Source organism: Mus caroli, unplaced genomic scaffold, assembly GCF_978045245.1.
Source record: "Mus caroli unplaced genomic scaffold, Mus_caroli_1 scaffold_17, whole genome shotgun sequence".
Classification (NCBI taxonomy): domain Eukaryota; kingdom Metazoa; phylum Chordata; class Mammalia; order Rodentia; family Muridae; genus Mus; species Mus caroli.
Window position 1 is genome coordinate 62,834,557 of NW_028227272.1, and position 144,179 is coordinate 62,978,735.

At 38.3% G+C, this 144,179-nt stretch overlaps 1 protein-coding gene and 1 pseudogene across 3 annotated transcripts; both read left to right on the forward strand.

The window, feature by feature from the left end:
* The first annotated feature begins 34,240 nt into the window (after positions 1-34,240).
* Positions 34,241-35,220, forward strand: LOC110312112 (G protein pathway suppressor 2 pseudogene; annotated as a pseudogene).
* Positions 35,221-56,214: 20,994 nt separating this feature from the next.
* Positions 56,215-107,555, forward strand: Vgll3 (vestigial like family member 3). 3 transcript variants are annotated; one of them, XM_029470821.2, is made up of 4 exons: positions 56,215-56,738; positions 68,773-69,058; positions 79,864-80,391; positions 101,909-107,555. In XM_029470821.2, the coding sequence occupies exons 1-4, from the start codon at positions 56,613-56,615 to the stop codon at positions 101,950-101,952; spliced, it is 984 nt and encodes a 327-aa protein (XP_029326681.1). In that variant the 5' UTR covers positions 56,215-56,612; the 3' UTR covers positions 101,953-107,555. The 3 variants fall into 3 exon arrangements, with proteins under 3 accessions (XP_029326681.1, XP_021041093.1, XP_029326682.1); XM_021185434.3 differs by having other exon boundaries at positions 68,776-69,058; XM_029470822.2 differs by having other exon boundaries at positions 68,941-69,058.
* The last annotated feature ends 36,624 nt before the right edge of the window (positions 107,556-144,179 follow it).

Genomic DNA, 144,179 nt, shown 5'->3' on the forward strand with positions numbered 1-144,179 from the left:
CCTACCTCCCACAGGATAACATCCAAACCATTCATTGAATGGAGAGGTTGAGCTGGTGCCTGCATAGAGCCTTCACCTCTACATTCTACTCTGACATAAGAAGGTACTCTGCAGGTTACAAAAGAGAAAGCTTAACACCAATCCAGCTGTGCAACCCTCAACCTACAATCTGTCCTGCCTACAAGATATTCTGGGGCAATGGTGACACAGAACTTGTAAGAGTGACCCATCAATGTCTAGTTTAACTTGAGGCTCACACCGTGAGAATGATCCCTACACTGACCAGATAGTTAGGAAACAGAGACTGGATAGCACAGAGATCTAGGGAAGCACCAAATAAAAACAAAAACAAAGAAACAAATAAACAAAGGGAGGGAAGGAGGGAGGGAGGGAGATAGAGAGAGAGAGAGAGAGAGAGAGAATGATATTCTGCTATGTTCATAGATCAGTGCCTCGTCCAGTTGTTATCAGAGAGGCTTCCTCCAGCAGCAGATGGGAGAAGGTACACAGACCTACAGCTAAGAGATAGTCTGAACTGTAGTTCTCCATTGGGTCTTCCATAGTTTGAGTGAAAATGGTACCCATAGTCTCATAGGGAGTACCATTATTGGAGCTGGAGTCTTGTTGTAGTAGATGTGGCCTTATAAGAGGAAGTTTGTTACTAGGGGTGGGATTTGAAGTTTCAGAAGCTCAAATCAGGCCCAGTGTCACTCTCTCTTCCTGCTGCATGCCAATCTAGAAGTACAATCCTTGGTTTTCCAGTGTCATGTCTCTCTGTGTGACACCATTTTTCCAGCCATGATGACAGTGGACTAAACCTTTAAACTCTAAGCCAGCCTCAATTAAATGTTTTCCTTTATAAGTGTTGTCATGAGCATGTCTTTTCACGACAATGAAACTCTAAGACTAGGTTCTTCCCTTCAAAGATCAGGGAACCCCATGGAACAGGGGGAGGAAAAATTGTAGGAGTCAGAGTGGATGGGGGACACAAGCAGAACAGGGCCCACATAATCAACTAAGTGGAGTTCATATGGGCTCAAGGAGACTGAATCTGTAAGGGCCAGGTTTGCCTGGGTCTTCAATAGGTCCTCTGAATATGTTTATTGCTGTTAGCTTGGTGTTTTTATGGGACTCCTAACAGTGGGAACAGATATATCTCTGACTCTTTTGCCTGTTCTTGGGACTTTTTTCCTTCTCTTGGGTTGCTCTGTCCATCCTGGATTCCATGGGCTTTTCCTTTGCCTTACTGTATCTTGCTTTGTCATGTAGTGCTGTCATCTTTTGGTGGCCTGATGTTTGTTTCTTTGCTTGCTTGCTTTTTGAAGAGTCAATGAAGAGGGAAAATATTCTTTTGAAGAATACATTAAAATTATATCATATGACCCTAACAAAAATATATTAAGGAGCTTTGTCTATATTCATTTCATAAATATAGGGGGAATGTCAAACCAGCAACTTTTGTGCTGTGTTATAGCCAGGTTTTATAGGAAAAACAAATGGGTTCATTAAGGAATTCCAGTTTCCAGAGCTTCTGTCTGATACAAAAACATGGACTGACAGGTAAGAACATTTTTCTTGTTTCCAGAAAATACTCACATTGGAAGACACAAATGAAGTATAGCTAAGGCACATCTTTTAATTTATTTTATTTTGAGAAGGATATCCCATGGCTAGTATTGGCCATCTGAAGTCTGGATTTTGACATGAAAACAAGTTGCTAACTATTAAGATCAGCCAGATAAGACTCTCAGTTCTTGGTCTACTTCTAGGAGGTAACAAAACCCAATTCTAAACATGTAAATTATTTATTTTAGCAGAAAAGATGGCCTGGGGGGTTCCTGGACTTTGTTTAACTTCCTCACCCTACTTGCCCAATTCCAGATGTGCATGCAGGAAAGATTGTGAGCATGGAAAGTTACTGCATGTGTGACCACATTCTTGCTAAATGCCACTGAGTGAGCTGTTGGCTGAAGGAAGGACTGGTACTGGAATGTGGGAGAGAGTGTTAGAGAGGAAATACAGAATGCTGGTGGAAAGAATGCTACTTTGAGTACAAAGAAATCTCTGACTGACTCTGAACTTAGGGCCTGGAGGGTGGGAAAGCAGGAGACAGTTGTGAAGCTTTGTTTTATATATGTATATGATGTGTGTGTATATATAGCGTGAAATATTATTATATAATATATAATTATATAATATATAATATTATTTATGTTACATATATATACATATATATGTAACAAAATTTCTACCATCTATATGCATACACACACACACACACATACACGGGCACTGAAAACTACAACTAGTACTTAAGACAAAGTTTTCATGTCCTGGGATGGACATGAAAACTGAAATTTGGGGCTGGAGAGATAGCTTAGATGTTAAGAGCACTGACTGCTCTTACAAAGGTCCTGAGTTCAATTCCCAGCAATGACATGATGGCTCACAACCATCTAAAATATGATCCAATTCCCTCTTATGGTGTGTCTGAAGACAGCTACAATGCACTCATATAAATAAATCTTTAAAGAAAAAAAATAAAACTTGATTTTAACAAATCTAAAACTATTTAACTTAAATGCTGGAAGGAATTTTATCACCATCATTTGTATAGCTCTACTTTCTATGATTACATATGCAAGTTGACCTCTTTTGAAAAATGCAAGTTCCTAAGACTGCCTGACTTACAGAGTAAGTGTCTGACCCTGCAAGTTTCTGCTGTCACACCACACTTTTGCATTCTGCACTGGCTAGTTTTATGTCAACTTGACACAAGTTAGAGTTATCAGTTAGAAAAGGGAGTCTCAATTGAAAAAAAAATACCTTCATAGATCTGGCTGTAGGGCAATTAGTGATTGATGGGCAAGGGTCCAAGCCATTACTGTTTATCCCTGGACCTGTGGTTTTGGGTTCTATAAGAAAGCAAGCTGAGCAAGCCCTGATGTGCAAGCCAGTAAGCAGTACTCCTCCACGGACTCTGTATCAGCTCTTGTCTCTAGGTTCCTGCCCTGCTTAAATTTGGCTTTCTTTAATGTGGAAGTGCAGGCTAAGTAAACCCTTTTCTTCCTCACCAACTTGCTTTTTGGTCAACATGTTTCATCCCAGCAATAGTAACCCTAAGACGGCCCCTTTCATCAAAATGAAATGATGAAGATTACTTTGGGATGCTGCTTTCAAAAAAAAGAGAAACTGGTAAGAAACTGGGTATACAGAAATGAATCCAGAAATAATCTTCACTCAGTTACCTAAAGAATATATGTTGTCTTAACCATGCACTTATTCACTATTCAAGCATGTATTAAATGCCTACTATGTACCAGTCATATAATGGTTCTAAAGAAATATGAGTGTGCCAAAAGAAGACATTCTCATTTACTATGAAAGTTGAAGCTTTATTGAATTAATATGTTGTGTTAGGGTGATATGGTAGGAGGATTTTTGCCAACTTACTGTAGATGACATCCCTGAAATTATGAAGACAGCCAGGCTGCAGGGACCATCTTCATCGGGAGCTACCTGTTTACCTTGGGTAAGGTGACTAAGTGCTAATTTAGCATTGTTGGTGTGACTTAACTATTTCTATTCTTTTGTCTAAAGACATACTGGACCAGGATAAACCAGGATTCTTCATTACACTTACCAGTAATTGATTCTCCAGACAGATACTGTGGAATTTTCTTCATTCATTTAAAGAAAAAAAAAACATGATTATTCATATGAGTTGAACTGTGCACAAAAGCTTGACATTGGCTGCTTTTCTCTTTTGTTTTTGTTTTCTTAATAAAACTAAAGTTTGTGTTGTGGACTGTGATGCATAGCATTCAGGTACTGATATTCTGCAAGATATTCCTAGAATATCATGAATAATTAAAATGATAATATGTAAATATGGATTATTTGAGGATATATTTGTCCTAGGCACAAAGACATGTGTTGATATCCTTGTTTTGAAAGCATAATTTTGCTCATCACTTTCGGTTTTTTGGACAGAATTAAGTACAGCCACCGGCTTCTACATTGTCTTATGTTCCAAAGGGTTGCCTTTGCTCTGCTATCCTCTGTCTTATGTTCCAAAGGGTTGCCTTTGCTCTGCTATCCTCGTTTAGTATTACCTAGGAGAGATTTCAAACTTCTGCTCATTACTTTTTTGGCTCCTAACAGAAGTTTATAGGGGATAGCAAAATCCTGAGCCAAGAAATTTAGTGACAGGAGAGTTCAACTACAGGAGGGTGTGGTTGTCTGTGTTTAAGTCATTATAGTCTACATGTGGAAAGGGCTGACACTGCAAGGTGAAGAAAAAGTGTGCCTATATGCTGATGGTTTTCCCATAGCATGGTCTTGTCATTTTCTCATGATCCTAAGAAAGATGCATGGAGGGGGAGGGGTGTGGGGAGGAAGAAAGAAAGGAGAAAATTGTTCACATGAAGAAAAAAAAAAAGAAATCTGGACCATGTATCTAAAGTGTATGAAATAAGTCATAACCATAAATTTAAAAATCATCACCAATAAGTAAGCATACCTTGAGTGGCTTAAGTAGCATAAAGGCAATCTTTGCAAGCTGACATAGAATACCAAAAAAAAAAAAAGGACTGGCTTTCATGACAGCCATGTAAAGATTCTCCTCATATTTTTTTTGTAAGATCTAGTTCCAAAGCAGTTTGATCTCATTAAAATTATGAAATTTGAAAGAAATATTTTCCTAAAATAGTCAAATAATAAAAAGTTGGCAGAGTCTAAAGGTGAATGTAGGCATATCATCATGAATATTTTAACTATCATTTGTAGACTGTATTCAATATTCCATGCATCTTGCCAGATGTTTTGCTCTGTTACTGTTATATCATTGGCCCATTGTAGTTCCTAGGCGTTTATTTAATCATGGACTCAACAAGCATTACACAAGCTTTCCTCTACATAAATTACAGTTAAGCTCTGGGTCTACCGAAGAGACAAAGCAAAGTATCTTTGTGCAATCCATAGTTCTGGAAAACACTACATACAATTTTTACACATTAAAAAAATAGGAGGCAAATATCTATTAGTACTCACATTGAAAACATGAAACCTGTGATTTCTAGGTCAGTAGGATCAAAGAAACTAACTGGTTGTCTGGCCTTGAGATTTTGTACAAATTTTATCGGATAATTGGTTAGTTTGAAGAGAAGTGTGGATTTGTAGTGAGTTAGGCAAATGCTGAGAATCAAAAGTTACTGGTGGATTTATTCCTGATTATTCAGAGTCTAAGTGAGAAAATAAAAAAGACAGAGAGAGAGAGACAGAGAGATAGAGAGAGACAGAGAGAGACAGGAAGAAAAGAAGGGGATAGAAAAAGAAGCAAAAACACAGTTAATTGAAAGGAAACCATGATTACTAATCCCTATCTCTAATCTCAACAGTTGACAGGAGAATTGCTGTAAGTTTGAGACTAGCTGGGAAGTGGTGGTTGCCTTTAATCCCAGCATGTAGGAGGCAGAGGCAGGCAGATTTCTGAGTTCAATGCCAGCCTGGTCTACAGAGTGATTTTCAGGATAGCCAAGGCTATACAGAGAAACTTTGTCTCAAAAACCAAAAAGAAAAACACACAAACCAAAAAAAGAGACTAGCCTGAGCTGGATTTAAACCCTGTCTTAAAGCAAAATAAAATAAATACAAATTCATAGCAAATATGGATCACATGTATAGGTAAGCCAATGATATTTTTACTAAAATATATTTATTTTCAAATAAAATTGAAATAATTTGAAAATAAATTAGTATATAAACTTTTGATAAAAAGTTAAAAATATAATGTCTTTTAAATATTTCAATCCACTTAGCGATTGATCTCTAATATTAAAAACATGAATGTATGGATATTTAAAAGTTTGTTTGGACTTTATGACATGGCATGATAGTTGCAATGTTGAAAAATATATTTTCAAAAACTTTTCGATATTAAAAAACGTTACATATAACTTATTAAATTGTGAAAACGTATTGCAGTCAAATGGAAAAAAATTAGCCATATTTCATGGAAAGAAGAATTACTTGGAAAAGAATATACACAAACACTGCATTTTTAGTAAAATTAAGTCCATGTGCAATACTGTTTTCCAAAATATAGAAACTGAACCATCTCTTCTGGACATAAATTAAACGCAGAAGAGGAAAATAGTTCCTATTCTACCCTATTTCTCTTTATGGTTTATATAAAACTAATTTTAAAGTCTTTTTATTTTATTGTAATTGCTTACTGACATTAAATAGAAGCATATTTCTGCCTCAAGTGTTGTTGATAGTTTTAAAGTAACTCTTATATAAAACATATTAATGTAATCGATTTTTGGAAACCATTTTTTTTTATGTTCTGGCATTAGACCATAATTGAAGTATGCATTTACTCTTAACTAAAATAAAAATGATGATCTGTAAGCATTGAACTTAGGAAGGGCTTTGTCATGCTATGGTAATAATCCCCAAATCTGATCAACAAGAAGTTGTCCCACTCTTTGTCAATCATAGGACTTAGTGGAGCACACTGCACTCTTTCTACACTTTGTTTCCATCACCCTGAAGAGGCAAGAAAAACGAACCTGTGACATTGCATGGCCCTACATTTTGCTGCTGTTGTTGTTGTTAAAGCTACATGGCTATGGGCCTTTTCAGCCTGACCAAAGCATGAGTGGAACAACAGAACATTTATGAACAGTCCTAATGACTTCCAGAAGAGAGAACTCTGAGTTCACCAAGCTCACACTCACTTTAAAGGTATAGAAAATTATTCTCAGCTAAAGGAAGGAGAGGGAGGAAGACAAATGTTAGTAACTAATAAAAAAAATTCTAATCATAACCCAATGTTTGTTTGTTCACTCTTAATACTTTTATTAAGACTCCTATGTGCCATTTTGATGTTAAGATTCTGAAAACAGAATAGATAAAGAACAGGATGGGGTGAAGGGTATGAGACAGCAAGATGGAAAGAGCAAATAACAGTTCTATGAGCATTAACAGGCAAGTTGGCAGAGAAGAGATTAGTTACGTGTTTCTACCTGGAGGAAGACTGAAGATTCAGACGTCAAAAGATAGAAAAATGAGGTTTCGGGTAGCCACAGAGAATCAGCAGAGACATGAAATGAGATTATGGTTTTTAGAGACACATAGGGATTAGCATTGACAGCTTCTAAGGCATATGCTGAAAGTTCTGCTGGACTTCAGATATAAGACAACCATTACTGCAGGAACATTAAGCACTTAGACCATATTCATACCTTTACTGATAGAGGAATGGTCTTGCTATTTCAGTAAAACACTATTACAAAACTGCTGGATGTTAATTTATGTCTTAGTTCTTCCAAAATTATTCTGGAGACTTATGTACTGAACCTATTTGCCTGTATTGGTTACAGGCAAAGTAATCAGATAAATCTGTCATCTGTCATTAGATTTTCTCTTATTCCACAGCCTAGAATAAATGAACATGTGACTCAGAGAATCAATAAGGTTAGATCCAAACTGATAGCCCCCAAAACACGACTCATCAGAGAGGAAATGAATAGCCTGGGGCTTATGCCACTGGTTTCTTCATGGGATACAGCACAAGACGGAAAGCAACTTATAGACAGAAGGTTTTTCATCTTACACTACATCACTGGCAGAAGTCAGAGCAGGAACTCAAGGAAGGAATCTGAAGGTAGGAATCGTTGCAAACGCCACAGAGGAGTGCTGCTTACTGGCTTGCTCTTCAAGACTTGCTCAGTCAACCTTTTTATACAATCAAGGACCACCTCCCTAGGCTGATGCCTTCCACACTTGGCTGGATCCTTCCTCCTCTATTAAGAAAATGCATCACAGGATTGTCCACAGCCAAAATAGTCATGAATATTTTCTCAGTTGATATTCCATCTCCCCACATGGCACTAGCTTGTATCAAGTTGGCATAAAACTAATCATGTTATTAGATGATAAACTACTGACAAAATAGGGTTAAAGTTAAGAAATCAACTGGAGAAACATTCTGGAACATCTCTAACACCCTGAACCAGAGCAGACTTTAGCTTTAATCACAGGCAAAGCATGTTGCCTAGAAACCCAGAGCAAACAGGTTGCCGAGCAACCTATGGCCTCTGTGAAGAAACGTGGCCACAGCATAATCGAAACAGAGAGTCAGAGAATCACTTGCAGAGAAAAAGAAAAGTAGCATACATGGGCCTAAACAACTAAGCTTTTCTTTCTTAAAGACAATTCCATGTAATCTGAAGCACTGAGTTTTCTTAAGTTTAAAACCAAAATTCATATTTTTGTAGGGTTGATCCTATATACATATGTATATATACATATGTATATATATATACATATGTGTGTATATATATATATATATATATATATATATATATATATATATGTAGCTTCTTGTTTGTCAGAAACCTCTAATGTTGTCAAGTTGGTGTAGTGCCTGTTTTACTCATCTTACAACAAACTCACAAACCTATGGTACATTTACTATACCCAGTCTTTGATTTTTTTTTTATGTGATGTTTTCTTTCTTTACATTTCATATTTATTAGATATTTTCTTCATTAACATTTCTTTTTAATTTTTTATTAGGTATTTTCTTCATTTACTTTTCCAATGCTATCCCAAAAGTCCCCCATATGCCCCCCCCACTCTCCTACCCACCCACTCCCACTTCTTGACCCTAGCGTTCCCCTGTACTGAGGCATATAAAGTTTGCAAGACCAATGGGCCTCTAATCTGAATGATGGCCGACTAGGCCATCTTCTGATACATATGCAGCTAAAAACACAAGCTCTGGGAGGGGAGATACTGGTTAGTTCATATTGTTGTTCCACCTATAGGGTTGCAGACAGCTTAATCACATTGGGTACTTTTTCTAGCTCCTCCATTGGGGGCCCTGTGATCAATCCAGTAGCTGATTGTGAGCATCCACTTCTGTGTTTGCTAGGCCCCGGCATAGCCTCACAAGAGCCAGCTATATAAGGGTCCTTTCAGCAAAATCTTGCTAGTGTATGCAGTGGTGTCAGCATTTGGAGGCTGATTATGGGATGGAACCCTGGGTATGGAAGTCTCTAGATGGTCCATCATTTCCTCTCAGCTCCAAACTTTGTCTCTGTAACTCCTTCCATGGGATTAGAATTGTTCCCAATTCTAAGAAGAACAAAGTATTCACATTTTGGTCTTTGTTCTTCTTGAGTTTCATGTGTTTTGCAGATTGTATCTTGTATCTTGGGTATTCTAAGTTTCTGGGTTAATATCCACTTATCATTGAGTACATAACATGTGAGTTCTTTTGTGATTGGGTTACCTCACTCAGGACAATGCCATCCAGGTCCATCCATTTGCCTAGGAATTTCATAAATTCATTTTTTTAATAGCTGAGTAGTACTCCATTGTGTAAATGTACCACATTTTCTGTATCCATTCCTCTGTTGAGGGACATCTGGGTTCTTTCCAGCTTCTGGTAATTATAAATAAGGCTGCTATGAACATAGTGGAGCATGTGTCCTTCTTACTAGTTGGAATATCTTCAGGATATATGCCCAGGAGAGGTATTGCTGAATCCTCCAGTAGTACTATGTCCAATTTTCTGAGGAACGGCCAGAATGATTTCCAGAGTAGTTGTACAAGCTTGCAATCCCACCAACAATGGAGGAGTGTTCCTCTTTCTCTACATCCTATCACTGGTGTGAGGAGGAATCTCAGGGTTGTTTTGATTTGCATTTCCCTGATCATTAAGGATGCTGCACATTTTTTTCAGGTGCTTTTCAACCATTCGGTATTCCTCAGGTGAGAATTTTTGTTTAGCTCTGAGCCCCATTTTTTAATGGGGTTATTTGATTTTCTGGAGTCCACCTTCTTGAGTTCTTTATATATATGTTGGATATTAGTCCCCTATCTGATTTAGGATAGGAGAAGATTGTTTCCCAATCTGTTGGTGGCCTTTTTGTCTTATTGATGCTGTCTTTTGCCTTACAGAAGCTTTGCAGTTTCATGAGGTCCCATTTATCGATTCTCGATCTTACAGCACAAGCCATTGCTGTTCTATTCAGGAATTTTTCCCCTGTGCCTATATCTTCAAGGCTTTTCCCCACTTTCTCCTCTATAATTTTCACTGTCTCTAGATTTATGTGTAGTTCCTTGATCCACTTAGAGTTGACCTAAGTACAAGGAGATAGGAATGGATAAATTCACATTCTTCTATATGATGACCTCCAGTTGTGCCAGCACCATTTGTTGAAAATGCTGTCTTTTTTCCACTGGATGGTTTAGATCCCTTGTCAAAGATCAAGTGACCATAGGTGTGTGGGTTCATTTCTTGGTCGTAGATTAAATTGCATTGGTTTAGTTCTCTGTCACTGTAACAGTACCATGCATATTTTATCACAATTGCTCTGTAGTACAGCTGTAGGTCAGGCATGGTGATTCTCCCAGAGGTTCTTTTATCATTGAGAAGAGTTTTTGCTATCCTAGGTTTTTTGTTATTCCAGATATATTTTCAGATTGCCCTTTCTAATTCGTTGAAGAATTGAGTTGGAATTTTGATGGGGATTGCATTGAATTTGTATATTGCTTTTGGCAAGATAGCTATTTTTACAATATTGATCCTGTCAATCCATGAGCATGGGAGATCTTTCTATCTTCTGAGATCTTCTTTAATTTCTTTCTTCAGAGACTTGAAGTTTTTATCATACAAATCTTTCACTTCCTTACTTAGAGTCACACCAAGGTATTTTATATTATTTGTGACTATTGAGAAGGGTGTTGTTTCCCTAATTTCTCCCTCAGCCTGTTTATCCTTTGTGTAGAGAAAGGCCATTGACTTGTTTGAGTTAATTTTATATCCAGCTATTTCACTGAAGCTGTTTATCAGGTTTAGGAGTTCTCTGGTGCAATTTTTAGGGTCACTTATGTATACTATCATATCATCTGCAAAAAGTGATATTTTGACTTCTTTCTTTCCAATTTGTATCCCCTTGATCTCCTTTTGTTGTTGAATTGCTCTGGCTAGGACTTCAAATACTATCTTGAATAGGTATGGAGAAAGTAGGCAGCCTTGTCTAGTCCCTAATTTTAGTGGGGTTGCTTCCAGCTTCTCATCATTTACTTTGATGTTGGCTACTGGTTTGCTGTAGATTGCTTTTATCAAGTTTAGGTATGGGCCTCCAATTCCTGATCTTTCCAGGACTTTTACCATGAATGGGTGTTGGATTTTGTCAAATGCTTTCTCAGAATCTAAGGAGATGATCATGTGGTTTTTGTCTTTGAGTTTGTTTACATAGTGGAATACATTGATGGAATTCCATATATTAAACCATCCCTGCATCCCTGGAATGAAACATACTTGGTCAGGTTGGATGATTGCTTTAATGTGTTCTTGGATTCGGTAAGTGAGAATTTTATTGAGTATTTTTACATCGATATTCATAAGGGAAAATGGTCTGAATTTCTCTATTTTTGTTGGGTCTTTCTGTGGTTTAGGTATCACAGTAAATGTGGCTTCATAGAATGAGTTGGGTAGAGTACCTTCTGCTTCTATTTTGTGGAATAGTTTGTGAAGAACTGTAATTAAATCTTCTTTGAAGGTCTGATAGAACTCTGCACTAAACTCATCTGGTCCTGGGCTTTTTTTGGTTGGGAGGCTATTAATGACTGCTACTATTTCTTTAGGGGATATAGGGCTGTTTAGATCATTAACCTGATCTTGATTTAACTTTGGTACCTGGTATATATCTTGAAATGTGTCCATTTCATCCAGGTTCTCCAGTTTTGCTGAGTATAGCCTTTTGTAGAAGGATCTGATGGTGTTTTGGTTTTCTTCAGGATCTGTTGTTATGTCTCCCTTTTCATTTCTGATTTTGCTAATTAGGATGCTGTCCCTGTGCCCTCTAGTGAGTCTGGCTAATGGTTTATCTATCTTGTTGATTTTCTCAAAGAAACAGCTCCTTGTTTGGTTGATTTTTTGAATAGTTCTTATTTCCACTTGGTTGATTTTGCCCCTGTGTTTGATTATTTCCTGCCATCTAATCCTTTTAGTTGAATTTGCTTCCTTTTGTTCTAGAACTTTTAGGTGTATTTTCAAGCTGCTAGTGTGTTCTCTCTCTAGTTTCCATTTTGAGGCACTCAGCGCTATGAGTTTTCCTCTTAGAAATTCTTTTATTGTGTCCCATAAGTTTGGGTATGTTGTGGCTTCATTTTCATTAAACTCTAAAAAGTCCTTAATTTCTTTCTTCATTCCTTCCTTGACCAAAGTATCATTGAGAAGAGTGTTGTTCAGTTTCCATGTGAATGTTGGCTTTCTATTTTTATGTTGTTATTGAAGATCAGCCTTAGTCCATGGTGATCTGATAGGATGCATGGGACAATATCAATATTTTTGTATCTGTTGAGGCATGTTTTGTGACCAATTATATGGTCAATTTTGGAGAAGGTACCATGAGGTGCTGAGAAGAAGATATATCCTTTTGTTTTAGGATAAAATGTTCTGTAGATATCTGTTAGATCCATTTGTTTCATAACTTCTGTTAGTTTCACTGTGTCCCTGTTTTGTTTCTGTTTCCATGATCTGTCCATTGATGAAAGTGGTGTGTTGAAGTCTCCCACTATTATTGTGTGAGGTGCAATGTGTGCTTTTTGCTTTACTAAAGTTTCTGTAATGAATGTGGCTCCCCTTTGGAGTGTAGATATTCAGAATGGAGAGTTCCTCTTGGAAGATTTTACCTTTGATGAGTATGAAGTGCCCCTCCTTATCTTTTTTGATGGCTTTTGGTTAGAAGTTGATTTTATAGGATATTAGAATGGCTACTGAAGCTTGTTTCTTCAGACCCTTTGCTTGGAAAATTGTTTTCCAGCCTTTCATTCTGAGGTAGTATCTGTGTTTTTCCCTGAGATGGGTTTACTGTAAGCAGCAGGGGCCTGTTTGTGTAGCCAGTCTGTTAGTCTATGTCTTTTTATTGGGGAGTTGAGTCCATTGATACTAAGAGATATTAAGGAAATGTCATTGTTGCTTCCTATTATTTTTGTTGTTAACGTTGGCATTCTGTTCTTGTGGCTGTCTTCCTTTAGGTTTGTTGAAGGATTATTTTCTTGCTTTTTCTAGGGCGTGGTTTCTGACCTTCTATTCTTTTTTTTTTTTTTTTCTGTTATTATCCTTTGAAGGGCTGGATTCGTGGAAAAATAATGTGTGAATTTGGTTTTGTAGTGTAATACTTTGGTTTCTCCATCTATGATAATTGCAAGTTTGGTTGGGTATAGTAGCCTGGGCTGGCATTTGTGTTCTCTTAGTGTCTGTATAACATCTGTACAGGATCTTCTGGCTTTCATAGTCTCTGGTGAAAAGTCTGGTGTAATTCTGATAGGCCTGCTTTTATATGTTACTTGACCCTTTTCCCTTACTGCTTTTAATATTCTATGTTTATTTACTGCAGTTGTTGTTCTGATTATTATGTGTCGGGAGGAATTTCTTTTCTGGTCCAGTCTATTTGGAGTTCTGTAGGCTTCTTGTATGTTCATGGGTATCTCTTTCTTTAGGTTTGGGAATTTTTCTTCTATAATTTTGTTGAAGATATTTGCTGGCCCTTTAAGATGAAAATCTTCATTCTCATCTACTCCTATTATCCATAGGTGTGGTCTTCTCATTGTGTCCTGGATTTTCTGAATGTTTTGAGTTAGGATCTTTTTGCATTTTGCATTGTCTTTGATTGTTGTGCCAATGTTCTCTATGGAATCTCCTGCACCTGAGATTCTCTCTTCCATCTCTTGTATTCTGTTGCTGATGCTCACATCTATGGTTCCAGATTTCTTTCCTAGGTTTTCTATCTCCAGCGTTGCTTCAGTTTGGGTTTTCCTTATTGTGTCTACTTCCCTTTTTAGGTCTAGTATGGTTTTGTTCATTTCCATCACCTGTTTGGATTTGTTTTTCTGTTTTTCTTTAAGCACTTGTAACTCTTTAGCAGTGTTCTCCTGTATTTCTTTAAGTGAGTTATTAAAGTTCTTCTTGATGTCCTCTACTATCATCATGAGATATGTTTTTAAATCCGGGTCTAGCTTTTCGGGTGTGTTTGGGTGCCCAGGACTGGGAGAGGTGGGAGTGCTGCATTCTGATGTTGGTGAGTGGTCTTGGTTTCTGTTAGTAAGATTCTTATGTTTGCCTTTCGCCATCTGGTAATCTCTGGTGTTAGTTGGTATAGTTGTCTCTGGTTAGAGATTGTTCCTCTTGTGATTCTCTTAGCCTCTATCAACAGACCTGGGAGACTAGCTCTCTCCTCTGAGTTTCAGTGGTCAGAGCACTCTCTCCAGGCAAGCTTTCCTCTTACAGGGAAGGTGCACAGATATCTGGTGTTTGGAACTGTCTCCTGGCAGAAGATGAAGGCCTGAAACAGGACCTGTCCCAGAAGCTGTGTTGCTTCAGCCTGTCACAGAAGCTATTAGCTTCTGTCGTCCACACTCTCACCAGTGCAGAGTAGACTTGTAGGGATCCGGGAACCAAGATGGTGCTCAGGTGCTCAGGCAAAGCCCTCCCCGGCAGAGCAGACACCTCTCCTCTGGCAGGGAAGGTGCCTGGATGTCTGGAGCCTGAAAAGGAGTCTGCCTCAGATGCTGTCCTCTATGGACCTTGGATGTGTCCACTGACTCCTTGCCCTGGTGACCCGGTGTTGGCACAGACCGGAAGGGATTTGGACCCTGGTCAGGCTAGGTTTTCTGCTTCCCTAGTGCTGTCTCAGGTCCTTCATGATTCGATTGGAACTAAAGTTGTGTTCCACTCACTGGTGGTCCTAATATAGTGTGGAGAGTTCTCTAGGCGACCTTGGGGGTGTCTGACGACTCTGAGCCCAAGTTGACCTGGTGCTGGCGCTGACTGGAAGGGATTTGTGACCATGATCAGGCTGGGTTTCCTGCTTCCAGATGCTGTCTCAGCTCATTTACATTTCAAATGCTATCCCAAAAGCCCCCTATACCCTCCACCTCCCCACTCCTGCTCCCCAACCCACCCACTCTTGCTTCCTGGACCTGGTATTCCCTTGTACTGGGGCATAGATCTTCACCAGACCAAGGGCCTCTCCTCCCATTGATGGCCAACTAGGCCATTCTCTGCTACATATGCAACTAGAGACACAGTTCTGCTGGGGGGTACTGGTACAAAGAATTCCTCTGGCATCTTTTATAGAGCTTACTTATTGGTCATAAATTCTTTTTGCCTGCTTTTATCATGGAATGTTTTTTATTTCCTCATTAATTATGACAGATAGCTTTGCTGGGTATAATAGTCAGGGCTGGCATGTTTGTTTTTTCATAACTTGAAAGACAACATTTCATTTCCTTTTGGCTTTTCTGTTGGGAAACCAGCTGTTATTTTGATAGGCCTGCCTTCATGTGTGCCTTGATCTTTCTAAAATTCCATCCCAGGGAGAGGATGTAACAAATTCTACCCCTCCTCCAAAGGTCCAAGAGATAAAACAAGGTGTGATTCTAATAAAGCTCACTCTCAGGAACCAAGCAGTGTATTGGAATTTGTCAAAGAGCATAGGTGAGGGTTTGGGAGTACTTGTAGGTTTGGGAGTACTTCTCTTCACAAAATGAAAGCTTATACTAAGCAGGTATAATGGATTCACTGTAGCTATATAGCTAAGGACCCTCTCCCCTAGTCTTCCCTATCCTATATACTCTAATGTTGTGCCCAGGCCACATGCAGTTGAAGAAGAATTATATACAACAGATGGTCAGGTTGTTAGGATGTGGTAAATACTTTGGTGAGGATCTTGTGACCCTTTTCACTTATTCACAGGGGGTTGGAAACAGGCAGGCAACCTAGATGGGATAGTCTTTTTTTTTTTTTTTTCAAGAGGACATAGCTGAACCTCCCAAGATGGTTGTTTGGCCCAGAGAACAGTGTCTCACAATACTTCCTGTTTCTGTCTTACAGCTCTCAGTACATTTTCTTTGTAGTATATATTTAATATTGACTGTAATATGCCTTCAGATTTTTTTTCCTGTTCTTTTCTATTTGGTGTTGTAATGACATTTTATATGTAGAGGAGACTCATTATATTTGGTGAATTATCTGCTATGTTTGTATTGAAAATATGTTCCAATCTTTTTCATAGACTTTTTCTATGTCAACAATCCTAGATTTAGTCTTTTTATTATATCCCAAGGACCTTCTGTACCCCATTCACATCTTTAAATTTAACATTGTCTTTCATTGAGTGTTCTAATCCCTCTACTTCATCTTCAAACACTGACAGTCTGCAGTCCCTGATATATTCTATTTGTATGGCTTTTTACTGAGCTTTTTATTTGACTTGCTGAGTTTTTCACTTCTAGTATCATTTCATTTTTTTTCTTTTTTTTTTCAACGTTTTCACATAAATTTTATTTTATTTTTTATTTTTTTAAACAATTTTTATTGAATATTTTCTTCATTTACATTTCTTGTTTTGGGGGTTTTTGTTTGTTTGTTTGATTTTTGGTTTATCGAGACAGGGTTTCTCTGTATATCCCTGGTTGTCCTGGAACTCACTTTGTAGACCAGGCTGGCCTTGAACTCAGAAATCTGCCTGCCTTGGCCTCCGGAATGCTGGAATTAAAGGCGTGTGCCACCAAGTCCGGCTCTTCATTCATATTTCAAATGCCATTTCGAAAGTCCCCTTTACCCTCCCCCTGCCCTGCTCCCCAACCCACCCACTCCTGCTTCCTAGCCCTGGCATTCCCTGTACTGGGGCATATAATCAAGGCCCTTGGTTTTTTTTCTTTTTTTATTTATCTTTGTTAAATTCCATTTTCAGGCCATTTATTAATTTCCTTAGTTAATTTAGGTAATTGTGTTTTCTTGAAATTCATGCAGCAGCTTATTCATGACCTCTTCCATTATTTGAACACATTTATAGTCATTCTTTTGAATCTTTGGTTTGGAATTTCTCTCTTACTGGTTATCGTTGCTGCAGGAATGCTACCTCAACTTTCATTGGCGGTTTTGTTCCTGTTGGAATTTGTACATAAGTATTTAGATCATAGGTTGGGTTTGTTGTTTTTGTTGTTGTTATTGATTCAGATCACCTTCATTCCTTCCGTGGAAGTGTTTGCAATATTTGAGGATGCAGGTTGTGTTAAGGTTGAGGTTGTGTTTCTGTTTATTAGGCTAGTATACATAGTTCCAAGGTTTATCCCAGTAGGCTCTTGTGAATAACTACAGCCTGCAATTATTATCTCTCCCTGTTAAGGGACAGAACAACTATGTAGATAGAAAAATAGTATACTTGACACTCCGTGGGGCTGGTGAGATGCCTCAGCAGTTATGAGCACTGAGTATTTTTATAGAAGAGTGAGTTTCAATTCACAGCACTAATATGGATGCCCTCTTATGGTCTATGTGGCACCATGCATACTCACAGTGCACAAACATACATACAGGTAGGAAAAACACCTATACACATAAAATTAATTAATTACTTTTATTTATTTATTTATTTGTTTGTTTGTTTGTTTATTTTTTGAGACAGGGTTTCTCTGTATAGCCCTGGCTGTCCTGGAACTCACTTTGTGGACCAGGCTGGCCTCGAACTCAGAAATCTGCCTGTCTCTGCCTCCTGAGTGCTGGGATTAAAGGCATGTGCCACCACGCCCGGCTTAATTACTTTTAAAACAAAAATAAAAATACTTTAAAGAATAATTATGATAGTGTGTAAAGGAACATTGATAGTACCTTTTATATTTACATAAGTTATTGTAGACATGAATCAGAAGGAAAAAATGATACACAAAACAAGAGTAGTATAAGCATCCATGATTCACCAAAGAATGATACCCTGGACTCAAATAGTATGTAAATGCAAAGAATTCTTTATTCTGCAGTGGTCTGATATGCTGGGGTCTACCATCTATGAAGATGGAGAGAGCCAGAAGTAAGCTCAAAGGTTCAATTTAAAGCACACTAGGGTAATTCTGGGGAGGGGTAAGTGACCTCTATCTTATCTTGGCTCTATCTCTAGTGACATTCCAGCACCATTGCTGGGGCCTGGTGGGGGTAGGGTGGGGGGGCTGGAAACTGTTTCTGAGGAAGTCTAGAAACTGCTGCTGACCCACTGCCCTTGCCTCAGGCCAGGTGGCAGGGCAGCTTCTGAGGTCTGGACTTGCCTGAATTTACTCAGTTCTTGAAAACAGAGATTTAGGCCTCGTATCCTGAAATGCCAATTTGAAGCCTGTCATGGAGTTAGCCTAGCCTTCTCACTAGGGAATAACATCAGAATACTGGGAAAGAAAGTAGAAGGTGGAAAAAGAAGGGAAAAAGAAGATGAACAAATTTTGGCATTTTGTCTAAAGGTGGGTTGATTTCTGGGAGTAGTGGTGTATGACTTTTGTCTCAGCCTTCAGGAGGCAGAGGCAAGCAGATCTCTGAGTTTGAGGCCAGCTCGATCTAAATTGTGAGTTCTAGGACATCTACAGAGGAACCACGTCTCATGAGAAAAAAAAATCAAACAAATAAGTAAACAAACAAACAAACAAATAAGTAGAAATGAAGGTAGAATGAAGTGAGAGGTAAATACATGCTAACAGATGATGTAGACCAGTCATATCTCTCAGGAATGAATGTCACAGTTACTCAGAAAAGCAGGCTATATTTTGTTTTAATAAAAATTAAAATGTTAAAAGGGAAGAGTCAGTAAGGAATTAAAGGTAAATGCAGATCAATGCAGAAGAGGTCCAGAGTGGGGAAAGCTGGGAGAGACTGGATGTGAAAGCTGACTGGCCTAATTGCTGGTTTTTATCTGGTCTGTCTTGCATTCCTTCTCTGACTTTTGCATGCTCTCACTGCTAGGATGTGTGGTTGGGAGTCACATTTTTCTCTTGGTGGAGTCCTCTTTCGAATGGTGGGATTAGGTGGTGAGTCACAGGTGGAGTCTCTGATCTGATCACACTTCTGTGAATTCCTTCTTGGATTCCTAGGCTAATGCTGTCTCCACTGCTCTGCAGCTCTGGCCAGCATTTAGAAAGACATTTAGAGCTTGGGTAAATGTCCCCAGGGATACTTTGGTTCCTACTGTTTTCAACCTTCTGAAAACTATGTTCGCCTGGTTTAAAATTTCTTTTCTGCAATTATCTAGTATTCTGTTTCTCATATTTCTGCAGATAGTCCAATAACAAAGATAAAAAATGAAAACAAAAATAAAAATGATAAACTCCTAGAGATAGTGGGGCAATATTCAACATGACAGACAGATTACTAGTATATTAATTATATTAGTTAATTAGTATATATTAAATTAGTGAACACTGAGGTGCTATCAACATTGCAAAGTTAAGTGTTAGCCTTTATAACCTAGTATGTGCTGATTGTTTTCTATCTAAATCAGGTGACATTTTAGAAAAGTATAATTTTAATAGTCCTGCCTGCTGATTAATTTTGATAAATTGTAAGAAATAGATAAATGGGAACAGAGTCAGCAGTAGGTGTTTCTCTGGTTTTCACTAATATTATGACGTTTAATAGCTTTCTTGTGGTACATGTTAAAAGTTTGTACAAAAAATATTTAGAGATGGGGATTTTCAGGAAAGGTTGAGAGGGAAGATAAACTGTCATCCAAAAAAAGTAAAAATGAGGATTTCAATTTTTCATTATATGATTATGAAAGCATATTTTCATTTTTTCTAACTTGAAATTGAAATAATGCTTATTTAACATTTTGATTGTTTGTATACTGTTCATGGTTATGAATTTAATATTCATAACAACCCTAAAAGTTGGTTCTGTTCAAGTTAATTCATCAAAGTGAAGAGAATCCTAAGCCACTCAGCTAATGAGGCTTTGAACTTCAACACATCTGATCCAAGCACCGCTGAGTGCCACAGCAGAACTGGGTACCAGCTTGTACCTGTGTGCACTTAGTGTCAAGATCCTGGGTTAGTGATACAAAGCGTGTGAGAAAGAATGCTGGAGAAAAGACAAATGAACCACAGCAAGAGCACTAAGGCCCTCAGGGTGGGATATGAGGGGAGGTTTTTAATCCTATTTAAGACTTACTGCTGGATAAAAGCTATACAGGAACACAGGAGTAAAAGTTTACTCTTCAAGAAGCTGGGAGAGTCACATTTTCCTTGAGCAAAGACTGTACAGGGATGGTTGAGTATATAATACCTCAAGGAGTCAAATTTTTGACATATGATCTACCTTAAAATCCCTTCCTTGGTGCTTTTGAAGCTGATATTTGAACTCTCTACAGGATTCATTGAGTCTGTGTCTGTGCCTAAGCTTCCTTTTCCAGGAAACTCGAGAATTATTTTAAGTCACTTCACAATTCCATTAAAAGAAAGGGAAGTCAGACTAATAGTTACAAAAGAAATTCTAGCAATACGATTCCATAAATTGGACGTATTCATCTGGTACCAACAAGGTTATTCTAGAGATCACTGAAAGAAAACAGCAAGTGCAGTTAACTCCTCCCCACCCCCTTGCAAATTTGACTATGGTGGTGCCTTTCTTTAGTGTGTGGCAAGGATGGGGTGGATTTGGCCCAAAGTAATAAAAATCCAATTTAGAAATTCTTCCTACATCATAGAAGGCACAAAACAGGCAACGAATAAACAATTATATATGACATTGTGATTTAAGCAGTTAGTGACACTAAGCCACATTCATATCAATTCAGAGCTCACATAGTGCCTAAGTAGACCCAACTCTTAAGAAGTTCAGAAGTACATTTGTAGTTTTTTTGCATCCAATGCTGACTTTTCTCTTCAGAACTTGTGGAATGCTAGAGGGATATCACATTAAGCCAGGCAACTTTGTTATGTATGGTGGTTTGAGTATTCCTAGCCCAGGAAGTGGCACTATTGGGAGGTGTGACATGGTTGGGTTAGGTATGATTTGGGCTTGAAAACTCTCATTCTAGCTGTTTAGAAATCAGTATTCTCCTAGCAGCCTTCAAATGAAGGTGTAGAATTCTCAGCTACTCCTTCACCATGGCTTCCTGAACACTGTTATCTATCTGTCTATTATCACAGACTCTTCAGCACAATAGAACATTGATTATGCCAATTATACATCCAAAATATAATGAAAGCACTGAATGGGGATGGTTCTGATGGTTTTTATGGGTATCTGTGTGTCTATACACTAAGGTCCTTGTCCCCAACTGGTTTTTGCCAGTGGCCAATGGTTGGGATGAAAGAAAGAGGTAGGACTTTCAGGTTCCCGCAGGCTAAGAGAGAGGAAAGGGCAGGAAGAGGAGAATTAAGATACTTGGGGAAGACAGATGGAACAGACTCAACTGCAGGGCAAATCTTCCATAATGTAGGTGGAAAGGGCAAGAGGCCCATAGAAGGGCAGCCAGAAAGCATCTTGATCAGCAAGACCAATGGACGTTACCAAAGGAAATCAGGCAAATAAGGTGAGGACAGATTTAGAGGTGTTGATCTAGAGTAAAGGAAACTGGACAACTAAGCTGAGGGAAGATTTAGAGGTGTTGAGCTAGGAGTAAAGAGAAAGGCATGCTTGCCCTAGGAGGCTGAGAAGAGACCAACCATTGAGCCAGTAAGACGTAATGTGTGTTAAAATGACGTAATGTGTGTGTATGTCTTTCATCCTCAGATCCGAGAAAACATGAGTGGATGGCTGGTAGCATGGCCCAACCAAGAACATTAAAGCAGGGTTTACACAGCACAGTTTTTAAAAGGACATAAAGTTGGTTGTCTAGGGAAGGAGAGGTAGATCCAAGAACAGTGTGAAGAATAGTAAATACGATAAACATGCATTGCAAGAAATTCTCAAAGAACTAATAAAAATGAGGAACATCTACTCATCCATCAATAGTTTCAAAGGCTGATAGATTATGGCTGATGCCATAATCTGAATACTGTGACTAGAGCCACAGTGAGCATGGTTATGTACATAAGTGGCTCTGTAGTAAGTAAGCCACTTAATTTCACTCAGGTTGTATCCAGAAGAGGTATAGCTAGGTCCTAATGTAGGGAGATCTATTTTCAGTTTTTGTTTTCTTTTGGTTTTGCTTTCACCCAGGAGCTTTGTGTACCTTTTTGTTTACATGTGGTGGCTAAAGGAAATCACATGGTAAAACTTGATATGAAAGGAAGAGAGAAAATACTGCTAAATTTGGACAAACATGAATCTGTGATCCTACCTCTGTTTATTGATCCCCCCCAAGAGTAATGAATGGTAGATAAAATTCATGTTAATGTTCAAAGCAGTCCCATTCCTAATCACCAGGAAGAGAAGCTACCAACATTGATATCACCTTGGAATGTAAAGATCAGTACTAGGGGATTAGTACAGTGGAACAATGCCCAGCAAGAAAAATAAGAACCTAGGAACGACATAATAAAACTGTGAATGAACTGCAAAGATATGTTGCTTGAAAGACTCAGAGCTAATTGCAACATAATTTATCATTCCATGTTTATGATATTGAAAAAAGTACAAAGAGAAAACAAGAACAGATCAACGTTTTCCAAACAAGTTAATTAACAGAAACAAAAGAATTTCAGAAAGGATAATAGAAAACTTTTAAATCTTAATTGTCAGAATGATAAAAAAAAAATTTAAAAAAAAAACTTGGGTGTATTTTTACATTAAATTAGAACAATTTTGCAAATATTTTTTTTCATGTAAAATCTTCCTTTATGTATAACTTTAAAGGAGGAAATATTACTTCTATAAGTTATTTCTTCATGTTTAAAATATTTAATTCATATGTAAAGATATAGTCTATACTTTGAAACAAGTAGTCAAATTACTAAAGACAAAGAAAGCAATATATTCATTTATGTTGATGAGGGAGAAGTTTTTGGGGGCATTGAGATGTATGATAAGTATCACTTCAATATGATATCCTACAATGGAGAAATAAAATTTTTATTTTCTTTTTGAGAAAATAATCCTAAGTGTATAATGTCGTCTAGGGATTGTATGGTCTGCATGTTATACAGAATAAGTTGGCGTGAGTGAATCCTTCTCATTCCATGTGAAATCCTGCATAAACTAAATAAAGAGTGCTGCACTTAAGGGGCGTAATATTTTAATTTGTTAATTTTACAAAACTGTGCTGTGGTAGTTTACAAATTATGTGAACATATGAATATTCAACTGGCATCCATTATTCAAGCACAAGTAATAGTCTAGAAAGATGAAAAATAATGAAATATGGTGCTTTCTCTCACACACATTTTTGCTCTCACGCTTTCTCTCTTCATTTTAAGAACACAATAAAATGTAGAAAAGAAATACCAAATCTTACCTTGTTACTTACATTAAAGATCCAATAAAAAGTACAAGGAAGATGTATCAGTATGAGGAACATATTTCAAACCATTGGTTTTTGTTTTGTTTTTTGTTTTTGTATAAAGCAGTCTTACATGTACTAAGAAGTCAACTGAAGAGCTCATGAATTAAGATAAACATCTAGATTCTTTTGGGGGGGGTGTTGGTTTTTTGTTGTTGTTGTTGTTTTTGTTTTTTTGGGTTTTTTTTTTTTTTTTTCGAGACAGGGTTTCTCTGTGTAACCCTGGCTGTCCTGGAACTCACTCTGTAGACCAGGCTGGCTTTGAACTCAGAAATCTGCCTGCCTCTGCCTCCCAAGTGCTGGGATTAAAGGCGTGTGCCACCACCTCCCAGCCTAGATTCACTTTTAACTAAGTATTTTTTCCAAAAGCAAAATAAAAACAAACACACAGCAGTAATAAAAAAATGCCCAACAGTGAACCCCAAATGAACACCTACTTTCTGAGAAGGTGAAGTGAAGTTAAAAGTTAACATGAGCTACTACTACAAAGGATTATACACCTGTAAGGCTCCGTACATAAATGTGCTGCTGCAGGCTGCCCATCTCTGGATCATTATGGAGAGCTTACTGTTCACAGTCCTTTTGTCCTGAGTGTAAACACCAGGGTGGCAGAGATGAACTTTGGCTCTGCCTGCCTTGCTTTCCAATGACTCTGAGCAAGCGGGGCATCTGTGTCCTGTGTTTTGACTGTCCTTTCTTGATAATGTAATGATTCCTAGGGTTTCAGGATATTTATGTGGGCATAGTGTTGTTGTTTAATATCCGATTCTAAAATGGAGTTGATGGGTAATGTCAGCGCCGTTCCTATACTGCCATCAAACTTTCCCTGGGCAGCTCTCCTGAGAAAGCTCACCAACAGCTTCTTGTCTGGTACTGTTGACATTACGTGGGCATCAGAAGCTGTGTAGTTTCTTATGTCCTAAATTGCAAATTCATGAGAACTAGAGGAGTTCCTAAAAAAGAGTCATAAAAATCTTCTTATATTTATTAATTACCACAAATTCACATATATGCATACATACATGTGCATACACACGTATGTATATAGTGGAATGAAGATGAATATTACCTCTTCCTGAAGACTTCTTTTTAACAAAATCTCACTTAATCAAAATGTTTGATTTTTTACCAATAAAGACTGAAGCCAGTTACTGCGTTGAAAGGCTACTAGCTCAGAGTGGCAGAGAAAGCACCCAGCTGACCTTCCTGCTCATCCGATGTCTCAAAAAGAAGGTAGCTATGCTTCTCCATGTTGTCCCCAAAACCCTTCAACCTGAACGTCCCTCATCTCTACCTCCTGTGTATCTCTATCTGTCCTCTTGACTTCCTCTTACTCTCTCTGTTTCTTTCTCTCTCGTTTTTTTTTTTTTTTTTTTTTTTTTACTTTTTAAAAATTAGGTATTTATTTCATTTACATTTCCAATGCTATCCCAAAAGTCCCCCACACGCTCCCCCCCAGGCCCCCACCAACCCATTCCCACTCCTTGGCCCTGGCATTCTCCTGTACTGAGGCATATAAAGTTTGCACAACCAATGGGCCTCTCTTTCCACTGATGGCCCATTAGGCCATCTTCTGGTACATATGCAGCTAGAGACACAAGCTCCGGGGGTACTGGTTAGTTCATATTGTTGGTCCACCTATAGGGTTGCAGATTCCCCCCAGTTCTTTGAGTACTTTCTCTATCTCCTCCATTTGGGGCCATGTGATCCATCCAATAGCTGATTGTGAGCCTCGACTTCTGTGTTTACGAGGCCCCTGAATAGTCTCACAAGAGACAGATATATCTGGGTCCTTTCAGCAAAATCTTGCTAGTGTATGCAATGGTGTCAGCGTTTGGAAGCTGATTATGGGATGGATCCCCAGATATGACATACTGTAGATGGTCCATCTTTTCCTCTCAGCTCGAAACTTTGTCTCTGTAACTCCTTCTATGGGTGTTTTGTTCCCAATTATAAGGGGCAAAGTGTCCACACTTTTGTCTTCATTCTTCTTGAGTTTCATGTGTTTCACAAATTGTATCTTATATCTTGGGTATTCTAAGTTTCTGGGCTAATATCCACTTATCAGTGAGTACATATTGTGTGAGTCCTTTTGTGATTGGGTTACCTCACTCAGGATGATGCCCTCCAGGTCCATCCATTTGCCTAGGAATTTCATAAATTCATTTTTTTAATAGCTGAGTAGTACTCCATTGTGTAAATGTACCACATTTTCTGTATCCATTCCTCTGTTGAGGGGCATCTGGGTTCTTTCCAGCTTCTGGTTATTATAAATAAGGCTGCTATGAACATAGTGGAGCATGTGTCCTTATTACCCGTTGGAACATATTCTGAATATATGCCCAGGAGAGGTATTGCAGGATCCTCCAGTAATACTATGTCCAATTTTCTGAGGAACTGCCAGACTGATTTCCAGAGTGGTTGTACAAGCTTGCAATCCGTCCAACAATAGAGGAGTGTTTCTCTTTCTCCACATCCTCACCAGCATCAACTGTCACCTGAATTTTTGATCTTAGCCATTCTGACTGGTGTGAGGTGGAATCCCAGGGTTGTTTTGATTTGCATTTCCCTGATGATTAAGGATGCTGATCACTTTTAAAGGTGCTTCTCAGCCATTCGTTATTCCTCAGGTGAGAATTCTTTGTTTAGCTCTGAGCCCCATTTTTTAATTGGGTTATATGATTTTTTTGGAGTCCACCTTCTTGAGTTCTTTATATATATTGGATATTAGTCCCCTATCTGATTTAGGATAGGTAAAGATCCTTTCCCAAACTGTTGGTGGCCTTTTTGTCTTATTGACAGTGTCTTTTGCCTTACAGAAGCTTTGCAATTTTATGAGGTCGCATTTGTCGATTCTGGATCTTACAGCAATAGCCATTGCTGTTCTATTCAGAATTTTTTCCCCTGTGCCCATATCTTAGAGGCTTTTCCCTACTTTCTCCTCTATAAGTTTCAGTGTCTCAGGTTTTATGTGGAGTTCCTTAATCCACTTAGATTTGGCTTTAGTACAAGGAGTTAGGAATGGATCAATTCGCATTCTTCTACATGATAACCACCAGTTATGCCAGCACCATTTACTGAAAATGCTCTCTTTTTTTCCACTGGATTGTTTTTGCTCCCTTGTCAAACATCAAGTGACGATAGGTGTGTGGGTTAATTTCTGAGTCTTCAATTCTATTCCATTGGTCTACTTGACTGTTGCTATACCAGTACCATGCAGTTTTTATCACAATTGCTCGGTAGGACAGCTTTTGGTCAGGCATGGTGATTCCACTAGAAGTTTTTTTTTTTTTTTTTTTTTTATCCTTGAGAAGAGTTTTTGCTATCCTAGGTCTTTTGTTATTCCAGATGAATTTGCAGATTGCCCTTTGTAATTCGTTGAAGAATTGAGTTGGAATTTTGATGGGGATTTCATTGAATTTATACATTGCTTTTGCCAAGATAGCCATTTTTACTATATTGATCCTGCCAATCCATGAGCATGGGAGATCTTTCCATCTTCTGAGATCTTCGTTAATTTCTTTCTTCAGAGACCTGAAGTTCTTATCACATAGATCTTTCACTTCCTTAGAGTCACGCCAAGGTATTTTATATTATTTGTGATTATTGAGAAGGGTGTTGTTTCCCTAATTTCTTTCTCAGCCTGTTTATCCTTTGTGTAGAAAAAGAAAGACTTGTTTTAGTTAATTTTATATCCAGCTACTTCACTGAAGCTGTTTATCAGGTTTAGGAGTTCTCTGGTGCGATTTTCAGGGTCACTTATACATACTATCATATCATCTGAAAAAAATTATATTTTGACATTTTCCTTTCCAAATTTTATCCCCTTGATCTCCTTTTGTTGTGGAATTGCTCTGCCTAGGACTTCAAGTACAATGTTGAATAGGTAGGGAGAAAGTGGGCAGCCTTGTCTAGTCCCTGATTTTAGTGGGATTGCTTCCAGCTTCTGACCATTTACTTTGATGTTGGCTACTGGTTTGCTGTAGATTGCTTTTATCATGTTTAGGTATGGGCCTCCAATTCCTGATCTTTCCAAGAGTTTTATCATGAATGGGTGTTGGATTTTGTCAAATGCTTTCTCCACATCTAATAAGGTGATCATTTGGTTTTTGTCTTTCAGTTTGTTTGTATAGTGGATTACATTGATGGATTTTCATATATTAAACCATCCTTGCATCCCTGGAATGAAACCTACCTGGATAGGATGGATGACAGTTTTGATGTGTTCTTGAATTCGGTTAGCAAGAATTTTATTGAGTATTTTTGCATCGATATTCTTAAGGGAAATTGGTCTGAAGTTCTCTATCTTTGTTGGGTCTTTCTGTGGTTTAGGTATCAGAGTAATTGTGGCTTCATAGAATGAATTGGTTAGAGTACCTTCTGCTTCTATTTTGTGGAATAATTTGTGAAGAACTGGAATTAGATCTTCTTTGAAGGTCTGATAGAACTCTGCTCTAAACCCATCTGGTCCTGGGCTTTTTTGGTTGGGAGACTATTAATGACTGCTTCTATTTCTTTAGGGCATATAGGACTGTTTAGATCATTAACCTGATCCTTACTTAACTTTGATACCTGGTATCTGTCTAGAAATTAGTCCATTTCATCCAGGTTTTTCAGTTTTGTTTAGTATAGCCTTTTGTAGAAGGATCTTATGGTGCTTTGGATTTCTTCAGGATCTGTTGTTATGTCTCCTTTTTCATTTCTGATTTTGTTAATTAGGATGCTTTCCCTGTGCCCTCTAGTGAGTCTGGCTAAGGGTTTATCTATCTTGTTGATTTTCTCAAAGAACCAGCTCCTTGATTGGTTGATTCTTTGAATAGTTTTTCTTGTTTCCACTTGGTTGATTTCACCCCTGAGTTTGATTATTTCCTGCTGTCTACTCCTCTTGGGTGAATTTGCTTCCTTTTGTTCTAGTGCTTTTAGGTGTGTTGTCAAGCTGCTAATGTGTGCTCTCTCTAGTTTCCTTTTGGAGGCACTCAGAGCTATGAGTTTTTCTCTTAGAAATTCTTTCATTGTGTCCCATAAGTTTGGGTATGTTGTGGCTTCATTTTCATTAAACTCTAAAAAGTCTTTAATTTCTTTCTTTTTTCCTTCCTTGACCAAGGTATCATTGAGAAGATTGTTGTTCAGTTTCCACGTGAATGTTGGCTTTCTATTATTTATGTTGTTATTGAAGATCAGCCTTAGGTCATGGTGATCTAATAGGATGCATGGGACAATTCCAATATTTTTGTATCTGTTGAGGCCTGTTTTGTGAACAATTATATGGTCAATTTTGGAAAAGGTACCATGAGAAGCTGAGAAGAAGGAATATTCTTTTGTTTTATGATAAAATGTTCTGTAGGTATCTGTTAGATCCATTTGTTTCATAACTTCTGTTAGTTTCACTGTGTCCCTGTTTTGTTTCTGTTTCCATGATCTGTCCATTGATGAAAGTGGTGTGTTGAAGTCTCCCACTATTATTGTGTGAGGTACAATGTGTGCTTTGAGCTTTATTAAATTTCTTTAATGAATGTGGCTGCTATTGTATTTGGAGCATAGATATTCAGAATTGAGAGTTCCTCTTGGAAGATTTTACCTTTGATGAGTATGAAGTGCCCCTCCTTGTCTTTTTTGATGGCTTTTGGTTGGAAGTTGATTTTATTAGATATTAGAATGGCTACTCCAGCTTGTTTCTTCAGACCATTTGCTTGGAAAATTGTTTTCCAGACTTTCATTCTGAGGTAGTGTCTGTCTTTTTCCCTGAGATGGGTTTCCTGTAAGCAGCAGGGGCCTGTTTGTATAGCCTGTCTGTTAGTCTATGTTTTTTTGTGGGGAGTTGAGTCCATTGATATTAAGAGATATTAAGGAAAATTCATTGTTTCCTCCTATATTTTTGTTGTTAAAGTTGGAATTCTGTTCTTATGTCTGTCTTCTTTTAGGTTTGTTGAAGGATTACTTTCTTGCTTTTTCTAGGGCGTGGTTTCCGTCCTTGTATTGTTTTTTTTTTTTTTCTGTTATTATCCTTTGAAGGGCTGGATTCGTGGAAAAATAATGTGTGAATTTGGTTTTGTAGTGTAATACTTTGGTTTCTCCATCTATGGTAATTGAAAGTTTGGCAGGGTATCATAGCCTGGGCTGGCATTTGTGTTCTCTTAGTGTCTGTATAACATTTGTACAGGATCTTCTGGCTTTCATAGTCTCTGGTGAAAAGTCTGGTGTAATTCTGATAGGCCTGCCTTTATATGTTACTTGACCTTTTTCCCTTACTGCTTTTAATATTCTATCTTTATTTAGTGCATTTGTTGTTCTAATTATTATGTGTTGGGAGGAATTTCTTTTCTGGTCCAGTCTATTTGGAGTTCTGTAGGCTTCTTGTATGTTCATGGGCATCTCTTTCTTTAGGTTTGGGAAATTTTCTTCTATAATTTTGTTGAAGATATTTGCTGGCTCTTTAAGTTGAAAATCTTCATTCTCATCTACTCCTATTATCCATAGGTTTGGTCTTCTCATTGTGTCCTGGATTTCCTGGATGTTTTGACTTAGGATCTTTTTGCATTTTGCATTGTCTTTGATTGTTGTGCTGATGTTTTCTATGGAATTTCTTGCACCTGAGATTCTCTCTTCCATCTCTTGTATTCTGTTGCTGATGCTTGCATCTTTGGTTCCAGATTTCTTTCCTAGGGTTTCTATCTCCAGCATTGCCTCACTTTGGGTTTTTCCCTATTGTGTCTACTTCCCTTTTTAGGTCTAATATGGTTTTGTTCATTTCATCACCTCTTTTGTTTTGTTTTTCTGTTTTTCTTTAAGGACTTGTAACTCTTTAGAAGTGTTCTCCCGTGTTTCTTTAAGTGAGTTATTAAAGTCCTTCTTGGTGTCTTCTACCATCATTGTGATATATGCCTTTAAATCCGGGTCTAGGTTTTCAGGTGTGTTGGGGTGCCCAGGACTGGCTGAGGTGGTAGTGCTGGGTTCTGATGGTGGTGAGTGGTCTTGGTTTCTGTTAGTAAGATTCTTAAGTCTGCCTTTAGCCATCTGGTAATCTCTGGAGTTAGTTGTTATATTTATTTCTGGTTAGAGCTTGTTCCTCTTGTGATTCTCTTATTCTCTACCAGCAGACCTGGAAGACTAGCTCTCTCCTGACTTTCAGTGGCCAGAACACTCTCTGCAGGCAACCTCTCCTGTTTCAGGTAAGGTGCACAGATATCTTGTGTTTGGACTTGCCTCCTGGTAGGAGATGAAGGCCCCAAACAGTGCCTGTCCAGGAAACTGTTAGCTTCTGTAGTTCACACTCTCACCTGTGCAGACTAGTCTTAGGAACCAAAATGGCTCCCTCGGGTGCTCTGGCAAAGACCTCCTGGGCAGGTCAGACACCTCTCCTCTGGCAGGGAAGGTTCCCAGATGTCTGGAGCCAGAGAAGGGGTCTCCCTCAGAAGCTCTGTGGCTCCCGCCTGTCCCAGAAGTTGTTAGCTTCTTTAGTCCACACTCTCACCTGTGCAAACTAGTCTTGGTGGAATCTGGGAACCAAGATGCCTCTCTCTGTTTCTTTCTATGTTCACTCCCTCTTAACTGGTTGCTTGCTCTGTCTCTTGACCTATAGTTGACTTTATGTAATCCTGTTTAGAATAGATAAAAAGCTCTTGTATCAAATGGTGTGCTAGGGCTGAGTCACACCACAACTTGGAACAGGTTTTTCCAGTAAACAACAAAATCTTGGGGTTTACAGAGTGATCAAATGTCTTGCAACATTTTCACCCCTTTTGTCTAAATAGAAAGAGAAGATTTTAACTCTAACATAGTAAAACTCTTTACAATAATGAAGCTATTTCTGGTAAGCTTTCCAAAAGGTCCAGCTTGGTTGCATTTGACAGTTTTAGGATTAAGAATGCTTGAAGTCAAAGTTCTGTAAAATGTTTGTGTCAGTCTCCTATGGACTCAGCAATTTGAATGTCCTGAGCAGTTTTTAGGGTGAAGTTCATCTTTCGGGGGAGTTTGTTAGCTTAGTGGCAATCCTGACTAGGTAGAGCACAGCAGTAAACCCAAAGGTATCCACTGCGCAGAACCTGTGGCAGAAAGAAGGCATGGTGCAGTTTCCCCCAGTGGTACCGTTACCAAAATCCAGGTGGATTGTTCGTTGCTAATATGGTAGAGTACTGTTAGGAATGGTAGAAAACTTAAACATTTTAAATGCCATAGTCCACAAATCTGAGAAAGCTTTGAGGATCACAGGTATATCTGAGGTACACAAACTTTGTTACTAATTACTTGCTTGAGACTCAAACCACAAAACACTACAGGAGGATGAAGTTTATTTTGAAAATTTGTTAGTACTTTGTATGACTAGTATCACGACAGAAGTTAATATATGCATAATAATCTTATAGATTTTAAGATAACATTTATACCTTAAGAAAAATTTTAGAGAGTCAAATGAAAAGTAAAAGATTATGAGATTAGTACCAATAGAAAAGTCCCTTATTTTTTTGTTTTCCTCCGTCCCATACCAGGTGGCTCTTCTGATATGAGAAAGAGATTTTGGTTTTTCTTAACAAGCATGTGTAGGTTTAGAGAAGAAGAGAGCTACACTCCAATGTCAAGGCCAGCTTTAATTTTTAATTGAATGGGGACCACATAAAGACCATTTGCCACTTATGACTGCAGAGGGCAGCATAGACAAGCCTGAAATGGGGAATACCAGTTGGCCAACTGACTCCTGTTCTTAGGACATTTTCTCTTGATAATCTGTCCTTTTCCTTCAAAAATATTTCACTTGTCCAGCGCTCACAGGATTCCTTTGTCAGATGCTTTGATTCTCCTGGAAAGATAAAAGCAAAATCTTGCCCCAACCCAATCTCTGGGGGTTGCGTATTTTGGCAAGTTATGTCTTTCCTAGGGCAAAATGTCTTTTGGCAACAGAAAAAGTCTTAACTTTCAATTGAAAATTTAAAAAAAAATTCCTTTGAAAATTTGAAACTAAATATACCTTAGTGTGTGTGTATAAATATACCTATATTCCTCCTTTCTCCTTATACATTCAAGGCTTAAGTGTATTTATTTGTAGATCACAAAGAACATTCACTTTGAATTCCAGCCTGCCTTTTGCAAGTAGCTTTTAAATTTAAATCACTGTAATTCTTATGTGCCTGCCTCTGCCTCCCAAGTGTTGAAATTAAAGGCATGTGCCTCCCAAATGCTGGGATTAAAGGCCTGAACCACTGCCTGGCTATGGGTTCATGACAATAGTTATTCTCAAAGGGTTATCCTAGTTTAATTTCATTCTCCATTACCCTTATTTTTTAGTGGTAGGGATAAACTTTCAAGTTTTTCAAATGTGTAATCTATATTCTTTCTGATTAGCTCAGAATTTGCTCACTGGCAAATTTTAATATTCTAGTCTTACTTAAACATGATAGCAAATTGTTCACTATTTCATTATCTTCAGATGGTTTGTCGATCTTGCCTGTATGAGCTACATAAAATTTGATGTCTTTGCTAAGTTTTGCTAGGTTTTGCCTTTTCCATTCATGCCTCTATGACCAGATCTGCCAGTTAGTGGTTTTCCATTTTGATAATTTCATAGCTACACCATTGTATATGTAGTATGAATGGAGATAGAGAAGAGAAATATTTTCCTTTTCTTTTCCCCCTAGTTGTCTTATAGTCAATAGTGCTTTGAGGATTTTTGGTACTTTCCTTCTGTATTGGCCATTCCATGCCCCTGGTCTATAGGCTGCTGTTTTCCATGAGTTTTGTTTCCATCAGTGATTTGTGAACTGTCGGTAAACTGTGCATTAGCCAAAGTTCAATATATGCCTCTTTTGTGGGAGAGGTTTATGGATGGGAATTATAATCCACTGAGCTATTTCCTCAGCTGGGGAAGGCACAGACTTTTTGCTACCACAACCTTGTCACAAAGGAATTCAGACAGGTACTAGTTTCATTATACTATCTTTCCTTCTATGACTAAGCCTGCAAACGACACTGCCATTGCATGTATCCAATTCATCCTTATAAGTGGTACCATTATGGCCTACAGTGGTAGTCAGTGACTGAGTATAAGGTTCTCCATGCCTTGTAAAATGTCCAGAATATTTATTCTTCATTTCTGGAAATTATTTCTAATAGAAGCCAACAGGTAAAGGTTGGTAGACTCCTTTTTGTTTTAAGAAGAATCTCCAGTTATCAATTCACCAATACATATGATACCCATAGTTAGGGTATCATCTGGTTCAATTAGATCAGGGTTGCAATGCATGCAAATGAGATTACTGGAAGTCACAAAAGCTCTTTTTGTTCCTGTACCCATTGAAAATTAGGTGCCTTTCTACAAGTCCTCTAGAAAGTTTTTATAATAACTATAAATGGTATGTGATTTCTCTAGTGTGCAAACATACTAATTAGGAGCTGTATCAGAGTTTTTGTCCCTGGGTGGTGGGATCAAAGGCATGTACCACCTCCACTATGCTAGTTGTACCTCTAGAATTTAGAAAAGAACTAATTTATAGAGATTCACCTGCCTCTGCTGGGATTAAAGGCAGGATACCTCCACCCTGTTCAAATATGATATCTTAGTTCCAAATCACTCTAACTCTTAGAGATTAAAAAAAAAAAGTTAGAACAGTAGAAACCCCTCGAATTTACTTAAAACATTTCAAATCTTTTAACTGTGTTTCTAATACAAAACAATAAAAGAGTATCTTTTCTCATTTAAGAGAACTCAAAAGCTGATGTCCAAGATGCTGTGGGTCACATGGTAATTAATCTACAGTCTAACAGTATAACACGGAATTAAGACACACGGTTTAAGAAAACTCGTTTTCAGGATTTATCCTGACCACCGAATATGACATAGGGGTCAAGGTGCGCCGGAGGCCACGGAAAAAGCACTTTCTCTGACAAGGCAGGCCCAGCCTGTGGTCTGGCAGTCAGTGACAGAGTCTGTTTCCCACTGCCCAAGCGCCACCAACAGCATCATGCAAGGACTCCTGAATCGCCCCAAGCTTTCCACCACCATGGCCAGGGCACAGCACAGGCACATCATGATGGAACCGGAGCACAAACGGCAGGAGGAAGAAGAGGTGGACAAGATGTTGGAACAGAAGATGAAAGAAGAGCAGGAGAGAAGAAAGAAAAGGAAATGGAAGAGAAAATGTCACAAGAAGATACCAAGGAACAAATTCTGAAGCTGCAGGAGAAGTTTTCAGCTCTACAGGAGGAGAAAAGCCAGCTTTTCTTGCAGCTCAAGAAAGTTTTGCATGAGGAAGAAAAACGGAGGTGAAAAGAACAGAGTGACTTAACCGCTCTGACGTCAGCTGCATACCAGCAGAGCCTGAAGATTCATACAGGAACTTACTTTCTCAGCATAGAGGGGCATCCTGGAGGACACAATGGCCCAGGTACTCTCATGGCAGCTGACAGAGCCAAGCAGATGTTTGGACCACAAGTGCTTACGACCCGGCACTTGTGGGATCAGCAGCTGCTTTGCAGGAACCCCAGAACATGGACAATTCCAAGGCAGTCCAGTGGGTGCTTATTGGGCTGCTCAGCCCCCACCTCATTATGGGCCAATACAACCAGCCTATAGTCCTAGCCAGCAGCTCAGAGCCCTTCAACATTTCCTGCGGTGCAATACCTGTCTCAGCCACAGCCACAACCCTATGCAGTGCATGGCTACTTTCAGCCCACTCAGCCAGGGTTCCGCCAACCCGGCAGTGCCCTCTCTTTGCAAAAACAGATGGAGCATGCCAACCAGCAGACCAGCTTCACTGACTCATCTTCTCTGTGGCCCATGCACCCACAAGTTCTGCATCTAGCCCCTGGACTCCTGACTTCCCCCCAGCTCCCCATACAGATACAAGCAGCAGGGAAGTCAGGGTTTGCCACCACCAGCCATCCTGGCCCCCGACTCCCTGTCATACAACACAGCCAGAACCCATGATTCTATTACAAGTGACCACCAGAGAACTCCAGCCACCCTCCATCTCTCAGCCTAGGGTCTTATGTGCCCTAAACCAATAAAATGTGCAAAAAGTATCCACAAAAAAGAAAAACAAAAAAGAACAAAAACAAACAAACAAAAAAAACCAAAACAAAACCCATCTTTCATTTCATGCCAGTAAGATGAGTGCACCGTTGCTGAATCATCATTTGGAAACTATTATTATTATTATTATTATTATTAGTAGTAGTAGTAGTAGTAGTAGTAGTAGTAGTAGTAGTAGTAGTAGTATTTACCACTGATCAAGTCAAAGGCATTTGTTAGTTTTTAGAAGTTAGTTTCAACTACATGACCAAGTTGTCACCTCTTGTTATTCAGGAGATCTCTCTGTTCAAATATAATCAGTTTTCACAGTATCCGTAGCTTTTCTTCTTCTCTGAAAACAAAAACAAAACCTCTTCTCCAACATAACACATGTCCTGGTTTCCATTCTAAGGTCAACACATATTTAAACTATACAGACTGATTTTTTTTTCTACTATTCAATGTCTCTCCAGAGCTGTTGTATCCTGCTTATGGTCAACTTGGATTTATGGCACTTTGTCAAAATACTTGTTTTCTCATCTCTCCTGATGTTTTTATTTACTGGAGCTGTTCTTGATTGCATCTAGAGCTGAAGTCAATCTCTGAAAAAAAAAAAAAAAACGGTGAAGGCTTATGTTTGGCCTTGCATAATTTTAGAAAATGACTCAGACCTCTTTTCTGATTTTTCGACCATGTCCCCAGTATTTACAGCTGCTAAATGACATAGCACCAAGGTGTGATTATGCAACTCAAGTTGCCTTTGTAACTTAGCTTATTGATCTTCAGAACCTAGCAACTGAACTTGGAAAATATTAATACCTCTAGTCCTATTTTGCTATTCTATGACTGTAGCTTCCTCTTTTCACCACGTTCACCATGGTAACTGAGGATTAACTTCCAATATTGCTGTTGCCAAATATTTTCAGTTTAGGGGGATAATTCTGCTCTGAGTTGCCCATGTATTCAATATCGGCTTCACCTTGGGTGAATGTGAACCGTATGAAATGGTCGCTTCCTTGGATCTCTTCAAACCTAATATGTCCACAGGATTCAATTTAATTTATTCATAACCTTGGGTGTGATTATCCTCTCTTGGTAAGTCTTGCATAGTAATTGGATAAACTAAGGTTGTTTTTTTCTAACAACTTTGGGCCGCACTTCTTAAGTTTTATCCTTCAGGAACACAATAGGTCCTTGTCTAAACTTCTCTGCAATGGGTTCTGTTTGTCTTTGTCTATGTCATTGTGCCATGAACTGGAGTGCCCTTCCCTTTTACTTCCTGTGTGGCTACCCATCCTCCTGACTTCATGTTACTCTCTATGGTTTTTCTTATCTTCAGTCCCTGTAAATTGGTTGCTTTTACTACCTCTTAACCTATGGTTGATTTTATTTAATCCTGTTTGCAGTAAACAGAACACTCTTAGATTTAAAGTATGTGCTAAGCCACACCACAACTCAAAGCAGGTTTTTCTAGTAAACAACACAATATTGGGCTTCAAGATGTCATTTAAATATCTTGCAACAAAGACTAGTTTTCATAGTACTTGAAAATGCTACAGGAGCTATCCATAGAACAAGGACCTGTGATGCCTGTGGACTACAATAACCATCATAGCAAGATATTCTTAAGGTGTAATAATGACATGCATATTTTTGTGTCTAATTAAACTTGAAGCCCATTTAACAGGAGGAAAAAAAAACAGCCCGGTACTGTAAACCCTGTCATGCGATTACCATTACCAGTGAGAACATGAGATCTTACAGGAAAACCTAATGCTGTTAATTTCTGAAATGAATATAATTTCTATCTGCATTCTAAATACATATCCTTGTATTCATAGATAGGTGTAGTTCTTGCTTCTCATGAATAATCATCCTTTTGCAGCAGTTAGACCATTACAGAAAGTCACAACTGGTCAAAATGTAGAGAACAACTGACCACAGGGTGCCTAGCCCAACTGATCTACAAATAAGTCCTGTAGTCATGATTTGGGGAATATTACAGAGGAGGAGGTAGAAACATTGTAAGAGCTAGAAGACCACAAGTTCTGATATGAAATTGTGTTTTCCAGATCAGACAAAAAAGCTACCCCTATGACACTGCAACATCATGGCTGCCTAAACAAGAAGATCTGATCAAGTACAGCACCAATAGACATGCCAATGTGGGAAGGGTAAATCTCAGGAGGTCTCAACCTTTGATGAAGGCTTCAGGTGGTTAATAAGTGCTGAGAAAAGAAGAAATAGTCTTTTCCAGTGAAGACACCTCTCAGTTGATCATCCAATACCCAGTAGTCATCCCCCTAAAACAAATAAATGTTATATTTCTATCTACCTCTATATTTATATCTATTTCTATGCAACATGTATGTGTGTTAAAAATATATATCACTTATATATAGCATATATATAATACACACATGTTAAATATGTGTATTGTACATAATAGCTATATCATATGTAACAACATACAATATATAAGATATGTAATATAATACATATTATAATATGCTATATAATTAGCAATATATAATATATATAATCAACACTAAACAGATTTAGCAAATTGTGTGTGGATATACATATATATGTAGCAATAATAATGAAAGAAAAAGACCACCAGTTTCAGAGAGAAATTGGTCAAAATGGGTGGGGTTATACGGAGAAGAAAATGGGAAGAAGTAATATAATTTTAAGGAAATATCAATGGGAAAGAAAATACTAAAGATTATCTACATTTGTCCTCTCCCAAAAATGTTAAGAACTTAGAATTTTTCAAATGCCACTCTAAAATGTCTAAGTCTATAGGAGCAACAGTCTTTAGATGAAAGGATACTGAGGATCCTATTTTAAGAGATAGTCGGGTCTGTTTCTTTAGTCTTCAGCTTCTTCATTTGAAAATCAAGTACATTTATTATTAGAGCATATAGTGCTAACAGCTTATGAACTAACCCAGGCCTCAGTGTTTTGTTACACTTTATCACTATGACATTCTAACAATATGTAAAAATCACTCTTGTTTATTGCTTCCAGACAGTTACAGTTTTATAACAATGAGATTCATACAGCCTTCATTACCCAGCCAAAAGAGCGTATCTATCATTCATCTATCTATCTGTAAAATGAATTTGGCTCACCTTTATGAATCAAACACATGTGTACTAATTGTCTGCTGCTTTTCTCATATCCCTTAATCATGTGTGAAGTCCTTTTGGTTCTTATGAAGGTAGAGGTGATGTAACAATGTAACTCGAGTACTGTAATGGCATATACATTTCAAAAGAGAGCCAAGATTGAATTCTAACTTTCAAATTTTGAATCTAATCTGAAGATTTAGATTCTGGAAAAAAATCACTGAAAGGCACTTCTGAAATTATTCAAAAGAAATTAAATTGGCAGAAAAATTCAGCATTAACATTCAGATTCTGTTATGTGACTCTTCCCAATGTCAGAGCAAAAGTGTGTCCCCAGGCTATCTGCACAAGTCCAGAGGAAATATGAGCTGAATCACACTTTCGTCACAAGAAAATTTAATCTCTCAAGATGTTCTACATTAGTGTTTTTGGAAAGAGAAGGAAGGAAAGAAGGAAGGAAGGAGGAGAGGAAGGAGAGAGGAAGGAATAAGGAAGGAGGGGAGGAAGAAGAGAATGGAATATGGGAGGGAGGGGATAAAAGATAGAAAAGAAAGATAATTGGTAGCAAGTATAGTAACATTGTAAGAGCAGCTTAAATACTCCTTCAAAGTAATATTTGAAAAGCCAAGAGTAACTTAGGAAGTGGCTACACATGTAAAGACTTACTCTGTGATCTTTATTGACTAAAAAGGCACGTCTAAGCTATTGTACACAAGTATTTACCTCAGCCTGGGCACTGCCTTATACCTTGCCCTTTACAAACTTGTCTAACAAGCCCTCAAAACATATGTATGATATATTGATTAATCACACAACATAAACATTAAACTAAAATATACAAACTGAAGAGTGCTGTTCCATGACTCAGTGCTCTTTGTAGAATTAGGCAGTACAATTATAAGTACATGCATTTGTTTTTAGTTTTTGAATTTTTCCTTCCTATCTCACCTCTCTTTATATATTTTTACGTTAATATGCAGCAACATTCATTTTTGTCTCATTCTTACCTAAGTGTATGCCAGCTTATTTTTGGAAAACTGGCAAAATGGATCATTTGATGAATATGGAGATTATACATACAAGAAACCAGACTTCACTTAGTGAAACAAAAATTTAAGACATAAGGCAGCATGCATTTTGTGCAGCTATGGTCCTATCTCTGTCCAGGGACAGCAACAGAGCCCAGGAATGACTTCTTTCTGTTTTAGTCGTGAGCTAGTTTTTCCATTGTACATTTATTCCACAACTAATAAAACAGAGCAGATCCACTTTTTTTTAATGTCCTGCCAATGAACATACTGCTAAAAACAAGTATGAAATAATTCTTTTTCACAGAGAACTAGTTTTTGCCATGAAGTTTATCCAAGTTAGGCCAATTAAGCTTACACTGGAAAGCTTCAGTTTGGTATGAAGTAACATAGATGTCTCTGAGAAAACTTCTTGTTATTTCAGAAATCAATACATAGGTCAGGGGTGAAGAGGACCTGAGTTTGTATTCCCAGTACCAATGTAAATGCTCAGTGGGTATAGTGACCTGATAGTAAAGGAAACTGATACAGGGGATCCCAACCATATAGAAAGTTAGACTGCCAAATGGATGAACTCTGAGGTTGACTCAAAGATCCTGTCTTTAAATAAAGGTCAAGAGAGCAATTGAAGAAGACAACTGACATCAACCTCAGACCTCAACATACACGTACATACACATGCAGCAACATATATGACAACAGGAATGCACACACACACACACACACACACACACACACATATACAGGACATCATTAGATACTATATGTAAGTTGACCTCAGATCTCAGTCTGCTTTTAGAAGTCTGTAGATGGTGTGCACTGCAGTCAAACTCTTTAACATTTTATTTTTAGATTTATTTATATTTTTATGCATGTGACTGCTTTATCTGCATGTATGCATATGTGCCATGTATATTTCTATTAGCCATAAGGGTCAGAAGAAGAGTATCAGATCTGCTTGGACTAGAGTTACAGACAGTTATAAGCTGTCATATGGATGCTAGGAATCAAACCTAGGTCATCTGCAAGAATAAAAATAAATGCTACCAACCACTGAATCAATTCTCCAGCCCTTACTCACTCTTAATTTCAGCCTTATATATTTACAATCCCAGATGTGTCTTTATGGTTATAATAATCCAAGAACTAATTCACTCAATTATGTGCTCAAGAAATTCATATTTGGATTCCATCACATATTAATTCTACTATCTTGGATGATTTTCTAAATTGTTTTTTTTTATTTCAATGTCCTTATATATAAAGTAATCTAAAATGCAAGCAATGTCTCCAACTGTCTCAAAATAGCTGCTAGAACTAGGTAAATTAACACATGGAGTGTTTTAAAGTTTTGGCATAAGATACAACCTCAATAAGTATTAAGCTTCTTTAACTGATTGGGCTATGGACCAGGAAGTGAATGTGTGGTGATGAAAAAGGTAGGACTTAGTTCATCATAGAATTAGCTTAAGCCAGTTTTGTGTGGATTACCTGCATTTCTGCATGCCCCCTGAGCAGTTGCACTGACAGGAATAGTTTAGCTTTTTCAGACAACAGTGAGGTCTGGGTAGAGAATAATATTAGAAGATAGTGTCTCCCTTTAGTACAGTGTATGGGTTTGCTTACACACACACACACACACACACACACATGACAGTAGAGTCTTGCTCATGAAGAGTATGTGTGCAGGCTTGCTTGAAGCCCATTTAATGGACTGTGGTTTCCTAAATTTGGGACTCTTGTCCTACAATGCAGCCTGAGCAGATGTTACCCATCATCACATTCCTTTGTAGAGAATGAAACTCAGTCAGCTAGTGCAAATGCTGATATTTTTGGATACTGATGTATCTGTAGATACATAATGCTTTGTTTTTGTCTTGAATAGAGATTAGTTTTCTCTTGCTAGTGCCGGTGATATTTGGGAAGGCCCACTTCTTGGTGTGCTAATCAGATAAATGAAATGTAAAGCATGTCTGTATGAAATGTGTGTGTGTGTGTGTTTCTCTGTGTGTGTCTCTCTGTGTGTGTTTGTGTGTGTGCTTATCTCTCTCTGTGTGTTTGTGTGTGTGCTTGTCTCTCTCTGTGTATGTGGGTGTCTGTGTGCATGTAAACGTACTGATGCTTATAGGAAAAATAGTATGCTTTAGGTGACTCATTGTACAGAAAAAGTAGGGATGGGGATATTATAGTAAATGATTGCATTCATTCTAACTGTTTAAAATGAAAATCAAATGGGAATTGCCTAATCTTACATGTTGTGAAGCTCTGGTAGGAGGTGATAGTAACATTTCCTATCACCTTTGCCCCTGTACATAGTAGAGTGACTAGCACACAGTACCTAATCCAGGAATATACACCTGTCTTAGTCAGGGTTTCTATTCCTGCACAAACATCATGACCAAGAAGCAAGTTGGGGAGGAAAGGGTTTATTCGGCTTACACTTCCATACATCACCAAAGGAAGTCAGGACTGGAACTCAAGCAGGTCAGAAAGCAGGAGCTGTTGCAGAGGCCATGGAGGGATGTTCTTTACTGGTTTGCTTCCCCTGGCTTGCTCAGCCTGCTCTCTTATAGAACCCAAGACTACCAGCCCAGAGATGGTCTCACCCACAAGGGGCCTTTCCGTCTTGCTCACTAATTGAGAAAATGCCTTACAGTTGGATCTCATGGAGGCATTTCCTCAACTGAAAGTCCTTTCTCTGTGATAACTCCATCTGTGTCAAGTTGACACAAAACTAACCAGTACAAAACCCATGTCTACATAGGCTTGAACACATATGAAAGGAAGCTTTTCAATACATGTAACAAATGTATTCTGTTGTTTGACATTTCCTAAAGGAAATTATGTACTTCTACATGAAAAACCCAATCATTGACTGAGCAATTTTTTTAAGGAAAATTGTATTTAATATGAAATTTAAAAGTAAGAATAAGCTCTAAAAAAAGTAAAAACCATAAAATGTCAGTGAATGACTGTTTGATATCCTAGGACACTCATCTCTCATGTCTTTTCTTCCCTTCCAGAGATGGCTCAGATCAGAAATCTGGCTACTTTTATTATATTTCACTCTAGAGAATGAAATGGTAATGTTATATCCACTTTAATTACTGGACTAAAGTTTGATTCCCTTTTTTTTTTCCTTAACATTAACCCTTTCTTTCCCATAGCACTCATGTTTCTACATGGTTTAGTACATGTTTATAAATAGTATTTTAATAGAAAATATTACTTAGTTCTTTGAGAATTATATACAAGGTATCTGGTTCATAATCATCACTTTTCCCCAACAGCCTCTAGGTCCAACCATAATTCCCTACCCATCCATCCTTGTGTCTTTTTGTTTTGTTTTGTAAACCCATTAAGTCCAGTCTGGACTATCCATATGTTCTTGGATGAATGGATTTCCACTGGAGCATGGTTAATGAATCAGCAGCAACCATGCCCTCAATGAAAATTGACTCTTTCCTTCCAAATAGTTATGTATGCATTTCCCTTATTTAAGATATGAATACCTCATTAAACCATGAGTGTAGCCACACCATGTTGTTCCTTTTCTTCTTAGCTTCCTGTCAGTTTTTAGTGGCATGGAATTTGGCACCTCACATTATGTCATCTGAAGAAGCTAATGTGGCCTATTTTCTCATGATTTAAATGTTAGAGAGAGAGTCCAATTCCTCTGGACCTTCATATTATCTAATGAGAATTCCAAGTCACCAGCAAGGAACTTGCCGTATTGGCCCACGATAACCTTTGTTCATTCTCTCTCACCCTGTTACCTTTCCTCCACTTAGGACCTTCTAGGCTTCAGGTAGGCCTTAGCCCAGGGCAAAGTGGCAGCTGGAAGCTGGAGAATAAAAACACCAGATTCCTGGCTTTTAAGCTTTAAAAAAATGTAGAAGGTTACTTGAAAATCAGGTTTTTCTTTGCCTTAAAGAGATAAGAATTCTCTGGGGCTTGAAGATACGGGAGAGAGTTGGAAGGGAAGTAGATTCCTGGTGCTAAAGAAGACTTAGGAAATAGTCTCCTCCTAGGATTCCCTGTGAGGAGTCACTTCCTCACATCTGAGTGGGGCTTTATAAGCTCTTCTAGAAGAAATTTGATAGGATACAACCTTTGCACCTCTTTGCCCTGGCTGCTTTGTAGTAGAAGTCTAGGAAGATCTAGGAGCAAGGAAAACCTATAAGGTCTAGGTTGACCTTAAATCTTTTAAGTTTACCCAAGGAAATTGAATTAACTTGGAGTTGACTGAGTTAGTTAATACTTTATGCCTTCAGGGAGTACAGATTTTATAATAGAGAATAATTAAAGATTACATCAATTTCTTCTTGTTTTGAGGACACAGATAAACAACAATATTCTGACACTAACTGGAAATTATTTATCCATGAATATAAAGACATTAATCTAAATATGTACACTAAATCACCATTTTATTTGAATTCATTTTCAAGTGGCATGACCCAAAGCTTTAGCACAAAAGAGAATGCATAAGATTTGATATTGCATTGTGATCCTAAATGTAAATAAGAGACATTGCAGTCCAATGATTCTCAATTTTTGATGTGCATAAGAATTATCTAGAAAAAAATTCTCAAATGAAAATGAATACTTGCCAAATTTGGTCTGAGATTATCTACTGCTTCCTCTTAACAATGATTTATTTATTTGTACATTGTACCAATTGGTGTTTTCCCTGTATGCACGTCTGTGTGAGTATTAGATTCTTTGGAGGTAGTTATAGACAGTGGTGAAATGCCAAGTGGTGCTAGAAATGGAAGCAGTTTCCTTTAGAGGAATAGCCAGTGCTCTAAACAGATGAGCCATTTCTCCAGTCTTGAGGTTATCAACTTCTAAACTATAGGATAACAATACTCTAGAACCACAGACCACACTTTAAGCAGAAATATTTTAATTAACAATTATTATTTAATATCACATTTCACATTGCTCAAAAAACAGCTTCCCCATTTCTTCTCTCCCATCTGTTCACATCAAGTTTCTCACATTCTCAGCCTCAGTTGATGATGTTATGACCTGATTATCAGATATCTGAAATTGCTTTTAGGTTTTGAAAAATGTATTGGTTATTATCCATACAGTACATAGTGTGCTTCCAGGAAAAAAGCCACACATACACACACAGTTCAGCCTTTTAGAATTTATAAAACTTTTTTTTCACAGAGTTGGCAGCTCAGATGCTATTATTTCGGTTATTTATTTTTAAGAAAGAATAAAATTTATATTTGGATACTACATGTAAATGAACTGGCAAATGTTGGAGCAATAGGAGTATGATTTTTCCTTATGTGCAGTTCCTTTATGTCTCTGGGATTTCAAGATGTGGTATTGCAGGGTACTGCCAATTTCCTCTGGGAAAGCCCATTCTCATCTAGAGTGTGGAACATCACTGCAGGCTTTAGAGATAGATTTGTCTGAGAAGGAAAAACAAAGTTATAGACAAGAACTTGAGGGTTCTTATTGTACAATAGACAAAATGACCTGAATCACCCTAAATCCTATGTCAGTTTTATTTGCTTCTTTCTTAAAAGAAATATGCACACTGGTTAAGAGCTGTGCTGTGCAAACAGATTTCCCAAATGGAGAATGGTGAACAAATCGTTTCGTGAGTGGATAATGGTGAAAAATTACATAGGACCTCTATTTTCTAATCTGTATAGTGGTGATAATTATTGCTTTCATCTAATGAGATGCTGTGAAGAGGAGATGAGTTCAACTGTGCAAAGCATGTGAGGCTTACCTAGAATATTGTAGGCACTTTGAAGCTTAATTATGATTCTTTTAAAACATTGTTGTTAATGCTCTCTTGCTTGAGCTTGTCTTGCTCAAGATAATATGATGGTAGGATAATCTCAGCAAGTTTGCCCTTTATTGCACCACCAGCATGAACTTCAGTTTGCAAGGAACAAGATGCTAACCTCTGAATGATGAACTACTCTCATTCATGTATATTTTCTTTAAGTTTCTTCAAGTTGTGCTGGGAAGTGCATTATATTAAAGAGGTTACTGTCATAAATGCTACAGGTGATTAAAAATTAAGAACCATTATGCCAAACACAATAATGTTGACATTATTCAAAAAAAATGTGTGTCTAGTGTCTTATAAAATTTCCTCACCAAAGACGAAATTAGCCAGAATATAATATCACATATGAAGTTGACATAAAAAATACTTACCATCCATGTTCTTATTTGGCTGAAAGGGACCAAAGCTAAAGCATTATATACATGTACGGACTAAATATTCCACAGCCTTCACCAATTAGACATCATAGTTAAATTCAAATTAAACTTGGCAGGTTTACACTCTTTACCTACCTTTGGTGCTGTGTGAATCACTAACAAAGTATTTAACTCTGCCTTTTTCCTCTTGGAATTTATCTTTTCATAAGGGAGGCAATTATCATAATTGAAATGATCAGAACAACATAAAGAGCAATAACACTAATTGCATACAATTAAGTGTCTAAATATAAGGTGCCAGCAATAGAGCATGTGATTATGTAGAGGAAGTCTATTTTCCAATATTGAGATTCACTGCTAGAAGGTCAAGCTTTAAATGGGTCATTGGAAGTAGGTAGGGTGTTGAACACCTACCAGGTACCTAAAGGCAGGGGACAGTAGTATTAAACTCTCCTTTTCCTCTGTCCTACTTTTATAGTGAGAATGAAGTGGGTAGCTGGGATGTAATTAAGCTTTAGGATTTAAAGATGCATGCCCCCTTCATTTTATAAAACAAACAAACATTTGAAATAGCTAGAAAATTTATATTTTTTCCCAAAAGTTATTGGATTTCAATCGTTTTAAGAAGTTTTCTCTAAATACAAAGTATTTTTGTGCTTATCAAATATATTTTTCTTTGCTTTTTAGAGCATTTAATATACCTAATATTTTGTTCATTATTTTTGTTTGTTTTTCTCAATACATCCCAACTGTAGTTTCCTTCCTCCATTTCTTTCATTCCTCTCCCCTACCTATGCCAAGTCTTCTCTCCCACAGATCCACTTTTGCTCCATTTCCTTAGTTGGTCTGAAAACTTTGGGTTGTTTTAAGCTGTTTAAATTTTTATAAGAATTATGATTTTCTCTCTTCTCTGCTGACACCTTTTGTGTACAGTTAGAGCCTAGGGCTCAGAGTCACCTTGTCCATCGGGTTGATGACAATCTTTGTGGGTAGTGTTCCTCTCTGCTTTTTCTCTTCGAACGACAGCAGCCCAGACCTTTGGCTTCATTTATTCTAAAATATTTAAATCAAATTATAAGACTAATGTATTAAAAATGAGAAAGAAATTCAAACCAGGTCCCTCTGGCTGCTGTGATTTATTAGTTCAATTGGTCTTTGTCTGTGGCTAGTTAGCCCAGTGGGTTAAAACACAGTGCTAATGATGCCAAGATCAAGGGTTTAATCCTCCCTGGCTTACTTAGCCTTGTTCCTTTCCACAGGCAGAACCAGGTTCAGACCCAGCCCAAGTTTCATCTGGACACATTCCACTTGTCAGAGGCAGACATCAAGATTGTCAGTGAATTAGCCAAGATTTGTCTTTACTAATCTTTAAAGGAACAAGCAACAAACTAAAGGTGCACATGTAACTAAAATTTATTGCAAAGCTAAAAATTAATTTGTTTTTTTTTTTTTTTTACTCACAGCTAAGTTTTATTCACATGTAAGTTTTTTTGACTGAACATGGAAAAAATGAAGACATCCAAAAGTTCATTAGATGGAGTTGAGATTTTAAATGTGTTAAGGTTTGGTCTGTTGCTATCTATATATTGCGATGCCAAATACTGTCCCCCAAGATCTAGTTGCCTCAGGTATGATGAAATCCTCACATACAGCAAATGAGGTTATGTAGATTTGCTCCTTAATTTAAAACTATTGGTTAAATAAAGAAGCCAACAGCCTCTAGCTGGACAGAAGAGAGGTAGGTGGGGCTTCGTTTGCCAGGGGAGTAGAGCAGAGGTGAAAAGAAAAGAAGATGCCTTGGGGTAGATGAATATTGACAACATGGCCACAAGGGCTGGGCAGTTGGAGTAAGAGTGGCCCAAGCAGAATGTATCAAGTTATATCAGTGTGTTATTGACAGGAGAGTAGACAAAATAGCATAAAGTATTGATATATGCCCAGCCTTTGTGCTCTAAGGCTTATTGTAAATATAACTATTTGGAAACTGAATTATCGAAGGTAGGAAAAAAAACTCTTTCGCTTAATATTTACCAAATGTAATGGCTATTCCTGGTTGTCAACTTGACTATATCTGGAATGAATTACAATCCAGAATTGAAAGGCTCACCTGTGATTTAGATCTTCAGGCTGGTAGATTCAAGTTTCTGACCTGGATCTTGGCATGGAGATCTTGAGGCATAGTGGCTAAGACAAGGCGATCTCTGAGCTCAAGGTCAGCCTGGGATAAAACAAGTCCCAGATCCAGTCCTGGTTAGTACACACCATAAATCTGGGCCACACTTTCTGCTGGAAACCTACATAAGAACGTTGGAAGAAGGAAGATGCACTCTTCTTTGCCTGCTTGCATTTACTTGTCAGCACATCTGTTGGATCTACTAGCCTTGTGATCCTGACCACCAACTAGATCCTTGGATGTCCCATTCACAGCTGACCATTGTTGGGGAGTTGGACTACAGACTGTAATTTGTCATCATAACAAATTCCTGTACTGTACTGTATAGATACTATCCATAAGTTCTGTTTCTCTAGAGAACCCTGACTAATACACCATTGTGGGCCTCAGTACCAGAGGCTTAACACGGAGATCTCTGGCCTGGCCCGGTTGAAGAATTCATGCAAAGGAGAGCAAGTGGGAACAGGAAGAGGAAGTTGTTTCCTGCCACTTCCCCTGCTGCAGTTGGCTCCACCTCTGTCTCTTCAGTGCCATCTCAGTTATTCCACCGCTACTTGCCACTCTGCACTAAGTCTCGTTGATCTGGGCCAACAAGAGGCCGACTAGCTAGTGAGGGGTGCGGTGGAGCTTCAGGTGGCACTTCGGGAGAGCGGACCTTTTCCCAAGTGTTACAGCTCTTATAACAGAAGCTCTCTGGTGACATAGTAGTTCTTGTACCCCTTTAATCCCTCTGGATAGGATTCTTATATACATTTGTGGGGTAGGTCAGGGTTTGACAGCGGATACATCTCCTTGGCTTGGTCGCAGAGCTTGGGGAAACCTTGTTTGCATGTGGGTCGTGGTGGTGGTGCTCCTATGTGACTGATGGCCACAAATCTCTTGGCAGAAGGAGGAGGGGCTGAAGGAGGCTGTAGCTGTGACAGGATCCAGGGGCCCACAGGGCATGGTCAGACACCTGCGGTCCCTTGCAGGCAAAAGTCACCTTCAGGGTGTTTGGTGTTCTAAGCCTGAGCTCAATCGGGGATCAGGCTGCCTCTGCACAGCTCACCGCCCCACAACTACCCCCCCCCCCTTTTTTTTTATAAGGGAGAGGTGTCATCAGAGTAACTGTCTCCTATGTTGGGAACAGTTTGATACTGAACCAAGACCTGATTGGTAGTGATTTTTATAATGCTACTCATCTGCTGCTTTAGAAACTGATAGGGTACCAAGGAGGGGAACAGCTGGAGCTCTGTCCTCCTCTCACCCTTTTCCCTTTGGCCTCAGGCCAGAGCCAGCCCCATGGGTCCCCCACTCTGTTCTCCGCTCTTTCTCGACATCCATCGATGTCTACAGTGCCCTAGAGCTAGAACCTGCCATCACTGACCTCCATGAAGCCAGGGACCCCAGAACCAGCTCTTCCTCTGCACCCAGAGGCGTCTGTGCTGCCTGAGAGTCTGAGCCAACTCCAGCAGTCTGCAGGGACCTCAGCCTGTGCCTCCCCACCCTTGTATGCAATCAAACTTCTGGCGTTCGCCTACAGGAGCAGCCCTAGCCCTGTGGCAGGCCAAACACGGGACACCATTTCAACCCGCACACCATAACATAATTGTATTTTAATTGTGGAATTATTCAACCAGGTTAATCCATACAGTCATTCTCTTATTCTTTGCTTGCCTTAGTAGTGTCTTAATATTCTTTTACCTTACATAATAGAATCTTTTGTTATTAAATAGGAGACTTAATAACAGAAGTTTAATAATAACATAAATATATCTACATTTAAGAGAAATGATAATTTGTGTTTTATGAAATACTTCAGTAATACAGAGGTACTAAGGAAGGATGGAAGTAAGCCTTGGCAGAGCATCCGATGAATCCGTGATGGGTGAAGTGTTGGTAATTGCTTTGTGCCTTTTCTGGAACAGCCAGAGATATTTAAAGTCTAACTTTTCAATGATTAAATTTAACAATAAAGATTAAAAACATTTTTATTATTTAATCAACATGAAATTCAACTTTACCATGGGACCTCAAGTAGGAGCCGTTACCTGTACTGCAATGTTGGAGCACGTCAAGAGCAGTCTCTAAGAAGAAGGAATTTCCATGTATTGAGATCATCAGGCAAAATATAAGAGGATACAAGTGTACAGGGTACAAATCTGATCTTTTAAAGAAACACTATCTCAGAGTCACTAGCATTAAGGATGAAATATATTGCCCCAATATAGGGGAATGCCAGGGCCAAAAAAATGGGAATGGGTGGGTAGGGAAGTGGGGGGTGCTATGGGGGACTTTTGGGATAGCATTGGAAATGTAATTGAGGAAAATATGCAATAAAAAATATTAAAAATTAAAAAAGGATGAAATATATTACAGGTTGAAATATTAAATCTTACTAGGAAGGAGAGACCAGAATAATGCAGAGGATAGCTGCAGAGCAGATATGGGCCATTATTATTCTTTATTCTACACCCTGGGATGTCCTTCAAATCACTGCTCTGTGTGTTCAGCTTATGGATTTTCAACTCAGATCTCTTTAAAGGAATTGAAAATTACCTTTAAAATCAGCTGCCCTTGAATAGATCTTAGTCTTAGTTCAAAAACTTTGTAAGGTAGACTGGTGATAGGGAAATACTCTAATATTTTGATGTTCAAACTCAGTTGGATCCCACTCTGTGAGTTTTGTTGACATTGTATATTAGTTTTACTGTGACAGATATGACAATAAATACTGTATTTAATAGGATTAAAATCTACAGATTGGTAGCTATCAAAGAGAGTGAAATGAAGTGAGGAAAGTGAATCTATCATTCTGTAGTCTGGATTCCCCTTTGCCTTCTTACATTATGTCTCGATCATGTAAATATGGTGTCATTTTGTAATTTGCACATTTAATTAACATATATTTCCTAACTGTAAACAGATATTTCATCTGGTAACCAAGCCAACAAGGCATTCTTTTCAATATTAGACGTTACTTCATTCAGTTCTTTTTCAGAAAGTGAGAAAGGTATCAGTGTTGACTTAAATGCACAATAAGCCCCCAAAATAAAATAGTGATTTGCAAAAGAAATTAAAATTGTAATTTAGAATATGTATTACTTTATGACTTCATTTATTTATTAATTTCCGAGACCATGTAAAATGCATTTTTTACAAGTCATCAAGCATTAGGAACATACTGGACTTGAGGCATTATCTAAGTTATTGAGTGGAAAAGTAGTTTGAAGATGACAGAAATCTCTTAAGAATATAGAGTAAGATAAGAGAAGACCAAACACTAAATACTCTATGTTTAAAGCTTAAATACATGAAAAATGTCTTGGAAACTGAGGAAGACTATTAAACATGACAGAAACAGAATAAATCGAGAAATGTCATGGAAGTATATCAGTGGAAGATAACCTTAAAGAGAGGTTATGCCTTGACATGAATATTTGTGAAATATCCATTTAGATGGGGTTCAAACAGTAAACTTTGTGTTTGTCTACATGTCCTTTATTGTGCACATTACACATTTGCTAGTGAAATGGTGTCAAAAAATAAAGGGAAAGGGTGAAAGTGAAGAAAACCGAATTTGATGGATAAGAGGAAGGTGAAGAAGAAGAGGCAATCCTTGCACAAGGACAGAAAGCAATGAAAGTGTGTTAGTTGCTAGGCATTGTAAAGGTCACTTGAGACATATGATATGAAGGATAATGGAGTGGCCTAACTGCTCTACATTTGAATTTTTGTCTCTGTCATTTTGGCAATTTCACCACTCTTGGACAAGGGAGCGGCAGTATCTCTCAGCTTCAGACTTCTCCTTACTAGCTTTTTCTTATTGTGCCTATGCACAGCCATCACTCTATTGGAACTTTCTCTGACCCTATATGAATGACACAGAGGCTTACTATTTTAAAGCTTAGGCCTTTTGCCACTTCTGGCAATCATGTCAGTCGTTGTAATTAAGCGCTAGCTTCCCAGTATTAAATCTTTTCAGTTTGGGGGGTGGGTGGCATAATCCTGTATTGAGTAGCCCAGATATTTAATACCTGTATCACATAAGATGATTCCATAAGTTACTATTTATTATTTAAAATGTTTAAAATCCTGTATTTTAACAGGGTTCTAGACTAATTGTTCATTTTGTGAATTCTTATCATTTTCTGGCATTTGTTCATGGGTAAATAGCAAAGGCAGTAGGGGTGGCTGCCTTTCCTCAACTTCATTAAGAGATGGCACTATAGATTCCATGGGCTGTGTCTCTTTGATCTTTAACTTCATTAGGTACCATTGGTTCACTACTAAACACTTCCCGTTCTCCTTATTTTGTGTTTTTTTAAGACCAAGCCTCTGTACTATCATAACCAAATTTTCTTATTGTACAATTATTGTTTTCAACCCTTTTTGAGAAGTATATAAAGACTGCAATTGAAAGTAGGCAGGGATTTACTCCAATGGCCACAGTTGTAATAAGTACTGTGTTAACCTTTTCAAGTAATGTTTCTGTCCCATCAACTCCTATCCATTCTGGTAAGGGGTCTGAAATGGGATTTCCCATTTTTTTTTTAAATGCAGGAAAAGCCTGTCTATCTAATTAAAGTTGTCCGTTGCTTTGAATTACTGTGATTTGCTGTCCCAGAGGAGGCTCCCTTGCTCTGGGTTCTGTGCTTCTGACACTTCTGAGTCTCCTGAGCTCCTCTGGGCATCCAGATGAACTCGGATAATTGATGCTTCCTCTGGAGATGATCCCAGGAGAATTCTCCTCTGCAGCTTTCTGTCAGATGTCTCCTGTCCTCTGTGATGTTTCTGTGAGATGTCCTCTGCTTTCTGCAACACTGGAAGGCTTTCTACTTCTCCAATCACTTTGGGTACCAGATGTAAATGTAGCATTTATTTCCTCTGATAAAGGGATAAGATGAGAGTAAAACCCAAGGCGTGTGAATACATGGCTTGGTCTGAGCCCAGAGTGTTTCCTTCTCTGTTCTAACTATTCCTAGACCTGGAAACTTCTAGCCTTGCCAGTTTTAAATGTAACTTTGATTCAGGAGATATAAGTGTCATCTTAGAGACTTATTGCTGAATAAGCTCACCCTTTCCAGTTCTTTCTGAACGCTGACTAGCTGGATCAACTCAGCTGTTCTGACTTAAAATCCTTTAAAAGCTGATTAATTTAAACTGGGTTGTCTCAGCTTTGGATTGATTTGCTCTGCTTGGCCTCTAACTAAGGAAATATGTTCTAAATTTCTAGCTTCTTCTGGCTTCACCTGCAACCTGTCTCAGTAAAACTGTTCCTGTAAAACTTTCCCTGTCTGTCTGTTCTCTCTCTCTCTCTCTCTCTCTCTCTCTCTCTCTCTCTCTCTCTCTCTCTCTCTCTCTCTCTCTCTGTGTGTTTGTGTGTGTATGTGTGTTCGTGTGTGTGTATGTGTGTGCATGTGTGGCTCTTGAACTCAGGAATCTACCTGACATTGTAAGCATACACAAACAAACACACAAATTAGCTAGTGGGATCTTGCCTTGTGGTCACAACTCCCTAAATCTCTTTATTTCCTTCCTTATTATCTTTCTGACAAAGTAGCTCATAGTGCAGCTGCCTCTGTTCCTTTAGATCTCTGAATATACAATTTATATTGCATCTTAATATTTCGCATAGTTAAGAAATATAATTTCGAACTCATGCTTTCAGAGTTCTTTCCCACAGCCTTATGGGCTGTCCTGAAGATCACAGCATTCTATTGTAATTTTGAGACACACCTGCTTCGCTAGAACTCATGCTATCTCTGATTATCATGAAGTCATTAACCTTAGCGGAGAGGGCATTCTTTGAAGGAGGAATGGGGAAATACTTATACTATTACACAAACAAGCCTTATATCTACAGCAACAACCAACACTTGTGAAGTCTCTTTCCCTGCTGGCTCTGTTCTAGGGTCAAGAAACCACGTCAAACTGTCCTTCCATGATCAATCCAGACCTAGTGAAGTTCTGTCCAGAATTAGATTCTAGACAAAGTGTGGAACAAGAAATGAGAAAGAAAAATAGCAGCTAGAGCTACAGTCTTCACTGGTTTGTTAATCAAAATTAGGGGGATTCATGCTGAAGAGTATTAAGAGTCATCAGTTTAGCCAGGCGTGGTGGTGCACACCTTTAATCCCAGCACTCCGGAGGCAGAGGCAGGCGGATTTCTGAGTTCAAGGCCAACCTGGTCTACAGAGTGAGTTCCAGGACAGCCAGGGCTACACAGAGAAACCCTGTCTTAGAAAAAAAAAAAGTCATCAGTTTAAAACAGTTTGTTTCACAGATAGACAAGCAAATGACCTCCCCGAGGGAGGTCTCCTAGGAGATTGGGGACAGAACTGAGAGAGGAAGAAGCCTAAAACTGTGAGTGCTTGGTTCAACTACTTCCCAGTTCATCCTACAGAGAGGTACTTAAATAAACAAATGTGTATAATTTATATGTCTGTGTACATTACAGATGACTTCACATATTCAGATATCTTCACTCATGCAAACCCGTGAAAAACTAAATACATTACAAAGAAGAGGTCTTCTGTTAGATTTCTGTACAAATAGGGCTTAAAAGTTACTTCAAGTTAGTAACTTTTAGTATTAGTGAGTTGTCCTTTATAAGAAAACAAAAAAAAAGTCAAAGCATCAAGGCTCTGTTTGGCTTACTGAGGCTAGATCTTTATTGGAATAGGTGTCCTGAAGAATGGATTAGAAGATGTTTGGTTATGGGGCTGGAGAAGTAGTAATAAGCGTCATTCAAGAGTCTGAATGAGCTAGCTGGACAAACTAGGGCTTACAGTCAGAGATGTAAGCAGAAGAAGTGTAGAGTTTAGGATATACTTACTGAAGGCTAAGACCAGATGCAGGCACTGTGAAAAGAGGGAAGGTTGGGAACTTCCCAGGTATTCCCAGTTCAGCTGGGAGGTGGGGTTTTATTATCTGTGACAGACACCATTAGACAAAGTTCAGATTGGAATGTGGGTGGTGGCTGTTGTTATAACTGTGTACCTCACAGAACTGCCTGGAGAGAAGCTGTAACCGATGAGAGTAGATCACCGGAAAAGGGTCTAACCAGGCTATATCAACTTGGGACAAAGGGGTTATAATCATATAAAGTAAGTTCTTCCATATGTCCTTGATAGGAATGGCCTTCCTCCAGAAAGAGTACAGCTTAAAATGTGAACTACATAAACTCTCTCTCTCTCTCTCTCTCTCTCTCTCTCTCTCTCTCTCTCTTGGTCGGCCTACATAAACTCTTAATAGTCATATTTTAAGACTTGATTGATAAAATAATGAATGTGTGAAGAAATTCCATTATGGCATAACAAAATACCAAACACAATCTTGGTGTGAGTGTTAAGGGAGATATAGACATGCGTACACATGAACTGTTCCCCAAAACAGAGGCGGTCCTGGTGGGAGGGCATAATGGCTTCAAAGTATGATCTTTGGTGTGTGTGTGTGTGTGTGTGTGTGTGCGCGCGCGCACGTGTGTGTGATTTACTCTATGTAACATTAATGCATTCGACAAACAAAGACATTTCTTTTGAAAAAGACTAAGCCTTTTGGTCCTTATTGAAACTTTTCTGTTTGTCAGAGAGATAAAGGTTGATTGAGTTACAGTTGATGATTTCACTGGAGTATAACTATATTTTTAAAAATAAATTTTTATTTCAATTTGTAGAAGGTTTTAAGCTATATGCATATAAACAACACATTGAAATGGTAGCCAATTATTTTCTCTTGCTGTATTCAAGCCAGCTTGTAAAGGCCAGAAAAGGTAAACATACATGGCCAGGATGCCAATCCACCAAGATGTGCCTTTTAAGTGAAGATGTTGCAAGGAAACAACTATTGTTAGCCTGTGGGCACTTCAAAGCACTGTTAACTTTCACTTTGGTTTATTTTTAATGGAGGAACTAAGCCCATATCTTACCCCCGACCTGTTTTATAACAACTCTCTTTATTTACACCTGGCCTTCCTTTAATCGGGTTCTAGCACCATCGGAGTTGATGCTCTTTGCAAAAACTCCCAGAACTTGGGCAACTCTGTCCAGGCCGCCAGGTGACTGAGACTGGGTGGGGAACCGTGGAGTTTTGAGGGCGCGGAGCCTCTCGCATACCAATCTCCTCCCACCAGCATCTCTGGGCCCGGAGGCGGAGAGGGCTCCAAACTTCGCTCCAATCCGCAGCCGCCCTCCCCAGGGTCCCCCTGCTGGGCGACCCGCCCGCTGTGGACCTGAGTTGATGGAACTTTTCTGATAAACTGCTCCTGAGAGCTGGGGAGGCAAGCTCCCCGCCTCCCCACATTCCGGCTACCCTGCCCCCGCCTCCCGGTCCTCGCCCAGCCGCCCGCGCTGGTGATAGGACGAGTCCCGGGCGTGCATTGTGTGTATGCAAAAGCACTGCTGAGCTCCTGGAGCGGCCCTAGCCGGGACCGGGTAGCAGCTGCTGCGGGCACTGCGGAGTACGCTCCTGTCTCGGATGCGGATGCCTGAGCCTGAGCCCAGCGCTGTCATGCTCCTGCCGCGGGGCGGGCTGCAGCGTCGTCCCGTCGCTATATAAGCGCGAGCAGAGGGGGCACCCGGAGGGGCTGAAAATGAAGGTGCCCGCGCATGGGCCGCCGCTGATTGCCAACCCCTCCCGAGCTCGCTCCCGGAGCGGAGCCCGAGGCCGCCGAGGACCCGCCTTAGCCGCAGTAGCAGCTGGTTCAGCGACGCGGACAGCAGCTGCGGCGGCAGTGGCGGTGGCGCCCCTCGCGCCAGCGCTTAGAGCGGCGGCGGCGACTCCGGGGCCGCCGCTGGCCCCGCTGCCATGAGTTGTGCGGAGGTGATGTATCACCCCCAGCCGTATGGAGCGCCCCAGTATCTGCCCAACCCTGTGGCAGCTGCAACCTGCCCTACAGCCTGCTATCATCCGGCTCCCCAACCTGGCCAGCAGGTGAGTCACCAGCCCGGCAGCCTTCCGGGGGCGGGGACGAGGGGCACCGGGTATCGGTGTCAGGCTCATGCCGTGCCCCGCCGGGTCCCGAGGCGTGAAAGATGCTTTAGGACTTGCTGGGAACCATAGGAAGAAAAAGACACTCCCGGAAGGGCAGAACTGAGCATGGCAGGGCTGGGATCCTGGGAAAGGCTTTACCTGGCCGGGGGCTTATTTGAGCTGTGTCACCTGAACTCAGAGACTGTTGCTCCCAGCTTCGCTGGTCCTTAGGACTCAGTTCCCTGAAGCTCACGAAAGGCATCTGTCTTAGGACTGTGTGAGTAAACTTTTAACTCAAATACTTTGTTTCCTTGGGCAAGTAGAGTATTTCAGCGTTTTCTGGAGTAAGTGGCAGAAGTATGTGAGGTAGCAGAGGTTACCAGAGAAGGGAGCTCACAGAGTGACTGACTGTACTGGGACTTTTAGGGTGGGAACACAGGTCGGATGTAAGACACATTCGGTGTTCCTAGAATTTATCCATAGCCTTTCTCCCCGCGGCTGTGATTTAGACAGGGATTCTCAAAAGGCTCTTCATTCACTTTCTATTCCTAACAAAACACAGAGCCTTCTGGTGTTTGTCAGTGGACTTGCGTTTCTTAGCCCAAGGTAGCCAGGAGTATCTGCATGCCTGGGCCCCACCCAGCCAAGAGACTGAAAATGTTGGTAAAAGGGACCTGGAAACTAGATGATAAGGGTAGACACTGGAAGAACTTGCCACTAGGAATTCTTGAGATTACTCTGTGGCCACATAGCAAGTGCAACAAAATTTAGTTAGAACAATGTTAAAAACAGTAAAACGTGCCTGTGACAAGGGGCTATACTGAATCAGGGATTAGAGTAGGCTAAATTCATTGAAACTTAAAAATACAGCTAGATATAGTTAGAAAATAATGATTAACAGGATTTTCGACTTGTTTTTCATTTCTTAGGAACTGTATGTTTTATTCTGGCCTTCAGGGTTTGACCCTTGGAGCAATCTGATCTTTGAATTTCTATTTTCCCTTTGCCCCTGTCCCTTTTCTAGAAGTATAGGGCTACTCTTTGGGAAAGAGACTATAACTCCATATGAGACTCAGTGGCTGTCAGATTCAGCTAACTTTGAAAGGGTACAAGTCCAGGAGTCACCGTTAAACAATCCCATCTTAATGAAGACCAAATGAGACAGAAGACCCCACTTCCTTGCTAGTAATTATTACTTACTTTAAAATTAGAAAGCTTTACTATTTTAAAACAAAATTACCTTTGATGGGAGAGATAGGAGAAGCAGTTTTTTGAATTTTGTGGTCAAGAATGGCAAACAAAAACATTTTGACTCATCATGTTTTCTTTGACACAAAATAGTAGCGTCGTAGGTTCAATCCAGGCAGAGACCTTGGGTATTGGTCCATCTCTCATGCTGTAGAGGCCTTCAATTAACAGTTGGAATGTGGATGAGCAGGAGACTTAGATGTTTTTAAGTATACAGAGAAATAACGTTCTCTCCTGAAAAAGTAAGGAATCAGAGATGTTGTGAACATGGTTGTCTTCTATGGAATTATGAAATTAATCCCATTGAAATATGAGTGCATAGGGAGAGGTCAGCATTGTTACTCTTCTTCAGCAAGAAAAATCAAAGGCCGAATTAGACAAATGAAAAATCATTAATCATGAAAGTTAGTTTTCAATTCAAACTGTCTCTGAGTACTTTATCTCATTTTGCAATAGACCTAAATTTGAACCCCAAATTCCATTCTTTTGCTTAAAAACTATGAACAAACTGACAAAGAAAATAAAAATAAAGCACAAAAAGAGTCTAATCTGTCTGTGTTGGGCAGTTACATAAATGCTCAGCTTCTGCTCTATTCAGAGCTTCTATAGACGTCTGTTAAGTAGTGCCTGAGTCTACTGTAAGGGTTTGCTTGAGATGTGCACACTTGCACACTTCTCTCATTAAATTGGTTTCTTTGATATTTAAATTTTCCTCTAGTTCATATACTATTCGCCTGTTATTGGGCTAAAGAGACTTGACAGCGTCATTGCTGTTCCTTTACTGTCAGAGCTTGTTTTGATGACCTATATTTTCTATTGGAAAAAAGAGTAAGTCAGGAAATTCTTATCAGCCTGACAGCATTTTTAGACTATGCAGTGCGTGGGTGAAGTGGGCTTACTATTGACTTGGCCCTAATGCTGCAGTCATCTGAGAATACATATTTTTGTTGTTTTTGCATTCCGTAAGGTTTGATCATTATTATCCGTGAAGGTTGTTTTCTCTGTACATGGGATGTAATCCCTAATAATATTTTGTTTGGGAGACAAAAGTGAGGGAGATATCTCTTCCTGCATTAACAAACAACCACCACAAAAATAAAAACAACTGGATTTGTTGAGGAGGGGGGAAAAAGAAACATTAAAAAGGACAGTGATGCAAAAAAACATTGTGGTCATTCATGAGATAAGGATGCCAGGACATTGACATTCTGGGCTGGGGTTTCTGCATTCAATTGTAGGAATGTATCCCTTAGCTGTATTCTCTCCTCAAAAGTGGGGGTCTTCTGTTCTTGTATGTTTGTTTTTACTTTTTCTCTGGAAGGCAAGGGGATGGAATGGGGGCTCTCACATGTGCTAGGTACTCAGTCTACTAGTAAACTACACACTCCTCGCTCTGAAGTGCTTAGATGTTTATGAAATAGCACATTACGATTGATCTTAAGCACGGGGTTCACTTTTCATTCCTGAATATTTTTCTTTTTTAGAAATTTTAGAATTTATTTTCTAGCCATATGTTCAATCGGCTTTTCTGCTGAATCTGAAAGTTTGAAGCATAGTTTTTCTTTCTTTCTTCTTTTTTATTGAACCTATTGTATGTGCAAGCAGGATAAATGTTTAAAAACACCAGTAAGCTGCATATAAATGCCACACGATAGTGTGCCACCCCAGTTCAACCAATCAAGCTCATCTGCCAGGGTCTGAAGAGTACATTTATAATCCTTGGGGTGAATTCCTAGAGGTTGTGTGCTGGGCTTAAATCTTACAGGGAGCATTAGTGACAGAGGCAGAATTTACTGAGAGATTCTGAGCAGCTTAGTCCTCGACCTCACCGTCTCTCCATAGCCTCTGGACAGCCCTCCTCCAGAGCTCCCTGGGAGAAGTTTTGACTCAGTCTCAGTACATGCTCTGAGGCTGATGACACTGCAGAACGTGAACAGAAAGGAATGTGCTTGTAGTCTGCTAGTGACAGTAGGAAACAGCACAGTGTTTCGAAATACGACGTGTCAGGAAAAATTGAGGGCAACAATATGAAATCATAAGATTCCCTTCATACCAGTAGACTTCTCATCTGAAAGGCAGACGGTCTGTTGTCTAAATCCTCTCCCATATTAAGAATGTTAAACTCGGGAGGTCACTTAAAGTCAAGCTTTCAGACTCACAGGGTTTTAGAAGACATGGCAAAGGGAGAACAGTAGCTGAGTTTCCTTGTCTATATAGATTTTAATGGTCACCGTCTGCTTCCTGTAAGTTAGAACGTGTTTACTCTATCTCCTTTAAGGGGATCAGCTGGGTGAAAAACAAAGTTTGATAGGCAAGCTCCCAGTGATGCTTGTGAAGGGTTTTCAAATTCACTGTCTCTTCTCTGTTACCTTGGTTAAGTTTTAAAATGACTCTGAGATGCTGTTTCTGAAATGGGAAAACCCTAGGGGACAGGAAACATAATATAAATGGGAAAATCCAGATCCATGGGGTTGGAATTCCTGGCTAAAATTTCTGTGCTGGTTGGTAACAGAATAAGGACCAGCAGATTTCCTTTCCTGGGGTAGCATCGTTGTACCAAGGCATGCAGTTTCCCAGACCGTTTTCTTTCTCCTCATTACACACCAGGTTATTTTCTTGTCTTTGCATCCCAATCAGCTTGGTTTTTTGTTTGTTTGTTTGTTTTTGTTTTTTGATAAGGAAGATTAGTATGCAGTAGATTCTTTGGCCTTGGAGCTTGATATTCTTTCCAAGCCTTGGGTAGTGTCCTTTTTTTTTTTTTTTCTGTAAGCTTACTATTCCAACGTCTCTTTGCAAGCTGTTGCATTATGCTAGTGACTTTTGCTCTCCATTTATTCTTAAAGTAGTTGTGTATCTACTTAGCAAATGAACACTGATTTATTTAAAATTAAATGCAGCCAATGGCCTTAACAGTAACATGTATGCATCTTAGATTTCATTACTATTCAAACATAAGACTAGATTTATTCAGAGGTAAGATCTCAGTTTTAACCTAACTAGTTTCACCGCACAGTCAAATTATTTAAGGCAGAGGATTTAATTGCCTTACAACTGTAAGCAAGGACTTAAGTGTATTTGTAAGGATTTATACAGAACTTCTCTGAAAAAGAGCAGCCTCTCTAATTCCATGTTACACAAATTAACTTGACAGCAAAGACTTGAAAGCTTAGGTTGTCCACAGTCTCATAGTCCTAGTGATTTCTCAGCAAAAAGAAGACCAGGATAGAAATGGTTAAGTTTTAAAGTAAGCAACCTATTGACAGAGCAGTGATTTACCATGGAGATCACAATGATGCTAGAGAGGGTGGGATTGAAATGTTCAGAGTTTCACAGAGTGAGCATGTATTCCCCCAAGAAATCAGGCCAGCAGGAGTCAGTACCACCAGAAATTTAAGAAAATGGATTTGACTGATATGCGAAAAGCACCCATTTCCCCTAATATTTGGTAGACCCTCCCCACAGCTTGACATGATGCGGAGAGGGTACACATCAAGGGAAATGGTGTGGAGCAGTAGCCTACTGTTTTGCTTTAAGATCTCTTCTCACTACCGCAGGTGAGACACTAAACTAACTTCACTGGACCATCCGCAGAGTTTTCCAAGAGACAAAATGGACATAATACTAGGGCATGTCCCAAAGTAAAACCATCAGGTAGAGGACTGTCATTTAAAACATGTTCCTGAATTGGATCTCCTCCCCACCACTCCTGTTTCCAGTGAACTTCTTCATTTTAAAATCTCAGAATGTATACACCCAGCAGCAGAGAGGGAAAAAAAAGTATTGTCTCCAGAAGGTTCCAATATTTCCATTTGATAACCTAGCACTCTGTAGTAGATGAGATTCAGCTCTGATGGACTGTGAAGGCAGCCATTCAGGGCAAAGCTCTGCCTGCTCTAAGCTTTTTAAAATGCACCTCTTTGAGCAGCTGGTTTTATGCTTTGACGACTTATTTGGGCTGACCCAGAAAGTGCCTTGAACCATTAGCCCTCCACAGCTGTTGTTAGAACAACTCATAAATGCCATATTTGTAGATAGTTCAGTGGATTCCAGATTTATGCCAGTAATTTACAAGTGGAATTTGAACTAGGGAAAGTTAACTTTTTTTTTAACTCAATCTCCAAAGATGAATAAAGAGAAGATGAACCCAACAGGTGTCTAGTCTTCTTCCATCTGTATCATTCCTTGAGGGCTGAGTGAGGTCTGCAAAGATGTATTCATCTTTTCTTGTTTATGTGAAGATAGATAGAAGAAGCACCATATATAATTCCTAGGTGCTGAGCTAGATGGAAATGTGTCAGACTTCTGTGCTCTGTAGATTTGGTGTTTTGGCTAGTACCCTGTAAAATCAGAAGAGGTGGCCAATACAGGAAACCAAATCAAATGGGAATGCATCTTAAGATACAGCATTCTGCTGATATAAAGGTTACACATTGCAGTTATAGGTATCTATATTCAGCATTCCCTACCTTTAGAAGTGGAAGCCAAGGGCTACCGGGTTCCGTTACTTGCTGCTGAGATTCATAGAATTAGTTTTGGTCAAGTTATCTTTGTCACTTTGGTTTCTAACATTGTTTTACTAAATGAACCTCCATAGAAAGTTGAAAACAATTCCGAGCTAGCCTAATATCATTGCCTTGTCTTACTTACAAACCTTGGAATACTAGAAACTCAGAAAAATAATATAGTTTATAAAAGACATAATCCACAGGGGCAGTCTCTATTTCTTCCCTAGCAAGACGTTGCCAAGTATGTGAACAGATGCAGCCCTGGCCCTGGCTGGACGTTTCATTCTGCATATCCAAGTATTTGCAAAGTTACAAACACAGTGTATGAATGAATGAATGAATGAATGCATGATAAATAATTGTAATAGAGGTTGTATCTTAAATCTGTCTAAGAGATTATACAAATATACCAAAATTTATATGAGGGAAACTTGTTTCATTCAAAGTAGTTGCTTTGAGAAATAACACATTCCCTAATGATGTGATCATAGTTTAAAACATTTTGGGAATGCAAATTTTGAAATTGCTTCTCGGCCTGTGGCACATTTTTTTTTTTGGCCATTGTAAAAACTAGAAAATTTTCATTCTTAAGGGAGGTAGGTTAGATTTTTTATAATCAATAGATTTATTTGGAAGCTATGTGTTCCAACTCTATCATATTGAGTAATGCATTTTTGATTGCTCTTTTCTGCTATTAAGAAAATAATTGATAAAGAAAATAAGCAAATATAACAAACACAGCATCCTGTAGTATGACCGACAGTTCTTTAGAAACTGACTGTTCACATTTCCAAAACAGGACTTACAGAAAAATTGGAAACAAGTGCAGTATATATCTAGCCAGTGACAGTCTACTTAGACATAGCAGTTCATTGTCATCTAGGAATATATACATTTTTAAGGTATTACTTAGTTGCTATATCTAAGATGTCATTTTTAAGCTAAAGTTATTTTTCCTTTGAAGTACTAGGGATCAAATCCAGAGCCTTGTGCATGCCAGACAAGGGCTCTAGTTACATCTCCAGCTAACCCATATTCCTATTTCTAGGTTCTTAAGGTTGTAAGTACCTGTAGACTATTCTTCTCATCATGCAATGCCATGTTTTTGGCTTCAATTTGTTTCTTCAGTCAAAATAATCATCTTCTAGCAAATCCAGCACACTGGCATGACTTCTCAGCATGTGCTTTGTAGACAGAAACAGGTTCTAATCCATAACTGTTAGTAGTCAATTGATCCTAGCTAAGGAAAGAAGTTTTGCATATGCAAATTGATAGAAATCATTCTGGGAAGTATTTGCATAGAAGAGAAAATTAAGTGAAACAAAAACTATTGTTCTCAAGAGACAGTACTTACCTTTAAGCTTCATGACCTAAATTCCATTCTTGTCCTTCCACCAGCTCCTTCAGGAGGTCAGAGGCTGTCCATGTATAACCTATGGCACACATTCTTGAAAATACACACATGCACACATATACACACATACACAACTACACACACATTCACACACAGACACACATATAAACACAGACAAACACATGCACACATACTTAGACACACACAAATGAATAAATGTTGTTTGAAAATTTTATAAAATGAAAGATGGTCTGTGGCATATATTCCTTAAGTCAATTGAACTACATGTTTTCTGATATGCTCAGAGATCTCTGAGGTATTCTAAAGTATATATTCTATAAGTAAATTCTAAAACCATGATAAAAGATCAATGGGTTGGTTTTATGGACTTAATGCTTTTGAAACAGACTAGTCATTCAAACCTTTCCTCTCTCTCCCACTCCCTCCCCCTCTCCCTTTCTTCCTTTCTCCCTCCTCCCCTTCCTTCCTTCCTTCCTTCCTTCCTTCCTTCCTTCCTTCCTTCCTTCCTTCCTTCCTTCTTTCCTCCCTCCTTCCCTCCTTCCCTCCTTCCCTCCTTCCCTCCTTCCCTCCTTCCCTCCTTCCCTCCCTCCCTCCCTCCCTCCCTCCCTCCCTCCCTCCCTCCCTCCGTCTCTCCCTTCCTCTCTCTCTCTCTCTCTCTCTCTCTCTTTCTTTCTTATTTTCTTTCTGTTTAACACAAAACAGTTCCTTCATTTAAAGGAGATAGTCACTAGAACTTGTATTTTTCAGATCATTTTTCTAAATATCCAGTGATTTCAGTGATTCATTAAAATAGTTTTGTTTCCTTAGGACGAAACTTTCCACCCATGCACAATAAGCCCTTGGTATTTGGCGGCTTAAGCCTTTGGGAGTTAGTGGTATTTGGCTCCTGACCTGGAAGTCTTTCTCCTGTCAGACAAAATCCTTTCCGCCTGTACATTCCTGTTGAAGTTTGTTTCTGCTGGGCCTGATGGCAAGCTCTGAGGTGATCACTAGGGTTTGCATTGCCTGAGCCAACTTTCCTTCTCTCTTCTACCCTTCATGTTTGTGAGCCGGCCTTAACACAGCCTATTAACTCCTTTCTTGTTTCACTAAACTGATATCTTATTGTGTGGGGAAAATGGCTTCAATTGAGCAGTGTGTATTACTCAAACCAACCTGTCTCTGCGATGTGTGTGTGTGTGTGTGTACACGCCTGTTCGAATGTGTGTGCTATACAAACATGGCTGTACATGTGTGTTCACATGATTGTTTATATACATATGTATAAGGGGATGCTTGGTTGTGTGCATGGGCATGTGTGGAGGCCAAGAGGTTGAGTTTGACTGTCTTGCTCCGTCACTTCTCACCTTAAATAGTGAGGTAGGGTATATTACTGGACCCAGAGCTCATGTATTTGGTATTCAGCTGGGATTTCTGTTACTGCTTTCCCAGTGCTTGGATTATAGGCTGGTTCCTAAGCTTATGCAGGATTTACATGGGTACTGGGAACCCAAACTCAGCTTGCCAAGTGCTTTCCTCTCTGAGCCACGACTGTAGCCCCAACTCACAGTTCTTAAGAGCTCTTTCATTGACTCTTTTGTTTGTTTTGCTTTAAAAAACCACAATTCTTCACAATCTTGTAAGAAGAGTATAGATACTAAACTGATATTTGGATATACTTTAGAAAGTGATTACATTTTGAAAATGTACGAAGGAGGTGACATTTTTGTCTCGATTCTGCACATCTATGTTCTGACACTTGGAGACTTAATCTCAACTTTTAGATTTATTTATATTTCCCAACAAAAACATGCAACCCTATGGGGGGTAGAATGAAAGAATCGAAGGCCAAGAGCATATAGAACGTAGCTAAAGAGGAATATGTTCAAAGAAAAGGCAGAGAACACTGGTGTCCTGCAGTGGTTAGTGTTCAAGTCTGAGAAGTTAGATTGTGTGTTGTCACCATATAAGCCACGTGAAACAGCTTAAAGGATGTGTTTCTGTTTCTTTCCCATCTTGTTCCCGCTGACCCTTACACCACTTATGCGTATTCAAACTTAGCAGTCTCTGTAATGATCAGGCCATTTGGATACTTTAAGAATTCTTACTTCAACCAGTGATATTTCAAGGCTAAATATATGTGGGAAATGTAAATATTCAAGTAGTTTCACTATAGTTTATGAAAATTAGAGCAAAATATGGGGAAAGCATGAGTAGAATTATAAGCATTTGTGTGTGCTGTTGTTAGTGGATCATAGGATCATTTTTGACCAAATTACAGGTATCCACAGTATGAACAGGGGATGTTTTGTCATGTATAGTTGTACAAGTAGAGATATGTTGTCTATGTATGAAATATAAGAGTTCAGAGCCTCAGTGAATGCAGCAACAAAGGACAAATTTTTGCATATTAGACAAATGATAGTTATTTTCCTATAAGACAACTCAATTCTTCAGAGTTAGACAGCTTACTCCTTACCTCACTCCCTGTGGATAAGGATGCTATGTTTACATATGCATTTATGTGTAGTCAGCCATTCCAGGGTTGGTAGAAAAAGTCCCCCTGAATTATGCAGAGTTTACAAAGCTGTGCAACCGTAAAATGAAAATCTATAGTTTAAATACAACTGCCAGCAACTAGTCTTGAGATGGCTTGTGGTACTTATCACTTATCACAGAGCTATTTTGTATTTATGTTAGGTTTTACAGTTTCAATTAAAAAATATTTTGTATGTACTTTGTAATTTACTTAAGATGTAATTGTTGTCCATTGGCAGTGAAACGAATCCTTTTTGTTATCTGGGTAGTTAACATAAATGTTAAAAAACAAAGATAAAATAAAGGTATAGAAGAGGTATGGGCAAACACACCCTCATCAGTCTTGTGGGCGATGATGAACACTCTGAACGCAGAAACTACTCTGTGGGTCAGCTTTAAGTTCATTTCAGTATAAAAGTGATCTTTCGAATAAGCCAGAATAGGTAGGACAGAGTTATTTATCTATGCTGGTTTTTAGTACATATTCACGCATCCAGAAAAACAGCACAGTTACTAGACCAGTAGATTAACAGTTTGTTTAATTTTATAAATGAAATTAAAATCTAAAAGTTATTTAGCTCAGTTCCTGCAGTTTTTTAACATATTTTAAGGTGGTATTTTGTTTTCAAATTCAAATTTGAACAAAAGTAGATCAGAAGAAATATAACCAGACAGCTTTATAACTACCTGTTCATCAATAAGACACATTCATTCACATGGAATAAATTATCTATTTGTAAGAAAACCACATTGACACAAACTTTAAATAAAAAATAGCAAATATATTTTTAAATAACATCTCCCTCATATTCATCAGTCTATATCATGTGTCCATTTCTGGCACCAACTGGAAAAAGAACAATATATTTGTTGCCAAAAGAAAATGATAGATTAATTAAAGATAAACTTATGATTTGTGGTTATTGGTTCTAAAACTAGTAATTACATAAGAAACATTAAATGGGAGTATGTGTAGTGCTAATACATGCAAAACTACTGAGAATTCTGCAATTATGTGGTTTCACTATTCAGGCTTATTTTTCCAGCATGTATAATTTCTGTAGAAATATATAATTTTATTATTAATAAATGATATGGAAAGATATTAAATTAAGAACTTGGATTTTGTTGTTATGCTATTGATAGGGAATGTTTATCAGGTAACCCAGAGTGTTTTCTTATGTATCATTCACAGTGAAGTTGTTGTTAATCTTGAAGTCACACACATTCAGTGAAAACATTGGAAAACATGAAAAGCTGATGTAATAACATAGCAATTAGCTGCCAAATTTCCATTCAGTAAAACAAGGTTGATCATGGTTATTTGTAGACTATCCCCCCATACTAGAAATTTCTACCTTGTTTCCCAACATGGTTGTACAATATGTGTCTACAGGTGTTTACTTTCTTTGCATTCTGCCTTCACCAGACATGTACTTTGTGACTGCTGGCAGCTTACTTAACTTCTCTATACATTAGTTTCTTTGTCTTTTAGCTATATACAGCAATAATAACCAAGTTATAGATATAAAAATCAACTCAAGTCATATATGTGAGGTTTTAGGACAGTTTCTTGGATAATATATATTAATGATTACTGTAGGCATGACTGTATATTGAGATACTTTAAGATATCGCACTCTTCCCATTTTTATTTGAAGAGCTAATCCTTGTTAGTATTTTCAGTAAGCCACAATAAACTCTTTCTCCCCCTCTATGATAATAGTAGTGAGTGGAACATAAGAAAAACATGGTCCGTGCAAAATGGATCTTCACACAGACTTACTCTGTCATTTCAGTTTGATGTTTGAGAAATGAGTTCAGCACATCTGCCAAATCCTTTTTTAAGAGGGTGCATTCCTGTTTTTATTTTAGTTTATTTCATTTATGAAAAGCTTTTTTCCCTCTCCACCCTTCCCTGGACAGTTAGTTTTCAGGTCTCCCCCACTGTCCTAAAGTAGAATGTTACTGTACATTAAATCGTTTAAAGTACATATAAATGAGCCTTAAAAAACCCAAAGGGAATCCGTCACATTTTTAAAAAGTTATTCATTTAGTATAGTTGGGTTTTTAAAACAAACAAACAAACAAACAAAAACTCTGACACCCTGAAATTATACAACTTGATAACAGCCCTCTCTCTTGGCCAAATTTGGAATAACAGACTTTTCTTAGTGTGGGAGGGAAGCAACTGGTTTGGGAAAGGAAAAGATGGAATAAAACAGATGAAGGAGAATCAGTTTGCAAACATATGTTAATATTTAGATTCTGTTTTTTAAATGAAAAGTTAACTAGTTAATGCTTTGCCACAAACTGTCTTTGATACTATGTTTTGTTTATTCTATCCCAGAAGAAGTTAGCGGTATACAGCAAGATGCAGGACTCTCTGGAAGTCACGCTTCCCAGCAAACAAGAGGAGGAGGAGGAGGAGGAGGAGGATGAGGAGGAGGAGGAGAAAGACCAGCCTGCCGAGATGGAGTACCTTAACTCTCGCTGTGTCCTTTTCACTTATTTCCAGGGAGACATTGGGTCAGTAGTGGATGAACACTTCTCAAGAGCTTTGGGCCAAGCCAACACCTTGCATCCCGAATCTGCCATTTCAAAAAGCAAGATGGGGCTAACCCCCCTATGGCGAGGTAAGAATTAGAGAAAGCAGATGCCCTTTGGAGCACGCCATTTCGCAACTGCCTCTACCAGGCTCCAGCTGGAAGCTTGCCCCTGGAGAACGGATATCCACTTGCTTTTTAATTTTTAAGGACAGCAAGGAATTTCTTTCAGACAAACAGCTGGATCAGTTTTGTCACATGTGGAATGCAGGGTTGGAAAGGATGCAGTCACACCCCTTAAATTCCTCATGGAAAAAAAAAAGCAGTGATACAAGTGGCCCCAGTTTATCGTGGCCAGACTGAGCTCGAAGCTTCATTCCTAAAGCCCCTGTGACCCAGTGTGGATCTCGAAATAATAGGCGTGCCCGAGTAAGCCTCTAAAACACATATTCTAAAAGCGTATTCTTGCTCACTGCACTAGGTGTGTTACAGCGGTGACATAGCTGAGTTCTGAATCTGACCCAAGAACACAGACTTTGAAAGCCGTCGGTGTTCTCTCACTGGCTTTCTCACTACTCCGTTTCTGTGAGCCGTTTACAGGGTCCACACCTCTCATAGGTAGTATCTCCGTGACTTAATGCTAGTGTTTGTACCTCAGTAAACAAACCCCAAAAGCTCCGGGCTGAAGAATTCTTTATTTCCTTCTTTGCGATGAGCACAGAGACTTGCGTGCGTCTGTGTTCTAGTTTTAAAAAGTCAGTGGGTGAGTGACATGTTAGACTTGGTGGTTGACAAGGCTGGAGAGGAAAAAAAAATGCACAGCCTCTTAAGGAAAACTTCAGAGAAATGTGTTATATGTAAATACGTTGTTCCAAGCTCACCTGGTTCCAGGAAGTAGCCAGGAAAATTGTTTACAACTGTGGGTCTCAAGAGAGGACCTTTTAGAAAGCAATGTTCTGGTTCCTCATCCTAGCCCTATGGGGTCTGAGAAATTGGTGGGGGTTAATTTGTGATACTTACTGCTGGCCAGGTTAACAGAATGAAGTTCAAGCTCGGGAGTCAGTGACATGTCGTCTTTGCTTGTGAAACATCTATAGCATCAGGAAGGTGGGCCGGAATCGCCAGTCACAGCTGTCCTGGGTGGTACCTGTGACAAGGAAAGGCTGTCCACCTGCAGAAGGGTCTTGTGATCTGTGACTAATGGCTCACATCATTGTAACAGGCACGGCTGTGCTGTTGCACAAGAGGACCTCAGCTGACACCGCTGGCCTTTATCTACAGATAAACTCTTCGTCTTCCTGCTCATGCTTCATTTTGTCATTAACTCACTTCTGCCTGCCTTCTTACTGCACCTTCCTCCTTCTATTTCTTTCCTTCATCTACTCCCTCTGCTGCCAAAGGAGGCATTGTAAGAGGGAGCGGTAAGAGAATATCAGCTCAGATAGAGGCTTGTGAGAAGTCACCCACGTGACTCCTGCTTCATTGATGAGTATGTCCCATGACCTTTGTACAGGAAGAGAGAGGCCTTGAGAGCTCAAGGCTTATAGAAGGAGCCAATATCTTATTTGATAACTCATGAGAAAGAATGTGAATAATTTGAAGAAAACGAGAAAAATTCCATGAGTCAGATGGTTTTAGGTAATCAGTTATGTACCAAATAATTAATCACATCCATATAAATTAGTTCCAGGAGAGTAAGAAGTACAAGGGTTTCTTTTTCAGCATATTGTCTTATGTAATCCTGTCATGACCTAGTCTGGAAAGGAGAAAGTAGGGTCACAAATTATCCGGAGCAGCCAGGCATCTATAGTACCAAAGCCAGAACAAATTTAGTATGAGGATAATGACTGTAAAACAATTCAACTGTTCTATGTAGAAATTAGAACAACCAGAGGAAAGCATTGATTGGCTCTCTGATTTTTACACAATAAGTAGGAATGGAGGTCATGTTTTAATAGCCATTGTAAGCATTGTCTTGGTATCATCTTAAATCTGGCCCTCTAGTCTACCCGCTGACTCATCAGTTGACTTGGCCACAAATGTTTCCTAAGGGTCTGCTATATGCTATGTAAATTTCGAGGCACTTTGCTCTACATTCATGGCGTTGCTAATAGAGACAGGGAATAAACAAGGATGTAAGAAGTGACATGCAAGATCTTACTTTACTGAAAGTGATACTGAAAGCCTTCTCAAAGACAGTTGCATGTGAACACAGGCCTGAAGGTAATGAGGGCTTTCAACATGTGGCTGTTTCTGGGAAAATGATCTATACAGAAGGAATAGTCAGTGAAAACTTCTTAAAGATGAGTGAAACTTAGAATCTGCAATGAGTAGGACGTTGCTCAGATATGTGGAGTAGTATGTCCACACAGTGTTTCATGTCTTTTTGTCTCCTGCCCTGAAAAATCTATAAATACTATATCTGTTTATCTTATGTGGATTCCCTCAATACTCAAAGTAGCATTTTTCTTCAAAGAGAAATATAATTCTAAGAGATGGAAATATGTGAATGAATTTCCTTCCATGTATCAAATATTTTTTTAGTCTTCAAAGGAGCATTTAAAGAATTAATCAGTTGTATGAAGTCTTTGAGTGCAGTTTCTATCCCTCCCTCCCTCCCTCCCTCCCTCCCTCCCTCCCTCCCTCCCTCCCTCCCTCCCTTCCTCTGTCACTTCCTTTCTTTCTTCCTACAGTTTTCTACTGTATGTTTTATGCTTTTCTGGCAAATGTTTATATATGTCTGCTGGTGCCTGAACATGTGTATCTACATGTAGAGGTCAGACATCAAATTTGGGTGTCCTGTTTTATCAAGTTCTGTCTTATTCCCTTATGACAGGGCTACTGTCTAAATCTGGAGATGGGCTGGAAGCCAGCAAGCCCCAGCAATCTTTCTCTTTGCATTACAATGCTAATGTTATAGGTGTACATGTTGTTTGTAGTTTTATTTACAATTAATTCACAGGACCAAGTAATTGCTGGTATAAGTAAATCTGCAAAGTTGGAGAATGCTGAGTGCATTGTCTATTTTCTATTTATAAACTGAATGTAGCCATTGTTGCTTCTAGTTACAAATATCTTTCAAAACTTGACTGGAATTGATGGGAAAATTTAAAGATATAGAAACTTTTTTAAAGAGGAGGTATAATGATTGAGATTCACATATCCAGTGAAGTGATTTGGTCATAAATCAATATTAATTGAAAAAGTTTCATCTAATTAGATGATTCTGTCTCCAGGTTCTATTCCTTGTGGATTTTGCTCTTCATCTTATTCCTTGATATATACAATGTAGTGTTAGAGCAACAACTTAAAATCTCTCTGAGGAATGGGGTGTGGAGATTCTCTCCCCATCTGAACTGGCTGGTTTGATCATATACAGGTCTTGTACAGGTAGCCACAGTTAATGTGGGTTCATGTGCACAATAGCTATATCTATGCCCTGAAGGCAGTATTTCAAAGCATATCTATCCATCACCAGCCTCTGACATACTTTCTCTTCCCTCTTCTGGGATATTTCTTTATCCTTTGTAGGGTAAGAGGTTGATAAGGATATCCCACTTAAGACTGAGTATTTAGTGTCTTTTCAGCTCCTTGACTAGTTCAGGCATCTTATTGTCTGCAGTGAACTACAGTCTCTAGGCAGATGAAGTTTATATCTTCCCCATGACTAGCCAAAGTTATGTTCCCAGTTGTCTTTCTTACTTGGAAGTGCACTTTTTAACTACAATGGAATATCTCCTAGAGTTCATGTATTGGTCTTTCAATTTTAGAAATGGAAATGATTTCTTTATATTCTCTTATACACTTACCCTGGTCAGACAATAAAATTAGGATGACCTCTGGTCTGTTATGTGTTCTTTCAAAAATTATTTCCCAGGATGGGCTACTTCTCTGCCCGATTGATCTCTGTTGGAGACTATAGTATCACGTATATTTTGAATGTGAAACAATTAATTTAACAGCTTGTGTGAACATGGTGTCTTTAGTGGAAAATGGCAGTTGTCTTTTTCCACTTAATTGACTTATTCACTCTACATCCCAATCTCAGCCCTTGCTTCATCATCTTCTCCAAGTCTCACCTTCATACCCCCTTACCCCATTCCCTCTTCCCCTTCTCCTCTGTGAAGGGAAGTCCCACATGGGTACCATCCCTTACCTTAAGTCAAAGAAGGACTAAGTGTATTCTGTCCCACTGAAGCCAGACAAAGCATCCTACCTAGGAAAAAGGGATCCAATGGGAGGAAGCTACAGAGTCAGTCAGCCTCCACTTCATTTGATAGGGGACCCCCACGGAGACACTGCTGCCCATCTGTTAGATACATGTAGTAGGACTAGGTCAGTCCACAAATGTTCTTTGGTTGGTGATTCTGTCTCTGAGCTCCCATGAGTCCAGGTTAGTCACCTATGTAGATATTCTTGTTTCCTTGACCCAACCAGTTTCCTCAATGTTTCCTTGAATTCTTCCACAACACTTCCCAAGCTCTGCCTAATATTTGGTTGTGGGTCTCTGCATCTATCTCCATCAGTTGGTGGAAGAAGCCTCTCAGAGGACAGTTATGCTAGGCATAGCAGAGTATTTACAAGCATAGCAGAGTGTCATTAATAGTGTCAAAGGTTATCTCTGTCCCAGGGAATAGGTCTCGAGTTGGCCCAGTCCTTGGTTGGTGTCTTCTCAATCTCTGCTCCGTCTTTATCCCTGGTAGGTTTAGAATGCTCCAGTGGATGGCCTCATACACATACATACATGGACAGCCCTTGGTGGTCTCTTACATGATTCTAGGGGTTGGACCCATGGGGCAGAGAAGAAATGAAGAAAAGACAGATACATGTACAGAAAAACTGGGGGTTTGAGGGTCTAAGTTCTCAGATGGAGAAGCCACAGCATCCGGGAAGCTTGGTCTATTTTCTTTCCACAGTTGATAAGGGAGGTGGTGTTACTGCACACAGCTGCACAAGAAGATAGGGTTAGCTAGTCTCAGTAGGGGAAAAGTCGGTCTTCAGGCTATAACCATCAAGGAAGGAGAATGTTACAGTGCACATTTTCTACACATACGTCAGCATCTGCACACGTAGTAGAGAACAGCTTGCCATCTCTTCAAGCCCCACCCAGGGAAGGCTCTGACATTTCCAGAGATTCAAGGCACTCTAGTCTTTTACATGGCTGAGCTTATATCAAGAATAGACATCCACTCAGGACCTCCCTTGCTCCACATGAACACTAATTGGATTTGGTGGGCTATACAAAGAGGGCAAAGAATTTGAGAGACAGATGAGTAGGTATGGGAAGAGTTGGCCAGGCCAAGGCAGATAAGAAAATGTGGTAAATACAGTGTAGTCATGTATGTGATTCTGAAGTTTAAAACTAAAATAAAAAAGAGCTAAAGATAAAATAAAAAAAAATCTCTTTGGGGCAGACTGTTCCAGCCCCAACGTGTGCTCACTGCTACTCACAGTCGAGGATTTTTATAAGTAAGGTGTGGAAGCATACATGAAGTGTTACATGCAGAACTAGAAGAAACATAGTCACTAAGGCAGATGCCTTCTCTTTTCTGTAGATATCCCAATTACTTGGCCGATGGAAAACTAATGTTGTTTTTAATCTAGAAACTCTGTTGTCTAGAAGCTCATATTTCCAGCACAAAGCAATGTCCAGGATATAGTAAGGCCTCAAGGCTATTGATAATGCTAATGACACCATTTAGGGATAGCTTTGAAAGAAGCTGCCTGCACCTGCATTAAACACTCTGGCTTGTAGTATGGATTTATTATAATCTACTGGTGTGTGTGACATATGAATTTACACCTGAACTATGTTTGAATAATCTATTTCCAGAGTAAATCTTTAGATAAAGAGTGCATATATGCTAAGAGAACAGTAGTTACAGTCAAATTCATTTACTCTCCATAGGGCTAGGAAATGTCTTTTGAGATGTGCAGTTTAGGAAAACAGTGAAGGGGATGACATTTTTGTACCTTATTTTGGTACAACATTTTGGGAGCTCTATCAAACCTCACAGTGAATTTCAGGACTGAAATCAAAATAAACATGATTGTCTCTTTATCCCCATGGAACATCTATACTGAAACATCAGTTTCAAGTACGTTCATGCTTTGGTTTTTATGGAAGGGGTGTGTGTGTGTGTGTGTGTGTGTGTGTGTGTGTGTGTGTGTGAGAGAGAGAGAGAGAGAGAGAGAGAGAGAGCGACAGAGACTGAGACAGAGACAGAGAGACAGAGACTGTATATGTGTATCAAGAAGGGGTTTGGTCACATAAGCCATAGCAGAGCAGTTATCTCAATTAAAAAACACACTTGATGGGAATTTCTGCCATTTATTTACTTTTCTTATACTTTAAACATAAATTTACCTGTCGGTTAGCTGATGCAGCTGAGATCTACTTGGGCAACTCAGCCATGTGGGAAGGCCTCTCCAAATGAATAGCTCAGGCTAAGCAGAACCAAGGAGAAAAGGAAAGAAGAGAGATATCCTGAATCGGTTGGTTGGGAATAAAGTTTCCTAGTAGACTCTTCATGGAGGCCCTGGAGGCTGCTGCTTCCAGGAAGTTAGAACAGCAAGGGAGAGGAGAGTGAGGCCTGACTCACCTCATGATAGTGCCCTGAGGGTTAGCTCCAATTGCAGTCATGAGGCTGATTTTGAGCAAATGCTGCAACAAAGTCCCTGGAGGGCAACCTTTGCACAATTTCTGAATGACAGGAAAGAATGGAACACATTTCACTCCCTTTCTGACCTGGCTTTGTATAGGAAGCAGAGGAGTCATGGGATGGCTCTTTTGGGATAGCATTGGAAATGTAATTGAGGAAAATATGTAATAAAAATATTAAAAATTAAAAAAAAAAAGAACTGAGTTTAAATAGTGTTCTTGCTTTCTTTTTTTCTTTTCCTCTCCTCCCCCCCTCTTCCTTACAGAAGCAGGGTCTTGCTTCTAGCTCCGCTCACCTGGAGGACACTCTGCCTCCTCTTCCTGAGTGCTGAATTCAGAGGCATGCACCCCAATTCTGTAAATGTTTTCTTTAGTGTGATTTTTAAGGGAAAATGTTATATTAGATACTAATATTTTTTTTATCTGTGTTTGCTCTAAGGATATGTCAGCAGGAGATTATTACAGATTACTTAATGATAGCATTTCTTTATGATATTTTCCATTTAATATTATTTTTAATATTTACAGACTCAAATCTTTCCTAATTTGTTTCACAGTTTTTGCTCTTTCTCTCTCTCTCTCTCTCTCTCTCTCTCTCTCTCTCTCTCTCTCTCTCTCTCTCTCTCCTCTCTCTCTCTCTCTGGTATGTAGGGTTGCTATAAAAAGTACTCTAATATTGTGCAATTCTAAAAAGAATTTAGATCTAAAATAATCTAAAAGAACATTTGGCGTCTATGGTCAAACTCCTCTGTTTCTCTATGAAACCAAAAATTTCCCCGAAAGTAAGATGGTGACACTGTATTGGAAAATGTATCTCTTTCACCATATTTTCCATTTTTATAAATAAATGCGTATGTATTCCTAAAACTGAACTCAACAAAATCATATTTAGGACATTTTGTATGTATAAGACTCTCAGTATTGTCATCCAAATGCCAATATTGTATGAGTGTTGAACAATGAGGACTCTGGAATCCCAGTTGAGTCGGTCTTAATATTATCCAGTTCTGAATCATTTCCACTAACCTTGAAGGTAACGTTGCATGGGAATAGCTCCTGCAGCTTTTCATCTGCTTTCTTCTCCACCAAATGTGGCTATGATTAAGTACTCATAAGTGAAAAGTCACGTAATAAAAAAAAATTTACAAACATATGAAATAAGCATGCTGGTTCTCCAACACAAAGCACAGTGCAGTGTCTGTTTCTTTGTGTCACATTTTTTTTCTTTAAATAAGCAAATATCACATAGTGATCCTGAATCATAGATTTTTTTCATGAACATATTTTCCATTCAATATTGTATCACTTACTTGTAAAATTCAGTATTGTTTGTTGGAAAGGACTATGTAGATCCCTACAAACTTTCTATTAATCTCAGGAGACCCCTTTGCCAATAGGGAAAATATTAAGTTGCTTTTAATTTTATTTTTCCTGGGGGAATTTTAAAGAGTGGTTCATTTTTTTAGAGAGTGGCTTTTAAAAAGTAGATTTCTTCTTTCAATGATAATATTTTCACTTGTCATAATAGATGACTTCATAAATAAGACAATAATATTTTTTGTAGGGAATGTATTCAATATGTGAATTTGTGTGTGCATATCTACAATGCTTATAGAGTAATAGGATAAAAATAGTTTCATCTTGATACAAATCAAGAGAAAGATATCTAGATAAATGGGATATTATCTCTGTGCTTAGGACATTTTCCTCGAGAGGTTCAATAAGAGGAACTTGTATTCCTGGCACATCTTTGTGTATCAGGGGTTGTCAGTTTTCATATTTAGGTTATGGTTGTGCCAGGAGATACAAAGTAATGAAGGATTTCATACTAAAGATGGGAGATGTGTCAGCAAAGTAGAAGATTGGTGCCTGGCAAGCTGCCCTATAATGACCTTAGGGCTGATTCCTAAGTACTGTTTTAACCAGTGGTGATTGTCCCCAAACAGTCATTCATTTAAGAACTTTATAGGAATGACTGAAGGCTTCAGCAACATTTCTCCCCCTTTTTTTCTTGAAGAGCATTGTTTCATATATTTCTTCAAGGGTTCTGAGATCCATGGTGATGATGAAGAGATGAATTTGAAACTGTGGGTCCCTGGTCACAGAAAGAAGGGGTGCAGATCTGACAGAGAAAGAATGGATGTTTATGCCATCATTACAGAACTTAGACAACATGTCAGGTTACGACAGAGATGAACTGATTTGGTTAACTCCATGATACATGTGACAGGTTATTCAAGAAATTTATATTGAAATAAGAAAAAAATGTTCATGTCCTGGAAGCATACGAAGTGATAAGCGTGCTAGATTAAATATTTCTATCAAAGAACACCTCTTAGGAAATCCTTTGTTCAAAGGAAAAATCTATATTCTTTTATGCTGCTGAACCTGGCATAAAACCATAAACAGTGCATATGCACAGGTAATGCCTCTTGCAATCTTATGTCCAACTTTAACATAAAGAATCAGTAGAATATTTGCCAGAATGAAAAATACTGGGGAAGATGATTGCAAGTAGATAAATTCAAGCAAGTTATTTCTATTTTAACAGAAGAAAATGACCAAGAGATTAAGAAGTCTCTTTATGGCTCTAGAGATTTGACAAGTCTGCAATGAACGTGAATATTTCACAAAACAAAGATTCTATAGATACACATTGTTATAAGAAGCCATCTATGGGATGGACCTGTGCTTACCTTGGACAGAGAGGCCTTTTAAAGCACAGGTCTGACTTGGTCATTCTTTAGATTACAAACTTTCTATGATCCCTGGGATATACCTTATGATAATTCACTTCAATTCTCTGGGCAGGAAGCCCACACTCCTCTGAGTCCTTAGTATCTTTATAGTCAATCAGTTTGTCTGTCTGTATCTTATTTCTCACCACTCCTCTCCTCCATCCCTTTCTCTTCTCTCAGACAAATTTTGCTTATCTAATTTTATCACTTAAATGCTACTGATGCTGGTGGTACTATTATTGTGCTTTGGTGCCTCTGTGTAGATTGTGTACATATGTTCGTATTTTGCCTTATATTCCATCACCTCAGAATTCTATCTAACCTCTTCATAGACCTAACTCCTATTCAGCCATTCCAATTCACGATAGTTAGCACTTTTTCGGCTCTTTTTGTGGGCTTGCTCTTGAAAGCATCTTCACATGTCATGTTCCTTCCTTGTGTTCCTCCTGATGGTGATCAACAGTGACAGTTATGTGTGTCTATTAGACTTCTCTATGTCTGACCCATGGTGTTGAGATGATAGAGACATTGAATTGAGGGGACTGATGGAGGAGAGGCGGATTCTCCTTTCTTTCTTGTCTCAAAGTGTGCACTATAGTTTTCTATAAGATCTATGGATACTGAAAAGTATAACTCAATCTGAACCTATGTTGGTTATCATTTCTAGAGACTCTCCAAATCAAGGTGATCAGGTTGTGCTCATAATTGTTCCCTTTTGTGGCCATTGCAAAGTCTACTGCCCTTTGACCATTGAGGCATGCTATGTGGTTTTGAAGAGTATGTCCATGCATGCCAAATCTTAGACTTTTGCCTGTCGACATTTTCGCATGGGACTGGAGTGAGAGTCAGATGAGCTCATGAGCAACCTTGAAGAGATGTTGCACATTTGGCTACTCTCATTACATGTTAACCATTGTTATTTCCAAGATCACACAACTGGTAGGTTTCCTCAAAAGTGAGAACATAAAAGATATGCTTTTAAATGATCATTGATTTGATGAGGACAATTGTATATGATCTTACTACAGTTTCTTACTTCTGACTTCGGAATGTTCTGTGTAAATAAAAAATGGTCTGGTATTTAAAAGAAGTGAAAATATTTTTAACCTGCACACACCTCACCAATGGCACATATGTTAACCAGAGAAATGGATACCAGTGACCTCTGTTTAGAGCTAAGAGCCACAAGGAGCCCAAGAGGAAATGAAGCTTTATAGCTATTAAATTGAAGTGAAAACCACAGCTCAGACTGGGATAGCAGAAGCTCACAAAGCAAATGCAGAGGGCTTCCTCAGGACTTTAAAGCTTTTCCCATTGCCCTGACTTGGGACCCCAGAGTTTATCCCAGTATCAGGTCATTTGTCTTTGGAAAGAGAAAAAGTATATAATATCATAATCCACTTGCTTGTAAAAAAAAAAAAAATCACTGGACAAGCAAAGGCAAGTCCAACCCAGAACCGTATCTTATGTCAATAATGTGTTTTCTGTCTTCTCAGACAGCTCAGCTCTTTCGAGCCAGCGGAGTAATTTTCCAACTTCCTTTTGGACCAGCTCTTATCAGCCCCCACCCGCGCCTTGTTTGGGGGGAGTCCATCCTGACTTCCAAGTCACTGCACCCCATGGCACCTTTACTACAGCAGACCCCAACTCTTGGCCAGGACATGGCCTGCATCAGACTGGCCCCGCCCCACCCCCCACTGCGTCTGAGTCTTGGCACTATCCTCTGGCCTCTCAAGTGAGCCCTTCCTACAGCCACATGCATGACATGTACCTGCGCCATCATCACCCTCATGCTCACGTGCACCACCGCCACCACCACCACCACCACCACCCAACTGCTGGCTCTGCCTTGGATCCCGCCTATGGCCACCTGCTAATGCCATCAGTGCGAGCTGCCAGGATTCCTGCTCCCCAGTGCGACATCACCAAGACAGATCTGACTACAGTCACCACTGCTACCTCAGCATGGGCCGGTGCCTTTCATGGGACAGTGGACATCGTGCCAAGTGTGGGCTTCGATACAGGTGAGCAGACAGATTTTCCTTCTTTCTAGAGAAAGAAGAAAATGTTGAGGCATCAGTTCTGGTAATAGTTTTCTCTAGAAACTAATATGCTTGTAGAACAGAGCCGTTTTGCAATAATCCCTGCATTCCTGTGGAAAGGAGAATGACTAGTTCGTGAAAGCTTAGCCTGAGAAAAGTCTCAGCACTTTTCTCTCATCTCCTTTGTGAGGAATCTGTTCCTTTGAACATGATCGTCTCATACCTTATGTTTACAAATAGCTCACCCCCTCTGTAAATCTCCCATGACTCTGCACTCTATACCATGTGTTCTGCCCAGTAGATTTCAAACGTAGTGGTATGCTTCAGTTATGCATTGTAAAACAGATTGTTTTTGGAATGTGGTCTACAGTCCAGACTTTTGAAAAATAAATAGGGACCATATTTTAAGAGTAGACTTTTTTTTTTCTACTCTCTCTTTTTTCTTTGTCCTGTCTTTGTTTTCTTTTCCCTTCCTTCCTCTTCCTACATTCTCTGGTTTAAGTAACAGAGGACATCAATGAGTACTGTAAAGATAATATTCAAAATACTTAGAAGTAGTAATGAATTTATATACATATATATTATACATATATTATATATTATAGAGTAATATATAGTATATATTATAGAACACATATATCTCTGTAGTTCACTGGTCCTGAAGATTATGGTGTTGGCACTTTCAGGTGTTATTGTTGTCCCTCAACCCATTTTAGCTTCTGGTTGAGTGTATGGTGGAGACTGGGTTTTCTGTCTTGGTGAAGAGTGTGCTATGGGCCTAAGCATCATGGACTAGCCTTTGTCAGTTGTCAAGTATTAACAGAAAATTTTGTATTCCCATTATACATATATGTCAGCATATTAGCATTCTGTACATTATACATAATTTGTGTATATATATATATGTATATATATATATACAATTCTCAAATTTCTATGTAGTATTTCAAATTTCCCAAACTTATTGTTGTACTTGCTCCAAAAGAATTCTGCGTTAGACACTCTGTGGTTCTGCATGCAGTCAGAGTAACAGTGGTGTTAGCAAGCAAGGTGGTAAATGATAATGTTACAATGCTTAGTAGTGTGGAACGGAAGTTTCCCTATTGGATGCACAAAAGGCTACACAGTGTAAACTTAGTAATTGATAATAATTATGATTCATGACTAGTCTATGTTTGTACCCAACCGGAAAGACAAAGCACCCACACGGATTAAGATAAATCATTGGCATAATCATTGGAAGTCTCTGCTTAGACTAATCTCCACAATGAACTTTTTATTATCTTGAACTAAATGTATATGCAGCAGCAGGGATTGGAATCCAGAGAATCTTCCCATAGTCATTTTTGTCATATTTCAGAGTGCCATGACTATTAAAAAGAACTGATGCTTGCTATAGGTGCCTCTGACATGAGTGACTGAAGGCATAGCATGGTGTGTTTATCCTGAAAAAAATGTAAAGCAAGAGCCAGCACCTCTTGCATGGGCCAGTGATGAGACAGGAGAAGACACTGAGTCTTAGCAGTCGTTTTCTAGTCCAAAGTTCAGACATACTATCAAATACCACATTTAAATCCCAACTGCATGAGCACGACAAGTATTAATTTATACAGGAAACCGCCTTTGGGCCAGTTTTGGGATGATGTTCTAGGGGATCATATTTTTGGTGTGAGAAAGATCCTCGAGCCAAGGGGTTGGCTTTCATATTTCAGCCTTTACAAGTGCTTGACTCTGGGAAAAGGGACATGACACTGGATAGGGTGTCTTTGTTCATTTGAAGCTAATTACCAGAGAGAACAGTTTCTGAGAGAGCCTTGCCTTGAGGTAACAAGAGGAAAATGGATGATTTCACCACTGAGGGAAAGGGATGGAGTGGTGCAACATTCACTTTATGGGACCAATAAGAGGGCAGTAACTACCCTTCTGTTGTTCAAATGGATTGTAATAACAGATGTTTCCAGGTAAATTCCAAAGCAAGAAGTGACTTCTGTCAAATGACGTAGTCAGAACATTTCCCCAAATCCAGGTATCTGAGCCAACAAAATATGGATAATTTTCATCTTTCACTAGATGAGAAGTAAATGAAATCAACTACTTCAAGAATATTTTGGTAAAGAAAAGATATAGTAGCTTCACCTATAAGGGAAGGGACTTGGGATTCCTGTCACAAATGAGAACCTAAACAGTAAGGTTCTCACAATTCTGAAGACTGCTGAGACCCAGGTCAAGATGTTGGCCATTTTCAAGTCACAGTAAAGCCTGCTTTATTGTTCACAACTGGTCATCTTTCTAGTATAATGTCAATTGGTTGTAGGGTCAAATTAGCCTTGTAGTTTCTTTTGTAAGGCGCCCAATCCACTCACAAGGGACCCTTTCTCTGGGCGTAATGATTCATCTCCTAATACTATTACTTTGGGGATTTGAATTTCACTATATTAATCTGGGGGAGAACATAAACATTCCAGTTAATGCAAGTGAAATGATAATTTTGGCTGCAATGTTATTTTGAAGAATTTAAAGAAATCAAGGGGCTCTAAGGATGAGAACAGAACTCAGTATGTGACAAAGGTCAAAGTTTTGTACACGGTATAATTGAAGGTTTAATACAGTTTTTCTGTTTAGGGACAGATAGGAACACTTTATAGTTGTCTGTTTTTTTTTATCCTCTCATTGCTTCTTAGCTTTCCTTTGGTAATAGTAAAACAACCATGGAGAAAAACCTAAATGAGGACGCCATCCCTCAGAACTTTCTGGAAACTTGGGTAGCTCCAAGTTATTCAAGGGTATTACCTCTGCAAGTTAGTGGATAACCTGAGTTTGGAGTCAAGAGTGCCCACCTTTCTAACTCAGCTTGGTCCATAAAACAAAACAATATGGACCTTGAGCGAGGTGCTTCATCTTCCTCATCTATAAAATATGAAACAAGACAGCTCAGTAAAGCCACTACACAGGGGCAAACCCGGGAGGGTACTCTCATTTCTATTTATCTAAAACCAAACTTGTTTTTTAACCTTAAAAGTTATTGCTTAGTTATAGTTCAGAAAAGCATATGCTCCATTTTAGTAAATATGATTTAGTCATTCTTAGTTATTCACCGTCTTGTGTAATAATCCTTAATGTCTAATTCCAGAACATTCTAACCCCTCAGTACGAAGCTGTTTACTTGTTACAGTTCACCCCCTACTTACTCCCACTCGCCATTCTTGGTAGCTATTTATTTACCTGTTGCCTCTACAAAGTTACCCATTCTCTTCACTGAAGGAAAATAGAATCCTACTCATGCCTTCTTTCACTAAATATGGTGTTGTCAAGGGTCATTCACTTTATGTGTGCATGGGTATTTTTAGGGGTGAATTTTATTTTATTGCATGCAAACAGCATATTTTTAATTGCCTATTCATTAGTTGGTGGCTATTTGATATGTTCCAATATTTGATTTAATATAATTAAATGATAAATAGTGTTAAATAAATTAAATTGAGTATGATAGCTATTGCTATAAGCTATCATGTAAAGATATCTTACTATATTTTTAAACTTCTCGTAAATATATCTTGTGATGTTGCAATAATCTCATTTAAATTTTTTATGTGCTTCTGTATATGTGGTGCTCACATACTAATTTATTATATTTGTAATAATTTTGTTTTAAGGTATTTTCAGGATTTAAATTAGCAATCACATATCATAATAGAGTTCTGAGAGTGGTAGGCATAATTCTTCCCTAAGAATGAAATGAATTCCCTTATTTTCTGAAGGGATGAATTCGTTCGAGGAGAGTCCTGTGTGCACGTTAAAGTTTGCATTGCTAGAATTGTGCACATTCATGTGTCCTGAAAGTTCGTGCTGCTGTCACACTTGGCTTACTCTTGCCCTGCTCTTCTCTCTGTTGAACAGGTTTTACATACATACATACTGATACAATCACAAGTCACCTGCATCTGCCCTCCTTACAAAGATCCCAAAGACTGTTAGGAATCTTACATTAGCCTTTCCCCCTTTTATTGGCAGTTTAAGAAATGGGTTCTGCAAGTCCTATGGGAACTGTACTATTGAAATGTGGGTTTGGTAGAAGCAAGATCTATGGTCAAACGTGCTTTGTGACATAGAGTATTCTGTAATGCTCTTAGAGATCACCATTAATTTCAACATTTGGAAAGCTTTTATCTGTTCTTCAGTAAATGCACGTGGTAAGCTTTGTACAGGAGGTGATTTGTACATTCTGCTCTTTTAGGACCACGCTGAGTTTAAAGCATACATTTCCCAGAATATGCTGTGAAAAAGTCACTATAATTCTTTCCCCATAAGAAATGTCAGAAATTTTCAGTTTGCATGAATAATTGTCAGAGAGTATAGGGTAAGAAGAGTAGGTAGGCCGAGGATAATATAGAATGTGTGAATCGTGAGAGGAAAGGGAGATGAATGTTAAGCAAGATCAGAGTATTGAGCTGGGTTTCTGTGTGCAAGGAGGAGGTGAATGCGGGAATGTTTGCGTTTGTACTCTCACACACATCATATTAATGCTCAAGGTGATTGCAACTGTGTGCATTATATTATCAGGCATCTATTGGATCACACGATCTGCTCACCTTCCACTAGTCATAATGATTATCATATGTCTGTGGAATTCTGGCATTCTAACTTACAGTTTTTACTCATAATTTACCCAGTGTAAGATGTACAATCTTCTAAACCACAGTCTAATTTTTTTTTTCCTTCAAGTAAAGCTTTGCTAATGAGACCTTTTTTTACTGAAATACAATGCTAACTTCATTGGTAGCTGTCTCATAGTTCATTACATTTGAACTTACCAGAAGTAAAAGGAGTTTTGCTTTGTGATGTAGCCTCTCTATAAACACAAGCTGTTCCTGGCTTCAGCTTGGGCTCCTCTGAAGATCCCCAGATTTATTTCTCTTACAAGACCTCATGTTATTTCTGCTACAAGCTTGTTATGATTTTGTTTTTTACTACGATGAATGTCAAATGCTTTCTATGAGAGAGAGAGAGAGAGAGAGAGAGAGAGAGAGAGAGAGAGAGAGAGAGAGAGAGAGAGAGAGAGAAAGAGACGGGTGACCTAAAATTAAAATTCAAAGGAAAATAATACAACTTTCTGTACTATACCATATGATATGCTCATAAAATCTGATATGTATGAAAAGTAATGAAAACATGTTGATGTTATTCTGACTTCTTAAGAAATACATCTAGAGGCAGGCATAAATTTATATAAGCCACTACTAAACATTTGGATTCAGTAAGAGAATCTTTAGATGAGCCTTCTCCAAACTATTGTGATTGCTAAAATTTACTTCATCTCTCACTAACCAAGATATCTTCAGATTTCAAATCAAGATTATGGATCACATGATATTAAGTTGTTGCTGGGTAGTGAAACAAAATCATTCTAAATATTAGAGACACAGGTTTCTTGTGAAATTAAGGCTCTGAAGGTTTCCATAAACACAGGAAACTATTTCCAATCCTGCGTTAATATATTGAGGCATAAACTGGACTATCTCTAAAGGAACTATCGTGCCATCAATGTGATGGTTATTTGAGTAAAGGCATGTTGCCTAAATCTGATGATCTACTTTGCTCCCCATGACCAACATGACAGAAAGACTGACTGATCCCAGTTCCCAAAGTCCATTGGCCTCCACATCTGCCATGCTTTTTCTGCTGTTCTCTTTTAGTCACCATGGGCACTGTCCTCACATGCAATAACCCCCATGCAATCATATATGTACATTCATTAAAAAAAGAAATATGACAGGTGCATGTGTTTAATTCCAGCACTCAGGAGGCAAAGCTGGTGGATCGCTGTCAGTTTGAAACTAGCTTCATCTTTATAGGGAGTTTCAGGTCATCCAGGGCCACAAAATGAGCCCCATCTCAAAATAAATTAGATTTTTGTTTTTTATTTTAAAAGAAAACCTGGAAATAATTTCTTGGAGTGCATACATTTTTGGAAAATAGTAAACAAATGTTTTTATTTATTTCTCTTCTGAGCAACTAAAGCTGATAAAGTCACAGACACTAGTTTTTATGAAGTTTGACTACAAAATTCTGATTTAAGATGAATTTCATAATCTGAATATTTTATGAAAGTAGTTCTTGTCCATAAATTACAAGTAGCTCTTTTATTGTAATTTACTTTGGAATTACTGTTGCTCAAAATTGTTATATGCTGGGATAGGGGAGGGACTCATTAACAGATTGTCTGATGAGTGTGTTTAAAGGCTAGGCTAGCATCATCTCAGTACTCCATTCCTGCTGAATTGTTATATAGCCTATAGTGTTCCTTTTAAATAGGTTAAAGTATGTACCTGATTAAGATTATGGTCGTCAGAATTAAGGGCTACCTTGCCATGCAATGAATTAGTTAAGCATATTTTTTGTTTTCATAAAAGACAGAATGTGAGCTAGGATAAAACAGTTTATAAGAGCAAATGAGAAAACCTCTGTCTATTGAAGAAATGAGGGAATCAGGTAGCAGTTTCTGATTCCAATCCATTCTGTAAATTTTGTATCTGTAGATTACATCTTGAAACCTATGTTTATTTATTGGCAATTGGTAGTCACCTGCTGAAAACCTAAGATTGGATAAATGCCTCTGAAATAACTAGTGATTTCTTCTAACTACATTAAAATATTAACTGTAATCTAATTATAAATTAGCTGCAATTTATATTTAATAACCTAAAAACACTCAATTTATAAAAAAATGTCTAGAGAAAACCAAGCATAACTCATCTAAGACCCTTGAGTATCAGTTGATACTGCAGTGTTTTATTCAAGGCCTTACAGTAAAAGAGGGATGTGGCAAGTTTGGAGAGGAATTGTCAAGGAGCCACAAGAGTCAGCCTTATATCTCAATTAAAACACAGAGGAGCTGGGATAATTTCACCTCAGAGCATAGAAAACACCAAGGAGACAAATAATATAGATGCTTCTTTTAAAACATCCATTCCCTCCACTTCGTCTCTTCCCAGGGAACCTATATTAACCATCTGGATTCTCAATGATTAGGAATACACTGACGATTGTATTAACAGTTGTGGTAATTTTGTTACCCATGATTAGTAGGAAATTATGAGATTGTCTTCTATCATATGAAAAATAGGAAGTATTCCTAAATGCTTCCTCTCACCATAGAGAATGAGTAAATTTTGATACAGAAGTCAACCTGAACTAAATGTCATGAAAATGCATGCAGTTTATTAATTACACTGGGCAGAAAGCTTTCAAATACAATATAGGGGATGGTGCATCTGGACTCTTTGTTATTATGAAATTTATTATTATTTAGTAACAGTAAAGAGATTAGTCATCAACAACTCCTCACATTTCTACAAAGCTATTTTCTTCCTTTTGGCATTTACTGTTAACCTTCCTTTCCACTGTAGGGGGAAAATTATTACAGATAAGTTAAAGAGTATTTTCATCCTCTTGAGTGGTGTGGTTATGTTAGGCTCAAGTACAGTGTCACAATTTCATGACCAGAAGGGCAATGGAAACCATCTCTGATGTATGTGAAATACTAGGATGCATGCTAAATTTAGCCAAATAATGAAGTCTGCATGAAAACACACAAGATGGTGAACCAGAGAGAACCAATGAGTTGCACAATCTTGTAGGCTTCACAAACCCAAGCCGGAATTCCGTAAGCCCTTATTAAAACTTCCCACTTATCCTACAGAAGTAGACACTGCACTCGTAGTCTTTCCTAGGCCTTTTGCTCCAGAAGGATTCACACTCACATGTTCAAAATGCAGAACTCACTTCAGACATTCTTCCTCTTCCATCACATATGTTTGATGTGTGATGAAATCTTCAGGGAAAACTGTAATCATTAGAGAAAAACGATTTGCATATAATAGGGTAAGCATGTATTTATAAGTTTGAAGCCTTGCAAAAGCCAGCTTGATTAAGGGAAAGTTTTGCTCCTCAAATATATAGCTGGTAGAAAATTAAAGAGTTTTAGTCTTTTAAAAAGCTATCCTGGAAAGTAAGTTAACATTAAAGTACTTTAGCCCTGTCTCAGAATCCTGACTCTACCATGCATAAATAAAATTAAAAGCACACACAATATTAAGAAAATATTTTTTCTTTTCTTTCTTTTCTTCTTTTTGTTTTTTTTTTGTTGTTGTTGTTTGTATGTTTGTTTTTGTGTTTTGAGACAGGGTTTCTCTTTATAGCCCTGGCTGTCCTGGAACTCACTTTGTAGACCAGGCTGGCCTCGAACTCAGAAGTGCTGGGACTAAAGGCACCCAGCTTAAGAAAATATTTTTGATATTTATTCAAGCACTGCCATCAATTGGGATCTATTAGTAAATTAGGCTTGATGTGCTATGCTTGAATAAAAAACTGCAGAAAACAATGCATACATCCTTCAAAAACAAAACTTGTCTATGACTTATATGTGTCTCCATGTGCTGCATACAAGTAAACAGACTTATTAAAACCAAAGAAAACCAGTCTACTAAGTTATGTTCTACTTCAGAGCTATAAGCAATGAAGTCTCTATTATGAAATTAGTGATAAGAGAAAAATATAAGTTTAGAAAAAAATAGTTTATATACATACATATGGGTGTAAGAGAAAAGGCCAAAAAATATGTACACACACATATAGCATGTTTATGTACACAGATACAATTATGTATATGTTAGTGGTACAAAGAATTGAAACAAGATCCTGTAACAACTTCTACCCAGAAGAAAAGTCAGTAAGTAAGAAGATAAAAGATTGCTTTTATTAGTAAGCCTCTTCCCTAATCACTTGGGGCCCATAAAAAAGGTGTACTCAACACATGAGGACCATTTTAAACTTCAAAAGAGGTGTAGGATATAAGTCTAGAGTAGAATTTAAATAGAACAGACTATGAAATCAATTCTTTTTTTTTTTTTTTTTGGTTTTTCAAGACAGGGTTTCTCTTTATAGCTCTGGCTGTCCTGGCGCTCACTTTGTAGACCAAGCTGGCCTCAAACTCAGAAATCTGCCTGCCTCTGCCTCCCGAGTGCTGGGATTAAAGGCGTGCGCCACCACGCCTGGCTAATGAAATCAATTCTAAGACTCCTCTTACCACTTCATTGCGTTGGGCTAGGTGAGTCCGACCTGTAACCTCTCACTTCTTCATTTTTCTGACCTGACCCAACTATGGAAGTCAACGACTCAGGGAATATGGCTGTGTTTCCAGATGGCCATTGTGATAAGAAATGAACTCTGCTGTGACCTGTAATAAAGATGGACCACATCAAGCTGAAAAATTCACACCGAATGTGTGAAGCATCTTGAGAAACTGATGCAAGCTTGGAAATCCTCTATCATGTTGTGACTCTCTAAATTAATCTAGTTCTATTCCAGAAAAATAGCTGTGATTTTTGTTAGCCAATTTCCCTAAGAGTGGTATTTTGAAATCACTGACACACACACACACACACACACACACACACGGGAGTGTTTAGGCAAAAAATGACAATGGTGTGACAAAGAAAGGGAAAAAGAAACAAGAATTTGATGAAAGGTTAGGGACAGATACACCTTAGGAAATGTTTAAGTCATAGCTTTCTTTTTCTAAGATATTCTACAGGTCCAATGTGAGGAAATAGAAATGAACACACTGGCTTCATTGTTATATACTTACAGACAATGAGGATATACCTTTATAGAACTCAGTGAATTGTATGCATAGCAAGAAAGTGAGGCTATGAATTAGGCTCAAGATCATTGTGCTAGTTAACACTGTTCTTTGAAAACGGTATCTTTGCGTTTGCTAGTCCATTTTCCAACTTTGTTTCAACTGAGCTTTAAAATCCTTGGGATTGCTGTACAAGTTGCATGGCACCCTCTTCCTTCTGAAAACCTCTTCTTAAAACTACAGACAAAATTATTCACCATCATCTTTTCACAATTATTAATTTAATTTATTTATTTTACAAAAAAACTCCTGCTTGTTTAAATAATTATATCTAAGAGTACAATGTGATATTCCCACAGGCAAGTGACAGGTACTAATCAAACGTGAAATTAATGTTTCAATTCTGTATGTATAGAAACTCTTCAAATGATTTTGTAAGGTCTTGTTTTCCTCTGACAGCGGCTGGAAGTTTGGGAAGATTTCAAATCATGTTATGATTTCTTCCCTGAAAGAATCATATGTGCTTTGGGTGACAGAAATTTGTAGGTTAGAAATAAAAACTAACAAACAAAAAGCCAGATAATCCTTGCATGAGTTTCAATGGAGAACAATGCACAATCTGGTGTATGTCTCACGAGTCAGGTTTTTTCACTGTAGCTCTGCTGTGGCTCACAGCTCACACAGGGAAACATCTAAAGGGATGGCTCAAATGGCGAAATCTGTTTCACAGTCCATTCTCAGCCAATTCTGCATCAGCTTTCAAGTAGGCTACAAACATTATGGAAAGGCATTTTCTGTGGCCTGAGGAATTTACAGCTATCTTGATTCCCTTTCAGCTATTTATCAACAATATAAGGTTTCACAAACAGTTGTCTGCAGCCAATATGTTTTGAATTCTTTAGTGAAAAGATGACACACCAAAAGTATCTTGCAAAGGACTGATGAGAGGCAAAATGTGCCACTTTTTTTTTCTTGTGGGAACAACCTGATATATGGGAGATTTGAGTTCATTCTTTAAAACCACAAGCATGTGTTCTAAGGCTTACTTCCTGCTGGTTTTGCCTGTGCCATATTGAGTGGCCCTAGTATCTTCAGTATCCCTGAAGCCCTGTTTATATTTGCTAAGATGGAATAGACTCTTCTGGACTATGTCAGAGGGCAAGTTTGCATCCAGGTCAAAAGAAGATAGAAAATCCTGTTGATATCATTACAGGAATTGACACACATGTAGTCCATCCCATTGTCCAACATATTTCGCTTCAATAGAGAGATTGATGGCTTAGCCCAAATTCATATTAAAGTATGCTTGTATTTCAGCAGTTCCAAAGTTATTTTTTAAATTTGGAATTTTTAAAAAATAATTTATACTCCCAGATTCCAAACTTTCTCTTTTGGGGCAGTAGAGGCCCCAATCAGGGCTCTCAGATTAGCTCTTCTTGTAGTTGGATTATCTATTTTCTGAATCGTAAAACTGTCATGGTAAAACCTAGAAATCTCTTTAAAGATGCATATTTGGCTGCATGTGCATGTGCTAACCAACAGATGTCTGGATAGCTAGAATCTCTTGAGAGCATTGTAACGTGTGGTTTTAGTTATAATAAGTGATCCAAACTTTTTTTGCTCCCTTTGGTCTTGCTTTTCTCAGTTCTGGGAGAAAGTCTGTAGTTTGTAGAGAATTTACAGAAGAATATTTCATCTCATTCTTGGTTCTTTTGTTAGTTTTATCCCTATGTTTAAGATGTCTTTATATCTGCTTTTGAAATGAGTTTGCTAGATTGGTAAGCAGTGTCTACTTTTCGAATCATGATCCCAAGATTTTGTCTCCCAGGAGATGATCAATTCCATTGATGTTCAAGTTTAGTACTCAGTAAGTGGGCATTATGATAAAAAAGAAAACTGCCAGTCACTTCGATGTATAATTCATATTTGTCATAAGTTCATTTGTGTACTGATGGTCTCACATGTGTGATGCTTTCATTACCTGATGGCTACTTGGCCAGCTGGACACTGGAGAAGATGTTAAAGGCAGAAACTAGAGGGTCCTGCACGGCAGTTGGTGGTTTTGAAGAAAGGAAGGTTTTAAGATTGACTACTGTGGCTTGTTGTCTCAATGGCAGACACCTGCCAGTAGACAGCTTGTCACCCACAGTGTTTGCCTCAGGTATGCAGGTGTTGCCCTTCTTACCTTAACACAGTAAATTATGGTCTACAAGCAAATCAGGTTTGGTGGGCTTTACATTTGTACTCTTCCTTTGAATCAGAACTTAAAGACTTTCTGGGCAAGTTCGGGCAGTTTTCACCTTATCGTTTCTGACAGTACTGTTTCTGTGGAGATTTGAAGGATATTCTAAATGTGCCTCCAGAACATATCTCTGTAAGTAGAAAGGTCTTCTTTTGCTACTAAGTCCTCTACTTCCTGAGTGAGATATCATCCATTATTAATGTGCAAAGGTTGTAATCAGGAGCTGTTAACTGTTACCGAAATGTCATAAGGAATTAATTTAACGCTATATTTGGTTTTAGAAGAAGGCATCTTATTTTTAACAACTTTAAAACATTGTTAATCATTTACGTATTAAGAATGAGGTCAAATCACCAAATAGTCAAAAATTTTTATAACACATAAGAAAACATACTCATATCTAATGCACAAAAGGTACAGAGAAATCAAGGAGAACATTAATCATTGAATTTGGTCAATGATAAAACAAAAAAATCTTATCAAAGATAACATAAAGAGAAAGTCATAATCATACCATGTCCATATTCATTAATAATGAGACAATGCAAATCAAACAATTAGATACGTTAAATCTATAATGACCATAATAAATATTTTATTTTTTAATTAAAAAAATTTTAATACATTTATTTATTTATAGTCCAGTCTTTTCCCCACTTCAAGTTCACCCTCCCACAATTCCTCATCCCATTCCTCCTTCTCCCCTCTGTCTCCAAGAGGATGCCCCTTCCCCTTCTCCAGGCCTTCCCATTCCCTGGGGCCTCAAGTCTCTCGAGCGTTAGTTGCTTCTTCTCCAACTGAGGCCAGGCCAGGAAGTCATCTTCTGTGTATGTGTTGGGGCCCTCGAATCAGCTCCTGTATGCTGCTTGGTTGGTGGCTCAGTGTCTGAGAGATCTCAGGGGTCCAAGTTAGTTGAGACTGCTAGTTTTCCTATGGGGTCCCCCTCCTCCTCTTCAGCTTCTTCCAAGCCTTTCCCTAATTCAAACACCTGGGTCCCTGACTTCAGTCTAATGATTGGATATAAGTATCTGAGTCTGCCTCTGTCAGCTGCCTGTTGGGCCTGTCAGAGGACCGCTATGCTAAGCTCCTCTCTGTAAGCACACCATAACATCAGTAATAGTGTCAGGCCTTGGAGCCTTTTCTTGAGATGTATCCCAAGTTGAGCTGGTCATTGGACCTCCTTTCCCTCAGTGTCTTCTCCATTTTTTCTGTGGTTCTTGTAGACAGGAACAATTCTGGATCAGTTTTTGACTGTGGATGGCAACACCATCCCTTCACTTGATGTCCTATCTTTCTACTGGAGGTAGACTCTATGAGTTCCCTCTCCTTACTGTTGGACATTTCATCTGAGGTCCCTCCCTTTGAGTTTTGAGTGTCTCTCACCTCCCAGGTTTCTGATATATTCTAGAGGGTCTGCCACCTCCTACCTTCCAAACTTGCCTGCTTCCATTCTTTCTGCTGGCCCTCAGAGCTTCAGTTATGTTTACAATTCCCCTCTGTGTCCTCTCTCACCCAGATCCCTCCCTCCCTCTACCTCTGTGATTGTTATCTTCTCTCTCCCAAGTGGGAAGCATCCCTACTTGGGCCTTGGGCCTTTCTGCTTGTTAACCTTTTTGAGTTCTGTGGATTTTATCCTAGGTATTCTGTACATTTTGCCTAATGTCCACTTATTAGAGAGTACATATCCATGCATGTCCTTTTGGATCTGAGTTACCCCACTCAGGGTGATATTATCTAGTTCCATTCTTAATAGCTGAATAGTATTCCATTGTGTAAATGAATCACAGTTTCTTTATCCATCATGGGACATCTGGGTTGTTTTCAGCATCTGACTACTACAGATAAGGCTACTATGAACATTGTTGAGCATGTGTTCCTGTGGTATGGTGGGTCATCTTTTGGGTATATGTCCAAGAATGGTATAGCTGGGCCTTCAGGTAGATCTATTTCGAATTTTCTGAGGAACCTCCAGATTGATTTCTGAAGTGGTTGAACCAGTTTGCAATCCCAACAGCAATGGAAGAGGGTTCCACTTTTTTCTACATTCTCGCCAACATATGCTGTCACCTGAAAATTTGATCTTAGCCATTCTGACTGGTGTGAGGTTGAATCTCAGTGTTGTTTTGATTTGCATTTCCCTGATCACTAAGGACTTTGAACATTTCTTTAAGTGCTTCTTGGCCATTTGAGAGTCCTCTGTTGCGAATTCTTTGTTTAACTTTATACCCCATTTTTGGATTCAGTTATTTGGTTATTTTTTGAGGTTAGCTTTTTGATTCCTTTATATATTTTGGATATTAGCTCTATATCAGATGTGGTGTTAGTGAAGATTTTTCCCCATTCTGTAGGTTGTCGATTTGTCTTATTGACTATGTCCTTTGCCTTACAGAAGCTTTTCAATTTCATGAGGACTCATTTATTAATTATTGATTTTATATTTTAAAAAAACTGAGTGTCAGAGTCATCTTGAGCATATTTTGGCATCATAGTTACTTACGCAACTGTAATTGACTATATGTGTGCCTTCAGCAATAATACAAATATGTTTGCAAAACAAGTTTGTATGTATATGTTTATGCATATGTATATGTATGTCCATATGTAGGCACATTATGTACATCTGTTGAGTATTGTCATACTGTAGAATAATTGCTACGAGATCTCTCCCAAAAGAATAAAGATATGTATGTTGTTTCCAATGATATTGCTGCTCCTGCAGTAATCTGCCCCACAGTTCAGTGATGATTGCTCACAGATCTAAAATATACTTTAAATTGAGAACACCGGTGGAAAAGAATATTACTTAGAGCCTTTGCTCTCCAAGTACTTTTGGTAATGGATTTAAAATAAGAAGTCTCATGTTTTGAGATTAAAATAATTTGTTTTAGATGTTGTAAAAGACGTATGGTGATTACACATGATCTGTTTTGATGCTCATTACATTACTGTTGCCCAAATGGGTAGCTATTGCTTCGATTCTTCATTCCTCCTCTAAGTTAATAGTATGATGCTCTGTTCACATGGATCATATAGAAAGCCCCAACTTGTATTTAACCTGATTTTGCAAGCCTCCAACAAACAGATGTAATTGTATTATCATTTGCAGTGTTAATTCTATGAAGGCAAAGAAATTCATATGACTGTCTCATGAACATTCCTGTGGTCACCTGCCATTCTGTCAGATGGGGAAGGTTGGGTATTTGCCACCATAGAATGCTGTATATATTTAAGTTGGAAAGAAGTACTATTTGCATTTCTTGTAGTAGAGCAGAGTATTTATTTTTAAATACAGGAATAAGATGCCAGTTTGTTAATCTAATAACAAGTGTTCCTGGGTAAATGACTTGCATGTAAACTCTTAATATCTGTGAAAAGAACAGTTTGTACTTATTAAGTACTTTCTTTCCTTTAAAGTCAAAACATGTTTTACTGACACTCAGGTTTTATATCTCCTTTCTCTCTTTTCACCACTATGTCTCTCACTATACAGTTCCTTCTTTTATCTCTAAGAATACAAAAAAATGGGTGCATATTTGATTTAAAGAGGTGTGCTGATGTCATTTTCACATTATCATGGGCCCTCAGAAGTAGAACATGCTTTTGTAGTGGGTTATGACTGATAAACTGGGTGTTCCCAGAATCCAGTTCTGCCATAGAACACAAATTTCACTTCATTTTATCACCTATGACTTCTTCCTAATATTAAAACAATGATACCTTAGTCTTGATGCCCTTTTAAATATCGGATGGTTTTACATATCTTATTTTGATCATATTCATTTTCTTCCTCCATCTTCAAGATCCACACTTCATTTAGTACTCTCCCAACTTTGTTCTGATTATTTAAAATTCTTTCAAGTATTCAAGTTCTACTAATGATACCTTTATACTCTAAGGTGTATTGCTCTACGCTTAGATCTATCAGGAGATACACCATTAGTGAAATGTACTCTCTCCAGGCAGCTATTGATCTCCAGTAGGGAGATCAGCTAGGGGTGAAATTTTGTGCCTACTTCTACCCTCCATGCTGGAAAGTCTAGCTAATCTTTAGCTAATCATGTTGTTGTTCCCACTTTAAAACAAAAATCCCATATACAGTCAAAATGTATTTTCAAAATTTATTTCCTTCATCCTCCGCATGGCACTTAATGATTGGTTCTATAAAGTTATGCAAACATCTAATTAGTAGGTTGCAATCAGCCTGTTAGTGTCGTTTATATATGTCATAGCATTCCTATTCCGCCCCTGCTTTCAAACCTTCCCCTCCCCCACATCTTCCTTTATGCATTCTCTATCTATGCATCATTATCTACTATACTTGGCAGCAAGCTTACCATTTTATTGTGATCCCTACAAGATGCCCATCTAGAGCTGCCCATGCCATCTTTTCCAGTACAGGGTATAGGAGCTCTAGTAGATTCAAAAGAATCCACTCTGAGCCAACACCTGTGTCTTTCCTGGGAGTTTTGGGGAACTTAGGGATGTTGTCACAAATGCCTTGGGGTTGAAGGAAGTTGGGGGGGGACTTTAGCCTTTTTATGCTTACATACATATTGCTTCTGTTCTGATTCTTATATCCATAATCTTAACCTGACACCAAACTTTTAAAATTGTGCCTCTTGAAATTTAGAGCATGATTGTGCCCACGAGTGGGGAAGTTGCATCTTTGTAAGATTCTGTCAGTGCTGTGGTCTGGATGTTGGTGTCCTCCTGAAAGTTTGTGTTGCAATTCTAACTCTTAAATGTTGGTTCTAGTGAGGCCTTTGGAGTATGGATAAGTGACAGGATCTGAGTCTTCAGAAATGGGAATTTATTCTCTTCTAAAGGGCTTTAGAAAACACACACACTTACACACACACACACACACACACACACACACACACACACACCTACCTTTCTGTTTTAGGAAACAGTAAAAGGAACCTCTATGAACCAGTAAGCAAGCTTTCATCAAACACCAAATCTTCTGTTGTCTTGATCTTAGATCTGAGCCTCTCCAATGGTGTTGGAGGAATCTCTGCTGTTAATCAGCTGCCCAGTTTGCAGCATTTGTTTTAACATCCTGAACAGAGTGACTGCCAGACTCACAGATTTTTGAAATGAAAGCAAACTGTGATCTTCTTACGTGACCAGATTTCTCTCACATTCCTAATTACTTCAAGTTTGTTTGCTTGGGTACAGATATTGTTTCTTCTCTTCTGTTGTGATCAGGTGGTGTTGGTATTGGAACTGAAGTGAAGAAGTGTGTCTCTGAGCCTTTAGTTTCTTTCAGGCTCTATTCTAAGTGCATCTCTCATTCAAACTCTGAAGATAATACTGTAATATATGGCTTACTTCTGATTTATAATAAGCAAGAAGCAAATAATAAAGATAGAAAATAAACTATAGCAAAAGCCTTGAGTCAAATGTTCTCCATTTTAATATAGTTCACTTTAGGAAAGTGATTGAGTCTAGCACAATTATATCACACTAATGCAATGGTTTAAAGCATTGTCAGTCTTTATTATATCTCAGAAATAATTTATTGTATTTCATAAATACATTTCAAGTTAATGTAGTTGTTAGAAACTATCAAGTGACTCATCTTATTATTCTTGCTATCAGCTCAGAATACACACACACACACACATATTTAAAGAGTTGAAAAGGGGGGCTGGTGAGATGGCTCAGTGGGTAAGAGCACCCGACTGCTCTTCCGAAGGTCCAGAGTTCAAATCCCAGCAACCACATGGTGGCTCACAACCATCCGTAACGAGATCTGGCGCCCTCTTCTGGAGTGTCTGAAGACAGCTACAGTGTACTTACATATAATAAATAAATAAATCTTTAAAAAAAAAAAGAGTTGAAAAGGGAATATAGAAATTGATTTGTAGTTTTGTGAATTAATTTTGTGAGAGGCTGTTTATGTGGGGATTAGTCAAGTGTGACTAGTGTCCTCCTGCCCTAACTTTCCAACAACACAGGTTCCATAAAGTGTACATATATGCTATCATTAAGATCACTGTCTCTGCCATCAGATCTTCTGTTTATAATCCTGCCTCTGCCATCGCTTCCCCTAATTTCTGCCCTCTTGTTGAGTAGCCCGTATTATTTCAAGCATGGTTTAGGAGATTCAGTGAATGATTCCGTGTAAAGTTCCCAGCACTTTCTGGAAAGGGAAGCCTTGTCATATACAAATCAAGGATGTGAGCTAGCCTTGCCCTCCTCCTTCACTTTTACTTTCTACTAAAATATCTTATGGGCCGAAGAATGAGACCAACATGGAGTTACAAAATAAAGAAAGCAAGTCTGGTGATTTCTGTCAGCCAGTGGAAATCAAAGAGTGTGTTAGACCCTCATTTCATAAAGATTTGGTTGGCATTGGAGCAGCAAAGGAGTCCAAATAGGAGCACTGCTTATGGCAGAGGATAGTCTCTTCTCGCAAGGAGTTTTTGAAAAATTGCCACGTATGTAGACTATGCAAGGATCATGATGAACACTTTTGGCTTCTTTCATTTTGTTGGGCAAAAAAACAACCAGCTAGCTCTTAAGTATCCAGAATCACTATTAGCAATTTTCTTTCATGGCGCAACACATCAGTAGGGTCTATTGTCATTGTTCTTTTTCAAATTAGCTATATTTATTTTGAAATTTACAAAAAAAATGATGCCAGAAATTAAAGCAAAGATATGATTTTTGTCTTCCACCTAGAAGAAACTAAGCAATCAGTATTCAATAATAATTTAATACCTGTGAGTTTATAGATGAATTGTCATGTGGCTTGGATTTGTTAAACTCTACTCTAGAGTGACACAGAGCCACGGAACCAAACACTGAAGAGATGCATTTATAATGAGAATGATTTCTGCTATTCTGGTTGAAAAGTTGGGGTCCATCTTAAGTAGTTCCATACTTGACTACAGCAAACATTTACATGATCTGAGGGAGTCATATATCTTTGCACATCAAACTAGGGATTGCCTTTATTTAAAAAAAAAATCCAAACCACTGTTGATTGCAGCAGTATTCATGACTTGCAGTGTTGACAATCTATAGATTGATGTAGTCTTCAGCCCTGGAATATTGCGTCATCTAGAGGATGAGAAATATTAATAATGAAAAAAATATTTATGTAGTCAGCAAATTGTTGGTAAAGGTGGCTTAGATTATGCAAGTCACCCCACAGAGACTATGTCAGGTTGCAAATTATTCAACCGACAAATTTATTTGCAAATAAGTAAAGCAAACTTGAGTGTCCTGATACATCTCTGATATTTTCTTTTCCTTTTCGGTCTTCTCTTTTAACCACATCCTCTTTGAAACAAGAGCAAAAGTTCTATACCAAGTGAAATGCCAGGATTCTTAGAGAATAATAGCTAGACCATTCTTTTGACACCCAGGACTTATAGCCTTTAGAAAATACTTTTAGAAAATGCTTTGTACTGCGCAGACTATGCCTCCATAGTCTGATGTGCTTATTTTAAGAAAGAATATTAATTTACACTCTCTCTTTCCCTTCTCCCTCCCCCTTCCCCCTCTCATTTTTTTTTTTTTACACTGGCTCTTTTTTTTTTTGTTTTGTTTTGTTTTTTTCGAGACAGGGTTTTTCTGTGTAGCCCTGGCTGTCCTGGAACTCACTTTGTAGACCAGGCTGGCTTTGAACACAGAAATCTGCCTTCCTCAACCTTCTGAGTACTGGGATTATAGGCGTGTGCCACCACACCCAGTTTACACTGGCTCTTAGCTACACTTACTCTCCTCTCCTCCAAGTCTTCACCCATCCCATCTCCTCCAGATCCATTCTTCCTCCATTTTTCTTCAGAAAAGATAAGACTTTCCAGAGATATCAGCCAAACATGGCATATCAAGCTGCAGAAAGACTATGCACATAACTGCAAATTAAGGTCAGAGGAAGCTACACAGTAAGGTGAAATGAATTCCAAAAGTAGCCAAAAGAGTTAGGAGTCCCACCAGAAGACCAAGCTACATAATCATAACATATATGCAGAGGGCCTAGATCAGACCCATGTAGGCTCCCAATTATGGGATCAGTTTCTGTGAGCTCCTATGAGTCCAGGTTAGTTGATTTTGTGGGTTTTCTTGTGGTGTCCTTGATTCATCTCACTCCTACAATCTGATGTGCTTTTTATGTTCTTTCATTTATTCTCTGTCTTTTTATGTTGCTGTCTTTGAATGTTGTCTTAATATTGGCATCCAGTGACACTGCTTATAATTATATCGTTACTTAGTAAAAAAAAAAATAGTTGATGGAGGAACAAGAGATGCTACTATACTAACAATCAAAATATAAAACTATCTGGGGTTATTTTTTGTTTTGTTTGTTTTTGTGTTTTTTGTTTTTTTTATGTCAAATACCCCAGATGGATAACACTTTTAAACACAGTTAAAAGAATAGTTTGAGATCCTGGCACCAACATAACAATACTCATCTCTTTCTGCCCACATTTTGGAGGCTTCATTTCACATTTTGAGTTTTGATTCTGAATGACTTCCAGCACTTGAAGGGCAGAGGCAGGCAGACTTCTGAGTTCAAGGGCAACCTGGTCTACAGAGTGAGTTCCAGGAGAGCCATGGATACACATAGAAACCCTATCTTGAAAGAAACAAACAAACAAACAAAAAAGAGTTTATTCAGAGAACTCACTCTTCCAAATTATATGCTTCAAATAGAAAAATAAAGGGAACTAAAGACACAATAGGCATGAAAATGAATTAATTGCGACAATGATTTCAATGTATATGTCCATCAAAATATTTTAATACATACATCAAATATGTATGTTTGTCAGTTATATCTCAAAAATAAAGCAAAACAAAAAAATATACACAAAATTAAAATATTTCAGGGAGGTTTGGATTGCCTGTTTCAGAAATTGGTTAAGTGACTATAATAGACACAAGTAAATTTCATATTTTCTATACTTCCTCTTTAATAAACTTTCTATTTGACCTATCAGTTAGGGTTCAAATGTGTTCATGTATCTGTTTTAAACTTATTTAACCTCACTTGCTTGCAATGTTCCTTAGACCCTTCTGAGACACTTTAAATTCATCATAGGAAAAGATGTTAAAAGACGTAAATGAATAACTAGAATCCAGTCCTATTTACTATGACCTACCAGCATACCAATGGTTCTAACTTTCATGTTTTATTCATACTTAACCACTGTCTCTGATTTTAATGATGCTACTCTAAATAAAATAAAATTTAAAACAACCGAACGTACTACTTCCACAAGTCTAACAGCTGAAAATTTTAACTAAAGAGTTGTTCAATGTTTCTCAACTTGGTTATGTCTCTCTTTTCTTCCATTATTATATCACCTTAAAGTTAAGGCACAATTTTTAAGTTTATTGAACTTATCATTTACTCCTAATCCAGAAAAAATAAGAAAGAAACAGCACAGAGTGTATACAGTATGAACAGCATTATTCTAGTATAGAGTTCTTTTTTACACAAAGTGTTCCCTGGCCTTTTTAGAGGATAGGTCAGCTTTAGGACCTGTCTCATGTTGCCCGGGTTTAATTTTTTTAATCAGTGACTTGCAGGTCATGAATATTAATGCATGCTATATGTATACTTATTCTTCATTCTTTTTCCATTTTCATCATTTTAGGTCTTCAGCATCAGGACAAGAGCAAAGAATCAACTTGGTACTGAAGCATGGTATCAGCAGGTCATATGGCAGCATGAATCCAAGGGCCCACTGGGAAAATGCCATTGGGATATCCCATCCAGAAATGGGACACAGGAAACGTGGAGTGAGAAGAGAACATAGAAGGCCATTGTCTTTAGATTTGAACCTTTACTGGAGAAAACATAGAGGGCTCTCCTAGTCCTCAAAGAAGAGCATTTGGGTTTTTTTTTTCCCTCATCTGAGCCTTTGTCACCCGTGCAACGTCTTGTTTTACTTGCCTTGTACCAGTACCTGGGCTAGCTTTTGTATGCCTTTTTATTTTTCTTTTTGAACCAGTAACCTTGTAAGAAGATGATCTACCAAATGAAATTGCTCATTCCTTCAGGAAAAACCATTAACTCCATCTTCATCTATTTTTATAGAAATACAAAATGGTTGGTTTAGCATGGAGGGGATATTTTTGAAGATGTAATTTTTTTTTAATGTTGTAACAATCGTGGAGTTCTGTTTAAAGAACTTGCTCTCAGAAAAGCACTGGCCAAAATGTTTAAGCGCTGATCCATCTTTAGAGTCTGTGATGCGCTGTGTCTGTGCTTCCGAGGGTACCTCAAGGGTTTCATCCTTCCTCCAACATTGGCACTACCATAGACAAACCCTTCAACATTGTGTTTATGTTGAAACTCAGTGAAGACTTAATTCAATGATAGCTCTCTTAGTTTGCCGTTATATATGTCTGTGCAGCTTGAAAGGGGTATTTTCTTTTAAAGGGACACAAAGGAAAGGGGACTTCTTGCAAATAGTTCTTGGAGGTTGACTAACAAGAAAAATTTGGTTAATGAACAATACTTCTCTATATAGTCCAGCCTATCTTAACAATTAGGAGGAGAGTTTACACATGGCTTCAAAATAGGAAAAATCAATGCATTTATCTATGATAACTGTGGACATCACTGACAAATTTTCCTAATTTCTAACCATTCATTCACGGATGACTTTGTATGACTTTGTTTTCTGAATACAAATGAGTAGTATCAGGAAAGGAAGGAGACACGTGTCAAAATGCTGACTGTCCCTCATCTTTGTAAACTGATAAGTGATGTATTCTTTATGCAATGTTTTCATTTGATCATTTTTGCAAGATTTTCATTTGCTTTTAAGTGTAATTAGTTTCTCAAAAATTAGAGCAAAAATAAAAGTGGTAATGGATTTAAGTTTATGCTTCAATTGCACAAACTGGTTGAAAGACTCAAAGCTTGAGAAATGAACTTAACATGGCCCACAAGATTAAAAGAAATGAAGTTGGAATTAACTTTAAGAGAAAATGGGGCAAAGGTTGGGATTATGAAGGTATCAATGAGTAGCAAATCAAAGACACAGTCTATTTTTTCCTTTCAGTTGCTCCCACCCACACAGGACATTCATGTAGTATAGATGCTTTTATTTAATAATGTTTCTCAAATTCTTCCATTCCTCTCAGGCCACACAAAACAGAAGGTTCAGTCACGTGCTATGTTCTGTTTTTAATTGTGAACTTCATGGGTGAGAATACTTTACACATTAACAACACAACAAGCAAGCAGCTACACAGAATTCTCACAACTCGTTTCCAAACGTTTCACTTGGCTGTATCTTAGACATCCGTTTCTCTTCCTGCTGTGTTTTGAATTACAAACTCACTTCATCTCTTGCATTCACAGACTTCCATCAGTTTTTTCATCTTGATTTTTCTTTAGCACAGTGTTCACGGTTTTATCAATATAATCTAGACGTAAGGAAGCTTCTACTCACCAGTTTAGGAACTTTACAATCCAGACAATGGACCTCATTAAATTCTGTGCATATTTATCTGGATTTTGATAACAAATAAAAATTGTTTTATTTGTTATTTCTATCTACATAAATATGTGAACCATAGAGTTGAATGGATCTATCAAATTCATGACGTCTTGAGTCCTCTTGAGTTGTAAGAACTGAGCACTTAGCAACTCTCATGAGGGAAACACACTGGCTGTTGTCACATCCTTCCTTGGGTTATATTAACTTACATTGCCATGTCTCTTAGAACAGTACCACACTTCAAATCACTGAAGCTCGCTCCATTAAATTTTTCCAGATAAGGGAGGATAAGAGGACTAACTTGTTTCCTTATCTTGTTTCTTTATCATCATTCTGGATTGAAAAGGAAAGTAGGTAATTTCGTGGTTTTGCTCTGATATCCTTATAACTATGGCCAAAACATGATTTGGTTCAAGACCAAAGGAAAGAATCTGAATTCTATTGCATGCAACAAAGGCTCTCCCTTTAAGAATAGGCATAGTTATCAGTGGCACATTGTCACCAAAGGAAGAGACCAAAATCTAATAAAAGGAAAAAGAACATGTCCAGCATCCCTCAGTGTTTTGACACTATTGTAACAAGCAGAAGTAATAAGGGAGCTATACCATAGCAAAATAAGTAATCTGAATTTATTTGCATATAAAGTGCTATTACCCTCTGGATCTGGGTTTCTCACTTTAAAGTACGGCTGCCATACTGAAGGTGATTGCCTTCTACCCCTCTGAATTCATTAGACCCATTCTACCTTTGACTGTTTCACAACTTAAATTTCTTTCAGTCTATTTGAAAGCCTGTACACTTGACACCAGAAAACCTTATTATTTCATATGCAATCTACTATTTCACCAGTGAACTCTCTACAGTAAGAAACCACAGAATGTTGGCTATTAGAGTCCCTGCAGGATATTTGATCTTTCCTTGTTAATTTCTAAAGAACCTCTGAAGTTTATAATCTAAACATTTGTATAAACCAAGTTGATATATTATCTTTCAAAGGTTACCTATTCTTTTAACTCTTCCAACTTTTCTATTTTGAATCCCTTATTGAGATTTGAATGCTAACTCCCCAAAATGGAAATATTATCCTCAAATTTATAAAATGAGAATGAGTGGATTGCAAAAATACTGAGGAACACATTTTCCAAAGTTGTGGCCTTAAAATAAAATGTTCTAGAGGAGGGCATCATTTATTCTATCAATAGTATTTGCCTGTTCATAAGATTGCAGAACATGGGACAGGTAGTAGCCTTAAAATCATTATCTGACTGGGTGTTGTAATTTCAAGTTATAGAGACTGTACTTTCATAAATTGCATGCTGTCCCTCATGAGAAGCATGCCTGTATGAAGTAGCATTTGTTGAATTAGTCAGTAGGAATGGCAGTAAGTGATGGACAAGGCAAGGACATACTTCACTGTTTTGACTAAGAAAGAGTGGGTCAGCAGGGTGAGTTAGTGTGACCTCAGTTGCTCGATGAATTGTGACTCAGCTGTAGTTGATTGTTTCAGAACTTCATTGACCTCATGATAAAAATGGGATAATACTACCTATCAGGATGGCTGTGAAAGTTGGTAAACATATACAGATGCACCCAACTTACAGTGTAGATGTTCAAACAACTACCAGCCTCCTCAGTTGACCATCAGTTCAGCAAGTTGGTTATAAAACTGAGCTCTTATATATCCTGTCCCTTAATGTTGCCCATTTATTATTCAGAACCTAAATAGACGAATGACTGCTTCGCTGTAAAGAGTCATTGAAAGGGAAATCTTTTTTTCTTTCTTTTTCTTATGGAAGATAAAATGTTAACTTCTTAATGAACTCCGAGTTTTTAATGTGGTGTTCCTGAAGAAATGTTAATTAAACATCTAGTTGTATGTAGCCAGAGTCTGAATCATATTCACCCACAACTCTATATATTGTTCCCTCCAAAATTATGAGGGCAGTGTCACCAAGCCCCCGACCTATGCATTTGTCAGATATACATTGTGTTTCTGTGGCACTGACCTAGGAATGCTCTTCTTCTCTGCCCCTTTTGTTTTTCCTTGCCTCGGAGGAAAAGTTGCACAATATGGTGTGGAAAAAAAGAAGTCTCCCTCATAGAAAGGGAGGGGGAGCATTCCCTTTACGATCTAAGTCAGCAGATTTACTATACTTGAGAAAAAAAAATGAAACAACTTTATTGGAAGCAGATGTTGACACTGTGTCGGTTATTGAAGATGGAAAGAGTTCACTCTGTCGTTGCAGTTACAAAGGGGTATTGATGGCAGTCAAGGTCCCTGTGATGGGTCACCTTCCCAGCTGGGGGAGGACAGCAGAAACAGTATGAGACCCAAAATGAAGTCAGCCTGTGATTTCAACGTACAAGAAACACCAAGGACGAAGCTTGCTTGCTGCATTTTTTTCCCTGCAGGATACATAATATATATCTTTCATATAATATTAAGGCTGGAAAGACAAGTTAAAATCAAGCATCTTAAAAATACTACAATTTGAGGAATCCTTTATATCTACCATGACATCATGAAAACTTCGATTAAATTTACTTCAGAAAATTAGGCTGATATTTGTGTTTCAAAATGTAGCTGATCACAAATAAACATTTTGAAGGAAGGGTAGCTTTGGCTTTTGGGGGATGAACGGAGCCAGCAAGGGAACCTCAACTTCAATAGCTTCACAATGTTAATTGCCATGGTTATGTGGTCATGGGATTAGGTCACAGATCAGACTTGTAGAATATTGCATAGTATTTTTTCTCTTCGCGCTTTCTGGGAATTTTTAAACTGTAAAATTAGTCATTATAGTTAAATGTCTTGCCTTTCACATTTTTCTTGTGAGCTTTTGTTTGCTTGAAGCATTTTGTGATGTCAAGTGATTAGTCAAGGAAATAGTTTTGAAATTTTTGACCACCTTATATTGATCCAAGGACATTTTCGAAAACTCTTTTTAAATTGCAGGGAATTCTAATAGGTTTTTAATGTTGTTTTCCAATTCTGTTGTGCCGTGTAAATAAACAAGGCCATACAGTCATTTAGAAAGGGGCACAACATCACCAATTAATTTCTTTTTCTAATGATTTCTGACTACTAAATTTTAGGCTAATATGGCTTCTTTTCAAAAATGAAATTCCTAGTGAGACTTTCTTTCTTTTTACCTAAGATGTGAACTTTTCTCTTTATACTGATAGAGGTAGACATTTTTTCCCTTCTGTTTTGTGGCTAGAGTCACAAAACAGAATGTAATGAATCTACATACTTGGTTCAATGTGTAGGATATGTACACTTGTGAACTTCCTATCTGATTTACAAATGCTATTCCATTTAGGTATTTTTCAAGATGTACAATGTAGGGAAAACCCCATGTGTGTTCTTTGTATCATTTTAAAGTGCATATATTTAAAGGAAAATGCTGACTCCTTTTGTTTTCATTGCGTACACCTAGGTAAGGTGAAATGGTTTTGTAAAGAGAAAATGCACAATATGATATCTTTATATTTATCACTTGATAAGGTAAACTGAAAACTAATAGTAGAAGTCATATCTTACAGCAATCGACATACAGTATGATTCCAGATTTGTTAGTTCTGAGAGAAATCACGCCATCTTGATTTCCTATTTCCAGAAAAGGAAATCAAGCAATCGTGGTTATGCTGTCATTGTTACCTAATAGATAATGGATAATTGCTAAATCTTTTGACTTTATAATTGTAAAATCATATGATTATTTTTTGTTTTCATTCTTCAAATGCAGGACGTCTAATTGTGTCATTGATATACAATCATGGATGACTTTGTGAGAAGAACAGATGTCATTTTCTTTAACTTGTTCAATAAATAATTTAATGTGACTTTAATGATTGGGTTTGCACTTCTAGTAACTAAATCTCTGTTTCCTTTGTGTGTAAACAACTTGTAGATATCATTTAATTATCTCATGTTAGATTTTTATAAATTATGGGTTTAATTTCTAGAGCCGTGGCATTTATTTGTTACAGTTTGGAGTGGATTAGGAAACATGTTTATGGTGGAAGAGCAAGTGAAATTGATTAATGACATAACAGCAGGAGACTTGAGAAGTTTTTCAGTATGATGCTGCTAAGTTATTTGCTTGACCCCTTGGGAAACATGCCCTGATGATTTTGTTTCCACATTCGTCAGCACAGAACATTCTATAAGCAATATGAAAAGATAAATTGATGACAACAACAACAGCAACAGAGCTTTTCTGCCAATGGCTGACATTAAGGAAGTGCTCCTGAAGAGAGGTTTCTAAGATTCTCTGTTGTGAAGGAAGATGCACATGCTCACTACATGGCCCTTCCCTACTTTTATCTTATTAAATGTTCTTTAATAGAAAAATGTGCTTTTGGAAAGTACTCTTAAATAGGAATATCCTCTAGCACTGCAGGTGAAATAATTTGACACATCTTCCTAACAGTGTGAAATAGTCTGGGGTAGCATATTAGAGGTTCATGGGTGCTGTAAGAAATTACTAGAAATAGAATGACTTGACACAGTGCAAACAGATTAGTTTACAGTTCTGTACCTATTGGGCTTCTAGCACAGTGTTTTGTCTTAGGCTACAAAGCAAAGATTACATATTGTTCTCACACTCCAAAGAACATCTATGTTCTTCCTGCTTCCAGTTTCAGCGGTCCTCCAGGTATTGGCCCCTTCATCCCTACCCAAAACCAGCCGCATTCTGGCTGATCTGCCCATATTTGTACATTCTCATCTGCCTTCTCCTTGTATAGATAATGCCTTTCTGTGGTTATAAATTGATTCTCCTTATGGAATTCCAGATAGTGCTTGTGTTTCATGACCCTTATCTGCAAGGTCCCTATTTCTGTATGGGATACAAACAAATTTAGGGGGAAAGAATATGAACACATATTATTCTACCACAATTATTTATGGCCCTTAGTGCTTTTGTTTTAAATCAGGTTATAAGCAGGAAGAGCTTACTATTCTATCAGAAATAGTAGAATATATTCTTTGCTTCTGTGTTTATGTGGAATGTCTTTCTGTTAGATAATTGTTCATCAAGAAAATTTCTGCTGTTTCTTCAAATACTTTATGAAGTATCTGGGACCCTTTGGTCACAGCCAGAACTCAAAAGGGTTAGAGAACAGTCCTAGATAGATTGGTAGAGAGTAGTCCTTGATAGGTTCATTCTCACTGAATTGCTTTCTCTGGGGACAATCATCAACCAACCATTTAATTGTGTTGCTCAGGGGTGGGGCTTATGTCCATCCTGTGATGTGCCAATTCTCCAAGTGTCTCATTGGACTAAATAGCAATGGATAAGCACATTGACATAGTAAAGTCTTGGACACTTCCATCCAGATTGAATCACTCCAGCTGCTATCAGTTAAGCGGTGGTAAAGTGTTACAGAAAAGCAAGCAGGCTTTGAGAGATTTAATGTGCAAAGTAGGAATCCATATTGTGGAATGCTGTTGATCAATAAATCAGCTTCGAGGCTGCTGGAAACAACATCCAAACACAAGGGCCTTACTTTCCATACCAAGTTTGGCTGTGGCTGAATGAAGAACACCCAGCATTGATCCTTGCCTTGCACTTGTGTGAGCCGCTATTTACAGAGAGCCAAATATAGCAACAGAGGATTTAATATCTTGCCAAAAACTACAAAATCTGTTCCCCCTTAAGCATGATACTCTATCCTTTTCTTGTGGATCTTGCTAAAAGGAAAATATAGCTTTAAACTACCCAATCCCTTCTGTTGAAAGTTCCCCAGACTGTTTTAGAATGAGTTATGTGTGGTTTTTGTGGTGTTTTGAGTTTCCAAAAGAAATCACTTACATGAAAAATCTGTCTTGTGCTGGGTTTTCTTGCAAAACACAAAGCAGTTTTAATGACAGATATGTTAATGATTTTGATGGTAGTAATTATCATACAATATGTAAGTGTGTATGTATGTGTGTGTGTGTATGTCTGCATTAACCTACCTTGTATACATTGAATTTATACAGTTTTTGTTTTGTCAATTAGACCTGAGCAAAGTTGGAGTGCAAGTACTTAAAAGTCAAAGATTAATGATAATAGCAAGTAAGAAAACTCCTTTTTGACAGTTTAGAACTAAGCAAAGATTACTGAAATATATTAATTAATATTTTGTTGTGTATACAATTTTAACTAAAGTAATTAGCTTCAACTAATGTATTTTCTCCATTTCTTTTGTTTTAGACTATGTCTTATTTTACTTCTAAAAATTAGTGTGATAAGTAGATTCATCCAGATTTTTCTACAAAGTTGCTAATTACAGTGACTATTTTGCTCATACAGATATACATGAACACACAGGCATGTGAGTGTGCGTGAGTATGCACGTGCTCATGCATGATTTTGAAAACAGTTTTGTAAACTGCACTAAGCAAATAGCTTTCTACACTGACAGTTTTACCAGACATCTCTGTGGGGGATTTTAAACAAACACAAGCCTGTTTGGAAATACTTGGTGTATGTAAATATGCAAAATATGTTGAGCAGTGCAGCCATGTTAAACAGCTGCAGGGTGTACTCCCTCATCCTGGAGAAGAAGATTTTGGTGGTAATGATATTCATTTTCCTATCTTGGCTTTGCCCTTCCCCCATGAATCTTCTGAAAGCACAAATCTAACAAACTCTCCCACTTACATGCTAATTCCAAGAGGATTATTTCCTCAGATTCCCATTGGAAAAGGTGGGTGGTGCCTTGAAGGAATGAGTCTAGAGATGTTGTAAAGGCTGAACTTTGGGGAACTTGCTTGGACTTGCTTTGACACCAGCCTCACACAGAACACAGACACTCCGCAGGCAGATTCCATTAAGGCTTGTCATGGCAAGGGTGGGTGAGAAAGTCCTGTTGTGAGTGGCCTTCTGGGGGTGATGGTCCAAACTTTCTATCGCAAAATAACCATTTTAAGTGTCATCACATTCTGTAACACCAGGCCCTAACCCGTTTGTGAAAGTAAACATGTGCCTGTCTCTTGAGAACCCAAGGAGGAAGAGGGGACCTCAGAGAAGCTGTAAAATGTGAGTCTGTTATTAAACGTTTTGTTGAAAGACTGTAGCAAAAAGGGCTAAGAATGTGAAGAGGATTGCCTTGACTATAGAAAGAGGGTTCACAGCAACTCGTTTTTGTCATTTAACGCCCGATTTCCTCAGTTTATCATTCAGAATCAGTGGAAAAAATCTAAATTGGTTGGGAGAAACTAAAATTACTGACAAATACAAAGAGGAGATAACTATAAAATAACCCAACATTTTTCTCTGTAAACAGTTACCACCCACACTTGCCAAATCTTCACAGATTTACATTGAGTTTTAGCAAAATAAAACAGGAGTCTGAATTTAGGCAATGTAACTTAGAAGCTGCATATTCTTGGATAATACCCTTGTTTCTTAATGTGGTCATCTGAAAAATGAATGTGGTATTCAGTGTCACCATTTGGAGATTATAAAGATTAACAAATTAAGATCCTGTGATTGTATCATCACCCAGTACATAGTGGTTTCTCTCTCTTTCCAGCTGAACCTAATAGTTGTGGGAATCCTCAGTTAAGTCACTGCTAAGGCCACTCAAGTGCAAGCGACAACCTGGGTTCAACCCAAGAGTGAGCACGCCATCACTGCAGAGCTTCATGCGGCTTCCTCTGGTTCCTGCTCTGGTCAAAGCTGAACATCTTCACTGTCAGAATACATTCATAGAAAGGTCAGGAACAGGGTGTTTTGGGAGATTGAGAAAGACCAATGTGGCTTTTGTGAACCAGTTAGATTTATAACAGTCTTTGGAAATGTAGGACATTATTTCCAGTTTGGGGGATGCAGAACCAATGCCTTTAACATTCTGGTTTGAAGGATTAGGGTCTTTTTTTATTCCCTTAAGAGGCAAATTTCAAATGTTATTAAATAGTAATGGGTTACAAGAAGTGCAACATTCTTTTGTTATTGTTGTTGTTGTTGAAATCTTATTTTTAATCTGAAATTATCAATCTCTAATCTCTTTAATTGGTGAATAAGATCTAAGATCTTGTTTTTAAAATAAAAAACACAAGAGAAAGGCTGGAGAAATGCAGTTAGAAGGCTTTCCTCTCTGTAGAGGAGGCCTTTTCTCCTTGACACAGTGTGATGGCTCTCAATTCCTTGTATCTCTAGTCCCAGAGGATCTAACACATGCTTCTGGCCTCCTCTGGCATGGGAAAGCATGTGGTGTACCTACTACATATATACAGACAAAACACACGTAAAGATAAATATTTTAAAGTGCATTTTAATTCTGATTTCTATATTAATATTTTTGAAGAGCCCTCATTTCTCACACTGTGAATATGCACTAGGGCAAGATGATATGCTAAAACAAATAATTAAAAAGATATAAAACTATCTTATTTCATAGGTTTTTTTTTTCTTCTTCAAAAGTATAAAGGGTGCAAAATAACTTGGTTTCAATACTGTCTTTTTTACACCAGTTGTTTGTCATGGGAAAAAGTACACTTTCCCATCATTTAAATCTAAAGGCAACACCTTCATTACAGGCTGACTATATAGATTTAATAAGACAATGCATAAAATTTGCTTGATAGTGGACTTCTTATGAATCTTAGACTTTATAATAGTTGGGAACTTTGAAAGCCACATCGAGTCGCAGCAATACTCCCAGGGCCAGTTCTTGTACTCCTATTTTAAGCAATAAAATTGAGGTATAGGGAGATCTTAAGTGATTTGTGTAACCCCTGAGTTAGCACTGAATATTTCCCCAGGCCAAATGATTTCTACATTTGCCTCCTCCTTATTATATCAAGTTGTCTTTTCATTTACAAAACTCATTCTGACTGCTTTCTATTTGTCTTTAAGTATCTTGAGGAGCTGTCTTTGTATTAAGGTGTAGGTGAATGCATTCTACATGAATGTGGTTGGAAATGGTTTAAGCATTGCCTCTACCCTAAACTATACCTAGCTACTAATTTGACCCTTCTTTAGATTATCTGTCTCATACCACGAGGCTGATGGAGGCTTCTACATTTTTGAAATACATAATAAAAATGTCTGCATGAAAGAGAATGGAAACATTCTTAAAAATAGATGCGATGAATTACATATGATGTTCTTAAATGCAGATAAGCTAGATGTAGATTAATTTTAAAAACACAACTGTCTAATGTATAGTATGGATATTCATTCTTCCCAAGGTCTAGAAGGTTCCTGGTGAAACAAGGAATCCTGTAACCTTGCCCTTTATAGAATCATAATGAATATGCCTTTGTCTCTAATCCCTTAAATATACCTCCTCTATGAAAAAGCAATTCATCACCTCAGTTTGGAAGTAAATATACTAAACTATGAATGATACAGCAAAGATTCGTATGGCAACTGAACAATAAAGGCATACCAGTTCTTGAAGCGTTAAATGTCTTAGGAATAAGACAGAGAGGAACAGAGCAGTACACCAAAACTCTTCTTCAAGATTTGGGGAGCTTAGTCTGAATTACAGCCCCACTACACACACACACACACACACACACACACACAAACAGAGAGTGAGAGCAAGAGAGACAGAGACAGAGTGACAGAGAGACAGGAGAGAGAGGAAGAGAGGGAGAGGGGGAGGGAGAGGGAGGAGGGGAGAGGGGATAGGGGAGAGGAAAGAGGGAAGAGGGAGAGGGAGAGGGAGGAGAGGGAGAGAGAGGCAATTGCTACTTCAGTACTTTAAATTGTGGCTTTGCATCTTTATGTTTCCTATCTGTTGCAGCCCATTCAGCTGTGAATTTGCATAAGATAAAAGGACTATATTCTGGATAACATTTTTAAAGGCTTCCTTTGGAAAGAAAGAGACAGAAGGAAATGCTAAAATGTTTTGGAAAGAATTTACAGAGACAGGGAGAACATTTGTGAAGATGACACTGAACGAAGAATTTGTGTGCAAATATCTTGAATCTGAACAGAGAGAGGCGTGGGCTATCTTCTGGGTGAAGCAGTCCTGTGTTTGTTTCTTAGGTAAAACATACAAGGAAGTGTATGACCATGTGAGTAAGGACAATTATAATACTCATCAAGTACTAATGTCTTTTAATATTGAATTAGTACAGAAAGAATGTGCTCTAGATTATATGAAGAAAAAAATTCCTAACCTACTTGTGTTGCTAACAACCCGTGCACTCCTGGAAAACAAATTTCTAAATGTCCTTCTTGTGTTTCCTCATTTATTAATTTGGGAAACTAAAATTATACATTCTAGGCTTCTTCCCCTTTGAGAGTTCAGTGATCGCATGTCTATTTTTTTTTCAATATAAAACTAAAGCCTATTTAGGCACCAGAATTACTATTTTTTTTTCCTGGAGCTAGAATAGTTAGGAAAGAATAGTGTAATCGGAAAAAATATTTGACAACTTCTTTAGATGCTAATGGGAGTCCAGGCTAAAACAGTTGAAAAAAGACAATGTGCAGAGTGGAACAAAAAAAAAATTCCAAAGAATCACTGCAACAAATGCCATTGGTATTTATGTAATCTGAAAAGGGAAAAAATGAAACATAAGAGAGACATGATTCCCTTAGGGATTTGACATCCTGGAACTTGTATTTTTAACACAGTTTATCCTACAAGGAGCCAATATGCAAACCTGTGTGTAATTTAGAAGTTTTTCTCATCCCACATGCTGGTTTGAATTACTCAGAATGGAAAAGAGAAATGGGGGGGGGGAGGGTAAGAAACATTTACAGCAACTGTATTACTAATTATGCACAACACAGTAGACATTACAGATATGTCACTGAAGACATAGCAGGTTATCTAGCCTCATTTCCCATTCATTTAACTTTCCCTTATTTGAGAGAGTCAAAGCCTTGTGATTTTCCTCTATCTTAATTTTAATAATCTGTACTTGGCATTGACTTCCATAGTTTCTGCTGGCACCTCAAGTGGAATAAATTTTAATATACTTTCTCTGCATTTGCTAACTGCTTAACTTCCTCAAATCTCATCTCCTCATGGTCATCAGAAAGATATTTTTTTTCAGTAATCCAAAAGGATTTGATACCTCTTTAAGATATCATCTGGATAAAAGTTAGTGGATATAACTATGGTGCCCTAAAGGAACCCTTAATCAACCTGGTCTGCTCTTCTACATATTTGAATCTCTAGCACATTCCCATTCATCAATACATTTAGCAATTTTTCATATTTGGTTTCACTTTTTATGAATAGATGTCCATTTCCTCTCAAGTCATTGTCACCTGTCCTGTTATACCCGTAATCTTTTTTTTTATTCCAATGAGTTTCATTCTTCTCATGTGTCATATGCACATAACATGTTCAGCTTGATTGTTCTCTTTGCTGAGGAAGGGAGGTAACACAGAGTAACCAAACAATTCTATCTGAAGCAGAGGGAGGAATAGTTTCTCTTCTTGGATCAGTCACTCAGCTATGGGAAACACAATCACATGCCCTGCTCTGTGCAGGCTTAAGGGCTACTTCTTTAGGGTAGATTCTTTTCAAATCTACCCTGAAATGATGCAGGCAGTATCAGGACAACATAAAAAATTAGAAGCTAACACCCAGCTTGTGTTTGAAATTGGTTGCCAATGACAGTATCTTCTCCTGTCTTCCTTTGGGTACCATATTTTGTAGATGCTGGGTCTGGGTCTCAGACCCCAAAGATCTTTGTTCTAGTCTTCTGTCACATAGCCACACTCCCAATTTTTACCTGGTACCCAGGATTTTGGATTGGTAGAATCTGCTTCTTGCTTTGGGATTGCTGGAATTTGCTCTTCCAGTGCTAGGACCCTTCTCAGGTTACTAATCTCTGATTGCCTTTACTATCTTAGATTGTTCTGTCCTATATCTTACATTCACACCATTTCGAGTGTATTTGTTCATAAGATTCTAGTTTATATACATAATTTTTGTCTATATGCCCCTATCCCAGGAGACAGTCTCAATAAAGGATTATGGCATAGAGTTGTTCGCATGTTGCATCATGAGTAAGAATGCCTGCTTATAGGAAGAGAAGGAATTTTACTAATTCATGGCATGGAGTAGCAGTGCAGCTTCCTAGGTTAGCCAGGCTTGAGGAACCCCAGTGTTCTGCTCTACTCTATTTACCAAATAGTGCTAATGATTACACATTTGCTAGAATTCAGAAACGCTAGGGATACAGCACTAAAAGTCTTCAGAAATGGAAAAACTCAAGTCAAGTTTTTAAAATTTCAGTTCAAATCACAGGTAAAACATCAAAGAATTTCATGACATTGGTACATGAATCTTTAAATGTCCTATAGATACGGGGAGATAAGTCTGAAGATCAGCTGGAGTCTAAAGTTTTATGGTTCAATTTGGAGAATTTCGAAAAATTTCAGTTATTCTTTGGTAAATTTCTTCTATTAATATTAGAGAATTCGTGAGAGTACAAGGATTCATTTAGACAGAGAAATACTAGAGCAATACTGAATACTTATAAGGAACTAAGGCTTAAAACTAATTCCAAAAATTCATCTTCCATTTGGAAGTATTTGTTATCTGTTTCTTCCCCATCCCCTTCTAAACCACATTTCCTTACCAATCTAGATAGACCTGAATCTCAAGATACATTCCAGCAACATCATGAAGAGATTTCTAGTTATTTTGGGAGAAGACAACATATATCCCACAAGAATTACAGGAGCACACAGACACACAGACACACAAACACAATGACACACATAGACACACACCCCAGATCCATTTTGTGTGTGTGTGTGTGTTAGTGGAAGTTAAAGGTTATCTACACATATGATTCTTAAATATATTTTAGACTAATAAATGAAATATAACATTAGGTTGTGTTTCTCTACTGACAGCATTGTTGAATCTACTAATTGGATTTGCTGGAAATGTCCGTAACAGCTTGCTTGGTTAACTGACCAAAGCAGTGGTTCTAAGAACTATTGTTAATGAGGCTAAATGCTAAAGTTTCCCTCTAATTACTTAGAAGAATAAATACAACAGACTTAGAAATTTGGCAATGTTAAAAAAAGACAATATTATGTACAATTTGTTTCTTTCCCTCTGAAAACACATGTGGTAGAATGATTGTAGAATGCTCTCCCATCCACAGGGCCTTGCTAAATGCTTTAGGTGGAAACTAACATCTTTCTAAAGAAATTGGTGCTTACTAGAAGTCTGGAGACGGTGGTGAGAATTACTACTTCAAAGTATCATATGCAGTTTTACCACTAATATGGGGACCCAAAGTGACAGAGATAAAAAGGATTCAATTACTGCAACTGGAAATGAACAATGCTATTCAGTTCTCTAACCTAGAGAAAGCTGGGCCTTCAACAGTTAATTACAGAGTCTTAACACCATGTAGCCTAGGGACTTGAAATTTCATGCAATGCTCACACAATTCATCTGGTCAAGTAAGAGCATCCCTCAGATTTCTTTGACGGGAATAGACACTAAGTACTATCGAAGAAGCAACACGGTTGTGTGTCCTAACTATAGCTCTCCCTGCACCAATAACCTGGAGGAATATGTCCATTTGGGTTCTGATTCTACACTAGAGAAATAGAATTGTTCAGGCAGTGTCTCACTGTTGACATCACACTCTGAGGACATGAAACAGTGTTATAATTAACTATGACTTTTGGAAAATGACTGATGAATGCAATGTTGAGCCAAGCCTCTCTCAGAGTGTATCTATGGGTCCCATAAAGGCAATCACTGGTCATTTTCTGAGGCAGAATTCTCACATTCATCTTCACATTAGGCCAAGTGTTAGCTCCTGAATATGAATATGCCATTCTTGTTTAAATAACAAATAAGCAGAGGCTCAGCTTAGAAGAATCTGCACGTGGAAGGTTTTCTCTCTAAGCATTAAATGATAGAGAAATAGAAATTCACAGATCCTCCACAAATGCTCTATGAGAAGGCAGATGGGGGTCATAGGTCAGAGAGAATGACTGTGGGTTGTGTTTAACTCTTATAGTGATTCTAATTGTAACTTCAGTTCCAGACATATTCCCTGAGTTAAATAAACCAGGGCAGTCTTTGGTGCTCAGTGCACAGCATAGTACCATATTAGAAAAAATAATTCATTTTCTCTATACCATTTGAAAGAGGAAACCAATAGTGCATTTTCCATTTTTATATTCATTAAAGTACTGTGGATGGAAGCATGTTCTAAAAGGTATGCATATTTCTTTAGGGTCCCCTCAACTCCCCTGTGCTCTATCATGCTAGAGTTCTTAGGGCCTTCATGTAGCACATCCCACCATTCTGGAATATTAATGCTAATTGAATCTGGTGAACTACATATAACAAGAATGGGTAACATTGCTTAACTACTAAGCTGTGTCCATTTCAGTGGACTTCCTAATGATGATTAGGAGTAAGGCCAAGACCAGTTGCTGTGGATTGCACATGTAGATTCTGAAAGGAGAGACAATATTTGGTACAAAGAAACCTTGCTTTTACAAAAATTGGGTACATATCTCAGAATTTGCTTTCTCTGTGCATCTTACTTCTTCCAGAACTTCCATACATGCAAAAGCATAGCATTGCATCCTCATGTCTTTCAATTCCAAAATGTCCTGAGAACGGAAGAAAAGTGGCAATAAGTCCATATCAATATTCTAAGTGATTTGTCAGAATAGTGGAATGGCTGAAGATTCAGCTTTAGGATAACTTAGGAGACCACACCTTCCAAACTTGGAGTTGCTGACAACAACATGCAGAAGTTGTTTTAAAACAGAGAACTAACTATTACTCCCCAGAGCTGTGTCTCTAGTTGCATATGTAGCAGAGGATGGCCTAGTTGGCCATCAATGGGAGGAGAGGCCCTTGGTATTGAGAAGATCATATGCCCCATTAGAGGGGAATGCCAGGGCCAGGAAGCAGGAGTGGGTGGGTTGGGGAGCAGGACAGGGGAAGGGTTTAGGGGACTTTGGGGATAGCATTTGAAATGTAAATGAAGAAAATATCTAATACAATAGAGTACTACTTAGCTATTTAAAACAATGAATTTATGAAATTCCTAGGCAAATGGATGGATCTGGAGGGTATTATCCTGAGTGAGGTAATCCAATCACAAAAGAACTAACATGATAATCACTCACTGATAAGTGGATATTAGCTCAGAAACTTAGAATACCCAAGATACAATTTGCAAAACGCATGAAATTCAAGAAGAAGGAAGACCAAAGTGTAGATACTTCATCCCTCCTTAGAATAGGGAACAAAATACCCATGGAAGGAGTTACAGAGACAAAGTTTGGAGCTGAGACGAAAGGTTGGATCATCCAGAGACTGCCCCACCTGGGGATCCATCCTATAATAAGCCAACAAACACAGATACTATTGCATATGCCAGCAAGATTTTTCTGAAAGGACCCTGATATAGCTGTCTCTTGTGAAGCTATGCCAGTGCCTGGCAAACACAGAAATGGATGCTCACAGTCATCTATTGGATGGAGCACAAGACCCCAAATGGAAGAGATAGAGAAAGTACCCAAGGAGCTGCAGGGGTCTGCAACCCTATAGGTGGAACAACAATATGAACTAACCAGTATCCCCCAGAGCTCGTGACTCTAGCTGCATATGTAGAAGAAGATGGCCTAGTCGGCCATCATTGGGAAGAGAGGTCCCTTGGTCTTGCAAACTTTATATACCCCAGTACAGGGGAACACCAGGGCCAAGAAGTGGGAGTGGGTGGGTGGGGGAGCAGTGTGGGGGGAGGGTATAGGGGACTTTCAGGATAGCATTTGAAATGTCAATGAAGAAAATACCTAATAAAAAATTGGAAAAAAAACATCCAGGAAATCCAGGACACAATGAGAAGACCAAACCTAAGGATAATAGGTATAGATGAGAATGAAGATTTTCAATTTAAAGGGGCAGTAAATATCTTCAACAAAATTATACAAGAAAGCTTCTGTAACATAAAGAAAGAGATGCCAATGAACTTACAAGAAGCCTACAGAATGCCAAATAGACTGGATCAGAAAAGAAATTCCTCCCAACATGTAATAATAAGAACAACAAATGCACTAAAGAAAGAAAGAAAAAAAAACAGTGAGGATTACGCAGTTTCATTATTCTTTTCTTTCTCTTAAAACATCTTTTTTGTGTGTGTGCATAGCTGTGTGTGTATGTATGGATGTGTGTGTGTCTGGATGTGTGGTGTGTATGTGTGTATGCATGCCACAGTACAGGGGTAGAAGTCAGAGGACAACCTGAGGAATTGGCCCTATCCTTTCTTGTTTGAGCAGGGTCTTTCTTGCTTCCACCCCCCCCCCATTTGTATACTAGCTTCTGGGGGTTCTTCTTACCATTTCCTGTCTCACTGAGATTACAGATATTCATCACATGTCTAACTTTTACAGATGTTCTGAAGATCTGACCTTTCATGGCAAGCACTGCACCCTGGTGAGCCATTTCTATCACATCGCCTTTATCTCCTGTAGTCATACTACAATCCCAGAATGAAGTCAGGAAAGTAGTGGAATTGGTGGACACCTCTACATTTCTTGTTGACCCTTAAATATTGTTTTGAGATACTAACACCTTGCTTCCTCTGACTTGTGGGTTGGCAGTGTGGGTAAAGTGGGAGCAGGGCAACCTCAGTGTTGATGTGGGGAACAGATTGAAGGCCATGCACGTGCAATTCCACTGCTGAGAGATCAGGGGGACAGGCGGATCCTAAGGAATTATGGGAAGCTAATCTAGCCTATAAAATGAAACCTTGTCTGAGTGACAGACCTTGTCTCATAAAAGTAGAGTAGAGAGCAGTACACTAAAATACTTGAAGTCAATTGCTGACCTCTGACTTCATAAGAATACGCAAAGGGAGATATTTGCCACTTCCTGACACAGGTGTATATAATTGTATGCACTCTGCTCATACACACTGACAGACATAATGAGAGAGTGAGGTCTAAAACTGCACATTATATTCCTGTATTTTTTTATATATTTTGTATTTTTAAAGAATGAATTTCTATGAACTCTTTCATATATTAATGGCTTAAAAGGTTAGAATGGTTTGGTTATAAAAAAAAAAAGCTCTTTATGAATTGTATTGTTAGGTGATAGATACTGTCTACCACATTAGAAGGTCTGCACAGTTGCTGGGAGATTTTTATTTTATTTTATTTTATTTTATTTTATTTTATTTTATTTTTTATTGTATTGTATTTTATTTTATTATTTTTGGTATTCTTTTTTATTTTAAATTCATTTTACACCCTAATTGCTGCCCCTGCTCCCAGTCTCCTCCTTCCACTGTTTCTTCTTCCACCTCTTCCCCTTCCCCTTTGAGAGGGTGAAGGCTCCCCTGAATATACCTCCACTCTGGAACATCAAGTCTACAGAGGGCTAGGCACATCTACTCCCACTGAGAGCCAGACAAGGCAGTCCTGCTAGAAGAGCATACTCCACAGACAGCCAACAGCTTAAGGGCAGCCCCCACTCCAGTTGTTTGGGATCCACATGAAGACTGACCTGCATATTTGCTACATATGTGCAGGGGGCCTAGGTCCAGCATGTATGTTCTTTGGTTGGTAGTTCAATCTCTGAGAGCACACATGGGTCCAGGTTAGTTGATTCTTCCTGTGGAGTTTTTATCCCTTTGGCCCTCAATCCTTCCCCTAACTCTTCCATAAAGGCCCCCAAGCTCCATCCAGTGTTTGGCTGTGGTTCTCTGCATCTATCTTAGTCAGCTGTTGGGTGGTACCTATCAGAGAACAGTCATGCTAGACTTCTGTCTGTAATCATAAAAGAATATCATTAATAGTGTCAGTAATTGGTGCTTGCCTATGAGATGAGAATCAAGTTGGACCTGTTATTGGTTGACCAGTCTAACAGTCACTGCTTTATCCCTTGTCTGTGCAATTTTTTTTTTTTGAGACAGGGTTTCTCTGTATAGCCCTGGCTGTCCTGGAACTCACTTGTAGACCAGGCTGGCCTTGAACTCAGAAATCCACCTGCCTCTGACTCCCAAGTGCTGGGATTAAAGGTGTGCACCACCACTGCCCGGTTTCTTCTGTGCAATTTTTGTAGACAGGATAAATTTTGGGTTGAAAGCTTTGTGTGTGGGTTGGAGTCCCTAACTAGCTACAGGAGACTGTTACTTCAGGGTCCATATCCACACTGCTGTGAATCTCAGCTAAGATCATCACCAGAGTAGCCTCCCCTGTCCCAGGTCTCTGACATGTCCTCGAGATGTCCCCCACTCCCTCAACCATGCCAGCTACAGATTTCTATTTATTCCTTCTCATGACCATCTGGCCACATCTCCTGTCTTTGGGCTGGGCATATCTTAACATAGTCCTATTACAGGTCCTACACTTCAGAACAATAAAGTTCTGAAAAAAATGCTTTTTACAAATTGCCCATTGTGTGTTATCTAATTAATTACAGAAATTGAAAAACAAATAATGTGCAAGTTACCCCTCTGTTACAACCTTGAACACCAATGACAAAGCTAATTTTTCCTCCCTGTTGGATTGTTCTAAAAAAAAAAAGCTGGCACAGCTGGACAGAGAGATAATACACAGAAAGATGTGATTTGACTCTTGTATGTTTTCTGCAACTTTCTGTCCATTCTCTGTTCTTACCTCGGTCCAGCAGAGATACACTGTGAAGCTCCTCATTTACTTAGGAAAAACTGCTGTCTTCTAGTCCCACACAAGCTAAAATTATGGTCTCAGGGCTCATTGGCATCTTGACATATTCTCAGTCTTTAAGCCTCTATTTTCAGAAGTCCTATGTTTCCATAGTACATTAAACTATGTAGACCCTGACTACCCAATAAAATCACAGGCTTCATAGACGGTACACACTATACCATTTCTCTAGTTTGAAAACTCTCCAGTACCATATATATGAATGCTTCTCCTATAAATGTTCCTCAATACTTACTATGAACACATGTGTTCATGATGTTTTTTGTGACTTTTTTTTTGTTTGTTTGGTTTTTGTTTTTTGTTTTTTTAACATTATCCCAATTCTCGAAGTTTCATTTCCTGTCTCTACCAAACTGAATGCTGATTTCTCAATGGTCTCCATTTCTTAAAAGGGGGATGGGTTCACTAGCAGATATAGAAATTTTTACACTAAAGATTGGGAGTAGAGGTTGTCACCTGTTTATCTTAAACTTGTATCACTGTTCCTGCAGAGTTGGAGGGGGTTACACATCCAAAGGGGGAAATACATTACTGCCAATGAGAGTAAGAAGAAATATGTACAGAATCCAAGGGATTTCTAAGAATGTATTTTATTACTTCCATATTTCATAGTAAAGATCAATGGAAAACTTTATAAATCTAACAAAGGCCCAGGGAAAGAGAAACCTCAGAAATGTTGGTTAGCTTATCTCAGAAGATAATGCACCTGGCCATCTGAGGTCTTAATTATAAAAATTAAATAAAATAGCCTGAACATCAAGGTCTCACTCTCACTCCCTGTGAATAGTGTGTGTCAATGTGCAGTTCCACAGTTACTCTTGCTGTGTGTTGGTCCTTGAGACCAGCTTTTTAAAAGTGAGAAATGATTTGGACATAAGTTCATCTCACAAGGGCTGAATACTTACAACATAGGAAACCATATTCAATTTGTTGGCTCTTATCATTCCGATTTACAGCAAAGGGTCAGTGTGGTCATTTCAGCACAGATTCTAAAACAGCTGCTTTTGCTCTTCACTATGGACTCAAAGGCCTAGAGATCTTCATACCTCCAGCCAAGATGAAAACCCATTTTGCCCATGATTATTTTAGACATCGAAAGAGCTACTGAGCTTTCTATTCTGTCTCAATGATTATGTTGACATATATGAAATTTTCTTTGGGTAAGACAACATTTTGTTTCTGAATAAGGATTCAGCCATGTCTCTTAGTATTTGTTTCATTTCATGCAGACTTAGAGTGCCCCCTCTATTTTGTTTTATCTTCTTGCATTGTGACCAGGATTTCAACACCATATTTCCTCTTTTTAAAATCAATTCTCAGCTTGAATTGAGGCCATAATAACCTAGTCCTTATGAATATAAATATAAAATTTGAGGTAGACAACTTGCTTATTTTTTATTTTATGTTAACATATTGTTGTTAGGAAATATGAAAGACAGGACTGTATTAACTAGTTAACTAGTTAACCCTATTACTATAGTACTTACATGGATTTTTTTTTAAAGATTTATTTATTTATTATATGTAAGTACACTGTAGCTGTCTTCAGACACTCCAGAAGAGGGTGCCAGATCTCGTTACGGATGGTTGTGAGCCACCATGTGGTTGCTGGGATTTGAACTCTGGACCTTCGGAAGAGCAGTCGGGTGCTCTTACCCACTGAGCCATCTCACCAGCCCTTACATGGATTTTTTTATTAAGGTGAGGTTAAGAGTTTTTGATTGTATGTGATTAGAACCTCATTTCAAACATTATTAATATGCATAACTTATCTTGGCTGAAAGTGAGTGGCTGTGGTGTTTCATTGGATCATGCAAACCAGGGTTGATAAATTACTTTGAATGAATTATTTTTTTAAAAACAGTGAGTAATTCTTATTAGAAACACAGACACATATGCATATAAACATCGGAATTTCTAAAAAGTATGAGGAATTGATCGATTTTTAAAACTATTCTTTTGCTCTACTTGTTGTGTATTAATTTCTTCTGAATGGAACCATCTGTCTAAAGAGAGGATAGATTCCTCACAGACAGAAAATAAACCTCTAACAATCTTTAGGTTTTCCAGGCTACAAGGCTACATGGCTCCTCCCAAAGGGTCTAAGCACAGAAAATGACTGAACAAGAGAGATTCCCTAGCCATCAATCCACCTGATGTCTGGAACTGCCTGAAAGTCATACAGAAAGTTGTACAGAAAGCTCTACAATTGCACCTTGAGTGAATCGTCACTCAGACTTGGATGGGCTTTTCAGCTGCCTCATCATCCATACTTCTGTGAGAAATCTCTCTCTCACACACTTGCAAGCAACATAAATAAATGCACTGCTTCCACTACGTTTGACTTCAGAATAACTGCTGCTTTGAACTGTCACGAGTGCCCAATCTGGGGAGAGTAGAGATTTGTTTAAGTCTCCCCAGGGAAAGGGAGCAGAACACAAAATGTGGTCCTAACCTTTATATGAAAGTGATTTTCTGTGTGTGAATTACTTTTGTTAGACTAATATGTGGTTTATATTTAATAAAGCTCACTGTGGTGGTTTGTATATGCTTGTCCCAGGGAGTGGCACTATTAAGAGGTGTGGCCTTGTTAGAGTGGGTGTGTCACAGTGGGGATGGGCTTAAACCTCTCAACCTAGCTGTCTGGGAGTGAGTAGCAGCACTCCAGATGAAGATGTAGAACTCTCAGTTTCTACACCATGCCTTCCTAGATGCTGCCATGTTCCCACCTTGATGATAATGGGCTGAACTTCTTAACCTGTAAGCCAGCCCCAATTAAATGTTATCTTTATAAGATTTGCTTTAGTCATGGTGTCTGTTCCCAGCAGTAAAATCCTAACTAAGACACTCACTAACTGTAGTATAGTGCTTGCTACAGTTTGGACATAATTTACAGTGTCTCCCAAAGGTTCATATATTAGGATTTTGGTGCCCTTTAGATGAAGGCACCAAGATTACAGAAGTTTTAAAAGGTTGAGCCTGTGTAGGAGGTCAGAATCCCCACAACATATTGTGGAATTTACGTATTCCTTCATTTTTTAAGATGAGATCTTTAACTCCCACAAATACTTCTGTCATTGTCATATGCCATTAAGTGACTCAATTAAGGATATCCTTAACAGAAACTGCAAAATGCTACTGAAATATTCATCTCTTAAAACTGAGAAAACTCATTTCTTTATAAACTTATTCTGACTCATTACTTCATCATAATAATGAAAATGAACTATTAGAATATTCTTTTTCATTAATTATTTTTTCACTTTACATCCTGATCTTACCCCCCTCCTGCTTCCCTCGAATCTCCCCCTCATATAACCCTTCTATCTCTCCCCTCTCCTCTAAGAAGGGAGAGACTATCCCTGAGTATAACTCATGCTGATATATCACATCACTCCAAGCCTGGTACATCTTCTCCCACTGAGGCCAGACAAGGGCCCTCAGTTAGGGGAAGAAGATCCACAGGCAGGCAAAAAGAGTCAGGACAACCCTAGCTCTAGTTTTGGGGTGACCTGCTTGAAGAACAACCTGCATATCTAGTACATATGTGCAGGGAGTTGGGTGGGGCTAGATCCAGCCCATGAATGTTATTTGGTTTGTGGTTTAGCCTCTATAGAGCCCCAGAGGTCCAAGTTAATTGACTCGGTAGGTATTTCTCTGAAGTTCCTATCCCTTCCAGGTCCCTCAATCCTTCCCACAGATCTTCCACAAGACTCCCTAGCTCTGTCTAATGTTTGGCTGTTGGTCTCTGCATGTTTCAGTCAGCTGCTAGTGGATTCTCTTAGAGGATAGCCATGCTAGGCTCCTGTCTATGAGCACATCAGAGTATTATTAATCATGTCAGAGATTGGTTCTTGCCCATAAGTTGGGCCAGTCATTGGTTGGCCATTCCCTCAGACTCTGTTCCATTTTTGTCTCAGCACTTCTTGTAGGCAGGACAAATATTGGGTGGAAGGCTTATGAGTGGATTGGTATACTTATCCCTCAACTGGGAGTCCTGCCGGACTATAGGAGGTGGCCACTTCAGGCTCCATGTACCCCATTGCTAGGAGTCTCAGCTTGAGTCATTCTCATAGACTCCCTGGATCCTCTCTAATTCTAGTTCTCTGGTATGTTCTAGATACACCCCCTTCACCACCCAACAACAATTTCATTCACTCTCCTGACATTCTCTCTCATGTTCTCCCTACACCTATCAACCCCCCCTATTCTATTCCCCTTCCTATCCCTATCCCATTCAGTTCCATCTCTCTATCCACTTCCCATGATTATTTCATTTCCACTTCTGAGTGAGATTCAAACATCTTCTCTTAAACCCTCCTTGTTATTTAGGTTCCTTGGCTTTGTGTATTGCAGTCTGGTTATCCTGTACTTTATAGCTAATATCCACTTATAAGTGAGTAAACACCAGACAGATCCTTTTGGGTCTGGGTTACCTCACTCAGGATGATATTTTCTAGTTCCATTCATTTGTCTGCAAATTTCATGATGTCCTTGTTTTTAATACCTGGGTAGTATTCCATTGTGTAAATGAACCACATTTTCCGTATCTATTCTCCAGCTGAGAGACACCTGGATTGTTTCCAGTTTCTGGCTATTATAAATAGAGCTTCTATGAAAATAGTGGAGAAAATATTCTTGTGATATGGTGGTGCATCCGTTGGTCATATTGCTAGGAGTAGTGTAGCTGAGTCTTGAGGTCGAACTATTCCCAATTTTCTGAGAAACCACCAGATTGATTTCTGGAGTCATTGTATAAATTTGCACTCCGAGTAGCAATGGAGGAATGTTCCTCTTGCTCCACATCATGTGTTGTTGCTTGAGTATTTTGATTTTGGACATTCTGATTGGTGTAAGGTGGAATCTCAGAAACATTTTTATTTGCATTTCCCTGGTGACTAAGACATCGAACATTTCTTTAAGTGTTTCTTGATCATTAGAGATTAAACTCTGTTGAGAATTCTGTTTTGCTCTGTACTCCATTATTTTATTTTTTATTTAATAAGTATTTTGCTTGTTTACATTTCAAATGTTCTGATCTTCTCTCCATGAACCTCCCCACCCCCACCCCTCTTCCTCCCCTTTGCCTTTAAGAGAGTGCTCCCCACCCACCCACTCCTGCTTCACCCCTTTAGCATCCTCCTTCTCTGGTGCATCAATCCTCCCCAGGAACAAGTGCCTGGATCTCCCACTGATGCCAGTCGCCTGCTACAAATGTAGGAGGCCTGGGATTTTTCACTCTTTGTTGGATCTTTAAGACTGTGAAAAAACCAAGTGCTCTAAGTGTTGTTTTGACAAGCTAAAAATAAATTTCGTTTTCTATCAGAGAATATTTTTGTTTTGTTTTGGAAATAGTTGGAAATGATACATTAACACACAACCACCTACATTCAAAAAACAATATACATACAAAAATAATGACAACAAAAAACAACCATCACACCAAAACCAAATTAAAAAGAAAGAAACACATTGGCTTACCAAAGAATGATGACTTACATGTAAGTTTTGTGTCAAAGTTTCATTCTCCTGCGCTCCCTTCACCTGACTCAGCAGCTATATAAAATTTTACAAGATAATCATCAACTAGACAAAATCTGGAAGCTCTCATAAGGGGATATTAATGAAGGCTTATCTATGTTAGCTTAGTCTGTAGGGAGTGTTTGACAGATCATCTTGATTACATTCACTGAAGTGGGAAGTCCTGCCTGTGCAAAACAACAAACCCTAGGCAAGAGTTCCTGGTCTACTAAGTAGAATAGGTAACGGAACCCTAGTACTGACACTAATTCATTGCTCTCTGCTTTGACTGAATATGAATGACTACCACCTACTTCAAGTTCTGCCACCTTGATTTCCTTGCAGTGATGGATTGTAAAGTGAAACTGTAAGCCGCATAACCCTTTATCTCCACTAGGTCACTTTCATCAAGTGCTTTACTTCGGCAACAAGAAGCAAAATGAAGATAGTGATACAGTCAATGTTTTGATGCATACCAGTTATTGATGAATCTAACAAAGGAGATAGGGACCTAAACTTTAGGTTTGGAAAGGTCTAAGGTTGTTCTTCCTTGAAATATTCTAAGACACTAGCAACATTTTATTTTTCCTAAATGAGCTTGGTCCTGTTTTGCATACGGAGATAACTTCTTTGAAGTATAATGAGTAATTATATGATATCTTTCAAATGCTTTGCCAATCTCAGATGAAAGATCTTACTTGGAAATTATTTAATTAATTAAGAAAGCCCAGATGCACATAATAAACAGAAACATGCTGTTGCTGTAGCACCCTGTCTCAGTTGAAAAATAGTTTTTAAAAGAAAAATAAATGAATCTAAGAGTTTTGAGAGTACCGACTTCCTCTGGCAATTATGGCTGGCATTTGTAACTATTATCCTTGGAATTATGATTGACAGATTGAATAAATCTAAATGTAATATTAGCAATCAAGCCTAAAATAGTGTCAAACCTCCACACCCAGAATGAATGTCAAACTCTCAACATGATCCACAATTACCAGACTCTCCTGCAAATCTTAATCTTGTCATTTTTAAAAAACTCCTAACTCTACAAGCACAGTAATTGCCTTTTGGTAAAATTTTTTGTTGTTGTTTTGTTTCTGGAGGGGTCAAATTTAAGCCATCTGTAGACAGATGGAAGGGAGAGGAGAATGAGAGCTGTTACCCAAAACTCTGCAGCTGTCAGGGTGTGTTTGAGACAGTCCTAATGGCTCATTAGCAACAGGCAACACTGCATCCTAAGGGAAAGAAATGGGGCCCGCATGGACATTCAGAAGTATGGCCTTCTCGTGGCTGCTTATTTATACAAATGTGGGTAATGATGGCCAAATTCATAATTACAAAACTATGTTCTTCTAGGCCTGAATGCAGACCCTGCTCAAAACTGTTGCTACTCCTTTATAGGGCTCAGGTATGTGAGGGAGAAATAACTCAGGTGCTGGACACTCTAGTGTACACATCTTCTCACATTTGTTCCACTGTGATCTCCAGCCAACTCTTCTGATAGTTTTAATGTATGTAGTCGAGAAGGACATAATCTAAAGCATCCAAGAGGAGGGCTTAAGCATTTTGTGAAATTCAATAATGCTGAGTAGAGGCAGAAGCTGTCTGGAGATACAAAAATCTATCTTCCGTATTTCATGTGGGTACTCCACAAAGACTCATCAGGTCTGATTTCTTCAAGTGAGTATTTGGAAGAATTATTTATGTATTTTATTTTGCTTTGTACAACTCCCATTAAGTGTTATTCTGATAGGACAAGCAGGATATCATGCAACTGACTCAGGTGTGACAGATTTTTTTTGAATTTCATTAGGTCAATGTTAGACTAGAAAACACAAGAATATTTACAAACATATTCATGAAGCAGCCAACATTTATATAGCTTTTGTTGATGCTCTTGTTCTCTTTCCTTAAACAAAACCCCACTGTAACTTTTGAGAATATTGAAAATAATTCCATCTTCAAGTTTCTTATGGCTTAGCTGGCCACTGTTGCATTTTGCAAATTGCGTACTTCCCCCAGTACTGTGTACTTACTAGAGCATTCTCTATTGAGGATGCTACAATAGATGTTTTTACTTGTTACAATATATTCATCTTTTAAAATTCCTCAGAACCATTTTATACTTTACAAACACTATTTGCTGCCTTTTGTACTTATAAATGCTGTGGGAAAAAATTGGTGCCTGAGAGCATAATATTTCTGTGCTTGCACAACTTTTCATAATTTCATAACTTAGTGATTAAGTTTCTTTGATATATCTTAGTATTTATGGTAACTTTAAAGTCTCTTACATAGAAAAGGGTTTCCTGGAATGATTATCAGGGTAATAATTTGAAGTTCCATTTGGAATGTTACATTTGGAATGGAAAAAAAAAACAGCTTAAAAATACTTGGGGAGATAATTGCATCACAAAATATTTTCAAGATGTCAGAGTGAAAACACGCTCAAAGATAAAAAAAAATCCTGTGGGCTTAGGTTACTCTATTTATCATTACTAAGTAGTATTCAGTATTGTCTTTTATGTAAGAGCAGATATTCTTTCAAGCAAGAGGGTGGAATGCAATATAGCTCTCAGGGGAAGAAAAAAAACAAAACAAAAAATGAGAGCGCGATTTAACCCTTAGCAAGCTGAAATGAAAAGATCATTAAAGGTAAAGCAAATGGAAAGACAAAGGAGATAAATATAAAGTGTTGGTAAATAGGAAATATGCTATCTGAACACAGGGTACAAATGTATTTCTATATCAGAGTCTGGGGTCACTTGGGATTTGAGAGTGAGTTGTTGATGCCCCTGGCTGCCTAAGGGCATAATGGAAGTTCACTGAGTGCCAGTGAGCTTCCTGGATTGCTTAAACAAGAGCAAGTGTTGTTATTAATATGACCATTATCCATATCAACCCAGAGATTCAGTGATTAGTTAAAAATTTACTGATTTCTGAAAATAACGAGGTGTTCATCAGCTGCTTGTCAGTATGACTTAATCCCCAAGAATGCCAAGGAGACTGCATTTATCACAGCTCAAAGCTTCAGTCCAACATGACAGAGAGAATACATTTAGTAAGAAGAGAGAGAGAGATAACCCTTAGAATTAGTCTTTTCCTTTGTCACTGCATCCAGATGTCCAGTCTAAAGAATGGTACTACTCACTTACTGAGGAGAATTTCCTTGCTTACTTAATCATCCCTAGTTTATCAGGAGGGGAGCTTCCATAGTCAGCTAGAAATATCCCAATCTATTCAAATTAACAGTCATCTAGAGTAACCAGAACAACTCATTCTGTTGTCAATTTGACATCTAACTGTATCTGCCTCGACTATGAAACCCCATCTCTGGTCCCCAAAAATCTAGTGTCCGTGTCACAATGTAAAAATATTTCCATCATCAAAGGAAAGAATAGAACTGTTTCACAAAGCAAGCCTAAATTCCATCAAGGATATCCTTAGATCCCATAGCTTCATATCTTACAATGTTTTGCATATATCTCTTATGATTTTAATGTTTGTTTACCCCATAAGTCTGTATGCTTAAGTCCTCCCTTCCAATTTAATGCTATTAAGAAGAGAAGCCTCTTGAATGGTAAATGGATCTATTAACAAGTAATTGCGTACTAACCACATATTAGATCCACCAGTGCTTCATTCTAGATTTACAAATGTACACAATAAGGGAAAATATCTCTGTTGTTTATAAACCATCCTTATTTAGGCATTCTGTTATTGCAGACCAAAAAAAAAAAAAAAGAATCTCATTAAATAATTGGTTTTTATGAATTGTAAGGAAAATGTACATTAAAGTTTATGCTTATGACATTTTCAATCAAAGATGCTCAAGGGGATACATATTTATTTCATTTCTTTAAAGAAAGCTTGGGAAAATGGAAATACCACCTGTCAGGATGATAATGTGTTTTCTGATGTGCAAAAAAAGAAGCTATCATTAGAACATTCATTTATTCCTGAATGATTTCAATGTAGTGCAGTTACTGGACCATGAATCATCTGTCTGCTATCCAGTTTATAGTCATCACAGACAAAATTTTCATTAAAAATTACTATAATATATGAAAGAGCAATACATGAAATTCCAACATGAAATGTTAAAAAATATCTGAAGCAAGAGACTACGAGATTGCCAGAGTATAATAATTTTAGAAAACAGGAAGATATATATAGAAGGTATATACAGTTATTATGAGATACCCAGAGTTTGTGAAAATGGTAACTGAAAAAGCCAGAACAGAGAAATTGGAAGGTGGAGTAAACAGAGTATTTCTCAAAGATGTCTTAGCTGCAGATCTTCTACCATAATGATTGCCTAAACAAAAACTGAAAATAATGTAGATATGCCAAAGTGGATGGGGGGAAGGATGTTGATGGGGAGAGGAATAGTATTCTGCAGAAATGAGCACACCCATTGTTTATCCAGTGCAAATTGCCAGCCCTGAAAACATACAGACAAGTAACATGCAGATTATATTATGATTGTATATAAGCATATATGTATGTAACAGCAATCTATGGAAAGGCCATGACTTTGAAGAAGGGCAGAGAGGGGAATATGGAAGGAGGAAAGGGAAGAGGAAATGATATAATCATATGCTGGCAAGGATGTGGAGAAAGAGGAACACTCCTCCCTTGTTGGTGGCATTGCAAGCTTGTACAACCAACCACTCTGGAAATCAGTCTGGTGGTTCTTCAGAATACCACTCCTGGGCATATACCCAAAATATACTCCAACATATAACAAAGACACATTCTCCACTGTGTTCACAACAGCCTTATTTATAATAACCAGAAGCTGGAAAGAACCCACATATTCCACAAAAGAGGAATGAATACAGAAAATATGGTATATTTACACAATGGAATACTACTCAGCTACTAAAAAAAATGACTTCATTAAATCGCATGCAAATGGATAGAACTAGAAAATATTATCCTGAGTTAGGTAACCCAGTCATAAAAGAACACACATGGTATGTACTCACTGATGAGTTGATATTAGCCCAAAAGCTCAGTATATCCACAACATAATACACAGACCATATGAAGCTCAAGAAAGAAGACCAAAGTATGGATGCTACAGTCATTCTTAGAAGGGGAACAAAATACTCACAGGAGGAAGTACAGGGATAAAGTATGGGGCAGAGACTGAAGGAAAGGCCATCCAGAGACTGCCCTACCTGGGGGTCCATCCCATATACAGACACCACACTACTGTAGATGCCAAGAAGTGTTTGATGACAGGAGCCTGATATAGCTGACTTCTGAGAGGCTCTGTCAGAGCCTGACAAATACAGAGGCAGATGCTCTCAGCCAACCACTGGACTGAGCATGGGGAAGGACTGAAGGAGCTGAAGGAGTTTGCAACTCCATAGGAAGAACAACAGTATCAACCAAACAGACCCCCCCAGAGGTCCCAGGGACTAAAACACCAACCAAAGTGCACACATGGAGGGACCCACGGCTCTAGCTGCATCTGTAGCAGAGGATGGCCTTATCTGGCATCGGTGTTAGGAGAGACCCTTGGCCCTGTGAAGCCTAGATAACCCAGTGTAGGGGAATGCCAGGTCAGTGAGCTGGGAGTGAAGGGGTTGGGGTGGGGGGGGAAGCGGGGAGAAGGGGGTAGAATAAGGGCATGTAAGCAGGGCGTGGTGGCACACGCCTTTAATCCCAGCACTTGGGAGGCCAAGGCAGGTGGATTTCTGAGTTCGAGGCTCACCTGGTGTACAGAGTGAGTTCCAGGACAGCCAGGGTGATACAGAGAAACCCTCTCTTGAAAAAAAAAAAAAAAGAATAAGGGCATGTGAGGAGTGGGAACCAGGAAAGTAGATAACATTTGAAATGTAAATAAATAAAATACACACACACACACACACAAACACACACACACACAAAGGAAAAGAAATGGTTCTAAGGCTTAGAAGATTATTCCTAAGCATCCAGTGACCCTAGAATGATTACAATAATCCTTTTATGATGATTAGTCAGGATACAGGGGTGACAACAGAGGCAGAAATCAGAAGAAGGCAGAAAAGCGGTCTAGAGCCAAGGAAGACAGAAAGTCATGAAAGACAAAGAAGGGGAATTCTTCAAGTCACAGAGCAATTGCAGCCCTTTTGACATTTAATCTTTAGAATTTCTGATCTCTTTAATAGTGATAGCAATCTCATATTGTTTTACCTTTCAAATTTGTTACATCATAAATGGAAAATTAATATGGAGAAAATGAAATAATCAAGATAAAAATTAATAGGACTTTCTTAATGGTAAACATAAAACTATTGCAAACCAGTATATTCATGATGAAATGTATCTATGAAATATAAAAAATACATTCAATGACAAAGAACATATATACATATATATGCACAAACACACAAATATATATATAAATACACATTAGAAAATATATAAAATAAATATATGTATATTTACATATAGTCAGGAAAGCTAGACTGAGATCATTTTAAAATGAACATAAAGTGACAAAAATTGTATGTGTATAGTTTTGGAATACAACATGATGTATTTGCTATGGGATTTATTTGCTAACATTGGAATGATATATTGAGCTAATTAACATACGGGTGACTTTAAACATCTGTTATTTTTATAATCAGAGTATGAAAAATCCAGTCTTTGGATTTCTCATATGGAATAATACACTGTCATTAGCTAACCACCTTGATGTAGCATCCTGAATTTATTCCCCTGCATTACTAAATGCTGAATGCTTTATTTCCCAGTCACTCTCTTCAACTAGGGGCTAGCCTGATCTATTCCTTGATTCTGTTAGGCAAGGAGTATGAAATAGCCTTTAAATCTGCTGACAGAAGGGTTCCAAACAAGAGTTCCAGTTGAAAAGCAACTCATGTTATCAAGGATCAACTTCAAGGTTGGCATGCTACTTCTCACAAGCATCATAGGATGCTAAATGATAACACATGGTTTTAAACTGATAAAATATATGATTTTAGAAGTGGATACTGATATTGAGTCAGGCCATTAATCAAAAATGAGATGAAAAATTGTTCTGAAAAATTCAAAAACTTTGATATCAAGCTATTAACTTTTCTTTAAAGAAATATATAAGACTATATTCTAGCAAAGCAAAATAAACCATGGATCAGAGTAAAAGGAAAAAGAGCTAATTTCAGAATTATGAAACTAAAGAAAATAAAACTGTATACAGTAGAAGTGAACACTGTAGAAGTGAAACCAAGATAGTCAAATTTAAATAAATAATATATTTGAGTAAACCAAACTCAAGAAAAAGGTAAGTACTCTAGAATCAGTGACATATAGAAAAAATTAAGTGCAGAGCAAATACACACACACACACACACACACACACACACAACTTTTGAGGCTGAGCATTTGGTATTGAATAATCAATTAGTGCTCCCTCTCTGCTCTCAGCAATCATTAGTTGCCTGTAGTCCTTTGTCTATAGGTGGATCCCATGATATTTCCCCTTTCCCTGTTAACAACTCTATTGGTGTTGACTTTATCCAGGTCTTGTTTAGGTAACCAAATCATTGCAGGGTCACAGTTTAGCCTTCCTGTCATTTCCAGGAGACGCAGCCTCAAGCAGTCTTCCTAGTCCTCTGGTTCTTACAACCTTTTTGTCTCCTCTTACTAGTATTTCCTGAACCTTAGGTACAGGCGTTGTGTTGTAGATGTATCCATCAGGGATGGCATTATACTCCTACAAGTTTCTTTTAAGAAGCAGCTCCTCAGGGTTGTTTTGAGTTGCATTTCCCTGATGATTAAGGATGTTGAACATTTTTTCAGGTGCTTCTCTGCCATTCGGTATTCCTCAGGTGAGAATTCTTTGTTCAGTTCTGAGCCCCATTTTTTAATGGGGTTATTTGATTTTCTGGAGTCCACCTTCTTGAGTTCTTTATATATATTGGATATTAGTCCCCTATCAGATTTAGGATAGGTAAAGATCCTTTCCCAATCTGTTGGTAGTCTTTTTGTCTTATTGACGGTGTCTTTTGCCTTGCAGAAGCTTTGCAACTTTATGCTTCTCGATCTTACAGCACAAGCCTTTGCTGTTCTATTCAGGAATTTTTCCCCTGTACCCATATCTTCGAGGCTTTTCCCTACCCAAGATATAAGATACAATTTGTTAAACGCATGAAACTCAAGAAGAACGAAGACCAAAGTGTGGACACTGTGCCCCTTCTTGGAATTGGGAACAAAACACCCATGGATAGAGTTACAGAGATAAAGTTTGGAGCTGTGAAGAAAGGATGGACCATCTAAAGACTGCCATATCCAGGGATCCATCCCATAATCAGCTTCCAAACGCTGACACCATTGCATACACTAGCAAGATTTTGCTGAAAGGATCCAGATATAGCTGTCTCTTGTGAGACAATGCCGGGGCCTAGCAAACACAGAAGTGGATGCTCACAGTCAGCTATTGGATGGATCACAGGGCCCCCAATGGAGGAGCTAGAGAAAGTACCCAAGGAGCTAAAGGGAACTGCAACCCCATAGGTGGAACATTATTATGAACTAACCAGTACCCCAGAGCTCTTGACTCTAGCTGTATTTGTATCAAAAGATGGCCTAGTAGGCCATCACTGGAAAGAGAGGCCCATTGGACTTGCCAACTTTATATGCCCCAGTACAGGGGAATGCCAGGGCCAAGGGCTGGGGGTGGGTGGGTGGGGGAATGGGAGGTGAGTGTATTGGGGACTTTTTGGATAGCATTGGAAATGTAATTGAGGAAAATACCTAATTAAAAAAAAAAAAAGAAGCAGCTCCTGTTTTATGAATGTGCCTCCACTTAGTGTCAGAATTCCAACCCCTAAGTAACACTGGTTAGAGGATGACTCAGATAGGAGAAGCAGGGAGTCTCAGGTAAGAGTGTGTTTCCTAGAGTAGTTAAGTGAATGGTTGCTTAGGGAAGAAGAAAAAACTTTTTAAATTCTTTCCCAAACTTGTTCCTACAGCATACTGCTCAGAGTTTGAAGGTAAGCCCCACTGGCTTTGATTACACAGTTCTAACATCTGTAGCTATGAATGATCATATTATTTTTTTTAAATTTTTCTTACAGTTGAGGCCTTTGGAAGAAGTAGTCGTATTTGCAATCCCTGGGTGTATTTCACAGAAAACAGCATAAGTGCAGAGGAGACTTCCTTAGCATGCAGCCTCTGAAACGTCGGTGCCACCCACATGCCAGGACTCGCAGCTGTGTGAGGGTTCTGGAACCTTTGGCAGTGGTAAGGTTTTTCTTGATGTGAAGGTCCAAAATTAATTAAATTAATTCCAAATCAAACGTGTAATGAAAGCAAGATGATTTTTCAGTGCTCACCCACTGGGCTGAGTGGCGTCACTGCAGCCTGGGATCTGAACCTATAACCCTGTGCTTCTGCACTGCTTGTACCTCCCTGCATGTGGCAGCAGCACTGTCTGAAACAGTGTAGCTCTGATTGGAGAGTCTGGGGTGATACGAATTGCAACAACTTTACTGTAGCTACATAATTAAGGAAAACAAAGGCTATCCATGTTTCTTTACTAGTAAAGAACTAGTAAAGAACTTACTAGTTTTAAACTAGTTTTAAACTAGTAAGTAGCAAGGTGGGATATTTTCGACTGTATTGGATTAATACATTTGATTTAGATTTCTCCATTTGAGTTGTTGACTTAAGTTTCATTAAAAACTATTAAGTGAATTTTTGTTTGAAATTAGAACAGAATTTCCAATAATTTTTGAAATGTCCCTAAGCATACTTCTGCCACTTGGTACTATGAATTTGTATGGAGTGACTGGCACTCTTAGTATTATGTATTACAAAATCAAAAGTGCCATCAACTCTGAAAAACATTGAAGATATTCATAGCCTTATAGTATCAAACATTCAGCTATTATTTTTAGTTGTTTATGTAAAAGATTAAGTAAAGATACCTACCACCTTGGTATGATCATTTCCTTGTCATATTATCATGATGAATTCTTTGGACTTTTTTTTGTTTGTTTGTTTCTGTCTTCAATCCCTCTTCTGAATTTCTGAAATGTGAATTTATATTTAATGAAATACTTTTCATCAGACAAGGAATAATCTTTCATTATTCAATAACCTACAAGGAAACTGTTTTCTTCAAACAAACCCTGGTGGTATTTTCCTTCTCTCAGCTCTTTGGTCAGGATAGTCTCTGCTGTGGTTCTCTGGGGATGACTAAGATGCTCTTGGGTGTTGTCCCAGGTTCAGGATTCTTTTCCTTCATGCTAGTAGTTAGCCAGAGGTCCACTGTAGCAGTCTCTCTCTCTCTCTCTCTCTCTCTCTCTCTCTGTGTGTGGTATGCATTTGTGGTGTGGTATATGTATGTATTTGTATGTGTTTGTGGCATGTGTGTTTATTATGTGTATATTCCTCTGTGTGTGTGTGTATGTGTGTGTAGTGTATGTGTGTTTGTGTGTGTGGTATGTAGGGAGTGTGTGTATGATATGCGGTGAGAGTGTGGTGTGTGTATATGAGTATATGTGGTGTGTGCATGTGTATATGCAGTGACTGTGTGTGTTATCTTCCCTTGCCCTTTCCTGCAATGTCAATGCTTGAAAGGCTCCTAACTATTATGCAATACTCATAGGTTTATTACCTTTTAATTTTTATAATTGTTTTCACACTTGAGTTTGTCAATGTAAGCAGATACACCCCCACACACACACCCATACCCCACACACAAACACACGGTGGAGGGGGCTGTTATATTAAGAACAAGCTACAGAGCTTCGCTTTAACTTCATCATTACATTAAGGCCTTTGTCCCCATTTCCAGTTATATTTAAATTTGCTCCATTAGTTTCTAAAAGATTCAACCTAATCTTTAACACCTACGTGTTAATGTAGTAATTCTGGGAAAATAGTTAATCAATATGGTCGTTGGTTTTATCCTCTCTAATATAAGAACATAAACACGATACTATTTATTTACTAATGACCCTGTCTGAGCTACATAAATAAGAGACTAATGTTGGAATACTGTGTGAAACATGAGTATTGTTTTATGTTATTCTGTCTATTCTTCTTTGAGTCTTATGTTCCACCAGGAAGGATCTTCCTGACTACAGCAGCATTATCATATGTGGCTTTCTATTTCATCTCTCTCAAAAGATTTCCTATCAAACTTTATCCTCAGATATTAATCTGATGAATAGCTTACAAGAGTTACCTTTATTTAAAAAAATAACCACTGTCTTTTCTCTTCTCATAGATGTCTTTAATTCCTTTTGTTTTAGTAGCAAAACTCCTGTTTGGGAATGTTGCACCCACAAAGACCATATCTGAGTTATCCAAACCTGCTTTGCAGAGAAAAATGAACTTAAAATTGAACCCCAAGCTGCTAAAATCCATTTTGAACTTAGTCAAGTGAAAATGAGGTGAGACTAAAAAAAAAAAAGAAACAAAACAACAACAATAACATATGTACTCAGATTCTTATTCTAATTTGCATGGCAGCTTTGGTCACTGTTTTGACCTGAATAGTTAACATTGTTGATCCCTACACAATACTTTAAAGAATGATCACTCATGAGGTCAGTGATTGCATGACTAAATAGCAGATGTGTCCCTTTATCTGGACCCGGTATACAGAATACATCCATAATCCCAGAACTTTGTAGCAGAGGCAGGAATTTGAATTTGGGATCAGCCTGGGGTATTGAGACTCACTCTCAAAATAAATGAATAAAAATATCTCAGAATCATTGTCAGCAGTACTGACTTTAAGTTTTTTTCTGATAGATACAGACCCATTTTAATGAGAAGCATGCTGTGACAAACCATCAAGTAATGAAGTCAAAGTAGCAATTTGATGGTTTAATGACTTGTAACCTTGGAAACAGTCCTAAGTTTAAGTTTTCTCAGATTTCTTTTTCTTTTTCTTTTTTGAAAGGTTCCTTTATAACTTGAAGCATAGTGTTGAGTTTGAGTTTCTTCCATGTTTCTTTGTGTTCTGGTTCATTTTTATCATCCATTTCATTAGATTAAGCAGCTCCTGAGGAGGAAATGAATCAAACACATCTCTGGGTGTTTGTTCTAGACAAAATTATCTAAGCAACATTACATTGGAAATAAAAAAAAAAGTCTATTAATATAACCATCTTTTCTGCACTCTGCCTGCCAGGGGGTGAAGAGCTCCACTCCTCTCCTGCTTGCATGATGTTCTGCCTCATCTTGTGTAGACAGTGATGGGACTTGATGACCACAGACTTAAGCCTTTGAAACCATTAGTTAAAATAAATTTATTTTTAAGTTGCTTATGTCTGACATTTTGTCACAGTGATAAAACTTTGAAAAATAAAAAGATCCTCCCTTGATCACAGTCTAGTCATTCTTTTATACCAGTGATTAATGTGTCTGTTCCTAATGGGTCTGCTAATTTCCTCAAGTCCATGATCATACATAAAATCATAACAATGGCTTCTACCTCTTTCTTAAATGTGTTCCGTAGCTTTGGTTTGCTGAGGAAAGAAATCTCTGTAAATTTCACTTAGTGTACTTTGGTGCCTACCCTTTGGTTATGTTAGTTCATCCACTGGTTGCTCGGAAAGGTATGGTCATTCATCCTTCAGTGGAGTCTGAAGTATTCCTGCATCCTCTCAGGCTTCTTAGTGTCTTGAGGCCAGGAAACATGACAGTTATCTTTACATTTCCATTGTCAGTCAGTGATGGTATAGATTATATTCTGGATGAACTGTAGATAAATAATAAAATATTATACTTTCAGTATGTGAAAAATTCTAAGATCACACAGACAGACAGAGAGAGACAGACAGAAAGACAGACAGACAGACAGACAGACAGACAGACACACACACACACACACACACACACCCCTACTTATCTAATGGCCTGGCCATTGTATACTATTATCATATTCACTGCATTCATGAGAAGGTAAGAGAGGGAGCCTATACCTAGAAGCAGGCACAAGGTTGCAGTGCTTCAGATGCTGACTGAAAGTTCAATGTTACCTAGCTTTCCCTGTACAAAAAGAAGGAGTGTGACAAAACATGGAATTGGATGTTCTTTGAGGTCATTCCTCTTCTGACATTTTGTGATTCTAGGATTTTTCTCAAAACCTTTAGATATAATATATACAGATGAAACATGTAAAAATGCCTAAAATTGTTATGAAAGATGCTAACGATTCATATTTATTCACTGTGCATTCCTTGTCTGATAAAATGATTATGTTTCACATCAATTAGCCATAGCATGCCTATTCATCCTCTCACCTACTTACAATTTCATTCAAGTTCATTTCCCTGAGATAAGTGGTTCTGTTCTAAATGGAATCAATTAGATAGGAGTCACCTTGCATATGGAATTTGACAGTTCACAAAGCTGAAGTTCTGCTTCTTCCTCAAATAAAAGTTTTATTTCAGATCTTAGATCTTGAGGGAGATGCTCTGGGGAAGATCGTAGGATGTACCAATGAAGAGATATTTCCTACAGAGCTTTATCAAGCTTCAGTATTCTTGAAATGAAAGGACACATTGTGTTTCTGAATTCAGCCATTGCAGGGATGGAGATACTGTGGCTGAGCAAGATGTCTGCTTGCAGTCGGATTATTTTACATACATGGAGAGGAAAGGCAATTATGGAAATGATATCCTCTGTCCCACACTAGCTAATGACAACTTTGAAAAGTCCCTGACAACTAATCAAAGCTAAACCAAGAGCAAAGCCATCAATACTGGGAAAGGTATATGAACACTACTTAAGTAATCCCTCAACTGAAAGGTTTGGGAGGATAAAAGTGTACTGATTGTCATATGAAAGAATAAGGGAAAGGGCTACAAAAATTGTCACGTACTATATGACTGTTCTGAAAAAGAGAAAGTCGATGGGAAAAAGTTACTTCTCTTTGAATAGCTGAGTATCTATGGATCTGCAGTATAACCATGTGACTCACCCAAGCATGTAATAAACTTATTTGTACATGTTTTTTTTTTTTTTATCAAAAGTTCCTAAAATATTTTTTTCAGTAATTTATTATGTAAAAAGTTTAGTTTGGCTCTCTGGGGTTGGTGGCAGAACTTTTTACCATGTTTTCCCTTTTCATTGGTAACTATGCAAGCAAATGTTTACGTGATGGTGTTGTAACATCAGGGTGGAGCACTTCTCATAGACATCTGAAAGGAAGTGGATATAACCTATCTACTGGTTACTCAACGGGCCTTCAAAAAGTTTTAAACCCCTCCTTGATTCTACATTGGGTTTTCACTAATCTGCGGTTGGAAGCCAAGAACCTCAGCTTCACCAGGGGTTTGGTGATTGAATTTAATTCTGGTTATTTTTTTTTTGAGATTTGTCTGTTTATCTACTTCGAAGAAAGGATCACACTATTATTTTCATTGGAAGAACGCTTGTACAGAATGCTTTAAACACTCCGTTCTATTCCCATAATTAAAAAAAAAAAAGAGGTAAGACACCACCAAAACCAGGTATAATCTTAAATAAGATGTGGCATTTACTTTATTTAAATTTGGGGTTTGATACCAATGGGCAGCTGTATTATATTTTAGGTAGATTTTATCCACAATATGTATATTTTTAAGATTTTATGCTTAACTTTGAATTCAGAATATTAGCCTATAATAATGAAGCATTTTTTTTGTCAGGGGTGGGGGTGGTTCGAGACAGGGTTTCTCTGTGTAGCCCTGGCTGTCCTGGAACTCACTTTGTAGACTAGGCTGGCCTCGAGCTCAGAAATCCGCCTGCCTAATAATGAAGCATCTTACAGTAATAACACCACATCCCTATGCTGCCATTTATAGAGTGTGCAAGCTTCATGAATTATGCCCGTGACCTAGTGTGACAAAAGTCAAGAATCACCATTGAGCTGAGATGTTACAGGAGGGTACAGAGGCTTTTCACAAACTGCAATCTGGTCTGGAGACTTTCACACAGAGAAAATGCATTTTGTGCAGAAGAATGCCTTTCCACCCCTCAGGAGATATTCATTCCATGCAAAGCTTTATTAATTCTTCAAAGGAGGGGTTATTGGTTATTTGTCTGCTGATAGTATAACATGCCATGGCCAAGGCCACTAATAGAAGGAGGGTCTATTTGAGGCTTATAGATGAAGAGGGATATGAGTTTATTACCATCATATGCTGGGAAGCATGGTAGCAAGCATGAGCAATGGCAGTGGGAATGGCTGCTGAGGGCTCACTTCTGGAACCACTAACAGGAAGCAAGGAGAATGAACTTGAAGTGGCCAAGGACTTTTGAGACCTCAACAGCTTCCCCCAGGGATACAATTCATCCAGCAAGGAACAGAACAAAAGCAGTATTACAGCATGTCTATTGGAAAAGACAGTTACAGTTACATATATTAGGATCTGTAAACAGAGCCACCAAGAAAGATGTCAGCTCATTCAACAGCCTCCAAAGTTACTGTTTTCTCCATATAGTTTAGCATTAAGAACTACGATACAAGCCAAACGTTTCCTCTCTGTATGCTATTGCAAAACATGCTAATGAATCAGTAATTCTGAAAGCAGAGTTTGAAAGAAGGGTTAATGAAAAGCTGGTTTACAGAAAAGGTGATCTCAGGCAACAAAAATGACAAGGGGAGAGTGACATGGGACAGAGAAAGAACAACTGGAATTCAGTACTGGGGTGAGCCTGGCTCTCCCTGAAGGTCTTGAAGGGGGAATGAAGATTTGTGATTTCTGTTATCAGTCCTTCCCTGTGATTTAATTCCCTTTCTTTGTTGCTTTGATGGTTTCCTCTGAGTTTCAGCAACTAAAGAGAAGAAATGCGTGGTTGGCATTTCATGTAGAATGTGATGTACTCTGTGAAGAACATGGTGGGATTTGAGCCAAGGGAATGTGGGAATAGGGGAAAATTTTTCTGGTATCTCCTCATTCTAACTTACACTCATCTGTTTTATAAAGGAGACAATTTAAGAGCTGAAGAAATTTGCTCATGGTCAAAATAATGAATAAGCAAAACTCAGCAGGAATGAAGAAATTTTAGCTTCATCCTCCATCTACTGAATCATAGTCTGTTGTGTAATAAGATTTCTAGGTGCTATGCAGACAGATTTGGGTTCTCCATATGCAGGATTTAAAATGGTTTCCTTAAAATATTGTTAAATAACCAGATTATCTCATGCATGTTATCTAGAGATCCAAGTGGGCTGTTCTTCCCAGCCAAATCCAAATGGAGTTTTGTAAGTGTTTCATTTTTCAGAACTC

Coding starts and splice junctions, on each gene's coding strand:
- Vgll3 (XM_029470821.2), top strand. CDS start 56,613: ATGAGTTGTGCGGAGGTGATGTATCACCCCCAGCCGTATGGAGCGCCC. Junction 56,739..68,772: donor CTCCCCAACCTGGCCAGCAG/GTGAGTCACCAG, acceptor ATTCTATCCCAG/AAGAAGTTAGCGGTATACAG. Junction 80,392..101,908: donor AAGTGTGGGCTTCGATACAG/GTGAGCAGACAG, acceptor TCATCATTTTAG/GTCTTCAGCATCAGGACAAG.